At 40.7% G+C, this 101667-nt stretch overlaps 2 protein-coding genes across 9 annotated transcripts; one reads left to right on the top strand and one right to left on the bottom strand.

Annotated features, from left to right (window-relative positions):
- Positions 1–7542: 7542 nt before the first annotated feature.
- On the bottom strand, positions 7543–15141 carry ANAPC13 (anaphase promoting complex subunit 13). Its single transcript, XM_015085758.3, has 3 exons — positions 14992–15141; positions 12393–12518; positions 7543–7928 (listed from the first exon to the last, which is right to left on the bottom strand). Exons 2-3 carry the CDS (start codon positions 12489–12491, stop codon positions 7803–7805), a joined length of 225 nt encoding a protein of 74 aa, XP_014941244.1. The 5' UTR covers positions 12492–12518; positions 14992–15141; the 3' UTR covers positions 7543–7802.
- Positions 14767–81186, top strand: CEP63 (centrosomal protein 63). 8 transcript variants are annotated; one of them, XR_008297981.1, is made up of 17 exons: positions 15485–15529; positions 17719–17756; positions 24239–24307; positions 25238–25415; positions 36272–36367; positions 37342–37464; positions 41887–42000; positions 56116–56349; positions 56788–56927; positions 57765–57902; positions 59663–59777; positions 60640–60837; positions 69667–69753; positions 73925–74130; positions 74901–75180; positions 77359–77726; positions 80162–81186. XR_008297981.1 is itself a non-coding variant. In XM_027061800.2 (15 exons), the coding sequence occupies exons 1-15, from the start codon at positions 15369–15371 to the stop codon at positions 77515–77517; spliced, it is 2298 nt and encodes a 765-aa protein (XP_026917601.1). In that variant the 5' UTR covers positions 15292–15368; the 3' UTR covers positions 77518–77754. The 8 variants fall into 8 exon arrangements, 3 of the variants coding, with proteins under 3 accessions (XP_053077399.1, XP_026917601.1, XP_026917606.1); XR_008297983.1 differs by lacking the exons at positions 15485–15529; positions 17719–17756 and adding an exon at positions 14767–15084 and having other exon boundaries at positions 80162–81185; XR_008297982.1 differs by lacking the exons at positions 15485–15529; positions 17719–17756 and adding an exon at positions 15091–15231 and having other exon boundaries at positions 80162–81185.
- The last annotated feature ends 20481 nt before the right edge of the window (positions 81187–101667 follow it).

The following is a 101667-nucleotide window of genomic DNA, read 5'->3' as shown; positions in this document are numbered from 1 at the left end:
CCTCAAGAGACCATCCAGTTGCCTTTCCATGCCAGCCACTTCCCCCCTTCCACTACTTTCTATAGGAGCTCACTGACAGGGTGTGGCATGACAAGGAACTGGGGAACAGATTTAACTATGCATAAAACATGGCCAAATCGGGACAGGAACTTTGGAAAGCAGTTTTTCTAGAGCCTAATGTATCATTCTAGAATGATGCCTAAATTCTCCAAATAATTTAACACAGAGAGCTGGGAAATAGCTTAATGAAAGTCCCCAGGCCTGACTATAAGTATGGGTTGGGGCCACAGGCTGGCACAATTCCTGATTCTGGCTACCTGTTTCTGTAATCAAAGTTCTGAACTGCCCTCACCTTCCGTGTGCCCTTATTTGGCTCCCCACAAAGCACAAGTGAGGAGCCTACTAAGTGAGCTGCCCAGTCCCATGGTGGCTGCCCGGAATCCCAGGGATTCACACAAACCCCTGCCCAGCATGCTGGGCAACCAAGACCTGCAGAACCACTTCCAAGCAAAACACCACATTTATGCAGTGTCTTCAGCCTGTTTTACCAAGACCTGCCTGCGATTCAGACTTTCTCAAAAGAATTGTGCGCCCCCTGCTGGGAAAATAGCACTGACATTAGGCTGTTCACTATGGTCGCCCCAAATCTGAAAACACACCTTTAGGGAATTAACCTTGTATAAACCCAGAAACAACAGTATGACTCATAGTGATAAAGTTGTGAGTTATAGGAGTTATATACGGATGTGGCAATAAGTTGAATTTTTTAATGTTTTATGGCTCCTGGGTCCCTCACAATTTTTTTTTTTACCTCAATTATAGAAACAAGGTAAACATTTTGAAGTTCTAAGTGTCCCAATAGGATTTCCTGCCTATTTCAGAGAGGACTGGTCACAGATTTCACAGGAGAGGCCACATGGTCCAGGGAGAGGACATGGGTTTGGAGATCAGCCAGCCTAGGTTGCAATTCATTTACTACTCAAGTGGCTTCAACTTGAGACAAGTTGTTCAATTTTGAGTTGCCATCTCATGATCATGAGTACAATAATATTCACCTTCAAAAGTGGATGTGAGGGCTAGAGATCTTGTGCATGAAGCACTCAGAAGTGCTCAGTTTAACTGTGGCTGTCGTTGATTGTTACTCTATTGTTAAGAAGTGGGTCTAAGTGGGCTTCAAAGGATGGGCAGCTCCTGGACACAGATACTACCTTCCCGGGGGGTGGAGGCTGCATCTGGAGCCCTGTGTCTGGTTCAGAGGATTCACCCCTGGGTCATGATGCCAGTGCTCACACTGGGCACTCTAGTCTCTTTTGAACCCCACAACCATGCTTGGGGTGCTGGTGTCATGAAATACACCTCTCACTGGGCACATCTGGACAGTTCTCCCTCTAAGAGATAACCCTGGTCTAACACCACCTCCACCTTGTTAGCTCAAGGCACTGTCATCTCGCTCTCAAGCCAATGCAAAGCTCTTCTGTCATTCCACCTCTGTTCTCACCTGCTCAAATCCAGAGTAAGTTCTTTTTTTTCTTTTCAAAGTTTTATTTAAATTCTAGTTAGTTAACATGTAGTGCAATATTAGCTTCAGGAGTAGACTTCAGTGATCCATCACTTTCATACAACACCCAGTGCTCGTAACAAGTGCCTTCCTGAGCACCCATCACTCATCTGGCCCTTCTCCCACCACCTCCCTCCGTCAACTCTCTGTTCTCTGTATTTAAGAGTCTCTTGTTCTTTGTTTCCCTCTCTCTTCTTCCCCCCACCCCATATGTTCATGTTTTGTTTCTTAAAATCCACAGATGAGTGAAATCATATGGTATTTGTCTTTCTTTGATGTATTTCTCTTAGCATAATACACTCTAGCTCCATCCACATGGTTGCAAATGGAAAGATATCATTCTTTTTAGTTACTGGGTAGTATTCCATTGTATATATATACCGCATCTTTATCCATTCATCAGTCGATGGACATTTGGGCTCTTTCCATACTTTGGCTATTGTTGACAATGCTGCTGTAAACATCAGGGGGCACATACCTCTTTGAATCAGTATTTTTGTATCCTTTGGATAAATACTTAGTAGTGTAGTTGCTGGATCTAAGGCTAAGACTTATAAGACTTGTAAGTCTAAGACTTAGCCTTAGTAGTTCTATTTTCAGTTTTTTGAGGAACCTCCACAATTTTTTCCAGAGTGGCTGCACCAATTTGCATTGCCACCAGCAGTGCAAAAATGTTCTCCTTTCTCCGCATCCTTGCCAACATCTGTTGTTTCCTGTGTTGTTAATTTTAGCCACTCTTACAGGTGTGAGGTGGTATCTCATTGTGGTTTTGATTTGTATTTTCCTGATGATGAGTAATGTTGAGTATCTTTTCATGTGTCTGTTTGCCATCTGGATGTCTTCTTTGGAAAAGTGTCTGTCTATTCATGTCTTCTGCCCATTTCTTGACTGGATTATTTGGTTTTTGGGTGTTGAGTTTGATAAGTTCTTTATAGATTTTGGATATTAACCCTTTATCAGATATATCATTTGGAAACTATTCTCCCATTCTGTCAGTTGCCTTTTAGTTTTATTGTTTCCTTTGCTGTGCAAAAGCTTTTTATCTTGATGAGGTCTCAATAGTTCATTTTTAGATTTGTTTCCCTTGCCTCCGGAGACGTGTAGTAACAAGTTGCTGCGGTCGAGGTCAAAGGGGTTGCTGCCTGTGTTCTCTAAGATTTTGATGGTTTCCTGTTCACATTTAGGTCTTTCACCCATTTTGAATTTATTATTGTGTATGGCATAAGAAATTGGCCTAGTTTCATTCTTCTGCATGTTGCTGTCCAGTGTTCCCAGCAACATGCAGAAGAGCAAAGAAAGAGACTTTCTTTTTTCCATTGGATATTCTTTCCTGCTTTGTCAAAGACTAGTTGACCATATAGTTGTGGGTCCATTTCTGGGTTTTCTATTCTGTTCCACTGATCTATGTGTCTGTTTTTATGCCAATGCCATACTGTCTTGATCACTAAAGCTTTATAATGTAGTTTGAAATCTGGAATTGGATGCCTCCAGTTTTGGTTTCCTTTTTCAGGATTGCTTTGACTATTTGGGGTCTTTTCTGGTCCATTACAAATGTTAGGGTTGTTTGTTTTAGCTCTGTGAAAAATGCTGGTGGTATTTTGATGGGGATTGCATTAAATGTGTAGATTGCTTTTGGTAGGATAGACATTTTAACAATGTTTGTTCTTCCAATCCATGAGCCTGGAGTGCTTTTCCATTTTTTTGTGTCTTCTTCAATTTCTTTCATAATTTTCCTATAGTGTTCAAGGTACAGATCTTTTACTGCTTTGGTTAGGTTTATTCCTAGGTATTTTATTGTTTTTGGTAAAATTGTAAATGGGGTCAATTCCTTGATTTCTTTTTCTGCTGATTTGTTTTTAGTATATAGAAATGCAACAGATTTCTGTGCTGATTTTGTATCCTCAGTTTTGCTGAATTCCTGTATTCTAGCAATTTTTTGGTGGAGTCTCTCAGGTTTTCTCCTGAAATTGGCAAATAGTGAACGTTTGCCAATTAGGATGTCTTTTATTTCTTTGTGTTGTCTGATTGCTAAGGCTAAGACTTCCAGTACTGTGTTAAATAGTAATGGTGAGAGTGGCCTTCCCTCTCTTGTTCCTGCCTGTAGGGGAAAGGCTCTCAGTTTTTCCCTATTGAGAATAATATCAGCTGTGGGTCTTTCGTATATGGCCTTTATGATGTTGAGGTATGTTCCATCTATCCCTACTTTGTTGAGGGTCAAACCTAGAGTAACTTCTATTTGACAAAATAAGATCTGATTGAGGCCGCTCTCCCAGCCCTCCCCCCAGCTTACCTGCCAGCCTTGAGTGTTTTTTTGTTTTGTTTTGTTTTGTTTTGTGTTTTCAATATATGGAATTTATTGTCAAATTGGTTTCCATACAACACCCAGTGCTCATCCCAAAAGGTGCCCTCCTCAATACCCATCACCCACCCTCCCCTCCCTCCCACCCCCCATCAACCCTCAGTTTGTTCTCAGTTTTTAAGAGTCTCTTACGCTTTGGCTCTCTCCCACTCTAACCTCTTTTTTTTTTCTTCCCCTCCCCCATAGGTTTCTGTTAAGTTTCTCAGGATCCACATAAGAGTGAAAACATATGGTATCTGTCTTTCTCTGTATCTGCCAGCCTTGATTGTAATGCCAGTCTCACCTTTGGGCTTTATGCAATTCGCTCTCCCTGCCATAGCTCCTCATCCCTCAAATTCCACCCCCCGTCCTACTCTTTCCCACCCTTCAGGTCTTGTATCTAAACTTAAGGTGGGTACATTAATTGCACACTTTCTTATTTTCTCCAGAGCAAATTGAGTCTTTTTGGTCTCATTCTGCTGTGCTACAGCAGAAATTATATCTGTGGTCACTAGGGTGTCCTTTCTTCCTTTTAAGGTCTCACAAGCATTTGGGATGTTCATGAATGACCTCAAAAGTGGGTGAGGACCTCTACTCTTAAGCCCATCTGGGTCACTGCTGCTATCCTCATAGCCAATTCTGAGGGGCCCTGGAAGGAGGTGGCTTCAGTGCTTGGGGTTTTGCCTAGGCTGGAAGACACCTCAAAACAATGAACCTCTGAAGTTCATCTCACTGGGTCCAACCAATGACTGGGGCACAGCCTTCCTCCACTACTCTTGAGAGGCTCCTCCTCCCCCTCTCCCCTGCATCCAAAACTGGGGGTAGGGTTGTTTTTGAACACACCTGTCCTCTGTTTGAAACAGCAAGCACAAAGCAACCACTTACTTGGAGTAGGAAAAATTCATAAACAAAATTAATATTTGAAGTTACGTGCTATAAAAGCTACTTGTCACAATGTCACACCGTGATTATCTAATCTAAGTCAGGTCCCCCCAGTCCCACTCTCTATACCCTGTAGTAGTTGCTATTGGGGCCCAGATCCCCTTTCCCTGGTCTGTCTGTGCACCCATTCTCTGACTATTTGCTCTGTGTTGGATGCCAAGAGCTCATGGTGGCATGTACTCTGGAGAGCCTCGTCCCCCAGCAACGCCTGGGTTATGCCCTTCCTGGGGGATGGTGGGAGGGGCAAGACCAATGACTGCACACTGCCCATTGAATACAAAGGCCCAGCCCCTTGCCTCAAAGTGGGAAAACTCTTGGTGACATCACATTGCATAGCACCTGTGGAACCTGGCTGAGGCTAGACTGAAGCGTGAGGCTATATCTTTGCTCAGCTTTTTCCTCTGCTCTATCCTGTTTCCCTCTCGAGCCCCTCCTGATATCACAACCTCAGTAGATCCCCTACACAAGAAACTGTGCCTCAGGCTTTGCTTCTAGGTACCCAGCCTAAGTGACATCCTTTTCTCCCTTCCTAGCATGTCACAATTTAAAAGCATAGATTTGTATAACTCTTGGTTTAATGCTTGTTTCCCCCACTAAAAAAGGCAGGAGCCACGTGAGGTCCCTTTTACAGAAGAGAGCAATGCACTGATTTGAACTGGAAAGCCACACGAACATAGCCTCTCAGGCCTTGCTCTGCAGACTTTCCCTTTTTTTTTTTTTAATTTTTTAATGCTTATTTATTATTTTTGAGAGGCAGAGACAGAGCATGAGCAGGGGAGGGGCAGAGAGAGAGGGAGACACAGAATCCGAAGCAGGCTGCAGGCTCTGAGCTGTCAGTAGAGTCCAGTGGGGGCTTGAACTCACGGACTGTGAGATCATGACCTGAGCTTAACCAACTGAGCCACCCAGGCACTCCCAGACTTTCCTGTTCAGGTGTTCTGGTACATTTGCTTGAAAAGCCAACCTACAGCAGCCACCTAGCATCTCTTGTGGCCATCTTCCTCAAGCCAGTCCTAGATAGGCAGATTCCAGAGCCTCAGGTGACAATCCGATGGGCTCTGGATTGGTCACCTAACTCCACACAATGACCCGTAGTTCTGGCACCACATCACAGATCAAACTTGGCAGACAGCTCTCAGGTGAGGGTGGAGGTCAAGCAGATATATCAACAGCTCTCTATTTTACAGGCATCACAATCTGATTCAATGGAAATCAAGACAGCTTTCTTGTTTTACTGGCCTACCAGCATTCCCGGGAAAAGCTGGATTCCTATGAACATCCGAGGGGTTCCTAGATGGCAGTGTCTTTGGTATCACATACCTCAAGTAGAGTTATAGTATAACCCTTTTAATTAGAATCTGGAAGAACTGTGGCAGTCTACGTACTTCCAAGTTTTTGAAAAACTTTTCTCTTAGTATAAATTTTTTCTAAACATTGTAATTCTCTTTTCTATTGGGTTGTCTTTCATTATTGACGGACCGATGACTTGGGGTCTTTATTCTGAGATGAAAGACTTCTAGGCAAGACACTGATGCACAGGGAATTAGCCTGGATGTATTTGGATTACAGGAGGGTTGCTACAACTGTTTCTGATGGAAACCCTAGAGCCATTTCTGACATATTTCTTCCCAAAAGCTAGGTAAACAGAAAGACCCCATAAAAAAAATGAGAGACTTTTTTTTAAACATTTATTTGTTTTTGAGAGACAGAGTGTAAGTGGGTGAGTGGCAGACAGAGACACATAGAATCCAAAGCAGGCTCTGGCTCTAAGCCATCAGCACAGAGCCCAGTGTGGGGCTTGAACCCATGAACTGTGAGATCATGACCTGTGCCAAAGTTGGACGCTTAACCAAGTGGGCCACCCAAGCGCCCCTAGTGTTTCTAGTTTTTGAAAGAGGGATACAGAAATATAAGCCAGGGGCTCTTTCTACAGTTCACAACCTGGGTAAGAAAATAAGAAACACCACTCAACAGAAGCATAATGACAGGAGACAAATGTCCATGGATATGTTTTTCACAACACGAGTTCTTATACAAAAGTGTAGCTGAACATGGACTTTGTGGTGTTTCCATTGTATCTGAAAGGACTCTTAGAAAATACGAAATCTTGTTACTGGGTAACACTAGTGGTCCGGTTTGCCAAAGGTCCTTTCCAGTGGCACCAAGTTAACTAGTAGGGAGAGCAGAGATACCTGCCAGATAACCTTTAATCTATAAACTTACCCAAAGTTTGAAAATGCCATGGGGAATCTTAGGAATCCCACCAATCAGCCAATAGGATCATCTAGACATGCGTTCCACCTGCAGGTGCTACAGGCCATTGCTCAGACTGCCTCTCAGAGGGAGGCACAGGACAAGTTAACACTCTCCTTACGTCTGGCTTCCTGTCTTTGCCCATCCCTCTTGTGTTTTTAATCACCTGTGTCACAGGACACGTGTAAGTAGTTGGCATGTGTTAAACTCTGAGTAGAGCAAAATCAGAGTTAAAGGCAAATGTTGAACTACTTACATTCAAACACAAGCTAGTGAATGAAGAACTTTCGGTTCAAGGGCCAAATATTCTGCATTCCTGAGAAATCTGTTTCTCATTCTGTTAAGTATTTTCACATTGCACTTTGCTTCCACAAACTAAGTGGGTGTACATTTTTGAGTGTAGCTTTATCACTTCAAAATCTGAATTAGGAGAATGAAAGAAAATATGTAGTTTTTAATTTTTTAAATTTTTATTTATTTTAGAGAGAGAGCGCGCGTGCATGTGTGCACCCGGGGAAGAGGCAGAGAGAGAGGGAGAGAATCCCAAGCAGACTCCACACCGTTAGCATGGAGTCCGATACAAAGCTCTATCTCAAAAACGGTGAGATCATGACCTAAGCTGAAATCAAGAGTTGGATGTTTAACCGCTGAGCTACCTTAGTGCCCCTATGTATTCTAAAAAAAATCCATCCATGAAAAGGGAGCCAGGTGTTAGTTTCCTACAGGGGGAACGTTCTCATGGAGGTACTGTAAGGCCAAGTCGGTCCACTTCATTTCTTGCTCTTTAACAGATTCTGTGGTGCCACCGTTGTCCTGTTCAGGTTCAGGAAGCTCATTCTGAAACGGTACAATGGACATTCAGAACGCTGGTATATTCTGCATTAATAAGCCCCTTAAAACTCAAGAGTACTTAGAATTAAAACCTGTGCGTTCTTAGAAACAGGCAGCATAATTGACAGAAATGTATCGTAAAGAAAGAACTAGGATAAAAAAACGTGAGGAAATATCACATGTATCGCTCACATGTGCCCTGATGTCTGTAGCAGGGAACGGCAGCACCATGACTCTGGCGCTTGTGCAAGAGGCAGTGGTGGCAGAAGGATGAGAGCACAGGCTTTTGGAAGCCACTGGGATCCAAGCCCACAATTCCACCCTTTGCTGGGTTACCTGGGCAAGGTATTCAAACTCCTAGAGCCTTTGTTTTCTCTTTGGCAATGGGAGGAAAAAGGAGCCATCACCTCATAGGATAGCTATGAAGACCAAATGAGATCAAGTAAATGAGATCAAGTGCTCACCACTGTGGGGGCCATCCAATGCTCAAGAAATAGCTGCTGTTATTACTAGTGGCTAGGATCACTGAAAAGAACCCCTACTGACTCTTTTCTGGGGAGGCTGCTTTAATAGAATACCACATTTTCTGGAATATTCCTTAAGCACAAGAAATGTATTAAGATAAAACAAAACAAACTATCCTGTCCCCAACATGCTCATATTATTATTAAGTGGCAAGCACTGAAAATGTAACATGATAGGTGAGACTTCCCTCTAGTGATGGAGCATAGCAACATAAATCCTGCAAATGACCAGTTCATATCCGGCCAGCAATTTTCTTAGAATGGTAAATCATGGGCCACACTTAGTATAGAATCTGACATATAGATTTTTCAGCATGAGATTTAATTTACATGTAACACTGTATAAGTTTGAGGTATATGACATGATGATTTGATACATGTATGTATTATGAAATGATTATTGCAATAAGGTTAGTTAACACATCCATCACCTCACATAGTTAACCATATTTTTGTATGTGTTGAGAACTTTTGATTGTTTCCTTGTAGTTTAAATTTAAATTTAAATTTATTACTACCAGGATTTTGCTTTGTACCAGAGTTCACTGACACCAATATATGTCTTTTTAATTACCCGAATTTACACCTTTTGAGGGGGGGCAGCAAAGTGTTACCCGATACTGAGACTTAGGATTTCCCACTGAATTCCATTTTGCAGTATATGAATATAGTAATGTTTTTATCCTTTATAATTATTCAAAATAGTGGGGCCCCTGGGTGGCTCAGTCAGTTGAGCACCCAACCAGCTCAGGTCATGGTCTCACCATCCATGAGTTTGAGCCCTGTGTCGGGCTCTGTGCTGACAGCTCAGAGCCTGGAACCTGCTTCAGATTCTGTGTCTCCCCCTCTCTCTGCCCCTCCCCTGCTCATGCTCTGTGTCTCTCTCTGTCTCAAAAATAAATAAAAACATTTTTAAAAATTTGTAAAAATAAAATAAAATAATTCAATATATATAACATGATTTACTTACAGTTTGTACGAGTATTATCTGAACCACATACATCTTGTTTTACAACATACAACATAATACTGAGATTCAAACACATCTGTACAAACTGCAAAGAACTATCATTTACTGTAACACAATGATACATTCAAACTTAAAGAGAAAGTTTGTTTTCAATAATTATTTATAGCTGACAAAGCATAAACAAGTCCTTTGCTAATGAATTATGTGATTGGCAGACAAGCAACTTTACTTAATTTCACCTTATTCGTGGTATATGTTCTGAAAAAGTGTGTTTCATTTGGTCACTACTGTCTCTTGCAATGAATGCCAAGGTTAAAAAAAAAAAAAAGCGTATGTGCTTGGAAAACAAATGCACAGTATCCTGAGGTATCATAAACCCAACCATCAATTATATGGTATACTGCAAAATGGCCTCGATTCTTGGCAGCTACTCTTATGAAAAGGCAGAGTCCTCTTCCCCCGGTTTCAGATTGGGACTGGCCAAGTGCCTTACTTTGGCTAACACAGAGCAGCTGCAGTGTCAGTGGGCTCGCTGTCAGCCTGAGCTCCAGGCAGTCTCACTGTTGGTCTCCTGCTGCTCTTGGAACCCCGAGACAGCCATGTGCAGTCTAGGCTAGTCTGCTGGATAATGAGACTTGGGCCTAAGCACCTTGCCATCCCAGCTGACGACCTGCTACCTACCAGATTATGTGACAAGTCTCCCGATAACCCAGCCTCCAGCTGGCCTGCTGGCTGACTGCAGAGCACAAGCAGATCCAGCAGGGATCAAGCTGGCAAGGACTGGAAGACCCTCTGAGCCCAGCCACAAAATCATGAGATAAACGGCTATTGTTTCAAGCCACTCTGTTTGGGGGAGATTTGTTAGGCAGCAACAAAAGCTAACCAGTACACACACTGCCTCAGAATCACAAGACACAGGAAAAGACACAGATTCGCAAACAGGCTAGGCTACAGCCTGGATGTTAGCATGGAAATTTCTCTCCCTCAACCCCTTCCACAGCAGCGGTCCCCAAATCCTGCCATGAGCCTGTCCAGAATTAACCAGCTCCCCTCCAGTGTCATGCCTTTGTTCAGGCCCTCCTCCCCTGCTGATACACTACTGCAATCACTTCCTTACTGGTCCCTCTGCCCAGTCATTTGCCCTCTTCTCCATGTCACACATCCTCTAACAACACTGCTGAACTGATTTTCCAAAACTCAAATTTGAGCATGGCAGATTTCTATTTTGAAGACCACTCAACCTCAGAATGAGGTTGAAGCATCGCATCAAATACTCCTCTCAAAATTTGGTCCAAGCCCATCTTTTCTGCCTACCTTAGATGACAAATATTTTCTCCATCCACAGTGAATGTCTCACCATCTCAAGCCTTCAAAACTCTGAGCCTGTGAACTTCTGTCCCCTCTGTTGGAGTGCCCTCGTCTATCCCCACTAAATTTCTGGCCCTCCCTTATGACCAGCCTAAATATTATATTCTCTCTAAAGCCCTTCCTGATGCTGAATGGGCAATCAGCCACTTCCTATCCTATGTAGCTGTTTACAACCCATTTATAACACTTATTGTAATTATTTATGCATGTTGCCTCTCTAGCACCCCAGGGGCAAGAACTATATCTGACGTTCACATAGTCTTATGGCATACAGTAGGCTTCAAAAAAATGCTTGTCGAATGAAAAAACAAAAGTTTATAAGACAGGATCTGCAGCCTTCACACAGACCTAGGTAGGAAGTCCCAACTTACCAGCTGTCGGGCTTTGGACAAGTTCCCCTCTCTGATCCTATTTCCTTACTGTAAAATAGGGATAACACTACTACTCTTGCAAGGGTGTTTCAAGGGTTAGAGATAACATACATGAAATCTCAACCTCGGTCCAAGGCATAAAACTGGTATTGAGTAAGTGACAGCTATAATTCTCATTATGCACTCTCTTTTGACTATTTTTCTAAACTTGAACTAAGCTGTGACTTATATTTAATATGTGTATTATTCATTGAACATATTATCATCTCTTAACCTTAAATGAAAATGTAGGTGAGCTTAAGTTTATTTGTTGGTCAACAGTAGTAGCAGTCTACTTGTAAGCTGTATTTCATTAACAGCTCCTCTCAAGGCACTTGGCGTGCTCTACAGAAAAAGTTCCCAGAGCCTGTTCTCTTTGTTTTTTGTTAGGCCTCTATGACATACATAGGATTTTAAATAAACATTTATAAATGCAAAACTTTTATGTTTTATTTTTTAAAAATGTTTATTTGAGAGCAAGAGAGTGCTTGTGAGTGGGGGAGGGGCAGAGTGCAAGGGAGAGAGAGAATCCCAACATGGGACTTGATTCTATGAACTGTGAGATCATGACCTGAACCAAAATCAAGAGTCGGACGCTTAATCAACTGAGCCATGCAGGTGCCCTTACAAACGCAAAAACTTTTAGATCATTTATTATTACATGAGGTTCAACAAACTCCTTGCAGGACAGTTCTCCAGAGATCAGGAAAGAAAAGAGTATCACAGGGCCCTTTTGGTCTAAATGCAAAAAAGCCAGGTGTCTTTCAAACATTTTCCAGGAAACCTAGGATAGGTGTGTATTTCAAGAGTGTGTCTCTAAAGATGTCAATCGATCAACCACAGGTAGACAAGTAGGAAATACAGAGTAAATGCCACTGCTTTGTGTTCCACTCCATCTTGTGCATTAAGGTCTCATTATCTGGTTTACTAGCTTTGGTGCAGTGGACAGAATGCGGCTCAGAAGGCTTGGGTTCCAGTCCTGGTGTGACCCCTAACTGAACTCCTCATATCAGCTCTCTGAACCACATTTCTCTACAAATAAAAAGGTCAAGCTATCCAGGGTCTTCTAGAGTTAGAGGAGTCCACAGCTTTCATTTCTTTGCCCTACTGTTTTATTTGTCCATTGATATCCTACATCTACTAGCACACTCCAGATCATACGTCTAAGCCACCATCGCTGGCACAAATTATAGCCTACCAGTGGTATTGCAACATCCTCATACGGCAGCTTGTCTTCTCGCCAGGCATCGTCAATCAAATCCAAGATCCTTCCATCTCTCTGTACCTCACTGTCCATTCTCCTGCAGCTTTGATCTTGTCAGATCTATAAGCCAAAGAGGTGACTTCTTAAACATGAAGGCTGAAGGGATGATATAATCTAGCACCAGGACTCCCCAGGCTTTTTAGCCTGGATGTGTCTTTTGGTGTAACATCACCCTGGGAAATGGGAAAGACTCATCTTCTCATTTGGGTCAGGTGACAACTTATTTATAAGATCACAGTCTCTCCGTTCTGCCTCCCGCTCCCAGCCCTCCCCGCTGCTGAAGGATGCTTTATAGCATATATAGGACAGAAATCAGATATAGCTCAGTTGACAGACCAGTGTGACAGTGTGACCTTGTGTACAAGGCCACGGTATATCTAGAATGTAGCTTTTCTCTCCTAATATGCATGTTCACCTTTCCCTGTTCGGGATGCCTTTGATGAATCCCTGATTCATAACCAAATCTCCTCTCTGTCCCCTTTAGCCTTTTCCTGAAATATTTCTACAAGTCTCCACCTGCCTTGGCTCTAATATTAGCATCCTTAGGCACAGGAGCTAAATGAACACACTGAGATACTGAACTGGGCCACACAAAGTAACCAACTACAGATCTGACAGAAATCCTCAGCTGAGTTTGTAAAGGAAAACTGCCTCCCTTCTTAAAACAGTGCCCAACCAGAGTTCTGAAAGGAGCACCACCAGGTGAACAAGAGTAGCAGGACCCCATGCTGCCCATTTCTGCTTTCCTTTGGGGTTCCTTCCTGATTTTTTAATGCTGTACTCCCTTCAATGCCTGGACCAAGTGGTCAAGATGTTACTTAGCTCCTTGGCCATAGCCGATTCTCCATTTTTCTCCTAAACAGCTGCAGCCAGCATGGAGAAAACCTCTGGTTTCCCTGTTTCCAAGTTTGGGCTCTGCTTCTTCATTATGGGTTATCACCCTACTGTGCTTCCTGCCACAAAGTAGCCATCCTGATGGCCTGGAAGCCAATGGCACCAAAGGCACTTCCAGTCACTCCTAGTTTCTGAGGCTATGAACATTCACACAAGGAACAATCTTTCGGGGTGGACTCCAACTCCTCCAGACAGGTCTGTGCTTGTCCCCAACAGCATGACTGCAAGATAGCCCTAATGCCTAGGTAGTAATTACACAAGTTGGGTGGGATAAGAGTTTTTGACCTCATGGTAAAGATCCAGGCAAAACTGAAGCAGAAGGTATCCAGCTAGTTCTGTCTTCAGTGAAACAGATGATGCCTTGATGTTTCACTCAAGAATTAACTCAGTACTACCCAGTAGATAACTCAAAGCAAGTATAAGGATATTGACTTTAGGAAATTTACATACAGTTCCAGTTATATTTTTGGAATCCCTGTCCTGTAAGAGCCCCTTTTCCTGCTGCCATTCCTTTGCCCTTGCTGCTGCTGTCCCCTGGGATACCCTCATTTCTCTAGTTGATCAGAACTAGTTAATTTTCCCAGTCACACATAGATTGTGTGACTTTCTGTGAAGTGTTTTTCAAATCACTCTACCTTTAGCAGGCATTCTGCCCTTGAACGTTTCCTTCTTGTCCTTAGGATCCACCTAACAGGTTAGGTAGTCTTTCCAACAGTTTGCCAGGTATCCTTGTCTCCAATTAATATGTGTAAATTTTGCAGCAAGACTCAGCACATCTTTCCCAAATTTCGCCTCAATCTTTTTTTAGCCGTCCCTCTTGGAAACACCACTAACCCTGCCACACTTTCCAGACTTTGCACGTAAAAGCCTTTTTTCCCCCATCACTAACGCCTACTTTTCCTTCCAAAGTCAACACTGGGATCAGCTCATCTGGTCAACATCCCATTTCCAGAGTCAGACGCTAATGTGCCTTCACTCTTCAGGGGCTGGAAGAGTGGAAAGCATCGTAGATACGCAATGTCCCACACAAGGCCCGCTGTCCCAAGCATTTGCCACACTCGACAGAATGAACCACTACTACCTTCCTGAGCAAACTTTTCTTACACATTTAACAGTCCCAATGCCTGGAACGCTCTTTACAATCCCTTTGTTTCCAGCTAACCCCTAGTCAGTCTAAAAAACTTGGCTCCCAGGTCGTGTCCCGCAGGAGCTTGTCACACTGCTCATTACATGGTTTTCCCAGACCCTCGGTGCGTCCGATCCCCGGAGCAGGGGCACGTTTTATCTCATCATTGCACTTCATCGCTCTGGGAACAAGTAATTAACAAGATCTAAGTGGGACAGCCTTTTCGCCCTTACTAGAAATGACCCTCGCAGGCCACCACCATCCGTAAGAAGCGTGGGGCGGCTCAACAGTCCCGGCTTCCGGCTCCAAGATGGATACACCAAATGTGGAAGCGGGGGAGGCCCAGAACCGCCACGGAAGTGCCTTTCCACCCGCCCACGGCGTGCACCGGGGAAAGTGATTGTGAGGATGAAATGAAGCCATCGGCCTCCACCCACGGGAATGGGGAAAGGGCGACGCTGAGGAAGCAACGCGTCGGCGTCCCTGCAGACTAGGGGCGCAAGAAAGTCTTACCCGCGAGGGACCCAGCGCCGCACCCGCTTCTACCAGACCCCACCCTCAGCATCACGTGACCCAAGCCCTTTTCGCTCCGACTCCCGGATGTGGGTGAGCCCATTTGTTTGCGCGGAGGGGAGGTCTGGGAGGACGCAGCTTCGATTCAAAAGCGAGCGGGCAGTGGGCGGGACGAACGTGGAGACAGCGGAGGCTGGACGTCGGGTCGGCGGAGACGCGCGTGCGCGCCCCCGGCCGGAGGTAACGGCGGGAAGGCTCGGGGGCGCGCTCGCGGCGGCCCGGTAACTGCTTGTGCGCTTGTACGACGGGCGAGGGGCGGGCGTGTCCTAGCCCGGAGGCAGCTCTGGCTGTGGTGGCGCCGCGGGCTGCGCGGCCGTATGGCCCGGGGCTGGCCTCCGCAGCAGCCCGCAGGCCACCAGCCCCGCCTTCGCCGGCCGGGGTCCGCTGCGGCGCCCCGCCCGTCCGCCTCGCTTCGTGTGCTGTGCGGACCCGCGAAGGCGAATATGGCCCTGCCCGGCACACCGTCCGGGCCAGCCAGGTTGTCAGCCCCTCCCCCGAGGCCAGGCCGGCGGGAGGGCGGCCGGGGGGTGGGGGGCGAGCTTCCGCCGAGCCCTCGTCTTCCGTGGCGGAGCCAGCTGCGTGCCGCTCTTCCTCTGCAGAGGAGGAACCGCCGGCACAGCCCTCCCGCCTAGGCTGCAGTACCTGGTTAGCTTCCCAGCATTGTTGTGACAGGCCCTTGACGGCACCTGATGCCGGTTCTCTAATGGGGGGGGGGGGGGGGGGACTTAAGCAGTTTTTGAAGTAAGTTAATGTCAGCACAGGAGGTACGGGAATGTGACAGAAATCGTGAAGGACTGAAGTTATAAATTGCTCCAAACAAATCAGGGGTGGGAAATAATCATATCTTAGAGTGAGGGTTTAAAAGGGACAGTTCCTTAGGAGTACTTCAATCTTGAAGATACTTGAAGACAGGAAATTCAAGCTCAATGGTTTTTTTTTTTTTACGTCCCTTACAACATCAGAGAGTAAAAACGAGTCTGCTGGTAGTGACTAATCTTCATTTATAGTTAGAGTGCACTTATTTCCACAAAGTAGTTCTCGTTGAGCCTTACATCAGATTCATTAAGTTATTTTATTCCTTTAATAAAGCAGTACTGTAGGGTAGGTGCACTGCTGTTATAGTTACCCACATGCTTGCATTTCATTTTATAGCTATGGAGAGGAAGTCCTAGTAAGGATCATCAACTACATGTAACTTTCAGATATTTATATTTAAACTTATAGCTGTAGTTTAATAAAGTGTATTCTCTTATTTGAAATGCAGTACCGCCTTTAGATTTGTATCAGCTTCTTACCCTTTATATCATTATCAGTGATCAGTAGAGTAAAAATGAAATTAAAATGGGTTAGAAAAAAAGTGAAATGAGTAGAGATTTATAAACATTTAGACACACCGTCCTTTAAAAATGTATGTAGATTCAGGTTTTACAAATTATTTGTAATAAATGTATCTTAATTGTACTGAGGCCATTTTTCTCCCATTAGAAGGTGGACTTTTGCTTTGCCCTTCCCATTTTCATTTATGTAGTAGTGGTGGCCAGTTGAGACAGCATCAGTAATCCACTCTATTAGAGATCGCTACTTAAAAAAAAAAAAAAGTCAACTTGATTTGAAATTCATCTGCAGCCAACATGAACAGTGGTTGCAGGGATCGAATTTATTTTTATGTTTTTTTTTTTTTCCCTCTGAAAGTTAAATGTGCTTTTTTGGTTTTATAAAACCACAATAGTGTCATCATACCTGTGAAAATTTATAAAAGTACCACGATGTCAGTATTCAGTTTGGGTTGTTTTTTCCAACTGTCCCTGAAATGACTGTTTACAATTAGTTTGTTTGGATCAAAATCTCATAGAGATCCACATGTTGCATTTGGTTGATACATCATTTAAATCTTTTTTAATAGAGCAGTTCCCTCATGTCCCTTTCTCCCCATAATAGTCTAGAGTTAACTGATTGTATCCGCATGACATCCTTTAACATGTACATCCCTTTATTTCCTTTAAACCAGTAGTTAGATTTAGAATCACATGGTCCAGTATAGTAGCCACCAGCCAGGTATTTAAATTAATTAAAATGAAATCAAATTAAAAATTCAGTTCCCTAGTTTCATTATCCACATTTTAAATGCCCAATAGTCACAAGTGCCTGGTGGCTAACCTTGGAATGGTGTAAACATAAAATATTTCAATAATCACAGAAAATTCTGTTGAATAACACTGGAAGATTAGATTCAACCTCAATTTTTTTTTTGGGGGGGGGTCAGGGTGGTGGGGGTAAGAAGATTTCCTAGGTGGTGCAGTAGACAATCTATTGCATTAATTATCAGAGAGGCATGAAATGCCTGAGTTGTCTCTCTTGTGTTAAGATTGAGCAGTGTAATGCGTTCAGGTATTGTTAGCCCAATCCATCCATCGTGAAATTCCCTATGAGCTTTTCACTTAATGGGGAAATCTTTTCATGGATCTAGATTGCCTGTATCCATTATTGCATTAGGGATTGCAGAATGCTGATATTCTAATTCTCTCATTCCTTCAGTGTTTATTAGCTGGAAATCTTTTATGAAGAACAGCTCTCCCCCACCAGCCATTTGACTACCATCAGCTATTTGAAATGTAGTTTGTACAGGAAAGGCAAGAAAAATGCTTAATTCTTTCCCTCTATTTTCAGACTACAGTAATGAGTTGGTGGCCTACCAACCTCCAAAGGTAACCATGAGGGTTTTTGCATTTTTTTAAAAAATCATCATGGACTTGAATATATTTAAACTGTTTCAACTTACTGCAATTTTGTTTTTTGTTTTTTAATACCCAAATTTTCCTACCTTTGGGTAGTGGCATCTCCTATAAGTTGGCTCCTGTCCACCTTGATATGACTAGTAGCCTTTGATAATTCCCTTTTTTCTGGTAAAAGCATGTTCCTCTCTCATTTATACATTAATGGCTACCAAAAAGACCTGGTTCCTTTGAGTGGAAGATGGTATTTAGAGACCACAGCCTGGGTGCTCTTGCTGCTAGTTTGGTCAATGGCTCTAGGATTTACAATGGCCAGAGTTAGAAAATACACTTATTATCATTTATTATTTTTTAAATATGAATTTTTGAGAGAGGGAGAGCATGCACGCGTGTGTGTGTGTGTGTGCATGCGTGCGCACACACACGTGAAAGAGGGGCAGAGAGAGAGGGAGAATCTGAAGGAGGCTCCAGGCTCTGAGCTGTCAGCACAGAGCCCGATGCGGGGCTCAAACTCACGAACTGTGAGATCATGACCTGAGCTGAAGTCAGATGCTTAAATGACTGAGCACCCAGGCACCCCAGAAATACATTTTTTAAAACAAATATACAGAATTCACACTGATTATTTACATTTTAGGGTTTTTTTGTATTTGTTCTTATATGTGTGTCTTTTTGTCTTGCTGAAAATCTTAGAACCACATTAGGTTAACATAATTACCTTTTTTCTTTATCCTATATTCTACATACTGGTTTTAAGTTAATGATACCAATTTTATTATTAACCATGTGATTCCTAATAGTGTTTAGGATTTCTTTGCAGTTCTTTTTTATCTTTAATATATATCCCGCTTGGGCTATGTACAGTAAAACTTGCATTTTAAAGGCATATGAAACAATTTGCTATATGGTTTGTTTGCCAACTTGATATCTAGTTGATACTTGTTTCATTTTGTTTCCAATTTTTAATATTCCTTTTTTAATTTGGATTTTTTTATATATGTAACAAATTAGCTAGTTCTCAAAACAAGTACCTATAAAACACAGATATCCAGACAAGTTTAGCTTTCATTCCTCTTTTCTCCACCCTGTTTCCCTTTGTTATAGGTATCATGTTTACTGGCTTTGGATTTATCCTTTGATAAAAACAAATGCATTATCTACTTGCTTTCCCCGTCTGGTAATATATGCCTTGTAGATCCTTCCATAGGAGTATGTTATCCCTTTTGACAGCTTCATAACATTCCATTGGTGAATGAATATTCAACTAGTCTCTCTCTCTCGATAGGCTTTTGTGCTATGTCCTACTATTGCACATTGTGCTGCACCGTGTGTCCTTGTGCATGTGTGACTTTGTATTTTTGCCAATGTGTCTTTGGGATAGTTTCCTAGAAGTGGCATTGTTGGGTCAAAGGGTAAACACATATTTCTCAGTTGCTAGGTATTGCCAAAATCTCTACAGAAATTATACCATTCTGTGTTCCAAATTTGCCTACCATGTATGTGAGTGCCTGTTTTTCCATAGCTGTATCAGAGTATATTGTTAAACGTTTGAGCTTTTGTTAATCTAAATATAACTTCCTGTATTTTAAATTTGTATTTCTCTTACTTGTGAGACATCTTTTCACGTTTTGTTTTAACTTAAGTTTTTATTTTCATTTCAGTTAGCATACAGTGTTACATTAATTTCAGGTGTACACCTTAGTGATCGGTACTTCCATACAACACCTGGTGCTCATCACAGCAAGTGCCCTCCTTAATCCCCATCACCTATTTCACCCATCCCTCCACCCATGTCCCCTCTGGTAACCATCAGTTTGTTCTGTATAGGTAAGAGTGTTTCTTGTTCTCTCTCTCTCTCTCTGTCTCTCTCATCCCTGTGCTCATTTGTTTTATTTCTGAAACATAGGAGTGAAATCGTATGGTATTTATCTTTCTCTGACTTATTTTGCTTTGCATTATACTCTCTATCTCCATCCATGTTGTTGCAAATAGCAAGATTTCATTATTTTTTATGGCTGAATATTCCATTGCGTGTACATACCACATCTTCTTTATCAATTGTTGGACACTTGGGCTGCTTCCTTATCTTGGCTATTTAAAATAATGCTGATATTTTCATATGTTTAAAGTCATTTGCATTTCTTTTTGTGTGAACTGCTTGTTCATATCTTCTGCCCATTTTCTATAGATTCCTCCCCCGTCTGGTTTTTATTTATTTATTTATTATTTTTTCCCCTCAACTTTTAGGAAATTTTTATATATTGGATAATTTACCCCTTGTGATAAAACTTTCAAATACTGTTATTTATCTTTTGACTTTGCTTATTGGCATTTTCCCTATGTACAAGTTTATCTTTATCTGCTCTGATTTCTCAGTCTTTCTTCTTATTCTTTCTGGACTTTGAGTGATAGTTTGGTCAATGTTTTAAAATTTCATTTTTATTTTGGAAAATTTCTTTGATACTTTGTGTTTTTTCCCTTAAGTTTAAGTAGGAACCTTTCTGAGGAATGATAAGTTATATTGATTGTTTATTGGAACAGCCAGTTTATCAGCCATAGTAAATCTGACAGAACCATATGTCTTTGTAATCATAGTAACACCAAGACAGGTAAGGGACAGAGCATTGTTACCCTCCTTTAAATGAGACGTGATGGGTAGGCATAACCCTTTTATTAGTACATATCAATTCATAATTCTATCTGGAGTTTTATTTTCTTCCTGTGTCCCATTTTGTGAGTAATTTGATCTTGGGCATATACTCTGAATATTTTTCCTGAATTGTAAAATGAAGAGGTTAAGTAAGAGGCCTTCAGATCCTTTCTAGCTCTTAAATTTCAATATACTAATGAATTTCAAAGCTGTGCCTGTTATTAGCTATCCTATGTGGATTCTTTTTCCCCTAAGACTTTAAGTGTCTTTTCTCTGTTTCCCACCCTGCATTTCCTTTAACTCTCCTATTCTAGATTTCACCACTTTAAAACAGCCTTTATTCCAAAGAAAAGTTGTAATTAATAACTTAAAAAGAGTTAACCATTAATAGCTTATGTCTGTTGATGTCTTGGTCTAACTGCAGAAATGACCATTGTAGAGCTACACCGTTTCCATTTAACCACATTTAGCATTTTATGTTAGTGGCAAGGAGTAGCAGATGATCAAACAGTAATTAAATTGGTATTTAATATTATGAACCAAGAATATCTAACTTTATATCATTATCACGTGGCACAGGCAAAGAAGAAAGCAAAGTGACATAGTACCTAGAGTTGAATGAAGCTCAGTTTGGCTAGCAAGGAATCAGTGATCTAGCCATGAGAAACTCAAATTAGAAAAGTCCATAGAAAATCTGGGTCCTTGCTGTTTACCTGATCCCAAGGAATGAGAACTGATGGTGTTTGGCAGCTATTCAAATAGATGGTGAAGGTATTGGTAAAGAAACACACTAGTAAGATTATTTTCCACAGAGAAGGTTGATGGTTCCCCCACTCCACCATCATCCATTTTTTTAAAACAGAAATGTCTTTGTTTTAGTCTTAAACCATTTTTACTTCTGAAATGGCAGTTTTCCCAGATGTGGACTATTTTCATTATTGTGTTACTGCCATCTGGTGTCCATGGTGTTGAGCTTGCATTTTTCCTGTATTCAGACTTTTTTGTTTGGTTTCATTTATTGCCAGTAAGACACTATTAAAGCAAAAGAAGATATGAGGGTATTTTTAGATCTGAAACTGTAAAATATATAAACACTGCACATTGGTTGGGACTTGGGAGTCGCACTGCCTAGGTTTGATGCTAGGACTATGATTTGTAGTTTACTGTAGTCAAGATAGCCTCAGTTTCCTCAAAGTCGTAGTATCTTTTATGAGCGTTGTGAAGAATGAATTTGACTGTATATACAACACAGAACAATTGAGCATTCAATGGCTGTTGTCTTCTGTTATAAATATTGTTAGTTATTAATAATATCCAGAAAATGTTAATGTATATTAGTAAATGTGTATTACTAATACATTAATGTTTAAGAATTATGTGACCTAAAAAAGTATAATTTTACTGATCATAATTTTGAATAACTGTAGTAGCACTGTCCTTAGGAATAGCTCTTTCTTTCTTTTCCTTTTTTTAAATTTTTTTATGTTTAGTTTTGAGAAAGAGAGAGAGCCCATGAGCGAACAGGGGAGGGGTAGAGAGAGGGAAACACAGAATCTGAACAGACTCCAGGCTCTGAGCAGTCAGCACAGACCCCAGTGCGAGGCTCAAACTCACAAACTGTGAGATCACGACCTGAATTGAAGTCAGACACTTAACTGACTGAGCCACCCGGGCTCCCCAGGAATAGCTCTTTCTTACAGATTTAATAAATACCCATGTACGGTAGTCAAGAGCATGCTACTTACAGTGCACATTTGATGGGCTATTAGAATCCCATGAAACCTTGGAGATGATAGTTCATACCCCCTCATTTTACAGATGCAAAAACTGAAGTCCAAGGACACAAAGCTGCCTAGTTGCAGAGCAGGGCTATTATCTTGGGTTTTCATCTACATGGTGCTATGTGAACTATGCACTGCCTCTCAGCTCCCCAGAGGGGAATAAAACATGGAATGTAGTTATACTGTAATTAACCATATGATGGTTTGAAAGAAAGTGGATTAGAACATGACGTTCTTTTTCTTTAGGTTTTTATTTTATTTAATGTTGGTGTAATATAATGGGAAAACCAACTGGAGAAAAACCCTCTCTGCCATATTTGTACACAAATAGTTAGTTTAATACTCCTGCTAGTAACTTTAGAAATGAATGCAAATAACATGCAGTAGTTGCATTTTCCAATCTTTCATTCCTCTCTGTGTCTCCAGGACACCCTGTTTTCGCCTCTGTCGGTACATTTGTCACACGGGGGGAACATTTTGGGTTTAATTTTTTCTTTCTCAAACTGGACTATTAATTCCTTGAAAAGGACCATTTCTTTCATCATGATGTACCTGTGGTTAGTACAACACTGAATTCTGTGTTAAATGAAGGAATCCCCTTCTCTTGTCTTTATAATAGATGAGGCGTTAGTACAAAGGGGCAGAACCTCCCACCACAGCCTTTGAGAATTCCGTAAAGACTAATTCAGGGTTGAGCCTTTGAAGGGTTAAGGAAAAAAAGTAGTTCCTCAGGAATGAGAAGTGGTTTGACATTGGTTAATAGTTTTGTAGAGGTGAAGAAACCTACAACAGGTACTTCTTATTGGCAGGCACTTCCAAATTTAAGGGTAATCTTTCCCCTGTCCTTCTCACCTTCCTTTCTTTATGGTGCATCTTTACCTTTCTATGGCAGTCTGTTCTTTCTCCTTCCGTTCTTCTCTGCTAGACTCTCCTCTGCAGTTCTCCAGCTATGACCAGGTTGCACAGAGGGATAGGGAAAAGGAGGAGAGTTGTGATAAGTTCAGCCAAAAGCATCTAGCATTTGCCATCTGAAATGCTACACTAAGCTCTGGAGCTGCAGAGGTGAATAAAATTCATTTTCTGCCCTTAAGGGTTAAATAGTAAGGAAAAAGTGTGCAAACATCTCATTCCCTGTGTAGTGTAACTCCTATGAAAGAGCTCTTAAGGACTTGCAGTGGGGGAAGCACAGAGGAGGGAGGACCCGTGGGGCTGCCTTTTGAGGGAAGGGAAGGTGTTCTGGGAAGCCTCACAGGCCTGCCATTTCAAGGGTGGGTAGGATCTCTCCTGATAGACCAAGAAGTTCAAGCTCAGGGCATTTAACCTTTTTATAGTATCAGTCTCTCTCTTTTTTAAAGGGCAGCGATCTTTACCTCTTTTTTTTTTTCTTTAAGTCTTTTCATTTATTTTGAGAGAGAGAGAGTGTGCCTGCATAAAAGGAGGGCTAGAGAGGGAAGGAGAGAGAGAGAGAGGGAGAATCCCAAGCAGGCTCTGTACTGTCAGCTCAGAACCTGATGCAGGGCTCAAATTCACAAACCCCGAGATCATGACCTGAGCTGAAACCGAGAGTCAGATGCTTAACTGGCTGAGCCACCCAGGTACGCCAATATCACCTTTTTATAATATCTCTTTTTTTAAAAAAATAAAGGTATACTTTTCCTCTGATGTGTGTGACCCCTGATTACTTCCTCTCATTTTGTGAGGGGCTTTGTTGTTAGTGTCCTTCTGGGGCACAGAACTGGTTCACAGGAATGCAACAATAAGGTATGATTTCTATCATGTGGGAAGGCTGTCAGTAGCATTCAGATCATTGTAAGTCATTTTCTTGTAGTCTGAAATGTATTTGGTCCTAATATTTCTTGAAGGGATATTCCTGGACTGCTTCTACACCCATCCTAAGAAGTGGCTGCATTTTCTCATTGTTATTTGTTGTTGTATGTTTTCATTCATATTCTTAGGTTTATAAGTTGGAATGTTAGAACTTGAAAAATGAATTTTCTCCTGACTGATTGTTTTTGCTTTCCCAGTTGCCAAGACAAAGGGGATTTGGAGATGGAGGCTTTGTTGGAAGGAATGCAAAATCAGGGACATGAAGGGTAAGATTGCTTTTGACCTTAAGCTCCTCACTGAGTTTAAAAAGCGTATCCAAGTTATCCCTCTATTTTGTGCTTTGGCTACAGAAGCAAAAGTGCTGAGCAAAAGCCCAGTTGATCCATGTCATGTTTGTGGACGGCATCTCTCTTTGGGGCGTTGGCCTCATCTCAGTAGTGAAGCCAGTGAAGCTGGCTACTTGTTTTCATCCCCCTCTAAGTTTTCTCCTCCCCAGAAGCAAACGTAGAAGTTCAGCAGTTTTGTACACTAAGAACAAATGCTTAAAAAAGTGTTTAAGCCTTAGTGATGATAGCTGTCTGTGGCCATTCCTGGACACCTGTTTGAACCCAGTGCACCTATCTATGTTTACTTCTTTTTCTACCTCTGTAATATCCGGCACCTCCTGTAACTGTGAAGGATGTCAACAAGTTTACAATAATAAGGCCGGCTGCAGGAGGTTTCTAATAATAAGGCGGGAAGAAATCATTGAAATAAACCTGGCTCAACGATGAATTTCTTGAAACAGCTCTTAAAATTGTATTATCACCTTCCCACTAGCCTACTCACTTCCAAGGCTTTTTATTTTGGTTAGCTAAGAATGTGACAAGCTCGCCTGGATTCTTCCTGATAGCTCTCCTAAAACATTACAGAAGAGCTACTTGTTGGTCATGGAAGCTCCGCTCACAAGCCAGACTTAAACATCATCTCGTGTTTGAACAAACGATTTAGGCTTTAGGGTTGGCTATGAGAGGAAGACAGAACATGCAGTGGAGTAAGTAATCATCTTAATATGAACATTAAAAGGAAAAGCTCGGAAGTCCTTTTCTTTGCTTCTAATAATTTCTTTACTGACACTGTTCCACCTCAGGTGGGTTTATGTCTGCTACGTTTTTACATGCGAAGGATAAGTCATGGGCATATGATCTTATTTACAGGGGATTTTTGACATCCTGTGAAGCAGAACTACAAGAGCTCATGAAACAGATTGACATAATGGTGGCTCATAAAAAATCTGAATGGGAAGGGCAGACACATGCTCTTGAAACTTGCTTGGGCATCCGTGAACAAGAACTGAAGGCTCTTAGGGGTCAGTTGGACATGAAACACAATGAGGTAAAGCCGTTGATTCACTCCTCTTTTTGATATTTTGACCTTGGCTTTTGTATTAAATATATTTCTAAAATATTTGTTGAAGAAAGCATTTGTGTGTTGTTTCTGTATTACTTCAGTGGTTTCTTTTAGAAGAAAAATTCATTGTGAAAACATGTAAGAATACTAATATTTATTTCAAGGATCATGTTACTTTGGTCACATAGAGCATATAACCTCTTAAAGAATGTGCAAAGGGTGTTACATGATCTTTGTATAACTGTCATCCTATTACATGTTTGTATTATCATTCACCGAGTTTAGCGAACGTTGTTTTTGGCCTCATTGTATGACTAGTGTAAAAAAGTTAAGCCCAGAATTCAATAATTTGCCTCTCTGGGTTCCATTTAAAAAAAACTTAAAGTTTTTTTTTCTCTGCCCTTGTTGAAAATTAGGGGAAAAGAAAGGAAAGAGGAAAATAAAAATTCCTTGCAATCCCACCACCATTAGTTATTGGTGATTTGGGGGGAAAGTTTGATAATGTTTGTTGATTGACTTCCATAGTTTAGCTGGTACAGTAAAAAGAAGAACATTAAATATTAGAAAGGAAGCAGAAAGCACTTCTAGGCCCAAGAAATGCCTATAATGTCTCGCATGAGTGTCAATCTGAGAAGGATTGCAAAAGTTGTAGGAAGGGCCTGGCCCCAACCCTGACTCTGATGAATTTTCCCACCAGCAGGATCACCCACGTATGAGTGCTGTTACTCGGTTTATTCAGGAATACTCCCATGAGGGTATACACTGAGATTGTGATGCTTTTTTTTTTTTTTTTTAATGTTTATTTATTTTGAGAGAGAGAGAGAGAGAGAGCGCGCATGCATGTGAGTGGGGAAGGAGCAGAGAGAATGGGGGAGAGAGAATCCCAAGCAGGCTCCATGCTGTCAGCACAGACCCCCAGTGTGGGGCTCACCCCCATGAACTGCAAGATTGCAACCTGAGCTGAAGTCCAGAGTTGGATGCTCAACCACCTGAGCCACCCAGGTGCTCCAAGATTATGATTCTTTTGATGACAATTATCAAAAGTATTTTAGAAATGTTTCACGTAACAAGGAAAGAATTAGGCTTGATATAAAGTGGTTTATGCTTGTCAAGGGAGTCTGTCAGTGGTTGGCCATTTGCACTTTGGGTCAGAGCGGTACAGAGTAATATTGGCCATGTCAAATTCAGTTTTCTGTGAAAGCCATTTGCTAAGCTGGAATGTATTTTAAAATTTGGTAGAACTTTGAGAATGTATTTTAAAATTACACTTAATGCAAACACGTAGAAGGTGGTGAAAAAGTATATGGGATGGTAATTGTATTTGATTTTTTTAAACACTGTAATTTAGGTAGGGTCAATGCTCCTTGTCTGGTAAGCTACTTTAGCTACCACGTCTTTATTTCTCCTAGGGCAAAACAAAAGTAGTTTTGTTTAGTAAGTTAAATTGATTGTGGTTTCCTAGCTAAGAAAATCACCGTATGTACACATAGGTATCTAAGTCATTTATTTTGTGAGAAACCCATTAAAGAAATTCCTGTGTGTGTGATTTTGAGAATATTTAGTCACTCTGAGGCTGTTTAAACTTATTCCTGTAGCTTAGTTTTGATGTCAAGGGCATTATTGCCGTTACTTAGTACCTCAAAAAGAAATTAAAGGGATTGAATGGATAGGTTCCATGGTAAGGATTTGAAGATTACAACTCTGGCCTGGGGACATAAAAGAAATTTAGAATTGTAGCTGTCTGGTCAATTTACTGCTTCATTGATTGGGCTGCTGAAAGTTGATTAAGTTTCTAGAAGTAAAGTGCTTTTACCAAATGCTAGTAATGAGAATCTATCCCATAGAGTTCGTCTGTGAAATTGTGTTGGTATTAACGTGTTTATAATCTGCTTTGATATAAGAGTTAGAAAATAGGACTTTAAGTTTTTGTCATTCTTATTTGTTTGAAAGTTACAGGCTTAGAAGCAGCCCTATGGTGTGAACAAGTGCTACCCAAATGACAGGTGCGTGTTGAGATACAAAACTTTTACCAGAATGGACATCAGCACGTTGCATCATTTACTTCTTAGAACGTTTCGCTACATAAAAAATGCGAGTTACACTAAACAGTGTGTTTGGTGACATAATTGCTTCACATTCTGCCTCAAGCTCCTTATCTTGTGCTGGATTGCTGTAGTGACCAGCTCCAGCCTGTGTGTGCATGCGTGGTACTTGGAGGAATACTAGTATAAACAATTCATTTTGTAAGTGAGTGCTTTATGTGTTTTCTGATTACACTGTTGGGATTGGGTTGTTTGTTTTTTTAAATTTATTTACTTTTATTATTTTTATTTTTATTTAAGAGAGGGTGTGGGCAAGCTGGGGAGGGGGCAGAGGGAGACAGAATCTTAAGCAGACTCCACACTCAGTGTGGAACCTGATGTGGGGCTCAATCCCATGAACCTGGAATCATGACCTGAGCTGAAATCAAGAGTTGGACGCTCAACTGACTGAGCCACCCAGGTGTCCTGGGATTGGGTTGCTGTTTTGGTTTTGGTTTTGGTTTTTAATTTTATTTAAATCCAAGTTAGTTAATATATAGCATAATAATGGTTTCAGGAGTAGAATTTAGTGATTTATCCCTTACATATAACATCCAGTGTTCATCCCAACAAGTGCCTTCCTTAATGCCCAACACCCATTTAGTATATCCCCCCACCCACGAACCCTCCAGCAACCCTCAATTCTCTATAGTTAAGAGTCTCTTATGGTTTGCCTCCCTCCCTCTCTGTTTGTAACTATTTTTTCCCCTTCCCTTCCCCCATGGTCTTCTGTTAAGTTTCTCAAGTTCCACATATGAATGAAAACATATGATATCTGTCTCTCTGACTGACTTATTTCACTCAGCGTAATACCCTCCAGTTCCATCCATGTTGCTGCAGATGGTAGGATTTCATTCTTTCTCATTGCCAAGTAGTATTCCATTGTATATATAAACCACATCTTCTTTATTTATTCATTAGTCGATGGACATTTGGGTTCTTTCCATAATTTGGCTATTGTTGGTAATACTGCTGTAAACATCAGGGTGCATGTGCCCTGTCAAATCACCATTTTTTTATCGTTTGGATAAATGCCTATTGTAATTGCTGGGTTGTAGGGTAGCTCTATGTTTAATTTTTTGAGGAACCTCCATACTGTTTTCCAGAGTGGCAGCACCAGTTTGCATTCTCACCAGCAGTGCAAAAGTGTTCCCCTTTCTCTGCATCCTTGCCAACACCTGTTGTTTCCTGAGTTGTTATTTTTAGCCATTCTGACAGGTGTAAGGTGGTGTCTCATCGTGGTTTTGATTTGTATTTCCCTGATGATGAGTGATGTTGAGCATCTTTTCATGTCTCTGTTAGCCATCTGGATGTCTTTGGAAAAGTATCTGTTCATGTCTTCTGCCCATTCCTTGACTGGATTATTTGATTTTTGGGTGTTGAGTTTGATAAGTTCTTTATAGATTTTAGATAATAACCCTTTATTAGATTTGTCATTTGCAAATATCTTCTCCCATTCCATCTGTTGCCTTTTAGTTTTGTTGATTGTTTCCTTTGCTGTGCAGAAGCTTTTTATCTTGATCAGGTCCCAATAGTTCATTTTTGCTTTTATTTCCCTTGACTCTGGAGACATGTGTAGTAATAAGTTGCTACAGCTGAAATCAAAGAAGTTGTTGCCTGTATTCTTCTCTAGGACTTTGATGGTTTCCTGTCTCACATTTAGGTCTTTCATCCATTTTGAGTTTATTTTTGTGTATGGTATAAGAAGGTGGTCCAGGTTCATTCTGCATGTCGCTGTCCAGTTTTCCCAACATCATTTGCTGAAGAGATTGTCTTTTTTCCATTGTATAATCTTTCCTTCTTTGTCAAAGATTAGTTGGCCATACATTTGTGGGTCCATTTCTGGGTTGTTTATTCTGTTCCATTGATCTATGTGTCTGTTTTTGTGCCAGTCCCATACTGTCTTGATGATTTCAGCTTTGTAATACAGCTTAAAGTCTGGAATTGTGATGCCTTTGGCTATTTGGGGTCTTTTGTGGTTCCATACAAATTTTAGATTGTTCTAGCTCTGTGAAGAATGCTGGTGATATTTTGATAGGGGTTGCATTGAATGTGTAGATTGCTTTGGGTCATATAGACATTTTAACAATATTTGTTCTTCTGATCCATGAGCATGGAATGTTTTTCCATTCCATTATTTCTTCTTCAATTTCTTTCATAAGCTTTCTATAATTTTCAGTGTACAGATCTTTTACTTCTTTGATTAGGTTTGTTCCTAGATATTTCATGGTTTTTGGTGCAATTGTAAATGGGATTGATTCCTTGATTTCTTTTTCTGCTGCTTCATTATTGGTGTATAAAAATGTAACTGTTTTCTATATGTTGATTTTATATCCTGTGACTTTTCTTAATTCATGTATCAGTTCTAGCAGTTTTTTGGTGGAATCTTTCAGATTTTCCATGTAGAATATCATATTGTCTGTGAAGAGTGAAAGTTTAACTTCTTCCTTGCTGACTTGGATGCCTTTTATTTCTTTTTGTTGTCTAATTGCTGAGGCTAGGACTTCCAACACTATGTTGAACAACAGTGGTGAGAGTGGACATCCCTGTCACGTTCTTGACCTTAGGAGGAAAGCTCTTAGTTTTTCCCCACTGAGGACGATATTAGCTGTGGGTCTTTTGTATATGGCCTTTATGATCTTGAGGTATGATCCTTCTATCCCTACTTTCTTGAGGGTTTTTATGAAGAAATGATGCTGTATTTTGTCAGATGGTTTTTCTGCATCTGTTGAAAGGAGCATGTGGTTCTTTTTCTTTTATTAATGTGATGTATTATGTTGATTGATTTGCAGATATTGAACCACCCCTGCATCCCAGGGATAAATCCTACTTGATTTTAATATGTTGTTGGATCCAGTTTGCTAGTATCTTGTCGAGAGTTTTTGCATCCATGTTCATCAGGGAAATTGGTCTGTAATTTTCCTTTTTAGTGGGGTCTTTGTCTGGTTTTGGGATCAAGGTAATGCTGGTCTTATAGAATGTGTTTGGAAATTTTTCTTCCATTTCTGTTTTTTGGACCAGCTTCAGAAGAATAGGTATTAAAACTCTTCTTTACATGTTTGGTAGAATTCCCCTGGGAAGCCATCTGAATATATCTGTTAAGTCCATCTGATCCATTGTGTCATTCAAAGTCATTGCTTCCTTGTTGATTTTGCTTAGATGATCTGCCCATTGTTGTAAATGGGATGTTAAAGTCCCCTACTATTATGGTATTATTATCAACGAGTTTCTTTATGTTTGTGATTAATTGATTTATATATGTGGGTGTTTCAAGTTGGAGGCATAAATATTTACAATTGTTAGATCTTCTTGGTGGACAGATCCCTTAATTATGATATAATGCCCTTCTTCATCTCCTGTTACATCTTTGTTTTAAAATCTAGTTTGTCTGATATATGTATGACTACTCTGGCTTTCTTTTGACATCCATTAGCATGGTAGATGGCTACTTTCAACCTGCAGTGTCTTTAGGTCTAAAATGAGTCTCTTTTAGGCTTTTTTTTTTTTTTAAATGTTTATTTATTTTGAGAGAGCATGAGTAGGGGAGAGAGAAGAGATTGAGAGAACGAGAGAGAGAATCCCAGCACAGAGGCTGACATGGTGCTCAGTTCCACAGACCATGAGATCATGACCTAAACCAAAATCGAGTCAGACGCATAGCCAACTGAGCCACCGAGGCCTGTGGATTGGTTTTAACGGCCATTTCTGCTAGTGTTACCTCCTGACACCATGCAGTGCAGGTTGACCTAATGAAACAAACAAGTAAGGAATTTGGAGTCCTGGCTGTGCCTCTTTCCAGCTGATTGGCCTTGGACAACTATTCTAACTTCTCTGAGCCTGTTTAATCATGTGTAAAATTGGAACATAATGCTTATGTCCCAGGGTTGTTGTGAAGAGTGAGTTACTATTTAAGAAATCTCTTTGAAAACTTCCAATTGTATCTAAAACGATCTGTTATTTCAGTTTTTTCTTCTGTCATCCATAGTGACAGTTTCAAACCTTGGCTCCCATTTCTCTGCCTAATGCCATCCCTTCTCAGCATTTAACCTCTTTTTTTCCTCTAAGAAATTGAAATATTGTTGAGTGCCCATTATGAACAAGACCCCTGGTACATAAATAAAAGTAAACAGTCTTTTCTTCACATTTAGTATTTATGCTTGCCACATGTAGTAAGTAAAAAGAAAAATGGTTCTGCAAGGTTGGTAAGAAAAAACAGTAATCACCTGGCTTACCCCTCTGAAGCTGGAATTCTGGCTGCTCGGAAGCACTCATTTCAATGCTTTAAGTCTTTTGGTATTCTCCCCATGTTTCTAAGTAACATTTGATACTGATTTTTTTTTTTAATTTTCAGTTTTAGCTATTTATCTAATGACTTGTTACCATGAAATATAAGGGTTTTACTCTTTTACATACAATTTCCATCCCCTCATCCTGCCAGGATTGTATATCTTAATTTTTGGTTAGATCAGTATTTCATATTTACATCATTAAGATGGTAGATAGTATTCACATCTGAGACAGATAGTCTAATGGTAAGCATATTTCTTACATAATTTTTTGTTTTCCTGGGAATTAATAATTATCTCATTTTCATTTACTTTTTAAAAATGTACCTACCACTGATTCTTCCCAAACTCTCTGACCCAAGTGTAAGTCTTCTCTGTGTGTTCAGACGTATCAGGTAATTTATTTATTTTTTTTCTTTTTTGTGAAGATGTCTTTAGTGGAACTTGTCATTCTCGAATAAGGATAAGCAACGCTGTAGGCTAGCTGGAGAGCTGCCATTTTGGGAACTCCCTTCACCAGTATTCTAGAGTTTCTTATGCTTTTCTCCTTTTTGTCTTTGTATTCTGTCATATTCTTTATTAGTTTATTTCTTCATTTTTGGTAGAACATACTTTTGAGATCTTCTATGTCTAAAACAAACATAGTCTCTTTTTATGTCAGATTGAGAGTTTTATCAGCTGTATAATTCTGCTTTCAAAGTAAATTTTATACTGGATGTTTTTAGTTAAATATGAATCTTTTAGGCTTTAGCATCTGATAATGATAGACTGGTTAATTTTGACCAGCCCACCCACTGAGAATAACTAGGTAAGTTAGATTTAAAAAAAAAAAAAAAAAAAGTCTGCTTGAAGTAGAGTGCTAAACAAGCCGGTGAAGAATTTACCAGGCCAGGATCTGGGCTAAACCAGAGGTTGAGGCAGGAGCCCAGGGTTGGGGCAGTTATTAGCTGGACCTAGAGAAGGTAGCTCAGAGGGTAGAGACTGAATGGGGTTTTTGATAACTTCAAGGAGCTAAGAGAATAAAAGATTTGGTGTCCAAAGCAGCTGTGAACCCCTCCTTACTGTGGTTTGGGACCTCAAAAGGCAGCACCCTAGGAGGAAGGATGGGCTGGATATAAAACAGGCCTTCTTGAAATTGTCACTCAGCCACAGACATTTAGATCTCTGAAACAGTTTAAGGTGACCCTAGAGTGCTTCTGTCCCTAGGCATCTCCAAAGTTCTAAGCCTTCCAGGAACCTGGAAGAAGCAAACTTAATTTTTTTCCAGAGGGAAAAAAACCCCACTGTTCTGGGGCTTGAGTTATTTCTTCAAATAATTTTTGCAAATACAGTGCCTGATACCCACTCAGAAAGTGACCCCTGACACACAAGAAGATAAGCAACAAAAATGCGAAAAAGCAGAAGCGACAGAAGATAGACACAGATACATGGCAAATCTAGATATTGGGCAAATACCATGCTCCAACTTTGCAATAGCTGTGTTCACTATGGTCAGGGAGGTAAAAGATAAGATTGAGCACTTCAAGAAAGAATTGAAAACTATATAAAAAATGAAATGAGGGGAAATTATAATATTGAAAAGTAAAATAAATTAAGGCCTTAAAGATTAAGAGATAATTAAGAAAGCTTGGATATAGGACAGAAGAAAATGTTTAGAATAAAGCACGGGCAAATGATGGAAAATATAGAGGGAAGATAAGAGAAAGAGGATGCAGTGAGAAAGTTTAATATGAGTATTTTTGGAATCCCTGGAGGAGAAGAAAAGAGTATGAATGAGCAGAAGCAATATTTGAAGATAAATTAACCAAATGTGAGGAAGGCCATGTATTTATGAAGTCAGAGAATCTCAAGCAAGATAATAAAAAGGTTAGTAAAAAAATATTTACCTATGTTGAAAGCTAAAGACAAAGAGGAAGTCTGAAAGCAGTCAGAGAAAAAAAGAAAGATTATTTAACAAGAAAAAAAGATTATCTATAAACAGCTCTGAACAGCTGATTTGTCAGCTAAAACAGTGAAAGCCGGAAGACGATAGAGTGATCCTTACAAAGAAATGACTGTTCTCCCTTGCCAAACCAAAATCTGTATCCAGAGTGAAGATGACATAAAGATATTTCAAATCAATAAAAATTGAGAGAATTTGTCATTGACAGACCAGCACCAAGGAAATACTAAATGTTCTTCAGGCAGATGGAAAATGATCTCAGTTGGAGTTGAGCAGATAAGGAAGAAATGAAAGACAACAGTAAATACGTGGGTAAATCTAAATGAACAGTGACTGTATGTAACAACAGTAGCCTTTTCAGTTTTACATATATGTGTAATTATGATGGCATTTAAGTCTGGTTGGGGGATAAATGGAATTAAAATATTTCTGTAGTCCTTGGGTTGCCTGGGCATTGGTAAAATGACTAACACTGGATTTGTTAAGTTGCAGACCTATGTTTTAATCTCGAGAGAACTATTAAAAGTATATATTGATATATTAATAGAGTATATATTTTCCAAGCTACTAGAGAGAGAATAATGAAATGATCAGAAGTTACCATTTCCAAAGAAGGCAGGAAAGGAGAGAAAAAGGATCATAGTGCTTATTAAGTACACATTGTACTTAATAAATGATAGATTTAAGGTTTCTCCTGCTATCTGAAGGTTCACCTTACACCACTTCTGCTTTTCAAAAGACTTAAGTTAGTACCTGTCTTTGCTAGCTGAAAAAGCTGAAGAGGATTTTTACTTTTATGAAGTGATCATTGCTTCTTTGCTTTATGCCATCTTGGCTTGTGAACACAGGTTTCATAGGAAGGCTTTCAGATAGTGGGGGGATCCTTGCAGGTCCATTAAATGTAATTGCATAAAATGGCCTAATTAAAAGATACAAATTGTCCAACTGGATACAAATAATTAAACTCAATTATTTGGTGTTTATAAAGATGCAGCAAAATTGAATTGTTCTTAAAAGAATTTTGTTTCTGTTTTTTTTAATTAAGATAAAACATTATATTGATTTCAGGTGTACAATGTAACGATTCAGTAGTTATATATATTTTGAAGTGATCACCAAGATAAGTCTAGCTGACATGTGTCACCATACGTGCTTACAAAATTTTTGTGTTTGTGATGAGAACTTTTTCCCCCAAAGATTTAGATGCCTCTATTTTATCCTTTATTGATACTGCCTATTAGGATATGAATCTCTGAGGCATTTGGTGATCAGTATTTTTATCTTATTTTATTTTAAATTAATACATACAATATTATATTAGTTGTAGGTATACAACATAACGATCTACACATTACAAAATGCTCACCATGATAAGTGTAGTTACCATCTGTCACCATACAAAGTTATTATAGTATTATTGACTATATTCTGTATGCTGTATTTTTCATCCTTCTGGTTTATTTTATAATTGTAAGTTTGTAGCTCTTAATTCCCTTCGCCGATTTTGCCCATCCCGCTGCCTTCCTCACCTGGCAACTACCAGTTCTCTATATTTATGAATTTGTTTATTTGTTTTGTTTTGTTTTTTAGATTCCACATATAAATGGGTGATGAGAACTTTTAAGATGTAATTGTTTTGTTTGCTTTTTTTTTTTGAATGTTTATTTATTTTTGAAAGAGGGAGAGAGAGAAAAAGCACAAGTGGGGTAGGGGCAGAGAAAGGGAGAGAGAATCCCAAGCAGGCTCCGTGCTTTCAGCGTGGAGCCCGATGTGGGGCTCAGACCCACGAACCATGAGAACATGATCTGAGCTGAAGTTGGATGCTTAACTAACTAAGCCACCCAGGCGCCCCTGTTTACTTTGTTTTTTAACTTACTATATTGTGATTATTACCTCCTGTTCCCCATTCTCCCTCTCCCTCCTCACTAATTAATAGATGAAATTCTAACTGGTTATGGAGAGATGTAGAGAGAGACTGATGGGTATTGATGGAGGTGAAGGCTGATAACTAGCTGTGGCTGGTATGAAGCCATTGAAAAATGGTTGGGATAATGCCCTTACTCTGGTTGCTGGAACTGATTTCTTTGAAGTGGGGTAAATGGTAAAGCAGGTTCAAGCCTCCTACTGTCTTTCCATCTAACATGACTATTCTGCACTTTGATTTCTATAACTTTTTCTTGAAGTCTTACTGATTTTTGTTCAATATTCTTAGTTTCCAAGGTTTTTACAACCTTGTATCTCTTAATTTTTTCATGAGTTTTTTTTAAATAAAAGATGTTGGGGAGAATAAGTCAAACAGAGCAAGTTTTCATGTAAATCTAGAAATTTTAGAAAGGTTCTGTTTTCCATTTTTTGTCAGCGTTATGGATTTTTAAGTAATTAGATGTTTGATTTCCTGAGAAGTGGGGTATTACCATATACAGTTGAGAACTTGTTTTTACGGGTAAGTGCAAAGGTTATTTCCTATTTTAAGGTTTCAAGGATATTGTTTCAATGCCAATAATGAAAAATACTACACCTTTTGGCTTCTAGGTTGTAATGTTGCGTCAACAAGTAGAAGAACATGAAAAAGTTAAACAAGAGATGGCCATGGACTATAAGCAGGAGTTAAAGAAACTACATGAAGAAGTAAGATTTTAATTATATTATATGTTGCATAATTCTCTCTTTAACCCTTAGAATTTTGTTAACGGGCCTGTTTGGACTTCATAAAACGAGAAGTGTATATATTCTCTGGGAGGTATAGGGTTAGAAATTTATTTCTTTGTTTTTAAATTCAGGCATAGAGTCTTGTCTAATTATATGTTTGGTGCTATCTAAACAGGGATTCTAAAATGTGTTTCTCAGTTGAGTACCTGAAAGAAATAAAGCCGTTTTTGTATAATACTATAAAATATTGATACCAAGAACTTACGTAAAAAATTTTAATGTTTGAGTTAAATCAGCTAGATTTTAAATAATGGAGAATCCAAAGTTTTCAAAAGCATTTTGGGATAAATAAGAAAAGTAAAAATTGTAGCAACTCAATGTTGCTAATTAACTCAATGTTGAGTTAAATCAGCTAGATTTTAAATAATGAAGAATCCAAAGTTTTCAAAAGCATTTTGGGATAAATAACAAAAGTAAAAATTGTAGCAACTCAATGTTATTCTCCAGATTAGGAAAAAACAACAACAACCTGCTTTTATTTGTATTTAATTCCAAAGCATTCCTCTCCTGCTTACTGAGTATCAGTGTTCCACAGGAGAATGACTCAAGAACCACAGGTCTAGAGAAAAGAAAAAAGAATTTTTATTTACTGCTTTTATCATGGGTGTGGTTTATGGGGTCCTTAAGTGCAAGGCTATTGTAATAAAAATTAAAGTTTTGTTTAAAAAATATTTTTCCCTTGATTTTTTCTTTGATGCAATATCTTTCTGTTCTAGTGTTTATTTTTTATATGCAAGTTTGAGTCATTTGTATTTAATTTGCAAATCTAACACGCTCAGTCTATTTTCAATAGTCCTGTTTAGCACTGCTCTTGCTTTCATAATACCAATTTGTTCCACCATGACTGTTTACAAATTCTTAAATTTTAAGTCTAGAAATAACTGTGTCTACAGTTAGGCAGACTGAAAAGAAGCTATGAAAGACTACAGAAAAAGCATATAAGAGACTTCAGAGGAAACACCAAAAATCACAGGGAAGATCGATCTGAAATTGAGAGGTTAACTGGAAAAATAGAGGTATGTTCATGGTAATAATTTCTTCATAGTGGTTGGCAGACTTCCTGTAGGAAGGTGCTCTTTCTAGAAATGGTACTAGTTCTGAACCTGGTTTTCTGCCGTCTCCAGGACTGGCGTGGAGCTATTTCAGAGGTACATCCTGTCATCACCTGGTCTTCTGTGGTTAATGGGGTTATTACCTATCAGTAGTTTCCAGTGGGGCACTACCACCCTTTGAGGGCATTTGGAAATGTATGGACACATTACTTTAGTTGTCCAAATGACTGGGAGTGAAACTGGTGTTTAGGGGACAGGGACTAGGGATTCTAAACATGCCCAGGGCCACACTACACAGGAAGGGTTACTGTCCCCAAAATGCCAATATTGAGAAACATTGACCACCAGTCACTACCAGTCCTCCATGGGCAGTGTCCTTGTCTTATTTACCACCTAATAGAATAGGGGTTAGTAAATGTTGAAAGTACTTGGCTTTTTGTACAGAGTACTGTGCATATCAGATTGCTTATCCTCAGTTCCCATTTAGATGTAGTAAGCCATTTACTCCCTTCTTTGCTAACTTTCTTTTTATTAAGGCAGAGTAACTCTGGTTATTGTGTATGTTGATTCCCAGAGGACCTAAGGGAGGTGGTGAGTTAACACTGCCAAGAGTGAAGGAAGAAACAGCATGAGGCTGTCACTCTTTTCCGTGGTATCTGCCTCTCCCCTCCTCTGTCTATGCCATTGGTCCTCCAGTGTACCAAGAATCACCAGAGTCCTCTTTAGGCTGTCAGAGATTCTGCTCCAGTAGTATGATGTGGGGCCTAGGAATCTGCATTTTATCTAGCTCCCCTGGGTGTTTGTAATTTGAGAAGTATTGTTCAGCATCTCCCTATGATTAGTTACAATTTTCTCAGAGCATCTGTCACCCACAAATACCATTATTACTATTTAGAATTGTAATTTCTATATTTAGTGTTCTTTTACATCATAATATTTTTATACATTCGAGGAGCCTAGACTCAGAGGACTATGCAGATACTGCTTCCTTTCTAGGCATCTTCAGCGATACCTGAGGTTTTCTCCCCAGACTCCTCATCTTCCTCTTGTTCCTCATTACCACTTCCTGGCCATTCTCTTTTCTACCTTAAGACCCCATCTTTGATCTTCATGTCTTCAGCCTGTATCCCCTACCAATATACATACAACCAAAGTCGTCATCTTCTGATCCTTGGGTTATTTCCCTAGCTTAGAGGTTTCAGCTTCCAGGACACTGTCACTGTCTCCAACAATACACTTACCATAATTCTTAAAGGTTTCAGTATCTACAAGGATGATACTTATATGACTCTGGTCTTTGAATTCCTTGTTGTTCTTTCCTCCATGGACATATTGATCTCCTCCTTATCTCATCCACCCATTCCCGCTACTGTTCCTTAGGTATCGTCATGACCAAACTTGCAACCCTCCTGGAATCACATTTTTAAGCATTTCATTCTTTGACTACCATCCTTCTCTTTTTAGCTCACTTCCTCTAGTCCCTTGACTCTCAATAGTCACTTGATCCCATCCCCAAGTGATTGAACTCTGCCACCTTTTCACTGCTGCATACCTATCTCATGCCTTCATGTGTCAGTCATTACCCAGCTTCAATTCCATGGTAACATTCCTTATATTCCCCTTCAGCTCCTGTGTCCCTCTCTTACTTCATATTTGCTTGGCAAAACCATAACTGTAGTTAAATCCAGCTTTCTGCCCAGTCTCTACTTGCCATGTGTGGTAGACCGTGGCTGGAGAAAAACGTAATCATGCTGACTGGCCTCATTTTAAATTCATGGTCACTTCCTCAAATAAGTCCCAATGCTACCCAGAAACATACTATATTTCCCTTCACTCTGCTACTTTCCATAATGACTATTTCATACTTTCTCTTTTCTCAAACTTTCGACACTTTTTTCCACATTCTTATATTTGGGTGATGATCTTGCTTTCCATTCCATTGAGAAAATAGAAGCAATAAGAAGAGATTTTCACAGACTTCTGACACTGTATCTTCCCACCTATTTGCATCTGTGCCCATATACTTTGCCTTCTTGCTGGTGGAACTGCCCATACTCTCCCCGATCCTTACCCAAGACATGGCTCCAGCGATTCTTCTCTCTTCTGCATCCTCCCTTCCTTCATACTGGATATTTCCAACACCATCCAGATTTCTCCCCTCTTAAATCCTCTTTTGACCTCTCTTTCTCTGGATGCTGCCCCATTTTTTTCTTCATTTTTTAAAAATGTTTGTTTTTGAGAGAGAGGGCAAGCAGGGTAGGGGCAGAGACAGAGGGAGACACAGAATCTGAAGCAGGCTTCAGGCTCTGCAGCTGTAAGCACAGAGCCCAACGCGGGGCTCGAACTTTTGAAATCATCTGTGACCTGAGCTGAAATCAGATGCTTAACTGACTGAGCCACCCAGGCACGCATTTTCCTTCATTTTATAACTAAACTACTTTAGGCATCTGTACTGGTCTCCAATTCCTCATTGTCCATTTTTCTTGCACTCGCTCAATAAGGCTTTTGCCCCCTCAACTCTGCAGAAGCTATTTACTTGGAGGTCACCAATGACTTGTACCTGAAAATAGTTCCTTGATTTGACTTAGAGAACAGCCATACTTTCCTGGGCTTTCTCCTACCTTGTTAACCAGTCCTCTCAATCTCTTTTGATCCCCAACCTTTTACCATTGGAATACCCTAGGGTAGTGTCATTGGACCTCTTCTTTTTTCTATCCATGCTCCCTCCCTTGGTGATATCATCCAGTCTTGTAGTTTTTAGCACTGTATATATGTTGATAATTCCCACTTTTATATATCCAGCCTTGACCTGTCCTTTTTGCTACAGAATAATTTTTCCAACTGCCTGTTTCAGCTGTTTCACATCTCCACCTTGATACCTAAAGCTGTGTCACACTTCATACTGGTTTTCTCTTCCCCATCTACCAACACCATTCCTGTTTCAGTTAATGGCAACTCCATTCCTCAACTTCTCAAGCCTAAAACCTTGGAGTCACCCTCGACTTCTCTTTTCTCCACACAGTAGCCAGAATGATTCTGTTGTAATTATGTCAAATCATGTCCTCTCCTCTACAAAAAACCTTCTAGTAGCTTCTCTCAAAAGCTGAAGTGATCCTGATGACCTACACAGTCTTGCTCCTTGTTAACTGACCTTTCTCTACCTACTTTTCCTTTTACTCCATTCAAGCCATACCTTGTTGCTTGCCCTTAAACATACCAGGACATTTCTACCAGTTCAACCTTTGTACTTGCCTTTCCATCTTCCCAGAATAGTATGACTTCATCCCTATCTCCCTGGGAATTTAAATGTTACTCAGTCTGGCCATCCTTTTTTTAAAATTGCAACTCCCAACTCTGAGCACTGTGTGCTCCATTTTCTCTAAAATAGGTATTATCATGTAATGTATTATATAGTGAATGTGTTGTCTATTGCCAATTGAATGGGGCTAGGATTTTGTTTGTTTTTGTTAACTGTTGTATCCCCAATCCCTAGAATAGCCCCTGGCATATATAGGAGAATGAATGAATGAGTGAATGAATGATTATCAGAAAGCTGGTTAACTGTGATTACCCCCAAGTTAGCATGAGACTTCTGGAGTTGAGGGTCCTAGATAACAGTGATAGAAATCCCTTTGATTTTCATAACTCATAATTTCATATTTTATATGATCATAAATCATATTTTCATAATCATATTTTCATAAATATTGGGCTCATCTTCTTTGTTGTTCATGCAACTTGTAGTGACCCATCATTAATTTTGACTGTTCCACTTTGGGTTACAAATATCTGTTAAAATTTAGTACAGATCTCCCATTGTTATTCAAGTTCTTGCAGTTGTTCTGTTGAGACGGTAAAAATCTGGATATCAAAGGGTATTCTGCTTTAGGAATCTATTTGGTTCCTGAATTTCAGATACTGAGAAGAATTGGGCTACAGAGGGACTCGCCTGAAAATTTATTTGATCTGTTCAGTTTCTGTGTTTGGATATCAAGAATTGGTAGCAGGATCTCCTCATAATCATATTTTGAAATTTTAGTTCTCTTCAGATCAGTTTTCTGAAGAACATCACAAAAAATGATAACAACCTTTAGGTGGCAGCAAATCTGTGAAAACCATCGTGGACCCAGTATTCAGCATCTGTGCTTCATACTCTTCACCATTAGGGTGTTAAATTTAGAGAGACAGATCTCCAGAGGCTCAGTATGTCAGGAATTTAGTGTTGCTCTCCAGTTCTATCAGCTAAGTGAGTAATGGAGCTCCTGCTGGGGAGTAAGGTGTGTGTATACCCAGGGACGAGGGGAAAAATTAAAGTAAGAATGAATCTGGGAAGCATGACAGTAAGGAGAAGCACTTAGAAGTTAAGTACCTTAATTGCCTCTTCAGGAATTTCGTCAGAAATCACTGGACTGGGAGAAGCAACGCCTGATTTATCAGCAACAGGTATCTTCTCTGGAAGCACAGAGGAAGGCTTTGGCAGAACAATCAGAGATAATTCAGGTAGGTTTAAACCATTTTAAAAAAAGAGGCGGAGAAGTCTTGATGACATTGGCACTAGCTGAACGCAGTACACGGGTGCTCTCTCATATCTGCTCACGTCTTTGTGCCACATGCTCCTTTGCCTGCTTCCTCCCTCCCTTGTGCTCTCTTGCCCTCTCACTCTGTGGCTGTCTGGTTCTCCTGCTCACTACATGCTCACGTTCACATCATTCTCCTAATCTTGGTCTTCCCTTTTTCTCCCCCTCTGTCCTTCCCCTTCTCCCTCTCTCTACCTCTGTTCTTTCTGTTTTCTTTTCCATTTCTTTGGTGTTTGGCTGTTTCTGGCTCTTGCCTTGGCTCCACTTCTATGTCTCGCTCGGTTTCTGATAGCTGGGGTACCTTGGCTGAGATGCCTCCGCCAGGGAGCCTCAGATCTGCTGCTGTTTGCATACAGATACTAAGAGATTCATACTGCACTGATGTGCATACCAACTAAAAGTATCTTTGTGGTGACAGATACTTTTTAGAACTGCAGGAAAAACCTTTTTTTAAATGAACTGGTGGCTTAAGCAGAACTAAAAAATTGCTACCTAATTTGGGGATATTGCTTCTTAGAATACACTCATTTTGTATGCTTTTCCAATTAAAAACCAAGAACATAAAAGGAAATGAACATAGAGGGGAGTAAATATTTGTGACCATTCATTGTGTGCGAGACAGAGTCTCAGTGCTTCTTCTAGAAGCAGTTATCTGGAATATATTGTTCTGTGTTATCTCTTTCATTTGATAATCTGTCAAGGTTGGTAGTTATCTCCGTCTTACAGAATAAGGGAATTACTGGAGAAATTACAAGAGCTGAAGGAAAACCTTAAAAAAATATATTAAAAAAAAAGTCTGCATTAGTTTCTACTTTAAGTCTCAGTAATGTTTTGGCTTTTAATCATTCCCCTGAAATAACAGCTGGCTGATGAAGTACCATGAATGCTGTGCTGTGAGTAACTCTGGTCAGGTGGCACGAGGGGCCTCCAGCAACCTCAAGGAGGAAAATTATTTACTAGGCTGCAGCAAGCTATGCAGTCAGAGTGGGCCAATAAAATCCTGGATGTCTAGACCAGAGTTTTTTTTTACCTGAATGCTAAAGCACTGTGCAAACATAAATAGTTATAAGATATTGTTAAATTCTTTTTTTTTTTAATGTTTATTTATTTTTGAGGGAGACAGAGCTCCTCCAGGGGAGGAGCAGAGAGATAGGGAGACACAGAATCAGAAGAGGCTCCAGGCTCTGAGCTGGCAGCACAGAGCCTGACACAGGGCTCGAACCCACAAACTGCGAGATCATGACCTGAGCTGAAGTTGGACATTTAACCGACTGAGCCACCCAGGTGCCCCTATTATATTCTAATTGTAACCTTCAGGTTGAAAAAAAAAAAAAGGAATCACGTCCTACTTTTTAGTTCTCAATTACTCATCTGTGGAGTGTGCTTACTATTGATTGCAAATCCTTTTTTCAAATTACTATTGTGATTACTCTGCATAATTAAACCTCATTGTTGGTAAAAGTGAGATTTTTATTTACCGTAATTCAGCTAGGCTAGAAGAAGAAGCCTTTAAAAAGCCAGCACTTGTTTTCCCTACTAAGGGTGTTTGAATTATTCTTCTGATACTCTGCCTGCTTAACTCAAAAAATGTTACTGATAATATATTTCTCTTTCTTCCTTAGCAAGCCAAACAAAATTAAATCTTCATGTGATTCAGGAGCATCATTTAAAAAAAAGAAAAAAACTTTTAAATGAATTTCTGTATAGTTGTTACCCAACATTAGATGGTTACCATCATTTTGCCAGTCTTTTTTTTTTAATTGTGGTAGAAAACACTTTAAAATTTACCATGTTAATGATTTTAAAGGGTATGGTATAGTAATGTTAACTATATGCATAGAGTTGTGTAACAGGTCTCTAAAACTTTTCTCACTTACAAAACTAGGCTCTGTACCCATTGAACAACAGCTCATTTTGCTGGTCTTATTTCATCCTTCTCTACTTTTTTATCTTTGGCTGGAATATTGCAAAGCAAATTACAGAAATTGTCATATTTCCCCACAGATAAGGACTTTAAAAAATTATAATATACTAGTACTACATAGTACTAGTTGTAGTATAATATACTATGTATATGTACTGTGTAGTATAATATATATACTATGTATATGCATACATATACATATGTATATGTACATACACTATGTACATAGTACTAGTTGTAGTATAATATACTATGTATATGTATTATGTAGTATAATATACTAGTATTACATAGTACTAGACTACCTGGTTGTCTGAAGTTATGTCTTTTTACAGTTGGATGTTTAAATTGGAATCCAGTCAAGGTTGACACATTACATTTTGGCGATATGTGAATCACCATTGAACAATAAAGGGAGAAAATCTGGGTGATTGGATAAATGGATATCACATCTACACTTCCCCAAGTTTTTAAAAACTCTTGATGTAGACTTTTTTCTTATCCATTTTTTAACATTTAAAAGTGGAGTTCATAGTAACTTCTCAATCTTTGAGTCATTTATTTGTTCAAGTTCTTTCTTCTGGTCAGCTATTAAAGTTACATAATACATGTTCATTTTAGAAAAATGAGAAAATGTGGATGACATGAGAAGTAAATAAAATAACCCATAATTCTGTCCTTTAGAGAGTTAGTTACCATGATTTACATGTTGGTATAAATTTCTTCCAACTTTTACTATGCTTATCTGCAGTTATATACTGCAGTCATGTACCTTTAGTAGGAAAACATTGTTATGTGTGTGTGGGAATATGTATCCTTGGTTTTTAGATTCCACATATAAGTGAAATCATACAGTTTTTGTCTTTCTGTCTGACTTATTTCACTTAGCATAATGGCCTCTAGGTCCATTCATGTTGTCACAGTGGTAAGATTTCATTTTTTTTTTATGACAGAGTAATATTGCATTATAATAGAATATGAATATGTATGCACACACCCCACATCTTCTTTACCTGTTTATCTATTAATGGACACTTAGGTTGTTTCCATGTCTTGGCTGTTACAAGCAATGCTGCAGTGAACATAAGGGTACATACATCTCTTTGAGTTGATATTTTTGTTTTCTTCAGCTAAAGACCCAGGAGTGGAATTACTGGATCCTATGGCAATTCTATTTTTAATTTTTTGAGGAGCCCTCAGACTTTTTTCTGTAGTGGCTGCACCAATTTATATTCCCACCAGCATTGTATAACGTCTCCCTTTTCTCCACTCAGTAATACTTGTCTTTTTGATACTAGCCACTCTGACAGGTGTAATGTGATACTTCATTATGATTTTGATTTGCATTTCTCTGATGAAGAGTGATGTGTAGCGTCTTTTCATGTGCCTGTTGGCCATCTGTATGTCTTTGGAAAAATGACTATTGGTTTTTATTTTATTTTATTTTATTTTATTTTATTTTATTTTATTTTATTTTATTTTATTTTATTTTCCTCTGCCCATTTTAAAATCAGGTTTGGTTTTTTGATATTAAGTTGTGTAAGTTCTTTATATATTTTGGATTTTAACTCCTTATCATATGTATGACTTGCAAGTATCTTCTCCCATTCAGCAGATTGCCTGTTTGTTTTGTTTATGGTTTCTTTTATTGTGGAAAATGTTTTTAGCTTGATGTAATTCCATTTGTATATTTTAGCTTTTGTTGCCCTTGCCACAGGAGACTGGTCCAACAAAATATTGCTAAGACTGATGTCAGAGCTTACTGCCTGTGTTTTCTTCGAGGAGTTTTATGGTTTCACTTTTTATGTACAAGTCTTTAATCTATTTTGAATTTTTGTATGAAGTGTAAGATAGTGGTCCAGTTTCATTCTTGTGCATGTAGCTGTCTAGTTTTCCCATCATTTGTTGAAGAGACTGTTTTTCCCCTTTGTATGTTCTTGTCTCCTTTGTCATAGATTAATTGACCATATAAGCATGGGTTTGCTTCTGGTTTCTATTCTGTTCCATTGATATATGTGTCTGTTTTCATACCGGTATCTTACTGCATTAGTTACTATAGCTTCGTAGTACAGTTTGAAATTAGGGGCCATGATACCTCCTGCTTTGTTCTTCTTTCTTAAGATTGCTTTGGATACTTGGCATCTTTTGTAGTTCCATAGAAATATTAGGATTCTTTGTTATAGTTCTATGAAAAATGCCATTGATATTTTGATGGGGATTGCATTGAATTTATAGATTGCTTTGGGTAGTATAGACATTTTAATTCTTTTAATTTATGAGCATGGAATATATCTTTCTATTTATGTTGTTTTCAGTTTCTTTCATCAATGTCTTATGGTTTTCAGTGTACAGATCTTTCACCTTATTGATTAAATTTATTCCTAGGTGTTTTATTCTTTTTGATGCAGTTGTAATTGCAGTTATTTTTGCAGTGGCATTTTTCTGATAGCTCATTATTAGTGTGCACAAATACACTACTATGTTAGTATGTTAATTTTGTATCCTACAGCTTTACTGAATTCATTTATTAGTTCTAGCGGTTTTTTCTGTAGTCTTTAGGGCTTTCGTTATGTAGTGTCATGCTATCTGCAAATTGTGACAGTTTTACTTTTTCCTTTCCAATTTTGATGGCCTTTTATTTCTTTTTCTTGCCTAGTCACTGTGGCTAGGACTTCTAACACTATGTTGAATAAAAGTGGTGAGAGTGAGCATCCTTGTCTTATTCCTGATCTTAGAGGAAAAGCTTTCAGCTTTTTACTGTTGAGTAAGTAGGTTAGCTGTGGATTTGTCATTTATGCCCTTTATTATGTTGAGATATGTTTCCTGTATATCCACTTTATTAGGAGTTTTTATCATAATGGATATTGAATTGTCAAATGCTTTTTCTGCAACTATTGAGATGATCCTGTGATTTTTATCTTTCATTTTGTGGTGTCTCACATTGATTGGTTTGTGGGTATTGAACCATCCTTATGTTCCAGGAATAAATCCCATTTGATCATGATATATGATCCTTTTAACGTATTGTTGAATTCAGTTTGCTAATATTCTATTGAGGATTTTTGCATCTGTGTTCATCAGGGATGTTGACTTGTAAATTTCTCTTTTTTTGTGGTGTCTTTGGTTTTGATATTAGCGTAATTAATGCTGGCCTCTTAAAATGAATTTGGAAGCATTCCTTACTCTTCAGTATTTTGGAATAATTTGAGAAGGGTAGATACTAACTCTTGTTTAAATGTTTTGTAGAATTCACCTATAAAGCCTTCTAGTTTTGGACTTTTGTATTTTGGGAGTTTTAAAATTACTGCTTCAATTTCATTACTTGTAGTTGGTCTATCCAGATTTTCTATTTATGTGTGACTTAGTCTTGGAAGGTTGTGTGTTTCTAGGAATTTATCCATTCTAGGTTTTCCAGTTTGTTGGCATGTAATTGTTTGTGGTAGCCTTTTATGATCTTTTGTATTTTCTGTGGTGTCATTTGTAACTCTTTTATTTATTTTGTCCTTCTCTCTTTTTTGTTTTTTTTCTTATGAATATGGCTGGAGGTTTATCAGTTTGCTTATCTTTTCAAAGAACCAGTTTTTAGTTTCATTGCTCTTTTCTGTTTTAAGTCTCTATTTCATTTATTTCCTCTGACCTTTATTATTTCTTCCTTCTACTAACTTTAGGCTTTGTTCTTCTTTTCCTAGTTCCTTTATGCGTAAAGTTAGATTGTTCATTTGAGATTTTTGTTTCTTGACTTAGGCCTCTATCTTTAAGAACTTCCCTCTTAAAACTACTTTTGATACATTGTTTCCATTTTCATTTGTTTCAAGGTATTTTTTTCTTTCAATTTTGTTGTTGTTGTTGTTGACCTATTAGTTGTTTATAGCGTGTTGTTTAGTCTCCAGGTGTTTGTGTTTTTTCCAATTTTCTTCTTGCAGTCAATTTCTATTTTCATATTATTGGGGTCAGAAAAGATGCTTCATATGATTTCAATCTTATTGAATTTATTGTGGTTTGTTTTGTGGTTTAACATGTGGTCTGTCCTGGAGAATGTTCCATGTACACTCGAGAAGAGTGTATTTTGCAGTTTTTGGATGACATGTTTCGTTTATGTCTGTTAAACCCATCTGGTCTAATGTGTCCTTTAAAGCCAGTGTTTACTTACTGGTTTTCTGTCTGGCTAGTCTATTCATTCAGGTAGGGTGTTAAAGTCATCTACTATTTATTATATTACTGTCACTTCTCTCTTTATGTCATTTAATCTTTTCCTTATTATGTAGGTGCACTAAGCATTTTATAATACAATATTTTATTTAACTTTCACACTTAAGCTTTTCCTTTTTAAATATGACAAATCAACAAGTGTATAGTAATAATGATTGCAAAGGAGTCCAGTCTACTATTAAATGTACCATAATTTATGTAACCAATCCCTAATTATAGAACATGTAGTTTTTTTACTTTTTCACTCTTGTAAATAGTGCTTGGTTGAATGTCTTTATATAAACATCTAGGAGAGTATGTCCATTTATATTCTTACGAAATGGCCCTAGAAGTGAAATTGCTGCATCCGTGTAGTTGTCTTAAAGATTTTAATATATATTGGCAAAGTACTCTCTAAAGTTTTGTTGATACAGACTTTCACCAGCAGTGTTTGAGACTGTCCATTTCCTCACACTTTACCAATGTTGGGCACTATTATTCTTTTAATTTCCCCTACTTCTAGACTTGTCTTTGCCAATCTTATAGGTGAAAAAATATGGTATCTGATTATTTGTTTTTAATTTGCATTTCTTTAATTATGAATTAGGTTGAGCATTTTTTCATGTACTTGCAGGCATTTCCAGTTTTTGTAAATGTTTTATGTCCTCTGCCCATTTTTCTTTTCGTATATTTATATTTTACTATTTTGAAATAGCTCTTCATACATTACCTATATTATTAGCCCTTAGCCGTTTTGTTGCAATTGTGGATATTTTCCTATTTGACCTTAATTTTTGCCTAATAGTTTTTTTTGGAAATACAGTTGTTTCATAAACAATTATTTAGAATTGCTTAGTTCTATTAATTTTTTCTTTAGGGTTTCTGTCTTTGATGTCCTACTATAAAGCCTTATCTAAGCCAAGATTTCTTCTGCTTTATAATTTCTTTTTTATATATTTGATCTGAAAATTATTTTGTGACATGGTATTGGATACACTAATTTTTTTTTTCTAAATGGTTATCCACATAATTTATTGACTGTTAGATTTTGAGAACTTGACAGAATGAATCTAAAATTGATGTGGAAAAATAAATGAATGGTACTAGGCAACATTTTTTAAAAAGAGGGTGATGTTCTATCAAATATTAAAAAATACAGTTGCTAAACAACATGACATTAGATACAATGATAGAATGATGGTTATATTTGCATAGAAAAGGATCCACTTAGTCACTGAAACATAAGGTTATTTCTGTGTGGAAGGCAAGCAATCACCGGCTGCTTTCTCTCTTGCCCATATACAAGTGTTGCAAGGAGATACTGAGGGAAATCTTAGAGAACATTAATAACATTAAAAAAATTAAAATATTAAACCAGCACAGAGTACAAAATATTTAGCCCATAAATGGTATGTGAGATAAATAGAGGCTGCATTAAATATATATGTTTTCCTTTTGAAATATTTAGATGAGCTGTATGATATTGTACAAGTCAGTTCTAAATCCACTTTTCAATTATGTATGTGTGAGTATAAATGTAATATTTTTTAAAGCATCATATTTCTCTCACAACTTACAAAGAAAAGATGATCCTAACTCAAATGTTAATCCGTTGTCTAGGGAGAATTATCCGAGTTAATTAAATTGGCTCAGACCTACTGTTTTAAAGTTTGTGGTGACATAGACACGACAGTGATAAGAAGGTGTTACTGGGAGCGGTTCTCTTAATGGGCTCGTCAAGCTGCTACTTGGTGGAAATGCCGCAAGGCTGTGGCTGCGCTGACACATTTGGAGTTGACACTGATGGGGAGGTTGGTGAAGATGGATCCCGCCGTGGCCATAGCTTCATACTGGGATCCTTTGGAAAATAAAAGGCCCTTGTTTCCCTTGACACTGTTCTCAGGAATCTTGGCGGTCTGGGAGAGCCACACCCTTGAAGCACCAGGATTACAGACCCCAACCCAGCGAAGGATTTGACTGCAACCCTGGTTCCTAGCCCCTTCCTTACTCTTACACTTCAGCTGCACACCATCGGCTTTTATTTCCATCTCCCTGACAGAAATGGTCTTTTTAATTGTTTCTTTACTTTGAACACCTCTGCTGTGAGCTCTGTTGTTGAAATAATCCCACTCATTCCAATAGAATAGTTAGGATGCCACATGTTAGATTAATAAGAGGAAGTTCTGGATTCTGGTTCAAAAACTTAATGGCAGTGGTTAGTGCAAAAAAAAAAACAGTTTAGAAATATATCAGCCTTCAGATACCTCTAACACTAGATATTTGAGAGAAATAATCATTACTTTAGAAGTGATTTATATGATTGCTTCTGACTGTTAGTATTGGAAGAGGTATTTTTGAGATATTCTAGTGTAGTTCTGTTCAGTGGAAATGTAATGAGAATTACATCTGTAACTTCAAATTTTCTTGGCAGTCACATTTAAAAAGTGAACAGAAAGAGGTGAAATTCATATATTTAACTCGGCATACCAAAAAAATATCATTGAAGCATTTACATTTTTTTTGTTGACTGAGTCTTTGAAATCCAGGATGTAGTTTACGGTTTGTGTTCATCTCCTTTCAGACTAGCCACAGTCCAGGTGCTCAGTGGCCACATGTGACTGGTGACTGCCATATTGGACTGCGCAGGCCAAGTGTGTTAACTCTAGTTAATGAAAATTGAGACTTTGTACTGGAATGATTAGGTACTTCTTACTGTGCTTAAACACTGTACTTGTGTGCGACTGAAATAGTGAATCAACAAAAGAAGGTGGGTCCTTGATTCCTTACAACTAAGAAATTGGTGAGTTTTTAAGTGTCAGATCTAGACTCACTGGTTAAAGTATAACTTAGTTAAATTGTGACTCCAGCCTTGAGTTTAAGAACTCAGATTTGAACTAAATAGTATTAAATAGCTATTGCAGTGTTAAAAAGACAGTGCTAGTGTTTTGCAATTACGTTTTTCATCCTGAGAGGCCATTTGGGCAGAGGTTTTCTAGCTGTGTTCTGCCAAGGCCGGGGGCTGCCGTGCAGTTTAAGGTGGGCTTGGGGAGGTTCGGCCATCTCAGCAAGTTGGGCCCCCTCGCTTTCCTCCTCACCCTCGTGGCCCAGTCTCTTCAATTATTTATTCTGCACAAGATTCTGTAGAAGAGTTTCCCTTGAGGAAAAAAAAAAGTTTATATTGTATTTTAAAAGTTTGGAAACTGTTGCATGCTTGGCAGTTGTTTTTACAGATCTAAAAATTCTTTGATATCCTTCTTTCACACTATTTTATGAATCTGGCAGAAAAAGGTTTTGGTTCTTTATGCTGGAATCTTGATCTATAATTTACACAAATACTATTTGTCTGTCTCTTTGCCTTTCTCCTTCCAGCCTTTCTCTGGCTTATGAGCATTATTGAGCATGTACTTGTGTGACCACAGTATAGGATTTTGGCCCTGTACAGTATACAATAACATCTTTCATCTGTAGCATATTGATTTCTCAGCTGACATTTCAGCTTAAATTAAAAAACATTTTTTTAATGTTTATTTTTGAGAGAGAGAGAGAGCGAGCATGAGCGGGGGAGGGGCAGAGAGAGAGGGAGACACAGAATCTGAAGCAGGCTCCACGCTCCAAGCTGAGCTGTCAGCACAGAGCCCGATGCGGGGCTCGAACCCACGAACTGTGAGATCATGACCTGAGCTGAAGTTGGACACTTAACCACTGAGCCACCCAGGTGTCCCATCAGCTTAAATTTTTAAAATAAAATTGGATACCTTTACCTTTTAAAAATACTTACAATTAGGGAAGTTTGACTTACACAGATGAATTATGTCCATCTTCGGTACGTAGAGGAAGTACCTATCTGGATGCAGGGTTAACACTTGTGAAAACTAGAAAGTTGGGAACTATAAACCAGTATAGCTGGGATACATAGCCTAGGAATTACCTAAGTCTGCAGGAATTTTATACTGCAGGTCTGTGAGATAGTCACTAAAGTGGTGTTATTTGTATGTACCTCAGTAGGTAAATCACTAGAAGAAACTAATTTGAGTGCAGTATGTTCAGTGAAGTCTTTTAGCTCAGGGAATGTCTAAAAATTGGTGACAGAACCAGTCCTTTCTCTCCTCCAAGCACAGCACCTTTTTCCTCGAGGAACAAAATTCCCCAGTTCCCTCTACCCCAAATTTAAACATTTTGTGGTCAGTTTGAATCATCTGAATATGCATGTTTGTAATGTATCTGAAAATACAGAATAATTAACTACATGCAGCATGTTCTAGGGTGGGGAGAGAGGAGAATTTGACCTGGAAATTTAAGATGTTTAGTGGTTAAAAAAATGTTTATGAGCTTCCATAAGAAATAAAATAATGCATTATAGTTTCTATTTCCTATGTTGTAAAGAGGAGAGAAATCCTGTTTTCGTATATGATGACTCCTAGATGCAGTTAAACTTCTGTGCAGTGGGTAGAATAATGCAGCTGTCTTTGCAGTAAATGGGTAGCATCTCTTCTCCTGAGGAATCCCTTTACTTTCTTAATTTTTTATTACCCCTTCTTCTCAAGATATTTATTATATAATTATTAAGACTTTATTTTTTTAATGATTCTTTAAAAAAATTTTTTTAATGTTTATTCATTTTTTGAGAAAGAGATGGAGACAGAGCGCGAGGGGAGGAGGGGCAGAGATAGAGAGAGACACAGAATCTGAAGCAGCTCCAGGCTCTGAGCTGTCAGCACAGAGCCTGATGTGGGGCTCAAACCCACGGACTGAGAGATCGTGACCTGAGCCAAAGTCGGACGTTTAACCGACTGAGCGCCTCCCCCCTGCCCCAGGTGCCCCAAGACTTTATTTTTTTAAAAGCAGTTTTAGATTTACAACAACATTAAGAGGGAGGTACAGAGATTTCCTGTATCGCCTCCTCCATTACCAACATCACTCACCAGCATGCTACATTTGTTACTAAGGATGAACTTACATTCACACATCCTGGTCACCCAAAGTCCATAGTTTACTTCAGGTTTTATTCTTGATGTGTATGGCCTATGGGTTTGTACAAATGTGTAATGACATATACCGTCATTGTAATAGCATACAGAGTATTTTCACTGCCATAAAATCCCTCTGTGCTCTGCCTATTCATCTCTCCCCTCCCTCCACATCTCCATAACCACTGATATGTTTATTGTCTATATAGTTCTGCTTTTTCAAGAATGTCATATAGTTGGAATCATATAGTGTGTAGCCTTTTGAGACTGGCTTCTTTTACTTAGTAATGTGCATTTAAAGTTCCTTCATGTCTTTTCATGTCTTGGTAGCTCATGTTTTTAGTGCTGAATAATATTCTATTCTTTGGATATACCAAAGTTTATTTATCCACTCATCTACTAAAGGACATTTTGGTTGCTTCCAAGTTTTGGCATTTATAAATAAAACTGCTGTGAACATACATGTGCAGTTTGTTGTGAAAACAATGTTTTCAGCTTCTTTGGGTAGATGCCAAGAAATGCAATTGTTGGATTGTGTGGTAAGAGTATATTAAATTTTGTAAGAAAACACTAAGTTGCCTTCCAAAAAGTCTGTAACATTTTGCATTCATACCAGCAGTGTATGAGAGGTCCTGGTGCTCTACATCCTCACCAGCTTTTGGTATCATCAGTGTTCCAGATTTTGGTCATTCCAGTAGATGTATAATTATTGTATTAATATGCATTTCCCTGATGACATCTAATGTAGATCACCATTTCATGTTTATTTGCCTCTGTATATCTTTTTTGGTGAGATGCCTTTTCAGGTCTTTGGCCCATTTTTTAACGGGGTTGTTTGTTTCCTTATTCATAAGTTTTAAGAATTCTTACTCTAATTTCTCCCGGTCTATGGCTTGTCTTCTTATTCTCTTGATACTGTCTTTCACAGAGTGGAAGTATTCAGTTTTAATCAAGTTGAACTTATCAGTTCTTTCTTTCAGGGCTCATGTCTTTAGTGTTGTATTTAAAAAACATTCCTATACCCAAAGTTATCTAGGTTTTCTTCTATGCTATCTCCTAGGAGTTTTATAGTTTTGCATTTTACATTCACATCTTTGATCCATTTTGAGTTGATTTTTGTGACAGGTAGAAGGTCTTTGTCTAAATTTATTTTTTTGCTTGTGGATGTCCAGTTGTCCCAGCACCATTTATTGAAGAAACTGTCTTTGTTCCATTGTATTGCCTTTGTTCCTTTGTCAAAGTTCAGTGGACCATATTTATGGGGGTCCATTTCTGGACTCTGTATTCTGTTCCATTAAACTTTTTGTCTGTTTTTTCACTAGTACTATACTCTCTTGATAACCATAACTTTATAGTAAATCTTGAAGTCAGGTAGCATCAGTCCTCCAACTCTTTTCTTTTTCTTCAATATTGTTTTGGTTTGTCTGAGTCTTTTGCGTCACCATATAAACTTTGGAATCAGTTTGTCAATATTCATAAAATAATTTGCTTGGATTTTGATTGTGATTGTGTTGAATCCATAGATCACATTGGGAAGAACTGACATCTTGACAATATTGAGCCCTCCTATCCATGAATATGGAATATCTCCCCGTTTATTTAGTTCTTCTTTGATTTAATTCATCGGAGTTTTGTAGTTTCCCTTATGCAAATCTTGTGCTTCTTTTGTTATATTCATACTTTAATTTTTTCAAATGTTAATGTAAATAGTGTTGTGTTTTTAATTTAAATTTCACATGTTCATTGTTGGTATGCAGAAAAGTGACTGACTTTTGTGTATTAACCTTCTATCCTGCAACCTTGCTATAATTGCTTATTAATTCCAGGAAGGTTTTTTTTTCTTTTTTCTTTAAGTTTTTATTTTAATTCCAGTTGGTTAACGTACAGTGTTATATTAGTTTCAGTGTTATATTAGTTTCAAGTGATTCAACAATTCTGTGTATCACCTTGTGCTCCTCGTGACAAGTGCACTCCTTAATTCCCATCACATATTTAAGCCATCCCCCATCTTTCTCCCCTCTGTTAAGCATCAGTTTTTATCTCTAATTAACAGTCTGTTTTTTGCTTTGTCTCTCTTTTTTCCCTTTGCTCATTTGTTTTGTTTCTTAAATTCCACATATGATTGAAATTATATGATATTTGTCTTTCTCCAACTGACTGGTTTCTCTTAGCATTATACTCTCTGGCTGCATCCATGTCATTGTAAATGGCAAGATTTCATTCTTTTTTATGGCTGAGTACTATTCCATGGTGTGTGTGTGTGTGTGTGTGTGTGTGTGTGTGTGTACACACCACATGTTCTTTATCCATTTATCAATCAGTGGATACTTGGGTTGCTTCCGTATCTTGGCTATTGTAAATAATGCTGCTAGAAACATAGGGGTGCATGTATCCCTTTGAATTGGTATTTTTGTATTCTTTGGGTGAATATCCAGTAGTGTGATTACTGGATTGTAGGCCAGTTGTATTTTTAACTTTTTGAGGAATCTCCCAGGGGGTTTTTTGTTGTTGTCGATTCTTTCATATTTTCTACATAGATGACCATGTTATCCTTGAGCAAAGACAGCTTTATATCTTCCTTCCCAATGTGTATACCTTTTATTAACTTTTCTTGCCTTATTGCAAGGATATCCAGTTGGTGTTGAAAAGGAGTAATAAGAGGGGATATCCTTGCCTTGTATCTGATCTTAGTGAGAAGGCTTTGAGTTTCTCACTGTTAAGTATGATGTTAGCTGTACAGTTTTTGTAGATAGTCTTTATCAAATTGAGAAGGTTCCCCTCTATTCCCAGTTTTTATCATGAGAGATTTTTGTTTTTTTGGGTCACGAATGGGTTATTATAAATGAACTATTATTTTATGTTTTTATGCAAGTACAGCTGGGTTTTATTTTAGTCTTCCTTATTCATCATTTATTCTTTTATTGTTTCACTTTTATCTATTGGTAACCTGTGTTTCTAGGCTCAGCTTGCCAATCGGAAACAGAAATTAGAGTCTGTGGAGCTGTCCAGCCAGTCGGAAATTCAGCATCTGAGCAGTAAGCTGGAGCGGGCCAATGACACTATCTGTGCCAATGAGTTGGAAATAGAGCGCCTCACCATGAGGATCAATGACTTAGTGGGAACCAATATGAATGTTATACAAGAGCAGCGGCAAAAGGAAGAAAAATTAAGGGAATCTGAAAAACTGTTAGAGGTGTGTTTTAAAATTACTTCCATTGCGGGGGGAGCACCTGGGTGGCTCAGTCTGTTAAGCATCTGAATCTTGGTATCAGCCCTGGTCAGGATCTCACAGTTTTGTGAGTTCGAACTCTGCTTTGGGCTCTATGCTGACAGTGTGGAGCCTGTTTGGGATTATTTCTCTCCCTCTCTGTGTCCCTCCCTTGCTCAATGCTTTCTCACTATCTCTCAAAATAAATAAATAAAATGTGTGTATGCATGTTTTTAAGAGAAAATAATTAACCTCGAACTAGGTTCCAGAATCCATGGTTTCTTTCTTACTCTGCTGCCAGCGGATCAGACATTGATAGCTTTATTAATATGGTACCTGTTATAGTCTGACTCCCTGGCTTCCTTTCCTCATGAAATAGAAAAATTGTAATAACACCTGATTTTTTTCCTGAGCATTTTTCAGATTCTCCAGGAAGAAAAGAGGGAACTGAAGGCAGTTCTTCAGTCTCAAGAAAATTTCATCCATGAGGAAAGAATGCAGAAGGAGAAGCTACAAGCAAAATTAAAGCCAACTGACAGTCAACACACAGTACAGGCCGTGAGGTATATTTAATCCTAGATATTAATTGTAGCCATTTGGTTGTTTGGCATTGAGCACCAGTTTTAATACTGCATATTCATAATTTTGTGTTTGATCACATTATGGGTTTTCCTATTCAGTTTTAATTTCTGAGTTAAGTTTTTATGGTGTTATAAAATTTTGTGTGGTTAGTTTTTTTCTGCCTCCAGTTTGGGTCCTTAACCAAAAGACTGTAATGTTTAGAAAGTTAGAAAGTGCTTGGTCAATCTGTAGGCTTGGTGAAACTCCAAATGTGAAAGGAATTAGAGTCCACGTCCCCTGGGAAGCCTCCGTTCCTTGGTAAAATAGGTCATGATTTGTAGCTGCTTATCCACATCATTAATAAGCCAGCTATTGAGATAACCCTTCTTAAAAAAATCCTAAAACTCATTTCTATATATGAATTATTGCCATGAGGTTTGTAATAGAAAGTAATAGAGGAACTATGCTCCTGATTTAAGTCTGGTACACATTTCTATTCTTTACAGAACTTTCCTGTAACTTTTTAGTTTCTTTGGCTCAACGTATCAGGTGGAAACAAAATTTTTGGTTTTTTTGTCTTTTTTGTCTCTTTTGTCTTTTTCCCTTGAAAAACAGGCCAAGTCCCAGTTGAGAAAGGAGTAAACTGCTGCCGACTTCTTTGAGAAGCATCATCTCTTCCTTCTTTACTCTCCCAAATGTTCTCTTTGTTAAGCAGGAATCAAGCTGAAGAGTTCTAAAGAGTTTCATTACCAAAAACAGTTGAGAAATATGAACTGATTGTGCATTGTTTATTTGCAAAGATCAGAAACCTTGAACAGTCCTCTTGTGTCCTTCGTTAGGTCACCAGACGAGCCGCAGGCAGAAAGGAGGTACACTTCGCAAGGGCAGGAGGACTTGGGCAACGTGCTATCTCAGCTGGATCTCACCCACAATAGTGAAGAACTTCTGCAGGCAGAGGTGACTCGTTTGGAAGGCAGGTAGATAATTACATACCCTTTCAAGAATGTTCACGTTGTTAAAAATGATTTTTGATCATCATATTGAGAAACTAATATAACAGTGTTATTGAAAAAATAAGGTTTTTTTCTCTAGTTTCCACAAATAAGCTAACTTCTTATTTCAGTGAGAAAACAGAAGTAAGAAAAGGAGGGATTCTTGATTTTTCTCCCACCAAATCTACCGGTCTGCCTGCATCTGTGCCCTTAGTCTGTTAGAGTGGATGAGTGGGTGGATGACATGTCTGTCCCCTACCACTTCACTTGTGTCCTGTTCTTCTCTCTTTTACATCGTCAAGCTCTTCCTCTCTGCTCAATCATTCCCATGGGTATAAAGTAGGCTTAGTATTTCCTGTGTTGGGAGAAAATGGAAACCCTTCTTGAATCCTGTATCCCTGTCAAGTCGTGTCCATATTTCTCTGTTCTCCTTCAGAGTCAGATCTGTCAGAAGAGTTGTCTGTACTGACGCACTAATCTTGATCTTGCGTTTCTCCCTGTAGAATGCCTTCAGTTAGGCTCTACTGTCGAGCGGCCACCTCACTGGAGCTGCTCTCAGCGAGGCACCCTGGGCACGTGGCGCTCCTTCCTCCTATTCAGAAGTGCCCTTGGGTTGTTTCCTGGGTGCTGGTTGAAAACCTGATCTGTGCTGTAGCATGCCCATGCTTGCTTTGTTGTCATGCTTGTGAACTGTTTTTGTTTGTCATACCTCTAAACTTTGTGACTGGGAAGAGTTTGGTATTTTGTGTGAAACATGAATCATGATCATTTGTACATGAGCACTTTCTGTATGTAAAAGATTTTAAACTGTACAAACTATTAGCCTTTAGGCAAAAAAAACAACAAAAATATTGCCATTTTACCCTTTTGAGTAAAACATTTTTTTTGTGTTTACTGTTATTTCTTTGGTTTTTGGAAACCACCAAGTATTTTCTTTACTTATTAAATATCATGTGTGCACATATGTATGTGTGTACACACATACACATAGTTTATGCTTTATTTCTTTTGCACCTTGGAATACTTAACATATTCTTGGTTATCATTATTGGGGTGTATGTGTACACTTTAGATTGAATAAAATAAAGGTTATTATTCTTTTTGACATTGGAACTAAAATTTACCTTCCTATCATAGATTTTCCATCGATGCACTTTTTAGTATTTTAGGTATGGTTTACCGTGCTCCCACAGGCTCTAAAGACTTACCTCATGTTTCTGACTTGCAGTGTGACCTTGGACCTGTAGCCTCTTTAAGCCCCCGTTTTCCCATCTCTAGCTAAGACAAGAGTATCTGTGATTCTTCTCTCTCTGCCTCAGTGTTTGACACACTGTACTTACATACAGGTACCAAATAAACAAGCATTCTACCACATTTAGAAGTAGGTAAACTTGAAATAAATGGACACAAACACCAGTGTTCAGTAATAAACAATGCCTTTAAAAATATTTTCTCTATCAAAGGCAAATTGAAAAAGGGACCCTTTTTTAGACAGTTTATTTATGTCATTCAGTTTGAACAAAATATTGCCTGAGAAAGGAGCAGAAGGATGTTATTAGCAGAAATGTTTGGTGAGATAACAGAGGCGTGGTGCCCTGAGGTTCTCATATCTGGTGAGGGATTGATTCTTAAGTAAGGGTGACAGGTTGGAAACTGTTTAAAGAAGAGTATTTTTTAGGTAATCAATATGTGGGTTTCAGGATTTTTGCATTACGTCTGTGATCATATTTTTGTCATGCACACAGCTTGGAGTCTGTGAGTGCAACATGTAAACAGCTGAGCCAAGAACTAATGGAAAAATATGAAGAACTGAAGAAGATGGAAGTATATAACAACGAGTACAGGGCAGAGATTAAGAAGGTAAAAATCTGCCTGCGTTTGCAAAGTTGTGTTTATAGACTGAGCTGGAGGTTGGGAGGTCATCGGAGTTATTTTTAATGAGAGAAAAATGCAGTACAAAGAGCCACTTGATATTCAGGATTAGCTATGCACCTGGAATGTGCTTCGGTAACGTCTTCGTCATCCTCAGGGATGCCATAGAAATGTTTTTGAGATAATTGAAGCCTGTCCTTTTTGAACGCTATATTATATTTTAAATGTGTTTTGATGAAAAGCTTTCTAAAAGTTATACACTTTTTTGCTTGCTAAAAGATACTATATGAACTAGCATTTAATATTTTCTTACTGACTGGAGCTGGTTATGGCTGATTTTCCCATGCTGTGTGGTGTGGTTTTAATACCCTCACTGGCTGTTGAGGTATCAGAGCTGACTGTTTCCACACTGATGGGCCTTGGCTGTTACGTTTGTTGACTCGTATTTTTTATTACGTATTTGAGATTACGTCTAGTTTCTTCCTCTTCCATTTCTGTTGTCTTCTGTGGACAAGGAAGCCATATAAACAAAGTTTTTAGTTTTGCACCTAAAGAGAATCACAGGTGTTGTCCTCTAAATAATGTGTGCATGGACTTTGACACTGGTTTTCAGCATTTGACTAACACATCTCTCCCTGATTTGCGATTAATAAATTATCGTGCGTATAGCCATTAGACCTTCGGTGTAGACACACAACTTGGTAAATTGCTAATTTTTTGCAGACTTAAGGTAAAAATTCATGTCTTGAGGTAAGGTAAAAATTACCTTACTATTTTAACTATTAACATATCTGTCTATCTAATGTGCTTTGTCTTCATTTTTTATGCTTTCCTTTCTGTTTCTTTGTAGTTGAAAGAACAGATTCTGCAGGCTGAACAGAGTTACAGTTCTGCATTAGAAGGAATGAAGATGGAAATCTCTCAGCTGACTCGGGAGTTACACCAGCGAGACATCACTATTGCCTCCACTAAAAGCTCCTCCTCTGACATGGAAAAGCGACTCAAAGCAGAGATACAAAAGGCAGAAGAAAAAGCAGTAGAACATAAGGTGAAGCTTGAACAAAAACTCTCTTCATTTGAAGTGTTTTTGAAGACTGAATTGAGTACAGAGATAATTTCCATAGTATTTTTTTTTAATGTTTTAATGTTTATTTATTATTGACAAAGAGAGACAGAGCATGAGTGGGGGAGGGGCAGAGAGAGAGGGAGACACAGAATCGGAAACAGGCTCCAGGCTCTGAGCTGTCAGCACAGAGCCTGTCGTGGGGCTCAAACTCACAGACAGCGAGATCATGACCTGAGCCGAAGTCGGACGCTCAACCAACTGAGCCACCCAGGCGCCCCCCCCATAGTATTTTTTTAAAAAAATGTTTATTTACCTTGAGAGAAAGAGTGTGAGCGGGGGAGGGGCAGAGAGAGAGAGAGAAAAGTGAGAATCCCAAGCACGAGTATGGGAGCACTGAACCTCGAGCCCGACTCGGGGCTTGCTCCCATGACCTGTGAGATCATGACCTGAGCCTATATTAAGAGTTGGACACTTGGGGTGCCTGGGAGGCTCCGTTGGTTGAGCATCCAACTCTTGATTTCGGCTCAGGTCATGATCTTATGGTTCATGAGTTCAAGTTCTGCAGCAGGCTCTGTGCTGACAGTGTGGAGCTTGCTTGGGATTCTTTGTCTCTCTCTCTCTCTCTCTGCCCCTCCCCTGCCCTCTCTCTCTCTAACTAAATAAATAAACTTAAATTGTTTAAAAAGTAGTCAGACACTTAACCGATTGAGCCACCTAGGTGCCTCTCCATAGTATTTAATTCAGCAAATTTGTATTAGACTCCTGCTTTGGGCTGAGGGTGTGCTGGTTAACAAGCATTCTGTGAGGATCAGTGGGGAGGTGAGAGTGACTAGAGTAGAGAGGCTGTGTCTCTTGTATCTGGTGAGAGTGTGATGTGTCTGCGTTGACAGACTAGAGCACACAAGGGATGGGACTGGGAAGCAGGAACTCCTGAAGGGCCCTGCCAGCTTGTGAAAGGTTTTAGTGTTCTCTTGAGGCCACTAGACAATGGCTGTAAGCGGGAGTCAAGGCTCTCTATGGTTGTCATATGGAGAATGAGCGAGGAGGCAAAGAGACCACTATGGATACAGGAGTGACATGGTGGCCTGATCAGTGGGCAGGGAAGGTAGAGGGAAATGGAGGAATTCTGAGGTACGTGGCTGGTAAAATCAACTGGGCTTTGTAGTTGCTTGGACCCAGAGGGCAAGTTAGAGTTAAGGGAGGATGTCACTCAGTATTGCAACATGGGCAATTGAGTAAAAGTGATGCTCTTTAGTGAAATAAAAGATGGGAGCAGATTGGGGCAGATACTGCGTTTGTATGAAAGTTACACAAAATAGGGAAGCTGGTGGAGGGAACTGGTTTGAGATAAAGGCTGGACTTTCATATGGAAATATCTAATAGTTGATTTCACAGAAGGCTGGAGTTCAAGATTAAAATCGAGGTGAGGCATTTGGCTGTGGAAATCTCTGCATGGAGATGGCCTTTGAAACACCCTGAGAGACTGAGAAATTATGGGAAGAAAGCATAGAGATAAAGAGCTGAGACTGAACCAAACTTAGGAAACTACTCATTTAGGGTAAAAAGGTTTTGGAATAGAGCTGAGAAAAGAAGGGGATAAGGAGGGAAATGAGATAGTTTTCACAAAGGAAGCAGGAAACCAAGGAAGGCAGGAGTCTTTTCAAGTTGGAATGGCCAAGCAGACAACTTGAGGAGAATGAGGACTGAAGGTAAGTTACAGGCATGCCTCCTCTTTTTGCACTTTGTTTTGAGCCCTGTGATAAGCAAATCTCTTGGTGCCATCTTTCCAACAGTATTTGCTCGTGTTTCTGTGTTACATTTTGGTAATTCTTGCAATATTTCGTAAATGTTCTCATTATTATTATGTTTGTATGGTAATCTGTGATCAGTAATTATAACTTGCCAGAAGTTCAGGTGATGGTTAGCATCTTCTAGCAAAAAAAATATTTTATTTTCATTTTTTAAAAATAATTTATTTTTGAGAGAGAGAGCACACACATGAGCAGGGGAGGGGCAGAGAGAGAGGGAGAGAGAGAATCCCAAGCAGGTTCCACACTGTCAGCTCAGAGGCAGATATGGGGCTTGATCCTGTGAACTGATCCCATGAACTGTGAGATCATGACCTGAGCTGAAATCAAGAGTCAGAAGCTTGGGATTCCAAGAGGAGGGAAGATGGCGGCATAGGAGGACGCTGGGCCACCGTGCGTCCTGCTGATCACTTAGATTCCACCCACACCTGCCTAAATAACTCAGAAAACCGCCAGAAGACTAGCAGAACGGAGTCTCCGGAGCTAAGCACAGACGAGAGGCCCACGGAAGAGGGTAGGAAGGGTGGCAAGGCGGTGCACACTACACGGACTGGCGGGAGGGAGCCGAGGTGGAGGGGCAGCCCGCCGGCCAAGCAGAGCCCCCGAGTCTGGCTTGCAAAAGCAGAGGGGCCGGATGGAGTGTGTTCGGACAGCAGTCAGGACTTAACAGCTGGAAGGTTATAAGCTAACAGCTCTGCTCGGAGAGCGGGATGGCTGGAGGGCAACGGGAGAGAGAGTTGTTGAGCCCCGGATGACAGAGCTCAGCTTGGCGGGGAACAAAGGCGCTCGCCAGTGCCATCTCCCTTGCCCATCCCCCAGCCAAAATCCCAAAGGGAACCACTTCCTGCTAGGGAACTTGCTGGCACCGCGCAAACACCCAGCACTGTGTTTCTGCGGATCCATCCCTCTGGCGGTGGGTCTGACTCCCTCCCGGTGCCACAGGGCCCCTCCTGAAGCGGATCACCAAAGGAAAAGTGAGCTGAGCCTGCCCCTCCCGCCCCCGTGCACCTTGCCGATCCACCCCAGCTAATTTGCCAGATCCCCAGCACCACAAGCCTGGCAGTGTGCAAGTAGCCCAGACAGGCCATGCCACCCCACAGTGAATCCTGCTCTTAGGAGAGGGGAAGAAAAGGTACACACCTGTCTGACTGTGGCCCCAGCGGTGGGCTGGGGGCAGACATCAGGTCGGACTGTGGCCCCGCCCACCAACGCAAGTTATTCAAGACAGCACAGGGGAAGTGCCCTGCAGGTCCACACCACTCCAGGGACTATCCAAAATGACAAAATGGAAGAATTCCCCTCAAAAGAATCTCCAGGAAACAACGACAGCTAACGAACTGATCAAAAAGGATTTAAACAATATAACAGAAAGTGAATTTAGAATAATAGTCATAAAATTAATCACTGGGCTTGAAAACAGTATAGAGGACAGCAGAGAATCTATTGCTACAGAGATCAAGGGACTAAGGAACGGCCAGGAGGAGCTAAAAAATGCTATAAATGAGCTGCAAAATAAAATGGAGACAACCACAGCTCAGATTGAAGAGGCAGAAGAGAGAATAGGGGAATGAGAAGATAAAATTATGGAAAAAGAGGAAGCTGAGAAAAAGAGAGATAAAAAAATCCAGGAGTATGAGGGGAAAATTAGAGAACTAAGTGATGCACTAAAGAGAAATAATATACGCATAATTGGTATTCCAGAGGAGGAAGAGAGAGGGAAAGGTGCTGAAGGTGTATTTGAAGAAATCATAGCTGAGAACTTCCCTGATCTGGGGAAGGAAAAAGGCATTGAAATTCAAGAGGCACAGAGAACTCCCTTCAGACGTAACTTGAATCCATCTTCTGCACAACATATCATAGTGAAACTGGCAAAATACAAGGATAAAGAGAAAATTCTGAAAGCAGCTAGGGATAAACGTGCTCTAACATATAAAGGGAGACCGATAAGACTTTTGACTGATCTCTCTACTGAAATTTGGCAGACCAGAAAGGAATGGCAGGAAATCTTCAATGTGATGAACAGAAAAAATATGCAGCCGAGAATCCTTTATCCAGCAAATCTGTCCTTTAGAATAGAAGGAGAGATAAAGATCATCCCAAACAAACAAAAACTGAAGGAATTCATCACCACTAAACCAGCCCTACAAGAGATCCTAAGGGGGATCCTGTGAGACAAAGTACCAGAGACATCACTACAAGCATGAAACCTACAGACATCACAATGACTCTAAACCCATCTCTTTCTATAATAACACTGAACGTAAATGGACTAAATGTGCCAACCAAAAGACATAGGGTATCAGAATGGATAAAAAAACAAGACCCATCTATTTGCTGTCTACAAGAGACTCATTTTAGACCTGAGGACACCTTCAGATTGAAAGTGAGAGAGGAGAACTATTTATCATGCTACTGGAAGTCAAAAGAGAGCTGGAGTAGCCATACTTATATCAAACTAGACTTTAAATTAAAGCTGTAACAAGAGATGAAGAAGGCATTATATAATAATTACAGGGTTTATCCATCAAGAAGAGCTAACAATTATAAATGTCTATGTGCCAAATACGGGAGCCCCCAAATATATAAAACAATTACTCACAAACATAAGCAACCTTATTGATAAGAATGTGGTAATTGCAGAGGACTTTAACACCCCACTCACAGCAATGGATAGATCATCTAGACACACGGTCAATAAAGAAACAAGGGCCCTGAATGATACATTGGATCAGATGGACTTGACAGATATATTTAGAACTCTGCATCCCAAAGCAACAGAATATACTTTCTTCTCGAGTGCACATGGAACATTCTCCAAGATCGATCACACACTGGGTCACAAAACAGCCCTTCATAAGTATACAAGAATTGAGATCATACCACGCATACTTTCAGACCACAATGCTATGAAGCTTGAAATCAACCACAGAAAACATCTGGAAAACCTCCAAAAACATGGAGGTTAAAGAACATCCTACTAAAGAATGAATGGGTCAACCAGGCAATTAGAGCAGAAATTAAAAAATATATGGAAACAAATGAAAATGAAAATACAACAATCCAAATGCTTTTGGATGCAGCGAAGGCAGTCCTGAGAGGAAAATACATTGCAATCCAGGCCTATCTCAAAAAACAAGAAAAATCCCAAATACAAAATCTAACAGCACACCTAAAAGAAATAGAAGCAGAACAGCAAAGACACCCTAAAACCAGCAGAAGAAGAGAAATAATAAGGATCAGAGCAGAAATAAACATACAGAATCTAAAAAAACTGTAGAGCAGATCAGCGAAACCAAGAGTTGGTTTTTTGAAAAAATAAAATTGATAAACGTCTAGCCAGGCTTCTCAAAAAGAAAAGGGAGATGACCCAAATAGATAAAATCATGAATGAAAATGGGATTATTACAACCAGTCCCTCAGAAACACAAGCAATTATCAGGGAATAGTATGAAAAACTATATGCCAACAAACTGGACAACCTGGAAGAAATGGACAAATTCCTAAACACCCACACACTTCCAAAACTCAATCAGGAGGAAATAGAAAGCTTGAACAGACCCATAAGCAGGGAAGAAATTGAATCAGTTATCAAAAATCTCCCAACAAATAAGAGTCCAGGACCAGATGGCTTCCCAGGGGAGTTCTACCAGACGTTTAAAGCAGAGATAATACCTGTCCTTCTCAAGCTATTCCAAAAAATAGAAAGGGAAGGAAAACTACCAGACTCATTCTATGAAGCCAGCATTATTTTGATTCCCAAACCAGACAGAGACCCAGTAAAAAAAGAGAACTACAGGCCAATATCCCTGATGAATACGGATGCAAAATTCTCAATAAGATACTAGCAAATCGAATTCAACAGCATATAAAAAGAATTATTCACCATGATCAAGTGGGATTCATTCCTGGGATGCAGGGCTGGTTCAATATTCGCACATCAATCAACGTGATACATCACATTAATAAAAGAAAAGATAAGAACCATATGATCCTGTCAATCGATGCAGAAAAAGCATTTGACAAAATTCAGCATCCTTTCTTAATAAAAACCCTCAAGAAAGTCGGGATAGAAGGAACATACTTAAACATCATAAAAGCCATTTATGAAAAGCCCACAGCTAACATCCTCAATGGGGAAAAACTGAGAGCTTTTTCCCTGAGATCAGGAACATGACAGGGATGTCCACTCTCACCGCTGTTGTTTAACATAGTGTTGGAAGTTCTAGCATCAGCAATCAGACAACAAAAGGAAATCAAAGGCATCAAAATTGGCAAAGATGAAGTTAAGCTTTCACTTTTTGCAGATGACATGATATTATACATGGAAAATCCGATAGACTCCACCAAAAGTCTGCTAGAACTGATACATGAATTCAGTAAAGTTGCAGGATACAAAATCAATGTACAGAAATCAATTGCATTCTTATACACTAATAATGAAGCAACAGAAAGACAAATAAAGAAACTGATCCCATTCACAATTGCACCAAGAAGCATAAAATACCTAGGAATAAATCTAACCAAAGATGTCAAAGATCTATATGCTGAAAACTATAGAAAGCTTATGAAGGAAATTGAAGAAGATTTAAAGAAATGGAAAAACATTCTGTGCTCATGGGTTGGAAGAATAAATATTGTCAAAATGTCAATACTACCCAAAGCTATCTACACATTCAATGCAATCCCAATCAAAATTGCACCAGCATTCTTCTCAAAGCTAGAATAAGCAATCCTAAAATTCATATGGAAACACAAAAGGCCCCGAATAGCCAAAGTAATTTTGAAGAAGACCAAAGCAGGACGCATCACAATCCCAGACTTTAGCCTCTACTACAAAGCTGTCATCATCAAGACAGCATGGTATTGGCACAAAAACAGACACATAGACCAATGGAATAGAATAGAAACCCCAGAACTAGACTCAAAAGTATGGCCAACTAATCTTTGACAAAGCAGGAAAGAATATCCAATGGAAAAAAGACAGTCTCTTTAACAAATGGTGCTGGGAGAATTGGACAGCAACATGCAGAAGGTTGAAACTAGACCACTTTCTCACACCATTCACAAAAATAAACTCAAAATGGATAAAGGACCTGAATGTGAGACAGGAAACCATCAAAACCCTAGAGGAGAAAGCAGGAAAAGACCTCTCTGACCTCAGCTGTAGCAATTTCTTACTTGACACATCCCCAAAGGCAAGGGAATTAAAAGCAAAAATGAACTATTGGGACCTCATGAAGATAAAAATCTTCTGCACAGCAAAGGAAACAATCAACAAAACTAAAAGACAACCAACGGAATGGGAAAAGATATTTGCAAATGACATATTGGACAAAGGGCTAGTATCCAAAATCTATAAAGAGCTCACCAAACTCCACACCCGAAAAACAAATAATCCAGTGAAGAAATGGGCAGAAAACACGAATAGACACTTCTCTAAAGAAGACATTCGGATGGCCAACAGGCACATGAAAAGATGCTCAACATCGCTCCTCATCAGGGAAATACAAATCAAAACCACACTCAGATATCACCTCACACCAGTCAGAGTGGCCAAAACGAACAAATCAGGAGACTATGGATGCTGGAGAGGATGTGGTGAAACAGGAACCCTCTTGCACTGTTGGTGGGAATGCAAACTGGTGCAGCCTCTCTGGAAAACAGTGTGGAGGTTCCTCAAAAAATTAAAAATAGACCTACCCTATGACCCAGCAGTAGCACTGCTAGGAATTTACCCAAGAGATACAGGAGTACTGATGCATAGGGGCACTTGTACCCCAATGTTTATAGCAGCACTCTCAACAATAGCCAAATTATGGAAAGAGCCTAAATGTCCATCAACTGACGAATGGATAAAGAAATTGTGGTTTATATACACAATGGAGTACTACGTGGCAATGAGAAAGAATGAAATATGGCCCTTTGTGGCAATGTGGACGAAACTGGAGAGTGTTATGCTAAGTGAAATAAGCCATACAGAGAAAGACAGATACCATATGGTTTCACTCTTATGTGAATCCTGAGAAACTTAACAAGAACCCATGGGGGAGGGGAAGGAAAAAAAAAAAAAAGACGTTAGAGTGGGAGAGAGCCAAAGCATAAGAGACTCTTAAAAAATGAGAATAAACTCAGGGCTGGTGGGCTGGTGGGAGGGAGGGGAGGGTGGGTGATGGGTATTGAAGAGGGCATCTTTTGGGACGAGCACTGGGTGTTGTATGGGAACCAATTTGACAATAAATTTCATATATTTAAAAAAAAAGAAGCTTAACCAGCTGAGCCACCCAGGTGCCCCAAAAAAGTATTTTTAAATTAAAGTGTGTAAATTATATGCCCTGGGAAACCAGAATATTCATTTGACTCATTTTATTATGGTACTTGCTTTCTTGTGGTGCTCTGGAACTGAACGTGCACTATCCCTGAGGTGTGCCTGTTCTCTTGTGTACGGAGCACAGTCCATGTGATGTGGGAGGTAGAAGCCATATGAGAGGAGGCTGATGCTAGAGAGCGGGAGGGATTTACCAGTGAACTCGTTCATCTTTTTTTTTTTTTTTTTTAACATTTATTCATTTTTGAGAGCTAGAGTGTGAGCGGGGGAGGGGCAGAGAAAGAGGGAGACAAAGAATCTGAAGTAGGCTCCAGGCTCTGAGCTGTCAGCACAGAGCCCGACGCAGGGCTCAAACTCATGGACCGGGAGATCATGACCTGAGCTGAAGTCGGACACTTAACTGACTTAGCCACCCAGGTGCCCCTTCTTAGAATATATTAAATGCATGCATGTTAATTCATCTTGACACACCTTTTTAAACAATTTTTTTAGGAAGATATTTATATACGTTTGTGTATGTTTGTGTGTGTGTGTGTGTGTGTGTGTGTGTGCGTGCGCGCGCGCGTGAATGGAAAATGTGTCTTTACCTGATGAAAATTATGTATGGAAAACTTTTGTAGATGCATTTGATTTATTTGTTATGTTTGGTTTTTTTTTTTTTTGCTTTTCCCTTCTCAGGAGATTTTGGATCAGATGGAGTCACTCAAGTTAGAAAATCATCATCTTTCTGAAATGGTGATGAAATTGGAATTGGGTTTACATGAGGTACATAAATAGAAACTTAAGTCTTTTTCTGTTATCCAAGCCTTTTAAAGAAGTAGCTTTAAATATTGATGTTGTAAAGAGAGAGTTAAGATCAAACAATGGAATGCTCCTTCTGCAGAAACATTCTCAAAGAAGTCAAGACAATGATGGAAATGAGCAAAATATCACTTTCCACTTTAGCAATTGGAAGATTTTTTTTTTATTATGCATATGACAAAATATATGTACAGTCTGTGTTCTTAATAGGGAGCGTGTATATAAAGTGCTCAGCATAGTGTCTGGAATGTAGTAAGTATGCAGTAAATGTTACGTACTATTATTACTGTTGTAGGTACTATGTTCATAATATCTTGTCCTTATAAAGTATATCACCTTTTACATAATTTGGTTTTAATTATACTTCTATAAGGTATAATTAATTTAGTCAAATATTCTAGAATCTTTTACATTCAAAGTATTTTAGTAGACAGTGTAACAGACACAAGGATGGCTGAGGATTCTTGCCTTAGGAGAGTGAATGTAAACCAGTAAGGAGGGTAAGAAGTGTGTACCAGCTCCTGTGAAGCGGGCAGAATATGCTTACTTAACAGTGAGTTATAAACCCTGTGGATGTCCTTTTAGCTATTTTTTAATAAAATTCTTGTAATTTGCAAAATGACCCATCTGTTCTGACCTGTCTCTTCTTGATGTTGGTCAAATGCCCGAAGATTGTAGAAATTCTTTTTTTCTGCACTTCCAGAGAGTGTGTGCCTTCAGAGATGTATGGTTACACAGCCCCTATTTGCTATTAAGTAGTTTTAATTTCATAATCATGGTTTATGGGGGCTGGGGTGGGAGAAAGTGCAAAATACTAAATGAATACTTTATTTCAAGTAAAAGAAAATATTGGGGACTATCTTTATAATCTTTTGGGACAGTAAGATTCTCTTAGCATCATGAATGCATAAAGAATTTTACAGCATAAACAATTTTACAACATAAAAATGTAAAATTTGTGGATGGCATAAGACCCCATAAAACAAGACTAATAGAGTTGGGGAAAACAATTTGTACATAGTCAAAAGGTTAATATAAAATATTAATATGGGGCGCCTGGGTGGCTCAGTTGGTCAAACGTCCAACTTCAGCCCAGGTCATGATCTCACGGTTTGTGGGTTTGAGCTCTGTGTCAGGCTCTGTGCTGACTCTCACAGTCTGGAACCTACTTTGGATTCTGTGTCTCCCTCTTCCCTTCCCCTGCTCATTCTCTGTCTCTGTCTCTCTCTCTCAAAAATAAACTTAAAAAAAATTTTTTTAATTAAAAAAATTAATATAAGGATTTCCTGCAAAGATAATAAAAAGATCGGATTCCAGTAGAAAAGTGGACAAAGAACAGATAATTCATAGAAGTAATGCAAAAATCTAGTGACCAAGAAAAGCTTATTTAACCTCCCTATAACCCAAACAAAATAAATATTTTTTTGCTAACTGGCTTGACAGTGATTTTTAAGAATGAGTATAATCAGTATTGGTAAGGATATAGGGCAACAGACTCTTAAGCTCTGTTAACGAGAAAGTGAATAGATATGGCCTTTATAGAGGACAATTTAGCAATGTCCATTAAACTTGTAAATATATATAGCCTATAAAGTCCTGGATCATCTGGATTTCTGATTTTGATAGTCATTGCAGAATAGTTCTCCAGAAAGGTCATACCAGTTTGCATTTCCAAAGAACCCATCTTATAGGAGCAAATGTGCGAAATGGTCATTTTGATGCTATTTTCAATGTCTAAAAATTTGAAATAAGCTAAATGTTAACCTATAGAGGGATGGTTCATCTGTGCCTATCTGTACTATGAAATATTACATCACCATTTAAGGTGGCAGATGAAAATAATGCATCTAATTTTGCTCCTTCCCAAATCCCTCTAAAACTGTAATGAATGGATTTTTCTTAATTTTAGTAATTTTTTTAAGAGTTTACTTATTTTGAGAGAGAGAGAGTGAGTGAGAGTGTGTGCAAGCGGGGGAGGGGCACAGAGAGGGGGAGAGAGAATCCTAAGCAGGCTCCACGCTGTCAGACCCTGATGTGGGGGCTCCATCTCATGAACTGTGAGATCATGACCTAAGCTGAAATCAAGAGTTAGATGCTTAACTGACTGAGCCACCCAGGTGTCCCATGAAAGGATTTTTTTTAATTTTTTTTTTCAACGTTTATTTATTTTTGGGACAGAGAGAGACAGAGCATGAACGGGGGAGGGGCAGAGAGAGAGGGAGACACAGAATCGGAAACAGGCTCCAGGCTCTGAGCCATCAGCCCAGAGCCTGATGTGGGGCTCGAACTCACAGACCGCGAAATCGTGACCTGGCTGAAGTCAGACGCTTAACCGACTGCGCCACCCAGGCGCCCCTGAAAGGATTTTTTTAAGTGCAAGCCTACAAGGATAGGAAAAAGAGGAGAGGAGACAGCAGTTAAATTGTAAGGGGGAAGTTGGACTCATGGTGGGGAGGGGGGGTGCCAGGAGAGGGAGGAAGGAAGGAAGGGAGGGAGGGAGGGAGGGAGGGAGGGAGGAAGATAGATGATTTTTGTTTGCCCTGATAAAGCCAATACTAAGCTAGTAGTGGAGAAAGTCAAGATCCAGCCTCATTTACACCACAGAATCTTCAAAAGACTCAGGATTTAGTAGTACTTGATTGAGAGAATCTTATCTTATGCAGTGATTGCCTATTCATATTTAAGAGTTGGGAACTGTCAGGGGTGCTTAAACCAGACTATGACCAGAGATTCTGTTGAGTTTAATTTCTCCTGAAACCCCATCTAACAGTGGTAGTCCTGTCCTTTCTTTACAAACAGCTGGGCATGTGTGTGGCATGCAGTTTTTATATTACCTTTCACATTCACTTATCTGAATTGTTGCTAATAAAATAATAAATTTGAGAAAAGTTCAAAAGATGCCTGGCAAAAGCAAGTACTATCTTTTTAAAAAAAGTATATTTAATGACATCAAACATCAGACTCTGGTTGGTCAAAATCCCATCAAGTCGTTTAAACTTCCTCTGGTTTTGAAGTTACACACAGTGTGAACATGTTGTATGTATTAAGAATAATTATTAGAAGGTTCCTGTTCGTGTTTTATCACCTAGGAAGGTGGAATTACTTTTACAAATGAATGTTTGGATTAAATAACTATTGTAACAAAATTAATTATCTTAATAATGAAAGCAGTAACTCTGATAAAATAAATTATATGCCACACTTAAAAAATCGACAGTAGTTTGTAGTTTAACTCCTGTATCCTGCAGTTTTGTTTTTTTTTAAGATTTTATCTGGCATTGGCAACTTATTGAAAAATCTTGTAACTTACATCACTATTGGTACACAGATATTTGGATGCTGCATCTTAAAGTTTATATTTTAAATTCTGTTTGTTAAACCACTTTTGACCAGCTTATTTCTAGAAAATTCTTTACAGAAAAGACCAAGCTAAACATCATATTAAATTCCAAACAAGATTGCCATAATTTTTCAAAATGTTAATGAAAGATTTTGTCATTAGAAAAAAAAAAAACAAAAACGGTCCAGACTACTGTTTTTTCAGGTACTGTTTTACCAGCAGACACCTAGATGGGAAAGCAATAAAATGAATGATCTTAGAACCTATACCAGATCAGAGTAGGAATCTCCACCTTATACTTGCATGCAGCTCTACCACGTAGTTCATATTGATTTCACGTCCCAGAATAGGTGCCGATGTTATGTAAAAGTCCTGAAGAGCAGAGTACTTTTCAGAACCTTTTGCTCAAATGCCTTTCTTTGAATAGGTCTCTCAGTCTTCTTTTGTAGATACTCTGGAAGAACCCATGGCTGCTATTTTCTTTTTTTCTTTGTTTCTGACTCTACTTGTAGCTTTCCTCCATCTGAGTTCCAGCCTTCCTCTAGCTCCGTAGGTATTCCTTGGCTCATCAGGGAAGCCCATTGTGCTCCTAATTCCCCCCCCCCCCCCCATTTACTGTAAGAGACAACACTTTTTTTTTCTCATAGGGGGCCAAACACAAGTATTCACTTTTTCCAAAGTAAAGCTACAGATGAACTAGTTATAACTGAAAGAAATGTAATTTCCTACCAGCAGTCTCCCAGATCACAAATATTCTTATCCAAATTAAGTAACTCTAGCATTCTCTTTTATTAGGCAAAAGAGATTTCACTAGCAGACCTCCAGGAGAATTATATTGAGGCCTTAAATAAATTAGTGTCTGAAAATCAACAACTGCAGAAAGAGCTGATGGATACTAAATCTAAGCTGGAGATTTCTACTCAGATATGCAAAAAAAACCATGAGAGAATCTTTAAACCGACACACAGCAGAGCACCTGAGTTCAAGAATACAGAGTTCAAGTAAAATTTCTTCAGTTTACTTAAAATGTGTACTATTGTAACTCTCGTTTGAGCACGATTTCAGACTACAGAAATTAAATCTTCCTCAAACGACTCTATGTCTGATTCCGAAGTACAGTGTGGACAAGTAAAGCTGCTATGAGGATAAAATGCGGCGGGTGGTTGTATGGCACTTCCTTCAAGCTTTAGTTTCAGACACTCTGGACGCATGCATAAACAACGTCCTTCCTCCCCCGAGCCTTTCCATGCTGCCTCCCCCCTCTGTAGCCCCACTTGTACCCTAAAAGTAGAAATTGGCTTTTCACATAAAGAAAGCTTCCTTTGTATTGTTGGTCAATTAATTATAAGCTGTTACCATAAGAAGTCAGCATTCAGTGAAAACCCACCTGGCTTCAGCTCTTATTCTACAGCTGACGTGTTTCCTACCTAACAAAGCCTCTGCCGACCCCTCTCCTCCACTGCCACCTCGACCCCAGATGATGTCAGGCACCCTGCTCATGCGCACAGTACTTCCCTCTGTCCTAGCACCAAACACACTATGGCAGTTTGTCTCCACGTGAGGGCTGAGTCCTGGCGGCGGGGGTTGGACGTTTGGGGCCTGGCTGGATAGAAAGAGCATGTAGTCCGAGTGGGCTGCTCTTTTAGTAAATTACAGCCTTACTGGTTAGGCTATTCCTTTGTTTTTAAGTGAACTTCCTGCAGCGGTTCTGTGTTGAAAGAGAAAAGTTACTACAATGTATATTTGTTTTGTTTTCTAATCTGCTATCCAGGCCAACCCGTGGCCCGTACAGACACGATGGAGTAAAGACTGAGCACTGCAAAACAGGTCTTCATTCTCCGAGACGACAGGCGTTGGATAGTATAGAGCCCATGTCCAGAGTCCTCAGCCCCCTGAGCTCTCAGATCAGCCCTTGCAGTTCCACCATCTCTTTGCCTTCTAACTTTCTGTGTAAAACTAGCTCTTTGCCTTCAGCGCTAGATACAAATGATGCCAGTTTTTCTGACACTGTCTCTGAGAGTATAAATGACCAGGAAGAGTTTATGTCTTCGGTATGGAAACCTTCTGATCTTATTAGTTTGTTAAGTCTATTTAGTTTGATTTTATTTTTTATTTTAAGGGTAAAGCAGGGTGATGGTTTTCTGTTTTGTTTTGGTTTTTTTTTTCCCTACTGGTTCTCTAGCTTAAGTACTCTATTATGTTCATGTATTTCTGTCTTGCAGTTTTACTCATGAAGACACATTTCAGCCATGATTACTTTTCAAAATACATCTTAGTTTTGAAAATTAACATAACCATTCATTTGTATCTTTTTTTTTAGTTTGTTTATTTATTTTGAGAGAGACAGAGAGAACCAGTGAGTGCAGGGGTGGGACAGAGAGAAGGAGACAGAGATTCCCAAGCAGGCTTCCTGCTGTCAGCACAGACCCTGATGGTGGGCTTCGAACTCACCAGGATCATGACCTGAGCAGAAACCAAGAGTCGAAGTCTTACCCAACTGAGCCACCCAGGCACTCCCATTCATTTGTTTTTAACCTTAATTGGAAATTCCTTTCCTGCCTTTTTCAGAGAGGGTCAATTTTGTATTTCAGAGAGGGTCAATTTGTAGAGGGTCAAGGAATATCTCTGGATGCCAAGATGGTCGTGAGGCCTAGCCAGTGAAGAAGAAAGGAAGCAACTTGGGAAAGGGAGAAAGCGGGTGGGTGGAGGCGGAGGAAGGAACTGCGCCTGACGTGTCCAGACATGGACTGGGTACCCCAGTGCGACACTCGCTGCTCCGTGTTCCTGCAGCCACTGTGCAGACTCCACCATTTGTCTGCGTTCTCTACCGAAGCCCTTGCCTCTGGCCAGATTTTCATTACCATCGCCAGTTACATGGTCCTATCCCTGTGAAAATGCAGTATTTTTGACCTTTGCATATGCCAACAAGTTCATGGAAGAGTTCTCTTTTCATTGTTAAAAGAAGTCTCCGCTTCACTTACATGTAATTCTGAGACCTAAAAACATCCTGAAAACTTTCTTCCTAAGTTTGGCAGCAAAACCTTTTTGGCACTAAAACCTGACCTGAACTGAACTGATGTGCTAATATGTATAGACTCTTTATCCCACTTAGTATTTTGCTTCAGAAATATCAGTGTCTTTGATTATGAGACGTTACCTCAGACTCCACTAAGGTAATACAGTTGATCCTTATTCATCACGGATTCTGTGCAAATTCTCCTACTTGCTTAACTATTTAACACCCTGTTCAATACTTCAGGGACTCCCACAGTCGTTCGTGGTCCTGTGAGGAGCTGTGAAAAGGTTGGATCCCCACTTACACGTTCCCAGCTGAGGTATTGGTTGAGGTGGTGCTTTGCCCTCCTGTCCAGCTGTCACACAGAGGTGACCAGAGTGGGGACGATGTGGGGACAGCACAGTGTAGCTCAGGGAGCTCAGGCTCTAGGGCCTGGTAAACAGGGTTGGAACCCCAACTCTGGCACCCGTTAGTGGGGTGGCCTCTGGCAAGTCACTTCACACTTCTGCACCTCGTTTTCTCTTATGTAAAATAAAGAAAATGGATTCTACCAGGAGGAGTTGTATTTAGGATGATAGTCTGTGTGAGATTGTGTGTGTATATTTTTCCCCAAGGAGCAATGATTCTTTATTCACTAACTCAATGTTTGAGGGGACTGTATATAGAAAATAACAACTGCACGTGAGAATGGACTGTATGTGGTACATGTCCTGTATTACCTTTCTAAATTCTGGATTCTGAAATACCGTGGCCCCAGGAGTTTCAGATGAGGGAGTGTGGACTGAGATTTTGGATGAGGGAAAGTGTTGATTTCACTTGCTGTCTAATCTGTTGTCGGTAGATTTTCTGTGCTTTAAAATCAAAGTAACATATTCACATTTTAAAAGTGAATTTAAAATAACAGGCATTTGGTATATTCTCTTCTGAGGGTATTAAAGGATATATAAGTCTGAACTGAGATATTCTTTAGGCCCATAACTAACATATTTATGTGACACTTTACATTTATACAACTTGTGTCAGAAAGGAAGAAGTCTTATGTTAACGTTTATGGAACAGCTGCTTTTTTACTAGTCCTATCATTAGGATAAAAACAAATTATCTCTTTGGAAGAAAAAGTATTTTAAGTCACCTTTTAATATTTCTCGTTAGAAAATGTATCTGAGAAATCTACTGTTCAACTTACATATGTCCAAATTTGTTTCTCCTTCAGTGTCCCTTGCCTGTGTCTCCTCTTGGTTCAATAGCTACCAGATTTTTGGAAGAGGAGGAACTGCGGTCCCATCATATTCTAGAGCGCCTGGATGCCCATATTGAAGAACTTAAAAGAGAGAGTGAAAAGACAGTGAAACAGTTCACCACCCTAAAGTAGCCTTTTTAAAAAATCACAAACTTGGAAATAAAAATGAACCCTGAAGAGTTGCTTTCACCCGACGAAGCAGCTTGTCAAAACACGAACATGTAAAAATAGCGAAGATGAGACATCCTAACACTGTTGGGAAGAAATCTGAAAACCTGATGCTTCTCTAAGGCATTTTCACTGCACTGGTTTGTTTGAAGAACTTTCTCCAGCAATAACTTGTAAGAATAAACCACTTTGCTAGACTTCTTTTTTTTCTCACATTACTCTTTATTATTAAGTGGTATTTTCTCTTAATGACTTCACTGTGAATAGCTGTAGACTAATTAAAATAAGGATTTTATGATACAAGTTGAAGAGAAAGTAACTATAGAAATGGGTAATACAAGTATGGATTTCAGAGTCAGACTGATCCAGATTGATGTACCAGTGTTGTTGCTTCTGGCCGGTTGGGTTGGGAGCGTTTATAGGGGTGAAAGAATTGTGACAGAAAGCCCTGTCTTGCTCCAAACAAAGTATAAGAGAGAGGTGGAGGGAGAGGACAGGCTAGTTTTAGGCATGCGTGCCTGTGGAATGTCAGATGGAAATGCTTGGCATGTGCATTTCTGAGATGTTTAAAGCGGAGACAAAGATCTCAGGGTGCAGAAGGTGTTTAAAACCATGGAGAGCTGATCTACCAAGGAGGATGTGTAGGGAGAGGAGAGCAGTACGCAGGGCTGGGGGCCCTAAAGGATGCCAGCATCTGAGGATCCCAGGAAATGGATCAGTGGAGGAGCTAGAATGGGCAGCTGGAGACATCAGAAGCTGAGGGAAGGGACAGGGCTTTTGCGACTCTCCCCTCCCCAGTGCCCCTTTCCTCTCAGCATACAAACATCCTGTCATTTCCCCTTTCTTTAAAGCAAAACAAAACCTCAGTTCCCTGTGCCTTTCTGTCTCATACTCTGTATATTTCCTTTCTTTCACCCAAACATTTCTGGCAAGAGTTGTCTGCTGTGATGTTTCTGGTTCCTCACCTCCCTCTTAACCTCCTCCAACCCCACCTCCATCCCTACCATGAAACTGCTTTCTTGCTCTCGAGGTCACCAGTGATCTAATTAGTCCCTGAGCATCATTTCACACATTAGCCAATCCCTCTTCCTCTCTTGGCTTCTATGACCTGTCACTCCTGGTTTCTCTCCTACCTTACTGGCCCCTCCATCTCACCTGCTCTTCTGGCTTTTTCTCTTCCGAAGCCTCTCCTCTCCCTTCACCTCCACCCCGGGGCTTTGACATGGGTTTTCTCACTCAGCTTCCCCAGAATATTCCATTCACTTTTTAAGCTTTTAAGAGCATCTACAGGCCAGTGACCCCTACATTCAAAGCTCATGTTGACTTCTCTCCAGAGATGCTGTCTTAGATACCTGACTCCCAGAGCTGCTTTACTCGAATGTCTGGTGAGCATCCTATGTCGAATTTTCACAAGAGAGAACTCTTGGTTCTCCCTCCTCCTAAGATTGCATGTCAGGACAGCTTCATGTCTGCCATTTGCTAGGAGTTCCCCTTATTTCCTTCTTCACCCACACCTCCAGGTCCAAGCCATTGGGAGGTCCTATCAGTTCTGCTTCCCAAATCTCTCTTAGATGCAGCCATTTCTCTCCCCGGGGCCACCACCCTGGTCCAGACTAACGCATACTCCCTTCATACTACTCACCACTCTGAACTCATTTTGTTATTTGATTTACATTTTTATTATCTGTTTCTACCCTTAGAATTGTGCTTCTTGAGGGCAAGGACTTTGCCAGTCTGGTTTACCGTGGGGGCATCATCACCCAGCACAAGCCCAGCACTGTGGAAGTGCTCAGATTGTTTGAACCAACAGATAAATGTCCTTCCTTAGATGCACCACGTTTTCCCTTTGGGCCTGTGGACGTGCTGTCCCTTAGGTCAGCCTCCTCTTCCCAAACTCTTTTTCACATGCCCCTATTATCTTGCCTGGCAAAGACTTCCCACAGCACCCGATCAGACTCAGGGAGAGCTGCTCATTTCTTACAGTGCCTTGTGTGTGCCCTTCTCAAAGCACTGACCATACTGTGCTGTCTAATTTCTGGCTCTCCCACTAAATTGGAAACTCCTCAAAGGAGGGACAAAGTCCTGCCTCTATCCAGTATGCTGTCTTACACATAGCAGATACTAAGTGAATACTAGGTGGATAAAAATGGCTACTATTCTGGGCTTCATTGTACTCACCTGTAAAATGGGGATGGTACTTCATGGAGTTGAGAGGATTTACCGAAAATACATTTCTGAAAGGGCTTTGCAGACACTAAAACTGTGATGCCCATCTGGATTGGTATGAGGGGATTTTTGAATGTCAGACTGTCCCATGCTTCCACTTAAAATATGTAGGGTGCAACCCCAAGTTTCTATGGTACATGTTGACTAGGAGGAGCAAGGACAGACTCTAGTCACTGGAGATGCATAAGGAATCATGAGGTACTATGTACACCCTTAAACTTACACTGCATTGTTGGTTGAAGTAAACTGTCTAAATTTGTCAAAATGTTTGATTGCAATTTAATCTCTCAACTTCATTTTTCAAGAAGATATGCCAAATATTAAAATGTGTCAACTAAATTTGAGCTAGTTTCCTAACCCACACTTTACAAAATCTTTCTAGGATCAGGATGCTCACAGGAGATGAAAAGGTAAGGGTGCTCTCATCTATTTTTGGTGTTTACGGATGACATTGTGTTGGGTGAGTTACCTCATTCCACTTGGCCGGCATTCCCAGTGAAGTTTGGTCTGGATTTCTATGCAGGTTTTAGCTGAAGAGGACAAAGTGGAGTTCTCACTGTGGGGAGGATGCTGCCTTTCAGTGGAGCCTCCTTTGATTTCAATGAGCCGAGGATGCAGTGGGTGTCATTGTTCCCACGTGATTTATGTGGCTTACCCAGGGTCCCAGAGCCAGGCTCTCTTTAGCAGAGGCCAGGGGTAGAGAGTGCAGACTCTGCAGGCTGGCGACACTGTTCCTAATCCTGGCTCTACCGTTAACTGGCTGTGTGACCTTGCACAAGTTAATTAACTGCTCCATACCTCAGCTTTCTCATCTGTAAAACGGGAAGCAATAATCATGCGTCCCTCATAGGGTTTTTGTGAAGATTAGTATTTGTAAAGTACATAGAACAGTGCCTAGCCTAGTAAGCACCATGAAAGTATCTTGTCAAGTAGAAAAAAACCACAACACTGTCTCTCTTATGTCTTCTCAACTTAAAAAAAAAAATTCTACCTTCCTTCTCCTACCTAGACACATATTGCTTGGTAAACTGGGGTGATGGTAATCTGTTTGCAAAACACCCTTGAGTCCAGAAACTAAAAGTTACGGGTGAGAAAAATAACTATAAAATAAGTTCTGTCATTAAGAACATGCATAAACAAACAGGTGTCATGAATGGCAGTCAAGGGCAGAAAGGCAAGGTTAGAAAAAGAGATTTGTTGACTTGTTCTAGAAACAGTTTGAGATCGCATGTAAAACGTATCAAAAAGAAACAGTGGAATCAGGGCAAAGGGAAAATGAAGGCCATCAATGTCAATTCACAAATTAACAGAATATCTAGTTCAGTTGCCGGGGACAGGCAGCAACTTTACCTCTGAGGTTTTTGTTTGTTTGTTTTTTTAACGTTTATTTATTTCTGAGAGAGAGACAGAGCATGAGTGGGGGTGGGGGTGGGGGAACAGAGGGAGACACACAATCCAAAGCAGCTATCAGCACAGAGCCCGACATGGGGCTCAAACCCACGAACTGTGAGATCATGACCTGAGCCAAAGTCAAATGCTAAACCAACTGAGCCACCCAGACACCTGAGTTGTTGTTGTTTTTTTTTTTTTAAGTTTATTATTTATTTTGAGAGAGAGCACATAAGTGGGGGAGAGACAGAGACAAGGAGAGACAGAATCCCAAGTAGGCTCTGTGCCATCAGTGCAGAGTTGGACCTGGGGCTCGAACTCACAAACTGTGAGATCATGACCTGAGCCGAGATCAAGAGTCAGATGCTTAATTGACTGCATCACTCAGGTGCCCCTTACCTCTGAGTTTCTTAAGGGCAAAAGTGGGGAAGGAAACATTATGTAACAGCTTTATGGTGCTGACGAGATCAAAACAGACCATGGGTTGAAGAGAAGCACATCTTTTCTGAGTGCGTGTATGAGCCTTAGGAGAGGTCCTACAACATTTTTGTAACTGATAGTAATAGAATCTGCACAGTTTCCTTACAGTGTGCTTTCATTGTGGGCTGATGGCAAAGGCTGAAGTGCAATCAGAGACCAGTTCTAAGACAATCCCAGATGTGATGGTGTAAAGCTCTCGTGGTCTGGCCTGATCACAGGGGAAAATTTGGAGAAATGATGGACTGCAGGCCTTCAAAGCAATCTTCTATAAAAGCTGTTTCTTTACAGTGTGATTTCGATAATCTCACAGCCAGTTCACTCTTTTTTCCTCTGTGGGAACCTAGAATTTGGGCATTTTATGTCGTCCATTAAGGCCAGGTTCAAATCATTTGACAATACAATCATTAGAAATAAGTGTACACTCTTCTTATGAAAAGAAAGAACCTTACTAAGGCAATGCTTGAATGGTGGAAGGTCCAGGAACTCCCTGATACTAAATGCAAAATAGACAAATTTGCATATGTACATTTTTCTCTCAGAGACTGTCCATCAGACTCTCAAGGATATCTGTGAACTGGGGGGGAAAAGAATCAAGAACCACAACTTCAGGGACTGGAATTTTCCCAGAATGATGTTATCTGGGAAGAGATACAAAATTTGCAGGAGCCCATCCCATTCCTGTTGGGGCTGGGGCTGAGTTTTAAAGTGCAGCTGGATAGTCATTAAAAACTCAAGCTTTTCTGACAAAATTATGAAATTTAGAAGTTTTGAGTTCGAGAGCGAATGGCTAAGCAAGAATTCTTGAGATGTTTTTCGTGCAAAAGTTGATTTTATTATAGCACGGGGACAGGCCCCATGCGCAGAAAGACCTGCACCAGGATTGTGAGGGGTGACTACGTGCTTTTTAATTAGTGAGGTTAGGGATAGCGTAAGCCTCTAAGGAATTTGGAAGCAAGGCTTTCAGGACCTTGAGGGGCTAGCCGCTGTTAAGGTTACTTTTAGTCTTTAATAAAACAAACATTAGGGCACTAAGGCAGCCATGAAGGTCATGTTGTGCGTGGTTCAGGTGTCAGTGGGTTGCAAGCTAGAAGGAGACTTAATTTTGGCTCCATTTCTCTTGCCTTTGTTCTCATCATTTTCAATAATAAAAGGACAGGTAACCCAATTTTAAAGTGGGTGAAGGATCCGAATAGACATTTCTCTAAAGAATACATACAAATGGCCGAAAGCACATGAAAAGATGCTCTACATCACTAGTCTTCAGGAGAATGCAACTTCAGAAGAATGCAACACTATGAGATAACCACTTCATAGCTGCGATAGTACAAGAGATGGACAATAACAAGTGTTGATGAGGATGTGGAGAAATTGGAACGCTTCTGTGTTGCTGATAGGAATGTAAAATGGTGCAGCCATTCTGGAAAAGTTTGACAGTTCCTGAAAAAGAGTCACCGTTTACCCAGCAGTGCCAATCCTAGGCACGTGTCCAAGCTCACAAGAACACAGGTCCACACGGAAAGTGACACATGCATGTTCACAGCAGCGTTACTCATGGTGGCCAAAAGTTAGAAACAACCTGAATGTCCATCAACCGATGAGCCGATAAACAAAATGTGCTGTATCCAGACAGTGGAATATGTTTGGGCGTAAAAAGGGATGAAGCATTGCTGTCACAACACTGATGAACCTTGTGAACATTCTGCTACGTGACAAGCCTGTCATAAAAGACCACATATGTATCATTTCATTTATATAAAGTGTCTATGATGGGCAAATCTGGAGAGCCAGACAGTAGGTTGGTGGTTGCTAGGGGTGGCGGGGAGGAGGGGAAGGTGGGGGAGGTTGAGTAAGGGGTGTCTTTTGGAGGTTATGAGAGTGTTCTACAATTGATTGTTGCACAAGTCTGAATGTAACAACCAAAAAACTATTGAATTATATGTTCTATCTAAATGGGTGAATTGTATGGTATGTGGGTTATATCTTAATAAAGGTGTTACCCAAAAAAAGCCTTCCTGATGCATAACAATGCCTAAAAAATTCAAGTTTATATTCAGAACACATCACAGCACAATGCATGCCAAAGTTTCATGTTTTCTGCTCTGTGCACCCATTCAGGAGTAACAGTGGTAGCCTTCTTCAGAGAACGGGTGACCAAGCTCTGTCTGCATGATTGCTTGTGAGTGGAGGCAGTTCCTCACTGCCAAGATGATGTGAGTAAGGGCTTTGCCACAAGCTGGGCATGCTGCAAGCCTCCTGCTCTCCCTCCAGGGTGTGGTCTTGCGCTGCCTGTGAGGGGAGCAGTTTCCAGAATTACTGAGGGTCCTGGCAGCAAAGTCCATAATAATCAGCCAGGCAGCACTTTTTGGCTAAGTATCTTGTATGGAGGGGCTACAGGAATGCTTGGCACGAACTTCAGTGGTGAGGAGGACTGCGTCCAGAACGTTTCAGAGAGCGCTACAGACCAATGATGGGGAAGTGTGTGAATATGGGACATGTGCACTAAGACTGCTTGGCAAATCCTCCAATAGCTCTCCAAGCATGACTGGGAAAAACAGAGAAAGGAAAGCCAGATCCATTACATAAACCTCTTCATTGCTTCAGCTCTGGAACACAGATCAGCTAAGACCGTTTGACACTAGTTTGCCCAGTGCTTTTGTGGAACAACCACTCCTTTGGGAGGCATCTGGTGTGGCTGAGCTAATTGCCAGTTCCCAGAGCTGTCCTAATTCCCATGGCACTGGCTTTGGGAGGCAATGAGGACCTCTTGGGATTCCATCTCTTGGATTTGTCTTACCCCTGTTGGATAACATGCCAGTCCCCGAATCTTTCTGCAATCTAGAACACATGTTTCAGGTCCTCAGCCCAAAATTAAATGCTACAAACAAGGCAAGAAGTGTTTTCTACCAATTAATTTCAACTGTGATGGAGGATATAGCCTGCTCCCAGCAGGAGCATGTACTCCCAACTGTGCAGGTTCCCATATAACCCAACAGAGTGGTGGCTGGGCAGGAGCCCAGTGGTTTCCCCAGTGATCCCCTTCCTGGCTGACAGCCCAGCGTGGAATCCTGACCTGTTCATATTAACAAGTCCTGGACCGTGAGTGAAGGATAGGAAAGATTCTAGGTAGCTGGTATGTTCAGCGGGCTACCTCCTGCAAAAACTTCCATTTGTATAGTGAGAAGGCATCACCTGATCTTTTTATTTTGCTCCAAAAGGTCTTAATACTATCACTTTTTAATATTTTATTTTTTTGGATTTGAGGTACACAAATGTGTTCTCTTTTTTTAGTGATTTTTTTATTGTTTTATTTTTTATTTTTTTTAATTTACATCCAAATTAGCGTATAGTGCAACACTGGTTTCAGGAGGAGATTCCTTAGTGCCCCTTACCCATTTAGCCCATCCCCCCTCTCACAACCCCTCCAGTAACCCTCAGTGTGTTCTCCATATTTATGCGTCTCTTCTGTTTTGTCCCCCTCCCTATTTTTATATTATTTTTGTTTCCCTTCCCTTATGTTCATCTGTTTTGTCTCTTTAAGTCCTCATATGAGTGAAGTCATATGATTTTTGTCTCTCTCTGACTAATTTCACTTAGCTTAATGCCTTCCAGGTCCATCCACGTAATTGCAAATGGCAAGATTTCATTCTTTTTGATTGCTGAGTAATACTCCATTGTAGATATATACCACATCATCTTTATCCATTCATCCATCGATGGACATTTGGGCTCTTTCCATACTTTGGCTATTGTTGATAGTGCTGCTGTAAACATGGGGGTGCACGTGTCCCTTCGAAACAGCACACCTGTATCCCGTGGATAAATGCCTAGTGCAATTGCTGGGTCGTAGGGTAGTTCTGTTTTTAGTTTTTTGAGGAACCTCCATACTGTTTTCCAGAGTGGCTGCACCAGCTTGCATTCCTGATTACTATCACTTTTTTAAAGAACACCAAGCAATTCCAGTGTCTTCTCAGGCTAAGCCATTCCCTAAATCCATATATTTCAAACTGTTTTCCAGAGATCTGAAATTTTTCAGTGTTAATACATGTTCCGTAGAAATATGCCCAAGCAGAATGAGAAATGCTGCATATCGTATCCCCTAGGGCCAGTATAGAATTGGGAGAACTCTTCCCTTCACTGGCCAAGATCCTTCCAGCCCTCCAGCTCTCTACCAGTGCCTCCTCTATTGCCTCCCAAAGCACTGGGAGCTGGTGACCTTAGGCACTTACAGTTCTCAACCTTTTGTGTGCCAGGGACTCCTGTGACAGAGTGGTGAAGCCTATGGACACCTCAAAATCATGACTACATGCATAAAATAAAACACATAGTGTTAAAAGGAAAGCCAATTATTCTGACGTTCTGTTATCAAAACCTGAGACAAAACAGATTTGTAACAGTATTCTGTATACTTCTTTATTAACTCATTAAATAACAAGATTGAGTGGCGGGTCTGGCTCCTACTATGCTTTCAAAGCAGTGACTCATGAAAATCATGTTTTGAGATGTCTACAACAAGTGTAATGAGATATAAAAATATCTGTGATTTCTACTGGAATAAAGCTCCAGGTACTGGTAGCTGCTGTGGTTTATGGTCTGTATTCTTAATGGAATAAAAACTAAATTTCAGTTAGAGCTTACTGAGAATTAGGATGTCAATTTTTCCCATCCAAGTTCATGGACTCCTAAATTCCATCCTTAAGCACCTTGGTAGGGGGTCTGTGAACTCCAGGTTAAGAATGGAGAGGCTTAGGGGCACCAGGTGGCTCAGTCGGTTAAGCGTCTGACTTCGGATCAGGTCATGACCTCATAGTTTGTGGGTTCAGGCCCCACGTCGGGCTCTGTGCTTACAGCTCAGAGCCTGGAGTCTGCTTTGGATTCTGTGTTTCCCTTTCTCTCTGCCCCTCCCCAGCTCATGCTCTGTCTCTCTCTCAAAAAATAAACAAACATTAAAAAAAGAGAGAGAGAATATAGAGGCTTAGAACTTTATAAGGTTTACCTCACACCTGGTCAGTCTTGTTCTCTGTGAACACACACTTGGGTAGAGGGGGTACTATTTGTACTTAGTATCCCTGACTTACACAAGGAAACTTTTTTTTTTTTTTTTTTAATTCATGGCATACCTTTAGGCATCTTGGAGAACAAGTGTTGTTCATTGGCAGGCCAGAGCATCACACCTGGATTATTGGGGTGCCTGGAATCTTGGGAGCCCTCAGCATTTGGGGCAGCCAGGTCAAGTCTGGGATGGGCAGAGCTCCTGGCCTGGGGCTCCTCAGAGGAGAGCTAGGTTTGGCCATGCAGCCGATAGTCCCTAGAGGTGACAAGCCCAATGAGTGATGTGTGGGATCTTGGGCTTGCTGGATGTGACCAGGGAGCAGCTGGACCACTTGAACATCTTTGACAGAGCCGCAGAGGGTGCCACTGTCTTCTGTAGACAAGGTGCTAAAGGCACACTGGGGGGGCCTGTGCTCTGTGTGCCCAATGAGAATTTTGCATCCCAAGTGGAGCCACCTGGGGACTGCGGGGCAAGAGACAGGTGAGGGGTGGTTGATGTAGGGGGGCCTGGTGGTGTTCTCGTGGGTGCAACCCTGCAAGCAGTCTCAAATCTCTGTCTTCACAGAACAGTCCAATAGTCTGAATCTTTCTGGAATCTCAAGACCTGTATCTTGGACTCATGCCCTAAATTAAATACTGCAAACAAGGCAATTATTTTCCAGCAATGGTCTGATAGTCGTAGCTGTCTACCGGTGTACCCTGTCACTTCTTATCACAAGCTAAGCTACAGGTTGACGGCTCCAACGAGAAACAGAAGTTGTCCAAATTAGCATTTCACATTGTTAACACTAGATCTAAAAGTGTTTGATTGGATTCAAGTCTATCCATAATATTACTAGAAACTTCAACGTTAAATTTGTCAAGAAAGGAATTACACTTAGAGTCTTGAAATATAATCTGTATTGTTGTAATCTTCAAATTGTTGTTGTAAAGAGCATTATCACTACTTGGCAAAGTTCCTCATCAAGGTCTGTATGAAGAATTTAAAGACATTGTTAATTCAAAATGCCTTGATCAGGAATTGTGCATAATGGTTTCAAGCGTAAGTCCTTATATAGAAAGTTAAAGTCACAAAAGAAAGCTCAGGGTTTTCATTAAAAATTTTTTAAAAAGACCATATTAAGTCATACTAGATCATATAAATCATATAAATTCAATGTCTTCTAATATTTGCATTTATCTTTATCATCATAATTACATATTTCAGAGAAAATCGATGAATTCTGTCCCATATAGACACCTTTAAATCCTCTCTTGTTTACCCCAGAGGGTTGTACAAATATTACTGTCTATGCTTTTTATGTGAAGTCTTCTTCGAAATGTTCAGTCATGAGATGAGAGGGCCTCATGGCAGAGCCTGCCATGAGTTCTGGCACGTCATGGGCCTGCCCCTCCTCCTCTTCCTTTATATGCCTCAGCTAAAATATTTCTGCAGTTAAAATCTATTTTGATTAATGGTTAAATATACGTGAGCTACTCAGATGACAGCTCATCCATTTATTAGTTCATTCGTCAAACATTTAATCAAGCAAACCCCTCAACTAGGAGCCTGAGCACCTGCTACTCCCTGCAGGTGCCAGCGCAGGTGACACAGACCCCAACTCCCTTTGCACTCCCAGAACCTGACAGGTGTGCCTGGCGGCCTAGTAACACACCTGCGCCCTGAGCACTTTGTATCTTAAAAGTGCTTAAAGATAGCCCCAGTGCCCAGGGCGATGGGGCCCAGAGAATGGAGTCTCAGAGCAGGGGGGAGCACCTCAAAGCCAGCTCACCACTTAGCAGCTGTACGCCCTTGGGCAGTTTCCTCATATGCAGAGAGTGGACTCTGATCCTTACTCAGCAAGGCTGTCAGGAGACCAGGTGAGAGGCTGAGTAGGGAAGAGGACGGAAAAGCTGTAGATGGAGCCTTGTAGGTAACACCAAAGAGGGCAGCTGTAGGAAAGCATCCACTCAGGCATCTGACCCTGGCCTCGGGGTCTGGGAGTCAGAGGGGCAGGTGTGAGGCAACCCAGACAGCCAGCTCATCCAAAGGAGGGGTGGGGGCTGCATTGCAGTGCAGATGCTCACAGGCTTCTGGAGAAATGCTGGCCAATCAGATTTCGGTGTGATTTTCCTTATTTTTAAATGTTGGCACTGATTAACTTTTTTTTTTTTAAATACTGCATGCTGAGCAGTTTTCAACCTCTGCCCACACCAGTATTGGGGTGATAAGGATGACCTGGTACCAGGCTCCATTATCCCTGGCAAGGCCCCTCAGAAAGGGGGTAGCAAGGCAGCAGGAGGAAGGGTCATCTTTCTTGCCTGCAGGGCTCCCGGGGAAACTGATGCCACGGAAGGTGGCTGCCCGCCATGTGTTCCATCCTCAATGGAGAATGGGGCTCATCTTGCAATAGAGTGGACTTCTTTAAGAGTTAAAACCAGGAGCACCTGGGTGGCTCAGTCAGTTAAGCATCCGACTTCAGCGCCGGTCATGATCTCATGGCTTGGCTTGTGAGCTTAAGCCCCATGTTGGGCTCTGTGCTGACAGCCTGGAGCCTGGAGGCTGCTTCAGATTCTGTCTCCCTCTCTCTCTGCTCCTCCTCCAGTTGCATTCTGTCTGTCTGTCTCTCTCTCAAATAAAAATAAACTTTTAAAACAATAAAAAAAGAGCTAAAACCATAAAACTTGTAGAAGAAAAAATCTTTGAGACCCTGGTTTAGGCAAAGATTATTATTATTATTATTTTTAATGGTGGCACGGATGATTTCTTTGCCCCTGAATTTAATGAATGCCAACATTTCAACATACATTCTTCAAAATTACATAGAATAAAAGACTACTGAAAATGTCTTAGTTTTGGTCTAATTCCATGCCTTTCTTCTGTCTCCAAGAAGCAAGTGCTGTCCTAGTGATGGTGTTAACATCTCACAACTATATTTTTGTATTTGTTATATCTATATTTTTGCTCACCCACAAAGAATGCACAGCATGACTTCATGTAGTATAATCTGTATGTCCATATGCTAGAAACAATTAGAAAATGTACTTTAAAATTTATGCCATTTACCACATCATGAAAATACACCTGTAAATACCTAAAAATATATCTAACAAAAGACATTACTAAACACAAAATCTACTAAACATTACTCCTGAGAGAAAGGAAGAATTTCCTACCTCAGCCTCAAAATTGGAAGATGGAAAAGATGAGTGGGGCTAGAATAGCAGGATATATCCAAACACAGTGTCTAATGCAAATCAGTACTTGACCTTTACATTATTATGACCCTGTAAATACCCGCATATAATATATACCATGATTAATATGACTTTTTTGTACAATATTTCTTCATGAAATTAGTATTTGCTTTGTTTTCATCATAGCTTTCACCAAATAGTCCTGCGAACTCCTCAATGTCACTGTAAAATAGCCCCAGTACCTCGGGTAACTGATTTAGTGGTCCCATTTTATTTTTTCCTGTGATATGCCTCCTGGACTGGTCTGCCCTCTTCCTTTCTAGACCGTGTCCATCCTCATTGTCATGCAGCTGTTCCCCAGATTTGTCCATTACCATCCTCCTGAGTACCCCCCTTGTCCTCCCTTTCTGCAGGAGCTTCCTGGTCCCAGTGCACACTGTTCTTGGCTTACAGGAGGAAGTGGTAATGCCTTATATGTCATAATCTTGAACATCACACACTGTTATTTCTGTCACATTCTAATTGTTAGAAGAGAGTCACTAAGTGTAGCTCCCACTTAAGGGGATGCAGATTAGGCTCCACCTTAGGAAGGGAGGAGTACCAATGAATCTGTGGAAGTATTTTAAAACCACCACAGGGGCACCTGGGTGGCTAAGTCAGTTGAGCATCTGACTCTTGATTTCAGCTCAGGTCATGATCTCAGGGGCATGAGACTGAGCCCCACATTACGCTCCACACTGGGCATGGAGCCTGCTTAAGATTCTCTCCTCTGCTCCTCAAATGTATCTCACTCTCTCAAAAAATAATATAAAATAAAATAGTAAAAAAATAAAGTAAAACCACCATAGATGCCATTTGCAAACTCTGTGTGTGAGTGTGTGTGTGTGTGTGCATGGGGAGGGATCCTAGAGGATTCCCTAGAGGTCTAATAGGGTCCTGGTTCTGTCACTGGAGACCTTGGATTGGTTAGTTTTCTCAAAGAAGAAATGTTTGGAGGGTATAAGGCTGGCAGCCAGGGGCATTATGTGGGATAAGGGCTTGGGGTGGTCTCACCATACAGTATGCAAATCGTATATATTTTCTAACCATTACTTTTCTTCATGTGGTTTCAGATGCACTGGCAGGCTCTCTTGAGTGGGAGATTTTCCTTTTCTTTCCCTGTCTTTGGACTCTCCTTCCTTGTCTAGGTAGATTACAGCTGTTCCAGCCAACTCCCAGAAACCCTGGATGAGCTGGGTTTTGTACCTGGTGGCTCAGGATGGCTGCCATCTAGTGATCTTGGAAAATTCTAGGTATGTTCATGGACCAGGGGGTGTATTGGCTCAACTGCTTGAATTTAAGGCAGTTACCTAGAGGGAAGGTCTTTTAACAGAGCTGTCTAGGAAGGGAATAGCTGTTTCATGGACGGGTGAGCTCCTGGTCTCTGGAAGATTCTAGGAGAGGTAGGTGGCCAAGTGGTGGAGACAGGATTTCTGCTCTTAGAGGCTAAAATCAGTGATGACTAGGATTTCAGGAGGAGCCTGGGACGTTTGGATTCAACACCGCACTGGGAACAACACATGGCCCTTTAATATCATCCTCATAATGCCGAGGACACCCACGGTGTGGCAGTGATGACAGCTGACACTCACCAAGCAGGAACTATGTGTCAGGGGCTCTTCTGTTCACTGTATTCATGTTACCTCATTCAGTCCCCATAAGAAATTTGCATGCTGAGCGCTTTGATTATCCCTAGTTCACCGCTGAGGAAACCAAGACAGGGAGGATCAGTAACTTGCCGAAAGCAGAGGGAAGTGGCTGAGTTGAGACGGGACCCAGGGGATTGCGCTCCTGTTATGCCAGCCTGACGTTGGCAGACCGGGTCTGAGCTACAGGCCTTCCCTGGCCTTGGGCCGGCCAGAGCTCAGTGAGAAGGGCTGTTCAGCTAGCTGCAGAGCTTCCCCAAGTTGAACCAATGTTTACAGAAAGAAACCACGGCTTCGATCATACATTAATGGCTCCCGATGACGCAAGACAGCTTTCAGTCAAACGGGACCAGCAGCTAAGAGGACATCTTTCCAGAAAGAGGCCCATTCTCTTCTTTTTAAAATGGACTTTTAACGCTCTTGCTGAGCTTTAAAAATTTCAAGTGAAGCTTTTACTGACAGAGTGGATTTCCTCCCGCAATCAGGTTAACGTGTTCTCTTCACTGTGTTTCTCCTGGGACGTGGGGAAGGAGATCCGGCTGCCGAAGAAATGGAGGCCAGAGGGTTCATGGTGCCCACATTTGCCCAAGTCCCAAGGGCAGAACCATCACAAAGGATATGGGCAGGGGAGGGGACAGCCTCTAAATGCCTCAGGCATCTTGGCTACACCTAATTTTTTTTATAGTATAATAAATGTTAACTTTCCCATCCCCTTGGTTTCACGTACATACACATACAGCAGCCAGTGTTCAGGGAGCAATTTGTAATCCTGCAGTTGTTTCGATTTAAATAAACGTCTCCCCGTTTTCCCCTGTCACCATTCTTTGTCCATGTGGGAGCTGCCAGGGGCCCTTACATCTGTACTTCATTAATCATGTGGCCCAATTGTTCTTGGCTGTTCAGGGCTGTGGCTGCTCCTGTGCCCTCATGCCCCAAGCGTCTGCACAGTCCTGTCTGCCACCCGGGGCAGGGCGCCACGGCCTCCGTCCCTGCACAGCTGGGGTGCAGTGATGTCTGATTCCTTGTGTCAGAGAGGCAGTCAGCCATCCCTCCTGATGGAAACAAAGCAATCTCAGCGCAAGCTGAGGACCATGGGTTCCTTGAGAAGAAGGGTACTCCTCTGATCGATCTGGTGCCCTGATGGCTTCCTGGTGGCAAACAGTGTGAGCGCTCCCGGCTGGTGGCAGTTTCTGTCTTCCTGTAAACATACATTTCCCTCAAGGCAGAGACACTTGCTGCTGGGCATGTATTTTGTACTCAGTTGAGAAAAAGAGGGAAATGACTGCTCTGGATGTTGTAACTCAACAGCCTTTTTGGTCAACAGCCCTGGAAATAAATCCAGTGATCTAGGAATTCGCTTTTGAAATGACAAATTGATGTTTACTTCAGAAACTTACTGATCATTTATTCCAAATGCAGGTGTCATTTAATCATGACATGAGATGAAACAGCAGGAACGTCCAGCCTGGGCTCCTTCTTCCTGGGGTGGTGTATACCTGCGTGCACTTGCGAGCTCCAGGTAGGTATGTTGGGTGGCATCTCCCTGGAGCCCAGAGGCGTCGGGAGGCCTCCAGACCATCCTTGGACCTACGGTTGGGCAGCTGACTGGTTGTTAGTGGGCTAGTTGGCTCTGTTGGGATTGGTGTGGGGAGGGCTGCAGATGCCTTGAGCTATATTTATGTGCTACTAAACAGAAGCACTGAGCTTAGGCTATAGAATCTCCTTTAAATAGGGTCCTGGAAGGGGAAATCTGGGCCAGGAAACACAATTAGGGAGAGGAAAGGCAATTCCATGAAGCTATTCATGGACAAAGAGTCCTGACCACCCCCTGCCACCCACATTCACACACAGGGTGACCATTTTTCTCTTGTCAAGCTGATGCCCTTTGTTTGAGTCCTGTTCTGTGGAATATGCATGTGTTCTCTTTAGAGCCTCAGAAGTAAGTGTGGGCTGCTGGTCTTGGTAAAAAGTTCACCCACTTCTTTAAAGACCACCATGAACTACCTCCCCCACCATCCCCAGGGTGGTCATTCCAGTATCTCCCCTGCCTCAGGTTCCCAGCCCTTCCTGGGGGTGTGGCCCTCCCTGAAAGCATCTTGGGTTCTCCTCAAGTTCAGGCTGTGGTGTCCAGAGCTGGGCAAAAGGCATGGGGCCAGTCTTGGTGAATTGGAAACATTTCAACAAATGTCAGTGAATTGGTTACTGGACTGCTGAGTTACGTTACTTTGCTGGTCCTGCCTTCATCTTTCCTCTCTGTTTTCCCAATGAAACACTTGCCCAGCATTTATCAAACCACTATTTTGTGCCGTGGAGAAAAACCAAAGTATCTGTGTTCAAACAATTCATGACTAAGTGTGTGGAACCTCCAACAACCCCCACAATCACATAAATCACATAGAAAGTACCTGGTTAACAGATGAGCTGACAAAGTGCTAAGTGGAACAGGGAAGGTGGGCAGATAATTCCACATGAGATTGGTTAGTGGGAAGGCTAAGGAAGGGCTGACAAAAGATCTGGGGTTGGTTTGGATCCCTGAAGACCAGGCAGGGCTTCTCCAGAGAGAGGGGGAGGGAGGGGAAAGAACAGCATGTGTAAAAAGTATGGTGGGTGGGGGGGCGGGCGTGCAGTGCCTGGGTGGCTCAGTTGGTTGAGCATCTGACTCTTGATTTCGGCTCAGGTCATGATCCCAGAGTTGTGGGATCAAGCCTGCCCACTGAGCCTGGAGCCTGCTTAAGATATTTCTCTCTCTCTCTCTCTCTCTCTCTCTCTCTCTCTCTCTCTCTCTCTCCTTCTCCCTCTGCCCCTTTCACCCATTTTTGCCCTCTCTCTCTCTTAAAAAACAAAACAAAACATGGTGGTATGAGGATCCATGGCCTGCCTGGTGTTATGTAGTTAATTTTTGCAAGAAGCATCTCATGGAATCTCTAGCTAAAGTAGAGAAAACATTGTGAAGCCAGAGTGCGTGCTATAGATTGAATGTTTGTACCCCTCCCCCAAATTCATGGTTGAGACCAAATCCCCAAGATGATAGTGTTTGAAGACGAGACCTTTGGAAGGTGATTGGGTCATAAGGGTGGAACCCTCATGAATGATATTAGTGTCCTTATAAAGAGACTCCAGAGAGCTCCCTTGCCCCTTCCACCATGTGAGGACACAAGGAGAAGAGAACCATCAGGAAGTGTGTTCTCACCAAACACCAAATCTGTGAATGAGTTGATCTCAGATTTCCTCCAGAACTGTAAGCAATGAATTTGGATTGTGTTTTTTTTTTTTAAGAGAGACAGAGAGAGAGAGAGAGAGAGAGAGAGCGAGCAGGAGAGGGGCAGAGAGAGATGGGGACATAGGATCCAAAGTGGGCTCTGCACTGTCAGCAGCTAGCCTGATGTGAGGCTCAAATTCATGAACCGCCAGATCATGACCTGAGCCAAAGTCAGATGCTCAACCAATTGAACCACCCAGGTGCCCATAAGCAATGAATTTCTGTTGTTGATTAGCCACCCAATCTGTGGTATCCATTATAGGAGCCAGAACAGACTAAGACAATGAGGAACTGAATCTTATCCCTTAGACAATGGGGAGTCGTCGGCAGGTTTTAAGTAAGAGTATAATATGAGCAGATCCTTCTGGCTTTAGTGTTGAGGTTGTCCTGGATGACAGGATCCAGGAGGCCAAGGAGGAGAGGGAAGGAAGAAGCTGCCTTCTGTCAAATTGGTCCACAGCACCTTGAAGGTGGCTCTTGGAGAATGCATTCCTCCTGTGCAGAGACAGCCAGACATGGAGCCCGCCCCTTTGACAAACCCTTTGGTGGCATTTCACCAATGATCGTTGGATCCCAGATGGCTTTGGAATCTTCTGTCCCCCTCCTAGAACCTCCACCCGTTCTTATCTGAATCCTCCTTGGCAGACACAGAGGGGTGCTGCTCAGATTTCCCTTCAAGAGAGAACTTGCTGATTATCTGCAAGGCGTGTATTGTATCAGATAGTTTAGAGCTTCCAGTTGGCAGCGTCTTCAGTGTCGGCCTTAGCTTTTAGACATTGTTGGATTCAAGTTGCTGATTTGGGGGGAAGATTTTTTATATCTGTGTTGATGAGAGATATTAATGTGTTGTTTTCTTATAACGTCTTTGGTTTTGGTCTTATGATAATGCTGGCCTCAGATGAGTTAGGAAGTAAGCCCTCTGCTTCTATCTTCTGAAAGAGATTGTAATAAATTGGTATACCTTCTTTCTTAAATGTTTGGTAGAATTTGCCAGTGCACCTGTCTGGCCATGGAGCTTTCTTTGTAGAGGGTTATTGATTATTGACTCAATTTCTTTAATAGATTATAGGCCTATTTGGATCACTTATTTCTTCTTGTGAATTTTGGAAGATTGTGTCTTGCAAGGAACTGGACCATTTGCTAGCCTAAGCTATCAAATTTGTGGGCCTAGAGTTATTCATGGTATTCCTTTATTATACTTTTAATGTGCATGGGATCTGTAGTGATACTCCCTCTTCCACTTCTGATATTGGTAATGTGTCCTTTTTTTCTTAGCTAGCCTGGCTAGATGATTATAGATATTATTGATCTTTGCAAAGAACCAAGCTTTTGACTTTGCTGATTTTCTCTGTTGATTTCTTGTTTTCCATTTATTGATTTTCGTTCTTTTAAAATTATTTCCTTTCTTCTGTTTCTGTTGCTCTTGTTTTTCTAGTTTCCTAATGTGGAAGCTAACGTAAATTGATTTTAAGAGTTTTTTTCTTTTCTAATATGTGCCTTCAATGCTCTAAATTTCCTACTAAAAAGAGCTTTTGCCACATTTCTCAAATTTTGAAAAGTTTTGTTTTCATTGTCATGTAGTTCAAAATATTTTAAAATTTCCCTGGAGATTTCTTCTTTGACCCATTAGCTTTTTAGAAGTGTGTTGTTTAATCTGAAAAAAAATTGAAGTTTTCCAGTTATCTTTCTGTTAATGATGTCCAGTTTAATTCCCCTGTGGTCTGAGAGAAGACAGCACATGATTTCTGTCCTTTTAAATTGGTTGAGGTGTGCTTTACAGCCCAGAATGTGGTCTCTCTTGGTGAATATTCCATGTGAGCTTGGAAAGAAGGTGTAATATGCTGTTGTTGGGTGAAGCAGTCTATAGGTGTCAATTATATACAGTAGTTTGTGGGTGGTGTTGAGTTCTACTATGTCTTTACTGATTTTCTGCCTGTGGATGGGGTCCATTCTCTCACTCCAGATGCAGGAGGGGATTTTTCTCTGATATGCCTGGTGGGACCCAGTGGAGATCTGAGAGATAAAACTCAAAAAAATATGGGGGCCCTGATTATTGGGTCCCTAGAGAGTTTTCAACTCTCAAAGTTGTCCACATGGAGCCCCAGCAATTTGTCAATTACAATTCAGGTTGTCCCACCCAGGCAATGCTTCCCATGGAGGTTTCTGCTCTGGTGGGTTCTGATTCTCTGTACCACCTGTCAGTCTCTCCAGTTTACCTTGTGACATGACCTCACTTGTCCTACAGACATAAGAAGAGCCGTTGATTTTTCAGTTTGTCAGCTTTTTACCTGTTAGGAGGGAGTGATGGCTTCGAAGCTTCTTACATGCTGGATCAGAAATCATATGTCTGCCTTCGCTTTTGAACTGAGGCCAAGCTCTTTCTGAGAAGCCCCCAGCCAGTGACTGAGCAGACTAGGGTCTGGCCTGGCCGTTTCTGCACAAGGGACTCTTCTGTTGTGTTGTCTGAGACTTGGACCACTGCCTGAAGTTCTCCCTGCCTGATCCTGCTTCCTCCATTTTTATCTTTTGCAGGTATTACCCTCTGATACCCTGTGTGCATTCCTAACTCTGTCTCAGAAACTGCTTGCCAGGGAATTCAAGTGGTAAATTTGAACATACGCTTGATACTGTTGTTGGTTCCAGGAGGAGAACAAGGAAATCTATGAGCCACAGGATATGGATAATCTGATTTACAAAGTGTAGCTTGCTAACCTTCGGGCTAGGCTCCACCACTTATGGTCACACATCCCCATTTGGCTGTGGTGCTATGAGCCATCCTCCACAGTACTCCCCAGGAGTGAAGACCTCAGCACCTGGCCTCTTCAGAGTCCAGAAAAAGGAGGAGTTTCTGCCCCTCTGTTAAAACCAGTCTTTGTTTGAAGACCTACCTTTTCTACCCGCACCTGACACAAATTATGCTTTCTCCTGAGATGGTGAAGTTCTTCTGGGAGGCTTTCACGGAAACCTTGGCTTAATACACCAATAGTCCTGGTGTTCTTACAAGAGGAAACATGGGGAGTCATGGATCAGGTGGTGGTGGGGGGCCTCGGGTCATCATGGAAAGCAATCACCACAGCATGGCTGAGAGATGACAAAGGCCTGAATTAGGGCAAAGCTGTGGGAGTGCAGTGGATGTGGGGGTGGGAGAGTGGGTCAGAATGGACAAGATTTCATCATTGAGGGGAATGAAGGAGTCACTAGTGACCATCATAAATCTGACTTAGGTACCTGGGGGATGGGGATGTATTTACTGTGTTGGGGACCCAGGAGGAGTTGGAGGTAATTTGGGGGAGAAAAGTGACTTCAGTATCTTTTGACTTGGGGATGCCTGCAGGACATCCAAGGGAGAGCATCCCAATTGCTCCCTGACTTTTAGTTTTCTTTCGTTCTGCTTGCAAAATCAGAGAGAAGCAGCATCCTGTCAGGGGCTGTTGCTTTCCCTTTGGTCCCGCTGCTGGGTTTTCTCCAGCCCCATGCCCTCAGGCAAGAGAGGAGCTGGCAGCGCAGTCTGCTGGGGGCTGCAGGGCAGGCTCTTAACACAGCAGGGCCCTTCAGATGTTCCAAAACTGACAATCTCAAGTCTACCACCTGCCAGCATTTGTTCACAGAGACACAGCATCACAAACTCTCCGGACTGGAAGGGACGTTAGAGGTCATCCGTTCCAGCCTCGGGGTTGGCATTTCCAGACTGTTCTAATAATTTAAGAGTACCTCCTCCTATTAATGTGGGAGACTTTCTTCTAACTTCCCCTTCATATGCTATTAAAGACATGGCCCTACCCGTCCGTGGGCCTTCTTCCTTGGGAGAAGTGTGCTGGGGCTCATGTTTGTGGATCTAGCAGGGAGGGACACGACGAGGCCAGGTTTGGGAACGCAAGTTCTTTTTGTCCTTCACACTACAGCTACGAGGATGGTCTCCATGGTTACGGCAGCTTTTCAGAGGTCTACATTTTCATTTTCTCTATTTCCCTAAATGTCTAATTTATGAATAGTCTGTTTAGGTAACCTACTGGAAGTTTCTGTATGGATATGAAAATCAAGAAATATATATAGTGAAAACAACAAAACAAGCAGGCTGATAGGCATTTTGGGTACTTTTTTTTCTCCTCCTAATAACAGAAATTAGGATTGACTTTAAAATTTTCAAGTTAAACAAGATTCAGTGAAAGAAACACTGCCTTCATGTTCTTCAAAGGCATGTGAGCCAGAGAGGGGCTGGAGCTAACCCAATTATGTTTTCTTTAACGTGAAATACCTATTTGCCTGACATTGCATTTGCACCTCACCGATGGGACATTGATTTCCACCCCCCCCACCCCCGCCCGGGCTCCCTTTGAACATGAAAGTGTTTTTTCCTATTTCCCCCCTTGTGAGAGCAGTGATAAGAACAGATCGATAATTACATTGTTGGATAAAAATGAATATAAATTTTATTGAAAAACAACACCAGCAACAATGTGGGGAAAGCATACGCAACAGCCACTGGCCCCCACAACTCAACACACACGTTATGAAAAGTAATCACCTCTTAAGATTTCCAGCTACTTATTCCAAATGAAAAGAAATGATAGACCCCAGATAAACTGATGTGGGACACAGACGCACACCCCCTTTGAACACACTGCTAACAGCAAAGGATGCAGCAGCCTCGCTCGCCTTGTGTTTGCTGCGGGCCACTTAGCGTATTTCAAGGATTCACTGGTTTAGAGAGAATTTAGTCCTTCCAGTTAGCATGGCATCTAAAACCCAGACCACTGGGAAAACTTTTCAAGTCCTTTCAGAAGAGGATTTCACAAACTTTCTTGGCAACTTGTCTCTCCTGCTTAAAAACAGGAAGTAGTTCTTTATGTCTAGCCTAAATCCTTCATGCTTCAGTTAATCTATTTATTTCCTTTTAGTCTCAGCAGGCTGTGAGGAGTTTGTCTTGGTGGGACAATGTAGCATATGGGGAACTCACAATGATCATAATCAGATTGAAACGGGAGTCCAGCTGTGCTGCTGGCATTTCCGAAACCAGCAAGAAGAAGGTAATTGCAGTTGTGGTTGTAGCCCATTTGCCTCCCACTGCCCTACCCTCCCCAGCCTTCTGGACCCTTCTGCCTGTGGCCTGAGGTCTGCCACCCTAGGACGTGCCAGCCAAAGCTCTGAGATTGATCAGTTTCAATCCTTCACTGGCGAAGTAATGAGTGCGGTGAAAGCTGTCCCTTCTAGTCCCATATCCAGGGTTTCCATTTCACGATGTGATTCCCGGGCAAACCACTCCCCAATATTATATTCCGAGTCTTATCACCCTGCCAGGCAGTCCCCAAGCTCACCTCACAGCTTGTACGTAGCAAAGATGTGCTCCGTGTGCACATGAGGAAGCGGTGAGATTCCACGAGAAAGCACCCAGTGGATTTAACACAAACATCTCATTAGGATATTTCAGATTCTGCGTAAAAACCCTGGTGATAGACTCAGCCTCACAGTTTTCCTCACCGGCAGCTCCACACATTGGGCACCAGGGAGCGCCCGTGTCATTCCACCAGGCGCTGGGACCCCCCGCCAGGAGACAAAGATGGGGATTTGAATAAAAGATTTCAAAATGCAACCCCGAATTCTACCCTGAGCAGCATGCGTATAAAAATTCATGAAGATTGGATTTCATTTCATGTATTTTTACTTCAGTGGAAAGAAATACAGGTGATTTTTTACTGTGCCTACAGCTGTCTTTACAAAGGTGGGGGGGGGGGCATGTGGTTGCTCTGCAGACACTTTGAGAGGCTGGGCCTTGTCTTGGTTCCTGGGGCAGCTCCTGTTTTGCTGGGTGGCATTCTCTGCATGCTCCAGAAGGTATTAATTATATTATTTTAAAAAAGATACATGCCGTTCTCATCAGGACTAGCCATGGCTCTGGGTCCAGTGAGTGACATGAATCACAGAAGGCACTTACTATTTTGACAAAACACAGCACATTTCTTTCAGCCCATAAAATCAAAGGTGTGAAAAGAGGCTGTTTTCAGGGTGTAAAAACTCCCCTTGTTTTCCTGTCTTAGTGCATAGCAGTTCCGCCTCTGGGGCCTTTGTGCATTTTCCAGGCCTGAGTGATGCAGTGCCAAATGCCTGGGTGGTGGAGCCTGCCAGAGGACTGGACATAGGCCAGGGCAGAGCTCAGACCCTCGTGGTGTACTCCCTTCATTTCCAGGACCCCCAGCCTGGTAGAGGACGGGCTTCCCTGTAACGTGGCCGTGGGCCAGGTCCAAGCTGGGTGGCAGCGGGGATCTTCGGGGAGATGATGGCCTGACGTGTTGGGATGGAGCTTTAGACAGGCCTGTGCAGGGGAGGCTGCTGCTGCCCACCCTGAGCTCTGAGATGGCAGGGGCAGGGGCCCCTTGGTCCTGCCCGTAACCCCAGCATCTAGCACAGTGACTGGTGCATATTAAGTGCCCCGTGAACATTTGCTGAAGACACAAATGTGCGGATGAAGGCACGAGCATCGGGCTGGCCCTGGCTGTGGCTGAGCCTGAGGACATTTAGAATGGTGGGGGGTGGGGGCAGTGCTGGCCAGTGCCAGCTCTCAGGGTGGGGGTGCTGGGTTAGGCAGGGGCCACAGAGCTGAGAGGCCAGGAGACAGGGAGCACCTGCAGGGCCTCCAGGCGCCAGGATGGTGTTGCAGTGACCACACAAGGCCTCTCCATCCCTCCCTCTCGCGCTGCCCTTGCAGGAGCCAGCCTCTTGGTTGTTGCCATGGCAACACCGGCCTGAGGTGCTGCTGAGGGCCGGTGGGCAGCTGAGGCTCCCAGGGCTGAGCAAGCGTGGAAGGCAGGACCCCAGGGTCTCTCATGTCAGAGAAAGGAAGGAAGGGAGATG

Source organism: Acinonyx jubatus, chromosome C2 (assembly GCF_027475565.1).
Source record: "Acinonyx jubatus isolate Ajub_Pintada_27869175 chromosome C2, VMU_Ajub_asm_v1.0, whole genome shotgun sequence".
Classification (NCBI taxonomy): domain Eukaryota; kingdom Metazoa; phylum Chordata; class Mammalia; order Carnivora; family Felidae; genus Acinonyx; species Acinonyx jubatus.
The sequence above is the reverse complement of the archived record's forward strand: the minus strand, read 5'-3'. Positions and strand labels throughout refer to the sequence as shown.

Bases quoted from the DNA above. Each gene is read 5' to 3' on its own strand.
- ANAPC13 (XM_015085758.3), bottom strand. From the start codon at position 12,491: ATGGACAGTGAGGTACAGAGAGATGGAAGGATCTTGGATTTGATTGAC. The intron at 7,929-12,392 runs GTAGGCTATAAT...GTACCGTTTCAG, and splicing joins AGGATGTTGCAATACCACTG to AATGAGCTTCCTGAACCTGA.
- CEP63 (XM_027061800.2), top strand. From the start codon at position 15,369: ATGGCCCGGGGCTGGCCTCCGCAGCAGCCCGCAGGCCACCAGCCCCGC. The intron at 56,928-57,764 runs GTATATTTAATC...GTCCTTCGTTAG, and splicing joins CACACAGTACAGGCCGTGAG to GTCACCAGACGAGCCGCAGG. The intron at 59,778-60,639 runs GTAAAAATCTGC...GTTTCTTTGTAG, and splicing joins ACAGGGCAGAGATTAAGAAG to TTGAAAGAACAGATTCTGCA.